Raw genomic sequence first — 144,179 nt, forward strand, 5'->3', positions numbered from 1 at the left:
CATACAAAGATAAAGCAAGTAGGCTTCCGGCCTTGGGCAGGCTTTCTCATTGCTTAAACCCCACAAATGCAAGGACACATGTCTTTCTTTGGGATGGATGTATGAGAGCTCATCATGACCAGAATAGCATCAGGATTTTAAGGTAAAATCAAAGCAAACCAACTGCTGATTGAGTGGATTCTTCCAACACTGGTGCAGACAGAAGCCTGGGCAGGAACGAGCACCAACATTTGCGTCTGAGGAGCAAGACGCACGGCTCGGAGGGCAAAGCCAGTTAGAAATTGTACAGATCATTTGTGTCTGAGGAGCGAGATGCATGGCTCAGAGGGTGAAGCCAGTTAAAAATTGTACAGATCAGCTTCAGACGTCCAACCTGACTGGACTGCAGCTGCCCAGGTATTTGGTCAAACATGATTTTGGGGGTGTATCTGTGGGGGATGAGATCAGCATGTGACCTGGTGGATTCGGGAAGGCAGGCGGCCCTCCCCAGCGTGGGCAGGCATCCTCCAATCCGCTGAGGGTCCGGAAAGAACAGAAAGGTGGTGGAAGAAAGAATTCCCACTCTCTGCCTGTTTTTTGTTTTTGCTTTTGGTTTTGGTTTTTGGTTTTTTTAGAAACAAGGTCTTCTCTGTTGCCCAGGCTGGAGTGCAAACTCCTGGGCTCAAGCAATCCTCCCACCTCAGCCTCCCACGTAGCTGGGACAACAGGCGTGTGCCACCACACATTTTTTCACTTTTTGAAGAGACAAGGCCTCACCTATGTTGTCCAAGCTGGGATCCAACTCAGCCTCAAGCGACCCTCCCACCTCAGCCTCCCAGAGCACTGGGATTACAAGCGTGAGCCACCGTACCTGACACTGGCCTGTTGAGGTGGGACATTGGTCTTCCCTTGGACTGGAACTTGCACCACTGGCTCTCCTGGGTCTCCAGCTTGCACACAGCAGATCTTGGGGCTTCTGAGCTTCCAGAATCCTTATCATAACTGTCTCCATATCTCTACCTCCTGTGGGTCCGGTTATCAGGAGAGCCCTGACTGAGCCTGAACCTGGACCCACCACATTCCATCTGGGAGACGGGAGAGGTCCCACCCTCAGAACCCATTTTCTTATGTACATGATGGCAGAAAAATCAGGCTGTCCCAACCTGCAGCCAGGCTTGCTGTGAGAATCTAGGGAGGGGGCACACCTCAGAGTGGGCTCACGAAGTGGTGGCAGAGATTTAGAAAGGTTTCCAGTCCTTGTAGCTCCTCTGCCCCATGCTGTGTGGCTCTGGTCATTCCTCAGCAGCACAGGCTGGCCCTGTTCTAAAGAAGCTGAGATGATGCATCTCCTGCCAGCCAGACAGCTGCCCATCACTCACAGCTTCCTCAGGGATCCCTCAGGCCCCCCAGTCCGTGAGTGGACAAGAGGTCTGCTGTGGGCATGCCTTGGCCCAAGCGGGAGGCTCAGGGCTCCCGGCCCACCACCTTCTTCACACAGCTCCAGTCCACCAAGCTGCCCCCTCAGAGCACGCCCTTTGGAAGTCTGGGGAACGGTTCCTCCCTGTTCCCCGAAGACTCTGTTTTTAGGCATCTGAAATGTAGATGTAAACACTGACCTTTCCCATCTGTGTTTAGACCTGGTGCCCTCAGTGTAGGGGCCCCACACAGGCAAGGCCTGTGCATGTCACACGGCCACCATGTGCAGGTGAGTGACAGCCGCATGCCTGTCTCTGTCCCCGTGGTCGGCTGTGCAGACCCCTGCTCGTGCCTGCAGCTTCATCCCGGTGTCACAGAAACGCCACACAGCTCCGTTCTGTGATTCAAGTAGGTGCCTGTCTAGTTGTGTGACACTGTCCAACAATTACGGGGCAATTGTTCCCACTGCTCCCACGACTGCTTCAAAGAGGCTTCGAGTCAGCGTCCCACTGGCCACCTGCTGGCCAGGGCTTCCAGTACATTCCGCTTCAGCCCCTGGTTCCTTTGTCAGGTAGCTGCTGAGCTTGGAAGGAGTGCAGAAGGGCCCTGCTTCAGAGGATTATTGGCTTTTGAAGTGAAAAACCCTAAAACAATGCTGACACTTCCCGTTTCAGTCTCATCTTTGAGTCTGGATTTTCGCCGGGGCTCTGTGGCCCTTTCCTGCAAACATCTGATCACGAGTCATCAGAAGGAGAGGCTGCTATTGAGAGAGGAAACCCTGCAGCGAGGGTGACTGATGGGACTCGGGGTGCCTGTGAGGCATGCGGAGGGGTCTTGGGAGGCTGCTATTGAGAGAGGAAACCCTGCAGCGAGGGTGACCGATGGGACTCGGGGTGCCCACAGGGTGTGCGGGAGGGGCCTCGGGAGGGCCACATGCTCCTGTGCCGCTGGCACCCCTTCACCACCCCCGGCTCCCCAGTGCAGACCGTGCTGGGCAGCCATGTCCCATGGATGCCTGGTCAGGGTCCTCCTCTCACCACACCCTCCCTGGGTCCCCTCAGCACCCAGGACAGGACGTGCTGGACACTGAGAAGCAGCAGCGATGGAGGGCGGCAGGCGTGGTCACATCCGGGCGTGGAGGGTTAGGCATCTTTAAGAAACAGGGTCTAGGAAGACTCTAATGGCAAGTCACAGAAAATGTATGTAACGCTAAAGTTCTCTTCCTTGTTCCTTCCTAAAATTCCTAAATTTTAAGAAGTGATCATAAAGTATTTGTGTAACTAAAAAATGGGGAACGGGCCAGAGGGGTTCCCACGCCTGTCCCCATTGCACACCAAGGCCTCCAGCCTGGCCATCCCCTGGGCAGCAGGAAGGACAGTGGGACCCACCGACACATGGGGGCCCTGCTGACACCTGCCCGGGCTCCTGCCTGGCTCTGTCCCTCTCGAGACCTGAGATGGGGCATGCCCCTTGGTCTCTTTCCCTCGGCCAGCGCTGTCGCATGGGTCCTGGGGCGTGGGCCAGCGGGGGCTAAAGGCAGCTGCCTGCAGTCCCACATCCACTAGAGGTCTGCACAGGAGCCGCCCTGTGAGTCCACAGGATGAACCAGCAACATGTGCATCACACCTGCTCGCAGAGAGCCTGGCTGCGTCCTGGGATGGGGGCTTGGTGGGGCAGACCTGCAGGCCCAGGGAGAGGAGAGGCTGCATGAAGGGCTGGGCGGTGGGGAGGGGGATGCAGGGAGCGGGCTGGCAGGGTAGGGGCCAAAGCACAAAGGGCTCTGCAGGCAGAGTGGGGGGGCCCCAGGACAAAGGAGCAGACCTACTGGGCAGAGATGAGGACGCTGTTGTCTGTGGAAGGTGAAGGGTTCAGGAAGCCAGCGCTGTGCAGCCCACAGCAAACCCGCCCCCACTGGCCCACAGGGCCCCAGCTGTGTGGCTTGGGGCTCCTCTTGGCAGCCGGTGGGCACTCACCTGCAGGCCCCATCACGAGATCTGTAGGTGGGAAGAGCTTCTGAGCACCAACAGCTTCCAGGTACCCCTGCAGGGCTTTTTCTGGTTTTCTTGAACTTCCATGATGGGCAAAGCAGCCTCCCCTCTCTTCCTCCCAGAGGCCTCCCTCCCCTGGATGGGCAACTCCTATGCCAGACGTGGCTATGGAGACCACCTGTCACCACACATGGGACAACCTATGTCCACCTCTCCCCACAGTGTGCACCGCATGGGGACAGGGATGAGCCTGGGCCAGGGCCCCAGAGGGGTGCAGCCAGCCCACGGCAGACGCAAGGCTCTGCTGACCAAGCTGGCAAGGCAAGGCTGCTCACAGCTGCCAGAAAACACAGGGCACAGCTGCCGACGCCAGCCCCGCCGCCCCACGCCAGCCCCGCTGCTCCACGCCTCCTCTGAGGCAGAAGGCCCATCTCTGCAGTGGGTGAGACCCTCCTCTCCAGCCACCTGGGAGGTGAGAAGCAGCTGAAGGGCCACCCAGAGCAGGGCCTGTGGCTGCCAGTCTCCATGGGGCCTTCTTGTCGGCCCGAGGTGGGGACTATGGTAGACAGAAGAGTGCCCCAAGGACAGCCTCATCCTGATCCCCAGCTCCTGGGACGTGGGACCTCGGGTGGCAAAGGGGCTGAGCAAATGGGGTTGAAGATATTGATGGGGGGTTTCCTGGACTGAGTGGCCCAATGCCATCACAGGGGTCCTTGTCCGAGGGAGGCAGCAGGGGTCAGCAGAGAGAGGAGACGAGAGGAGGGGTCACAAGACCATATACGCGCGTGGCCCCTAAAAGCTGGGCAGGCCAGGAAACTGTTTCCTTGCAGAGCCTGCAGGAGGGACCAGCCCTGCTGACACCTTGATTGGAGGCCTCCTGGCCTCCAGAACTTAGGAGAGTAGATCTGTGCTGCTTTAGCCACGAAGTGCAAGGCAGCTGCTTACCGCAGCCCTAGGAAACTGCTCAGCCCCAGGGAGGGGTGCCTGCCGGGTGACCTGAGCATGGTGGTGCAGGAGGCAATCAGAAACAGGTGGGTTTCTCAACCCACCAAGGCCTGTTTCTTGGCCTGCAGGAGGAGCCCTCGGTGTCTTCTCAGAACTCCTATAGCTCTGGACACTCACTGTCCGCTCTCAAGTCCCCTTCCACCTCCTCCTGTGCCCTCTTAGGTTGGAAAACGCAACAGGCACCGCGAACGTAAGCAGCGGCTTGCCTGGACCACAGGTAGCCGGCAGAGGCTTGCCCTTAAAAGGCTGGAGGCTTCAAGGCTGTGACCACGTGGAGACAGCACGGCAAACACAGGCTTCTTCAGGAATTGCAAACTTAAAATAGACTCCACTTCCAAGCCCACACACTGGCGTCTCTCCAGGAAGAGCGAGGTGGAGGACGCCCCCGCCGCCTCAGGGCTGCGACAGTGGGGAGTGGGTTCCACCTGCTGGGCTGGGCTGGGCTGAGTGACTGACCACCTCGGAGCTGTGAGAGTGGGTTCCACCCGCAGGCTGGACTGAGTGACCGCCTCGGGGCTGTGAAGATGGGTTCTACCTGCCAGGCCAGCTGAGTGACCACCCCAGCACTGTGAGAGTGGGTTCCCCCGATGGTCGGGCTGTGACCGCCTCGGGGCTGTGAGAGTGGGCTCCACCTGACTGACCGGCAGAGTGCCAGCCAGAGATGCCGCTCTCCTGTGTCCTCAACGCGCTCCTTCACCAGAGAGACCCCAGTGAAGCTCCCTGACAACCAGCTTTCTGAGCCAAGGACATTCAGAGGAAAAGCACGCCTTAAGGAGGGCAAGATAACACACACTGCTGAGCCTTTCACTTTCCTTTAAACAGCAGAGGCTGCATATTTACCCATTAGATGAACACACACAAGTACTTTGTTAGATGCAAAAAAAAGCGGGGGCGGGGGGTTGTTTTTTGTTAACTCAACAGTCTGAGGTCTTTCAAGTCATTTCTGACCAGCTAAAAAATATCATTAGTTTTTTTGTTTTGTCTTGTTTGTTTGTACTCACTGCTAACAAACAGCTGGATAGAACCAGAGCAAGACCATCTATGCTCCCCCAACTGGGTGGCACTGTTGACAGGTGACGACTGGTTGGCCATGTTGGCGACACGCCCAGATGTGAGAGTCCCGCGTTCTCACGGCTGCTGTGCCGCCACCCAACCTGCCCCGGACAGCAACGTTTCCTCACACGAGGGGTTCCTTTCACCTGCTTTTGGCAACGGGGATTTCTACGCAGCTGGGATTCTTTCTGCATCTAAATTACATTCTCTCAACAAGACTGATTTTTCCCCTTCACAGAAGGGTTCATTTTAATATGGGCTTTGGCTGGCACATACCATGTTCTTCTCAAATTTTATTTTAATAGGAAGGAGTTCATTATATTTATCCACTAATAAGGCTTCGTGTGAAGTATACAAATACTACAGACAGAAAATATGTGAAAACTTCCCCAGGTTGAGGGTATCTAAACCACCTCAAAACACGGGCGGGGGGCGAGGTCTGCTATTCCCGCCACAAAACACGAAGGGGCCAGAGTGGGTGAGAGACCATGAAAATAGCCGTGCAAGTTCGCATGACCAATGCCGGCATTTTCCACTCTCAGGACGGCACGGAGAGGTTTCTAGAGAAGGACCATTAGACAGTCGTCCTGCGGCCAGCGCTGGATTCTGTGTTGTTCTGAGCTGAGAGCTTGTCCTCATCAGGGTCCCGGTCCACAAGGACTTTCAGGACCTGCTGCTGAACAACCAGGTGCTCAGTGGTCCAGACCCACAGAACAACCAGCTGCTCAGTGGTCCAGACCCACAGAACAACCAGCTGCCCAGTGGTCCAGACCTACTCCCCATCTTCCTAAGGTGGCTCTTGGAGAACCCAGGACATGGGGGTAGGCACGCGAGGCAAAAGGTTGAATTCAGACCCACACCTTGCCAGACACCCGTCCAGAAGTGGCCTCTGTGTGTGGGTTGCTGTTGGCTGACTCAGCCATGAGGACTGACGGGGCCGCAGGAGGACAGACCAGGGCAGGAGGGAAAGCTGGGGGCAGGCCCAAGGGGAGCCGAGTCATAGGCTGGGTTCTCAGAGAGGGGTGGCTGGCAGCTCGAAACCCAGGGCCAGGGGACGATGGACTCTGGCTCCGGACCCTGATGCTGCCTTGCCTGTGGGCATGGCTCTCGGCAGATGCAACCTCGACTCCAACCTGAGAGACCAAAGCAGGGCAGGGCAGCAGAGCCCAGAGTGGGAGACGGCGCAGGCTCTGTGACAAGTCCTCCAGAGGAAAGTTCTGCAGCCAGGGAGGCAGGGGTGACAGCAGGGACCAGCTGCCCAGAAAAGGGACAGGAAAGGGGGCAAAAACCAGCAAAAGGAGCCAGGTTCCAGGCAGGGACCGGGAATTTCCGAATGGAAACGCACGCCAGACCATTCCTGGTACACCCATCACTGGTTCCCAAGAGAAAGATACGCCTGGACCCTTCCCACAGGTGCAACCCACCTGTCAGGAACCAGCAGTGCTGCGACCCCAGGGGCTCCAGCGCCTGCACTCGGAGGTGAGGTCAGTCATCCCCACTATACATGCGAGACGCACAAAATCCAAATATAAAGTCTGACTCACGGTGCTAACTTCTGTAGAATAAGAAGATGTGAGTGGCCATCGTCACACACAGGACCACCGGCCATGACCAGCACAGCAGCTGCTTGTCCCTCTGGCTGCAGAGGGGGTAGATCCAAGGCATGGGGCCCGAGCATGTGGGGTCCTACCCGCTCCTCTTACTATGTCTGCAACAGCAGGATTCTGACGGTCTTTCGGGTCCCCAGAGTTGGACAGAAGGGCTGTGCGCTGCCTGCTGCAATACTGAGAGGAGGAAAGGCCTCCTGCGCTCGGAGTCCCGGCATTGCTCCAGCCGTCGGGACGGTCGAGCGCTCCGCACCAAGCTCGCCTTATTGCAGGAGAGGGCAGACCAGTGGAAACGCACTTTCCAGCCCGCTGCCAATCACAGCCACCTTTCTATTCGTGCTTCCTAAACAGAACAAAGCTCCATGACAAGGCGGGGAGAGCGCGGAGACAAACGCACTCATTCTGGTGGGAGGAGCGGCGTCACGGCGGAGCTGGGCAACAGAAAACTCGTGCTTTGATGGTAGTCCGGCTCTCTACCCTATGTGCTTGCTCTTTCCTTAATTCCCACACTGTGACCCCTGCCCCAGCCAGCTCAGCCCCGCTCTGCGGACACAGAGCTTGCCGAAGTCACGTCGACAGTCACTGCAGCCGCCCTCCTCTCCCTGACGCACGTGGAGCACCTGACCCGGCCCAGCCGCCTCACTCCTTCCCTCGCCTCCCAGGCCCTCTGCACTCTCCTCAGCTCTCCAATACCTACAGTGGGCTCTGGTGGGTGCCCTGCAGTTCAGGCCAGACCCTCCTCACAGCTCAGACACCCCCTCCACTGTGGGCTCGCCAAGTGGCACAGCTTTCCAATTCCGCACATGCACGGCCCTGTATCAGGGGCTTCCACCCGGGCCTCGCCCCTGAGCCGCCGCTCACATTTCTGCTCTCACTGCCACGTGTCCAGCGCTGAGATGCTGCCTGGGATGTAGGAGGCCCCATGGACATTCACTGTAAGAAAACCAACGCTACCACATGGGACGTGCCAGAGGAAACGGCTTTGTAAAAATTAAAAGCTGGGATTTTTAATATCATCACCAGGTATAGTCTCATTAAAAAATGTTTATTCAATGAAACTACACAGCACTAAAACGAGCGCTTCCCACAATGTAACCAGCAATTGGATCTAACTAGGGAGCTTCAAATTTTAATTGAAAGATATAAAGTGTTCACTTGTGAAAAATTTACTACTATTAAAATAATCTTTAAATTAAGAATTTTAAAACTATACATTAATAGTGAAAGCAAAGGAGCAAACTTACTCACATGCTTCAACACAAAATGTGATAGTTTCATCTGGCTTCCTACTGGAACCCTTAAAGCAGCCTCCTCCAAGCAAGTGTGGCCAGGCTGAGCCAGGGGACAGACACTTTCGATGGAACATCTATCACTCTGAGAACAGCACCACTCTTTTGGGGACAAGTCCATAACTGGAGCTCCCCAGCCTCCTGGAAGTCAGGTGGCAATGTCCAACATCCGAACTAACAGAGCCCAGCACTTCAATGGGGGAGGACGGAACGGCTGGGATCCTCTGCTGAGAAGAGGCTCCTCTCCCCGAGGGCAGCTCGCGGTTTCCAGTCACAGATGGGTTGCTGTTAAAAGGTACTTTGCTTTGTATAACTCAAGAGAGTATTAGAAAATCCTAGCCACGAGAGGTGACTACTGAGAATCACCTCCTCTGTTTTCTGGCTCATGATTTTCCTAAAGCAAAGCCTCAGGCTCCCAGCTTCTATTTACATCCAGATGTAAAGCCCCAGATCACTCGGGCACCTGCTTCCATTCATGGAATTCTGGCCAGCCAGTGGCTGCTGCCTACATAAGCTTTTCTTCGAAAAAGCTTCCCTCATCACGGCCTTCCCTCCACCCCTATTTTGCCAAACCCCCAAATCTTGCAGATTTGCATCCAGTGTGAGCACGGACTGTGCTTATTCCCAGAAACTAGCCTCCTGCTTGCTTCTTTGCGTTGACATGCGCACTGCTGAGAACAGCCAATCCAGAAAGCTATTAACTGGTAAGCAGGACACAGAGAGATTCAAAGTCAATTAATGGCCAAAAAATGGGACAAATGTCAAGCAAGACAAGAGCTTCTTTCACTTCTGCTGTAGTAGAGAAACCAACACGAATTCAATTGAAGCAGCGTAACTGAAGGTCCCTGGGTCCGCCTGTGGCCTGGAGGTGGCCGCCTCTTTCCCTGCTGTTCTTGCCGCAACACCTGGGCAGAACACGGGGGCTCCATGGCTGCCTGGTGGACAGCAACCAGCAGCCTGGCAGCGAGGGGCTGGTGAGCTGCTGCTGCTACCTACCCAGGCAACCCCATCTTGCTGAAGTGGTCCTAAGTAGCTGCATGTAATCTCTCCTAAGAAGCTCAATGCTCTTAACAATTTTGTTATAACAGTTGATGGAACAGAAAGATACGTTAGAAAAAAACAAGGACTTTCTCTTCAATACAAAATACTCATGCCTGTAAACACATACCTGTGTGAATAAAATCTAGACACAAAACCACACTGCTGCAACAACATGATTATTTCCTGATCTCCAAAGCACTGAGAAGTCCAACATGGAATCTTGGAAAATGCATGATTATTTTGATCCTGGTTTGTTGCTGTTGCTGTTTTAGTTGTAAGAGCTTTCGTGAGACGAACTCATGCACTGCTCTGAAATAAGGAAATCAGGGCATCTCCTCACCTCTTCTTGAGGCTTCAATGTGGAGAGAAGACTTGGACAGTGTTTATTCGTCTTTCTCTGCTGAATACGCATATCATTGAAAACACCAGAAAATGAAACAGATGAATGTCCTCAGCACTACAAATTACACACTTCCCATTCCATCCAGGGACTGCAACCACACAGGGTCAGACACAAACGCAAGGGGCAATCAGAGCACCCGAGTCCACACCATGCCGACACTGAGCCCGGTGTGGTTGGACAGCTCTGCCCCTTGCAAGGGCAATCCTGACCACACGGCAGACCTGCCCTCTCACTGCTGAGGACACTACCCGTGCAACCACCAAGGTTGAAGTAAACAGCTAGCTCTTTGCAGCCAAAGACATTAGGAACAGCTAAGATAATTAAAGATGGTTTTCTTTTTCTTTCCTCCCCTCCGCAATGGGTTTGTGAGGTGCTTAGAGCAAAAGATACTCCATGACTGGCCTAATGCCCAGCTGTGCTTTCATTTCATGATTAAAGCTGTTGGTTTCTTAGTGAAATGCAAAACTTCAGCCACTTAAATCTGGACTCCAATTCAAAACTCCTGGGAAACTTTATTTTCAATTCTTAAAACAAGGAAGGCAGGGAGAAAGGGAAAGGAGGAAAACAAGGAGAGATGGAAGGAGGGAAGGAGGAAGGGAAGGGAGGAAAGCAAGGACAGATGGAAGGAAGGAAGGAAGGAAGGAAGGAAGGAAGGAAGGAAGGAAGGAAGGAAGGAAGGAAAGGAGGGAAGGAGGAGGGAAGGAAGGAGGCAGGGAGGAAAGAAAGGGAGGAAAACAAGGACAAAGGGAAGGGAGGAAAACAAGGACAGATGGAAAGGAAAGGAAGGGGAGGGGAGGGGGAGGGGAGGGGGAGGGAAGGAAGGAGGCAAGGAAAAAGGGAAGGGAGGAAAACAAGGACAGACGGAAGGAAGGGAAGGAGGAGGGAAGGAAGGAGGGAGGGAGGAAGGGAAGGGAGGAAAACAAGGACAGACGGAAGGAAGGAAGGGAAGGAGGAGGAAAGGAGAAGGAGGGAAAAAGGCTGGCGGATGTGAGGAGGGAAGGAGGGAAGGCGGGAAGGAGGGAAGGAGTGTGCATCTTCTTTGCATGCTCCGTAGCAGCGAGGCCTGGCAGAGCTTCCGTGGGGAGCAGAGCATCGTCCCCTGCACCAGCACTGGAACTGCTGCCCATGGCGGCTACGGAGCACCTGAACTATGGCCAGTGCAACCAAGGAACCCAGTTTTAAACTGTATTACATTTTAGCTCATTTAAATTTCAATAGCCACATGTGGCTAGGAGCTACCATATTGGACACAGTGGAGCTTTACAGTGGAAAACTCACAGTTCAATAAGACTCACAACTGACAGCTCAATTCCTAAACGATGATACTGAACCACAACCAGCTTGTTTTGGTTTTCTAGGCTTTGACAGAGGTGAATAAAGAAATGTGATTTTCTTTCTCATTTCTCAGTTTTGATTGGCAACTTGATTTTCTGGGTAATAAAGAGAGTATATCATTTTGCTTTTGTATTTTATGCCATCAACAGTCTAAGCTCAAATCTCCTTCAGAGGAAGGAGTTTGAGACGCTGAGGACAGCCACCACGTGAACCTTTTCCAATGTCTCTCTTAAAACATATTATTCTGTAAATCTATGGTAATTTTCTCCTTTTGCTATTTCTTCTTCCCTTTCTTGTTATTTCTTTTCTTTTTCTCTCTCTCTCTCTTTCTTTCTTTCTTTTGAGACGGAGTCTGGCTCTGTGGCCCAGGCTGGAGTGCAGTGGCACGATCTCTGCTCACTGCAAGCTCCGCCTCCCAAGTTCATGCCATTCTCCTGCCTCAGCCTCCCAAGTAGCTGGGACTACAGGTGCCCACCACCACGCCCGGCTAATTTTTTTGTATTTTTAGTAGAGACGGGGTTTCACTGTGTTAGCCAGGATGGTCTCGACCTACTGACCTTGCGATCCGCCTGCCTCGGCCTCCCGAAGTGCTGGGATTACAGGCTTGAGTCACCGCGTCCAGCCCACTTTCTTTTTTTTTTTTCCCACTCTAATGTAGCACATTACTAAAATAAATACAGTAGGCCTTTAGAAAATCTCTTCAGCATAATGTAAGTCTCAATTAAACCACACCACACCAAACAGGGCACAGAGCAGCGTGTGTGCACGTGTGCAGCTTCGACACGACCACACGCACACAGACGCACGACGGGGAAAGTCCCACAGAAACGCTTTTATTTCTGGAAGTCGGAAGAAAAACAACGTACACAACCTGAATGGCACAGAGGGCAGCACTGAAACCACAGGGGCCGCCGAGAGCCGGCCGTTCACAGCAGACCACTGTTTTCCAGTGAGAGTGGTGGGCCATTCCAAAACAAAGCCAGAGGGTTCCAAACATCCAGAATGGACGCTGCTCCCCCGACTCCATTACCTACACTACAGGATGGATGGCTTTTTGTGAGACCACTTCTTCCACAGTGCAATTTTCGCATTATTTACCCTCCCCCGATCTTAAAGCCATATGGCGTCCAGGAGAGTGCGGCTGGTGCAGCTTGGCCGTCGCCGTCGCTGTGACGCAGCTGGAGCAGAAGGCGGCCCGTTCACTTCAGCCAGATCCACTTGTCTCCCACCTCGGTGTTGTACCCAGGGCTGTACTTGCGGCCTGGCAGCTGTGGGGGGAAACAGGCATTGGTGCACTCTGTTTAAAGTGAAAGAATGTTTTCCCAGCTCCTAGTTCAATGTTTACCCAGCAGATGCCTGTAATTCACGAGTTCATTCAACAATGCTGGTGAGCACCTATCTGTGGCAGGTCTATCCTGTGAGTGCAAGGATGCCACAGGTACACAAACCACAACCCAGCCCTGCCTGCCAGGAGCTTCCGTTCCGGGGCTGGGAGCCACAAATGGAAAGGAACCACCTGAGTGTCCTCATTAATGTCAGGAGGGCAACAAGCACCACGGGAGGAGGACAGGGACAGCCACGCAGACACAGGGATGGGGCTCGGGCCCAGAAACCACAGTTCACCAACGGAAACACCAAGTTATCTCTGAAAACCCCCCGGGTGAAATCCCCTCTGAAGAGAGTCTGCAGGGGCCCTTGGGGTCCCCGCAGGGCTGGGCCGCTGGCTGGAAGGGGCCCTTGGCGGAGTGGGAAAGTAAGTTTCATCCAGGCCTTTTAAGTAGATGTGGGCAGGGTTGAGGAAAACCAGCAAAGGAGGGGGAAGCACTGCAGGACTGACCCTAGTGGGAGCCACTGAACAGCTCCAGGAGCAACAGGAGGAAGGGACCACAGAGCCCAGGAGGAGCAGATGCTGCCGGAGAGGCCAGCAGGGACTGAGCTGGGCAGTGACAGAGCTGCAGGAGGGATGTTACAGCTCCCACTTCTCCCACCATCTGGGAGAGGTCAGGGACCCAGGTGGCGATCCACAAGGCCAACCTCACAGGGCACAGGGAGATCTAGGGGGCAACAAGAGCCCCCGCCAGCACAAAGACGCCTGTTCATGAGGGTAGGTGGCCAGCACAGGGCTGGCTGAGGCGGAAGGAGGAGTGCTGCTCCGCAGGACCACCTCACTGTGGAGCCGGGAGGAAAGCGCCCATCACAGTGTGTGTCGCCCAGCGATGGCAGGTGGGAAAATGATGAGTTTTTTCATATTTTCCAACCAGCATGGGCACACAGCCAATTTGTGTACACACACACACACCCCCCTTCCAAATTCTGCCCTTAAGAGCGGGTACTAAAACCATTTTTAAAAGAATCAGCTTTTCCTCTATCCTAACCAGCAGCAGCATTCGCAGCCAGCCGCACGGCCAAGGCTGCCTGGACCACGCCACTGAAATGTGCCTGCTCGCCTCTGCCACGGTGGCCACACAGTGACAGACGAACACACAACGTATCCTACGGAGCAGCAGAGAGGTCGCCCCAAGACCAGCCATCTCAGACATAGGACAGGCAGAGCTCTGAGGATCTTCAAGGCCCGGGAGCCACCCTCCTTCCTCCCCAGAAAGCCTCTCCTCTCCTCGGTGTGCAGCTGTGAAGTGGGCCCTGGAAGTGGAGGGGCCGGTGCTGTGTTAGTCCATTCTTGCACTGCTATAAAGACATACCTGGGGCTGAGTAACGCAGAGAGAAAAGAGGTCTAATTGGCTCACAGTTCTGCAGGCTGTGTGGGAAGCATGGTGCCAGCATCTGCTTCTGGGAAGGCCTCAGGAAGCTTCCAATCATAGCGGAAGGCAAAGCGGGGGCAGGCATGCCACATGGCGGACGCAGGAACAAGAGCAAGAGCGTGAGGGGTTGGGGGGTGGAAGCTGCCACATACTTTAAAATGAGCAGGTCTCATGTGAACTCTGTGAGAACATACTCATTACCTCAAGGAGGGCACCAAGCCATTCATGGGGGATCTACTCCCACGACCCAAACACCTCCCACCAGACCCCACCTCCAACGGGGGATCACATTTCTACTGAGATCTGGAGGGGACAGACATCCGAACTACATCAATGCTTATCTAAAGGCAGGCAGGGGTGGGTGGCACAGCCAGACTCCAGCCCTCTGGCCCAGGATACAGTGTGGATACAGACGGTTTTGTCTGGGTACCAGGAGAATTCTGGGACACAGAAGGAAAAAGAAAAGCCCAGCTCCTTCAGGAGTGTGAAATCTGAAAAGAGACTGAGGTGAAAGCACAGGTCATTCAGCCAGTGACGCCAAGACAGCCCAGGGGGTTTGCTATTGTGGGATCCCAGCAGGGAGCGCAGGCAGCTGGTCTGGCAGAGTCCAGGGAGGTGTCTGGAGAGTGAGGGACCCTCCAGGGTCAGGGGGATCCCCCAACACTGCTGCTCGAACTACAGGTGTCTACAGGCGGCAAGAAGACTGCAGGAGAGGGCCGTGACTTTCTGGCTTCACGGTCTGACGAGACCTTTGGCATAAGGTGTGACCTGTGTCAGACAGGCTGCAGGTGCTGTTCCTGGACTGGGGAGCAGTGATGGGCACCTGGGGCTGGCCTCAAAGGGCCTGACGGGGTCAGGAAGGCCTGGGTGACAGAGAGAAAGAGCTGGTCGACCCCAGGGAAGGTGAGTGTCGGGTCTGCTTACAGAATGGGTGCAGGGTGTGGGGGCTCCACGGCAGGCTGCCCCACAGAGATGACCCGTGGGCAGTTGGAAAACTGCGTCTGTGGCTTAGAAGACAGGGCTGTGCAGCCACCTCCCATTACTGAGGGAGCCAGCGCCACATGAGCCGGCCACCCAGGGTGAGGGCGAAGAGCAGAGGCTGAAGAGCAGCACCGCACGGCTGAGGCCTGAGGCTGCAGAGGGACTGAGGAGTGAGGCGCGCAGGCCACAGGAGGAGCTGGGCGTGACCACACGTGACACACGCCGCCTCGTGTCATGGTCACCAGATGGCCACGAGCTCTGCACAAGGACACGAGGAGCGGGGTGGAAGGAGACCACACTAGTGGGGAAGTAGTCAGCAGCTGAGGAAGGGGACACAACGCCCGAGCTGCCTTTCACACGCCAGGTAATGGCACATGTGTCTGCGCCTGCATGCCCATGCATGTGCAGGGGGCTGGTGGGCGGGGTCTCTGCATCAAAGAGAGGTGGAGATCTCCATCTCAAGATGCCCAGCCCCCAGAGCCTGTGAACACATGATCTCACCTGGCAAAAGGGCCTCTGCAGCAGGGGACTGGGAGATCATCTGAGGGGCCCCAGACCATCACTAGGGGACTGGGAGATCATCTGGGGGGCCCCAGACCATCACTAGGGGACTGGGAGATCATCTGAGGGGCCCCAGACCATCACTAGGGTCCTCAGAAATCAGAGAAGGAGATGTGCAATGGAAGCAACGGCCACAGAGATGTGGGGCCAGGGGCTGAGGAACATGGGCAGCCTCTAGAAACTGGAAAGGGAAAGGACATGGATCTCCCCTTAAGCCCCCAGAAGGAGGCAGCCTCGCCCACACCCTGATTTTAGAACCTCTGCCTCCAGAACTTTAGGAGGATGCACGAGTACTGTTCTAAGCCACTAGAGAGTAGTAGCTGGCAGCAGCAGCAACAGGTGACTCCCGCGGGGTGTCTGCTTTTTATGATGGGAGACACCGGGGCACGTCTGTACAACAGGAAGAAGAAAGCTGTGCAGGGGAACAGGCCGAGGATGCAGGAGAGGGTGGGTCACCCCCAAGACACAACACAAGGAAGGGGCAGGCCAGAGAGCTGCGAAAGCAGCAAGGCCCTCCAAGCACACTGGAGGCCAGGACGCCTCCAGTAGAACCGCACTCAAACAGGACTGCGGCAGCCAGGAAACAGTAACAGTGTTTGTAGTTGGTTCCACATCCAAGAGGTGGTCCTGCCAGAAATTCGTTTCTTTTTCCCTAAAGGCCCAACTGCAGAATTATGTCCAAAGAACAGAAAGTTGACATCTGAACAAAAGATTACCTGAAAGGTTTTCCCGTTTAACCAACCTGCTGCAAACCCACACGACGGCCAGTGGGCCCCTCTCTTAAGACGCCCTAGGTCAGCTTCCCCAGGGTTTTTCAATTAAAGTTGTCATTTAATGTTCTACCCAAACACAGGACCAGCCATGCAGGTTTCTTCACAGCAGTACTGACAGAGGAAGGGCTGGGTTTGGGATGGTCTGGCTCCGTTTTCATCTTTGCAAATAGAATTTTAAATCAGAGCAGATAATAGAAACTTGCAGAATACCAAACCTGCTAAGTCCAGCCAGTGGCCATTAATTGTCTTGGAAAATTTGTCTCTGGACTTCTCTGGCCTTTGATACCCAGGAGGGTTCTCAGATCCTGGGGGTCTCTTTTCAGTGTTTTAGGCCAACAGAGACCCATGCAGTGGGGAGAGGTTCATCTGGAGCATCTCACACCAGGAAAATGCAAAACCATCCCGTTTACGTTACTACTTCACGTCTGTATCTGGTAAGTTAAAATAAGCCTCAACCCCCAAACCCAGTGCTCATTCATCACTCGAGGAAAAGCGCACGGTAATGCCTCGGGGAGGAAAGCAGCACAGCCCGTTCCCTCACGGGGCAGCCCCACTCCGGGACCTGCACCAGGCCTCGCCAGACCTTCCTCCTGGGCCACGCTTTCCCGGATCTGCTCGTTCACGGTGCCTGGGTGCGTGACACACGTGTGTGGCTGTGCGTCCGAAGGCCGAGATGGAAAGGGCATGTGGTGAACTATCTCAGGCGCGGGCCGTACACCTACTTTAAAATGAAAAGAAAATCATTTTCCTCCTGACAGAAGTTGGGGCTTCTGCTGAGTGCATACCGGGTGAGCAAACCAAGAATCCTTAAGGAGCAAAAGAAGAAAGAGCGCCTAACAGAAAAAGGAACCAACCCCTCCAATGCTCATCCTCTGCAATCCCCTCTACTGCACAATGTGAACAGTTTCCCTCGCTGGATCTCTGAATTCAACGCCTTTTGGACTCATTAGATTCACGGTTATCTGGCAAGTTTAACACTTTCAGGAGGCTCTTTCCCTGCATTCCATTTTCCATTAGAAATCAAAAGTAAAGTTTACTAAAGAAAGGGAAAAAACCCTCAATAAATTACAAAGCCAAACATTCCAAGTCCTATTCCAGAGCCCAGCAGCTAAGCTGCCCTCCACCCGTGACCCTGGCATGCGTCAGTCCCTGGTGGCCCACCCAGAGTGTTCCAGGGCGAGGCTTGGAGCCGGGAAGGGATTTCAGACAGCACACTGGGAGGCTCCCTGCCCAGTCACCTCGGCAACCTGGGCTGACTCAGTGTAGAAAACGAGTTCCTTTCCCTGAGAGCTGCTGGTCATGGGGGGCTGGGCTGGAAATGACAGCTCCCTCCGCCCCCTGATGGAGCCCAGACATGGAGGACGAGCAGGGTGGGCTTCCATCCCAGGCTGCAGAGGGTGTGCACATTTGTATCAGCAAATACAGAACGACCTATGAGGGGTGTGTACGCACTGCAGCCCAGCCTGTTTGGGGATGTGGATCTGGGCTTTCTTCTCCCGGAAAACCCCACAAGACTGGACTTCTTCCTACCCACACATCCTGATTCACATACAGGAAAGACAGGAAAAGAGAGTATCAGACACTCTCATCAAACCCACTCCTGATTTCCCCCAAATATCTGTGTGCAAATCTGTGTGTCAGAAGTCCACGCTTAATGTAAACCAACATGATGATTTTCCTGACCCTCACAGTTAACGGGGTGAATGGCACACACACCCAGGTGGGTACTGCTACCCTCTCCCCCGCCAACCCAAAGGCTACACACAAAGAAACCTGAACAGGGCTGCCTGAGGGAGGCGCCCTGGGCGGCTGGGGAACAAAGGAGGAGCATTACTTTCATCTGTACACTCTGATGTATCTTTCGAATTTTACAGCATGTGCAAGGATTTCCTTTTTCTTTTTTGTTTTTCCCCTAAGGAGAGAGAGATTAAGTAACTTGCTAAGGGTGGCACATGGCCAGTCTGTTCACAGAGCTAGAATTGGAGCCATGTCCTGCTGGCTCCTGAGTCTGCTCCTAACCACTGGCCCACATTGTACGTCAGGCTGTGCCTCTTCCAGCCTATGGTCGTGTCCGTTCCCAGTTTTCCCATCATAAATAACACTGATGTGCCCCCTCTAGATTTATGTGCTTAAGATAAATTTCTAGAAATGGAACTGCTTGCTTAAGGAAAAACAATAAACAGAGCCATAGATGCTGACGCAGCCACCAGAATGGGTTTAATTTAATAATGCCAAGACGCTGCTTCAGATCATTATGCTGTTGCTTACACTTCGGGGCTGATCAGAGCCTGGGTTTCTCGTTAGGAATTTATACCAGGCTCTTGGCCTTTTAGTGCCTCATGCACGGGTCAGCAAACTATAGCCCACAGATCAAATCTGGCCACTGACTGCTTCTGTAAATGAGGCCTCACTGGCACAGCCTGGTCCATGCATTTACACACTGGCTGGTGGTGCTTTTGCACAGCGCAGAGCTGAGCGGCTGTGAGAGGCTGTGTGGCCCACAGAGCTAGGAATCTTTACTCTCTGGCTCTTTAATGGAAACCTTTGCTCATCACTGGCCTAAGAAAGACAGGAAGGTAACAAGACAGTAAAGCTGAGTCCACGACATGGTTTAAGTTCACTTAGTCCACAATTACTTCGTAAGTACCCACAGGTGCCAGGTCCTGTGCCGGGCAACAGCAGGGAACAGGGTGATTCCCCAGCTTCAGGTGGGGTTACAGAGGAAGATGAAACATGCTGTTCTTTTATTTAAAGTGACTCCACTGAGTTTATGTGATTCAACGTGAGGACTAGATTGAGTTCTGATGTTAGAAAGGTGCCCACTTCTAAATGCTACAGCCAACCTGGGATCTGTGCCATAGAGGCCGAGGCCGCATACTGAAGGCTAAGGCCGCACACTGAGGCTTCTCCCAGGTGCTTCTCTTGGGTGCACAATTTAGACATGTCCTACATTAGTGCTTCAAATGCCAGCTGTTCACACAGAAATCAGTCAAGGAAATATATATATACACACATACATACACACACACACACACACACACACACACACTCATTCTAACGCAGGAAACTCCTTGTACTCATGAACACTGGGTCCTAACTGCTTTGAGAGAGATGAACGAAGGCAATCCTCTCTTCTCTGCTCCATAAAACCTAGAAACAAGTTGGAATAGAGGCAAAGTAGAGAGCCGGAAGGTGGAGGTGAAAAGGGTGGAAAATCCCACACCGACTACAAGACCAGAGGCTTCCGAAGTAGCCGGACAGGATTCGAAAGCCGACAGGATTCAAGCGGACCAGCAGAGGATTCAGAGGACAGAGGATTCAGGGACAGAGAGCTTCAGGCGCCGACAAGAGGTTCAGAAAGCGGACGAAGGTTCAGAAGCGCGGGCGAAGTTAGAGGCGGTGAGGCTTCAGGGGCGACAAGGCTTCGAGGACAGAAGGATTAGAGGCAGACCAGAGGCTTCAGGGGCCGACAGAGGCTTCAGGGGCGGACAGAGGCTTCAGGGGCCGACAGAGGTTTCAGGGGCGGACAGGGTGCGGATCAGTAGGGAAGAGGGGGCCATTCAGGAGCAGGGAGGAGGCAGCAAAAGGACACAATGCACAAAGCACGGCCTCCGCGGAGTAGCAAGTGCAGACTTGAGCCCTATGGTCTTAAAGAAGCTCCAACATGAAAAAATGCCTCCTCCCGAAATATACCCCAGACTTCAGTCGATGTGAACTATGCAGCTCCTGGGCAATCAGTTATACCGTTAGGGCCTATGTGACAGGCATCAGGCCAAGTAACAGTCAACAGTTTCCTTCCATGAGGCAGTAACAGGGTCTGAACTTGCCTCCCAGCCAGATGCATTTAGAAGCTGGAGAAACTGAGTCTGATGGTTGCATCTGACTCTGGGCAGGACACAATTACTAGATTTTAGGGAGTACAGCACTAAAGGGGTGAGGCCTAGGGAGAAAAAGAGCTCCAGAAATCTGCACAGAGGACCCACTTGGTCTTTGGCTGAGTACCAATTAGTGTGTGCAGGGGTAAAACTCCATGAAGCTGGACCAAGTCGACTTCAGGGAAAGAACAGTTTCTGGGGAGTTGCAAGCAGATGACTCCCAGAGCTCACTTAGGGCTGAGTCGGCAAGCTCTCACTGGCCAGAGCAGAGGGGCCTCTCGCTGCACACATGCACCATTCAACAGGGACCCCACGGCCATGCCTTAGCACCGGGCTAAGCCCTTCCTGAAGAAAGCCCATTGCAGGCTCACCAGAAAGCTGATACATCAAGCCTCAAAAGGTTTACACTGACTTGCAAGTACCTTAACTGCTGTCAGAAAAAAGTTCTAACACAGTTCAAAGGAACAGAACAGGATCTAGCACTCAAAAACACAAAATATGCAACGTATGGCAAGCAATGAGACATCTCTCTGCATATGAAACAGGAAAATGTAACCCGTAACAAGGGGAAAATATCAAGCCAACTCAGAACCGACAAAGACGATGAATTAGGAAACAAAGACATTACAACAGCTGTTATAAAAATGTTCAGTACGCTCTAAGAATTAAATGAAAAACATAATAAGGAGAGAATTGGAAAACATAAAAAGCACCAAACAGAATTTCTAGAGCTAAAAAACAGGATTCCTGAAACACAATTCTACTGGGTAAGTATGGTGGCCATGAAAATGTGCTCTGCAGAGCTCCTGCCGCAGGGAGGACAGTGTGCTCCTCTGCAACGCTCCTGCTGCTCCTGACCCTGCATCTGCCGACCCTCAGGACCCGCTGCCTGCTCATGCCACGGCCACGCACGTTATAGAACATGCCCGGTCAGTGATGGAGCACAGAGGAGCTTCTGGTGCCAGCTGTTCCTGTGGACATGGGACTCCCTGACAGGCATCTTTGGCTCTAGGACACTCGTCAGTCTGGCCAAATCTTTCCTGGATTCTTTCTTCCTGTCTCCTGTCACAGTCTGGCAAGGAAGAGCAAAGGCTCTCCTGCCATCTCAGGCTTCCGCTCCCTGATCCTTCAAAGGTGTTTTCTTCCAATGGGCCTCTTCAACTTCTAATCCCTTGGCTTCTGATTCTTGGAAGACCTAAACCAACACAATGCAGTTAACAGCATAGCATACACCCACAGAAGAAAACAGAAGTGAGCTTGAAGGCAGTGCAGCAGCAACTATCCAAAATTAGGGACAGAAAGAAAAAGGCCAAAAACAAATGGGCAGAGTCACAGGGACCTGTGGAAAACAGCAAGTCACCTAATGCATGGATACATAAGAGTCCCCAAAAGGGGGAGGACAGAAAAAACTCTGAATAATAACCAAACATTTTCCATGTGTTCTGAAAATGATAATCCTGCCACCCAAGACACTCAATGAACCCCAGGCAGGATAAATACCAAGAAAACCACGCAGAGGCACGCCATAATTAAATCATGAAAAACTAATGAGAAAAAGATCACGAGAGAATCTTACAAACAACCGAAGGGAAAAAGGTTCGTGAGGCACAAGAACCAAAGTGAGGAAGAACTGCAGACTTCTCACCAGGAACTGTGCAAGCCAAGAGGCAACGGAATATCTTTTATGTGTTGGAGGGGGGAAAAACTGTCAACCTAGAATTGTACATCAAATGAAAATACCCAGCAAAATGAAGCTGAACTACGTATTTCAGAAAAGCAACAGCTAAGAGAATTCACTGCTCCCAGGTCTGTTCTGTAACAACTGCTAAAGGAAGTTATTCACACAGGAGAAAGATGACGCTGGGTGGAAACTCAGATCCACACAAGGAATAAAGCACATCAGAAATGGTGGAGGGAAGGATAAAAGACTAAAAAATTCTGTTTCAATCTCTTTAAAAGTTACTGTTTAAAGCCAAAATCACAACAGTCCATTGTGTGGTTTCCGGCAAAGCGTATGAGAATAACAGCACAAAGAACACAGAGGGCAGGAACAGCTGTGGCCTCGGGCCAGATACCTGCATTCTGTGTGAGGCAGTTAAATGCTGACAATGTGTGGGTTGACTGTGACAAGTTAGAGATGCCCATGGTGAAACCCTAAGGCAATCATCAGAAATGAAATAAAGAGGGATAGCTCATAAGTCCACAAAGGAAATAAGATGGAACTACAGTACATACCCAGTCTAAAAAGAACCCAGGAAAAGATGCAAATGTACATCTCATCTGCGATTATACATAGTTGAAATGTAAGGTAAGAAGGAGTAGGTAATTCAGCCAGAGAGGGCACCTCACCTCCCTCTAAGAAAGTTCCTATCCAAGGTTTGGCTAATGACAACAGATGTCACTGAATCATTCATTTGTATGGACAAACTTCTCTGCGTCATTATTTCAGTTTTTGCAAAGACAGCCTCTAACACTTAACAGCCCTACCTACTGCTCTATGCAGTTACTTATCGAAGAACCATGGTAATGAAAGAAGCACCACATAAAAACATTCTCAAAAGGGACTTTGTAAAAAGGAAGAAGAAAAGAACTTATTTGGTGAGTGTGATTAACTTGATAGATCTATCTCAGGAAATGTCACTCAGGAGAAAGCCAAAGAAAACTCCTGAACAAGCATCTCCCCGCCCAGGTACATCACAAAGGTCTCCAAGAAGACCTTCCTCGAGCGCGGCAGCTGACTTGCTATTCCTGGCCAAGGCCATGGCTTTTCTCTATTGAACGCCTGTGTCACTCACTCTTCTTGTGAAGTGCTACCCTGAGCCACCTCTGCCTCCTCGAATCATGCCATGAAATAATGCCCCTTCCTTCTCAGAGCTCCCTTCATCCTTCGACTTTTCCTTTAGTACTCATCAAAAAGTTATGTCCAATGCAATCACTGATATGCTCACTGATACTAGCGGGCAGCCTCTAAGTAGAAACCCTTTCACTAGTGTTATTCCATGTGACCCTGACAGCGTGAGGTAAAGGTAGGCACAGTCTCTATTTTAAAAGAGACACGGGTGTTCAGAGACTTGACTTGCCCAAGGACACGTGGCTAGCTGGTGGCAGGCTGAAAGAGAAGCCCAGGCCTTTTAATGATCAAGTCCGGGATCTTTTTCCCACTATACTATGTAAATATTCGTTGAATTAAACTGTGACTTTTAGTGTGCTCTTAAAAATAACATAATAAGCTCTTTCCTCAATCATATACTACTTATATGAGGTTTTACTGAAATCCCCTCATTCCCTCCAATTTTCCATTTATCTGTCAATCAGCACATAGTAAACGTATGTTGCTCAAGGTCTCAGCTATGAGATTTCTTGGGTGTCTGTTAGGTTATGATCCACAATCCACTCCACCCCGACAAAGGTGACTCCAATCTTTCTGTAGCTCCTTTCATAAGTAACTCAAAGAACTTCCCTTGGGGGATGTTTATATCCTAGTAGTCACCTCAGGGACATTCAAGGATGCTCACAGTTTCCCAGTTGAAAGAGTTTTCATGAAGGACGTGTGTGTGTGTGTGTGTGAACATGTATACATATATTTGTAAATATATTGATAAATATTAAACATACTTATAAATAAATATATGTATATTCCAGCAACAAATCCTTTATTGTACTACTGTAAATATAAATTAAACAAAAAAAAGGATTGAGTGAGGGCGGCCTCTCTACTGGGTCGGCTTCACTCCGCTGGGGCAAGAAATGGGTTGTGCCAGGCATGACTGGCTCCCCTCTCTCTAGATGCACTGAGGAGCTCCGAACTACTGCACAGTTCCGGGTGATTTGGAAATTCCAGTTTCCAACTCCTATTTTCCATTATAACATATAAATGCTAATGGATTCTGCTTAGAGTTTTTCATTAATTTTAAAGAAGAGGATTATAGATATTAAAGACATTTCTCTGATACACAATTTCCCTTAATTTCCGTTACTGTAGAACACAAATCCAGTATAACAAAATTGGCATCAATTTTCAAAAAATCTTTTATCAGTCAACTTTCAAAAACCATATTTTTGTTTTGAAAATGTGTGTTCTATTTTTTAGCACATAAAACTATAGCTTCCTACAAATATATCATTATTTAGCTGTCAAATTTGTTGCAATGAGTATTAACAACAGTTCAAATGTCTTAATCCTCCTTAACTCTTATTAGCTGTGAATAACAGAAAAGTTCCTAACCTAAGCGCTTGTTTTAAACCTGAAAATGGTATGCTTTCTAAAAATTCTAAAATAAATAAAATAATATGTCAACATACAGTAAAGTCAGGGCACTTGGTTTTCCAGATTGCAGGGAAGACATTATCTTATCACTTTCCATCAGTAGACAGGCAGACACCACATACCAGCAGCAATCACATACAAACCAATGTACCTGGTAAAGAGCACCCTTCAGGCCAGTCATCTTCTTCGAGTGACACATGCTGATAATTTTCTATATACAGAGATGTAAATAACTGGGGCATACAGATTAATGCTGAGTTTCAATGATTAATTTTCACAGTGCATGTGGCAGGGCACAAAGTGGAGAGAACACTGAAGGCATTATGCATTTACTTTCAAACCCAATTAAGTAACTTCTAAACTGAAAATTTGTATTTTAACACAACTAGATACCAAACTGAGTTCCAAGTAAGGTCTGAATGTCATGAGGAATCTAAAGCAATCACGTCCTGCCTTCCGTCTCCAGCATGTTTAGGTAAACTGATCCTAGTGCTTTTCTGTAAGGTGAATTTCATAAAGGCAAGAACATACAGTATTAACATTAAAGTTATTAAAAACATCTCTATTTTAAAAAATGGTAAGGGAGAACTCAATACTGAAAATGAAAACAACTTGAGATAGTAAAAGAAATAAAAATAGCAGGAGAGAAAACAGAAGATTCTGTTGTCCTAGCAACTATCTTGGACACGATCAGCTTCGAGGAGGAAGTGCAGTATCTTAACGGCATCTGGCCTCCTTCCATTGAAAAGAGACTGAATTGGTAAAGTAGAAACCAAATCACAGTTTGTCTGATCCAAGGCAGGGCTGCACAGAAATAAAAAGTGACCTGATACAATGTTTAAAACGTGACTTTAAAGAATTAGCAGCCTGTCCTGCACACATTCAGTATTTTCATGAACTTACACAGGGTCAATTCCAAGCACCCAATGAGGGTCGCCAATAAAAAAGGTGTTCATAAATATTGCTCAGACCCCAGGTACACATGCCCCTCTGAAAGTGCTGCTTTACTTATTTATTTACTTTTATTTAATTTTAGTTTTTCTGAGATGGAGCCTCACTCTGTTGCCCAGGCTAGAATGCACTGGCAATTCTGGCTCACTGCATCCTCTGCCTCCCGGGTTCAAGCGATTCTCATGCCTCAGCCTCCCGAGTAGGTGGGATTACAGGCGCTCGCCACCATGCCCGGCTAATTCTTGTGTTTTTTAGTAGAGGCAGGGTTTCTCCACGTTGGCCAGGCTGATCTCCAACTCCTGACCTCAAGTGATCTGCCCGCCTCGGCCTCCCAAAGTGCTGGGATTACAGGCGTGAGCACCGCACCCCATGAAAACGCTGTTTTAGATGAAAACTTGGATTCCTGAGGCATCAGTGCCCTAGCGCGGGGTGTCGCCTAGAGTGTGGACAGGCGCCTGAGAGCCACCAGGACACTAGCCAGACCTGCGACAGGACTGGTCAAAAACTCCAAGGTCACAGGACCAACAACACCAAAAATCATAAACCCTTCTATCCATATGAAATCTAAGATCCACTCTATTGTGAAAAGGTCTTTCTTTACTAGTCTGTGTACCCGTGTCACCAGCATGTTCATCAAATGAGTTTGGATGTCCCCTCCAAATCTCATGCTGAGATGTAATTCCCAGTGTCAGAGGTGGGGCCTGGTGGGAAGTGTCTGGATCGCGGGGGCGGATCCCTCATGAATGGCCTAGGCCATCTCCTTGGTGATGAGTGAGCTCTTACTCTGAGTTCACACAAGACCTAGTCATTTAAAAATATGTGACACTCCGCCACCAAAGACCCGGTCATTTAAAAATGTGACACTCCGCCACCAAAGACCCGGTCATTTAAAATACGTGACACTCCGCCACCAAAGACCCGGTCATTTAAAATACGTGACACTCCGCCACCAAAGACCCGGTCATTTAAAAATGTGACACTCCGCCACCAAAGACCCGGTCATTTAAAATACGTGACACTCCGCCACCAAAGACCCGGTCATTTAAATACGGATGACTCGCACCAAAGACCCGGTCATTTAAAATAATGCGGATAATCGCCACCAAAGACCCAGTCATTTAAAATGTGACACTACACTCAAAGACCCGGGTCATTTAAAAATGTGGACACTGCCACCAAAGACCAAGCCATTTAAAATGTGACACTGGCCACCAAAGACCCGTCATTTAAAAAATGTGACACTACCACCAAAGACCCGGGTCATTTAAAATGCATACCTCGCCACCAAAGACCCGGTCATTTAAAAATGTGACACTGGCCACCAAAGACCCGTCATTTAAAATGTGACACTCCGCTTCACCAAAGACCGGTCATTTAAAATGTGACACCGCCACCAAAGACCCGTCATTTAAAAATGTGACACTCCGCCACCAAAGACCCGGCCATTTAAAATGTGGACTACTACCAAAGACCCGGGTCATTTAAAAATGTGACACTCCGCCACCAAAGACCCGGTCATTTAAAAAATGTGACACTGGCCACCAAAGACCCTCGTCATTTTAAAATGGCACAAAAGCCTACGAAAGAACGCCACGAAACGTTAACCGTCATTTAAAAATGTGACACTGGAGCACCAAAGACCCGGGCCGGCTTAAAAATGTGACACTCCGCCACCAAAGACCCGGTCATTTAAAAATGTGACACTCCGCCACCAAAGACCCGGTCATTTAAAAATGTGACACTCCGCCACCAAAGACCCGGTCATTTAAAAATGTGACACTCTGCCACCCCATTCTCTTGCTCCTGCCATGTTAGGATGTACCTGTTTCCCCTTTACCGTCTGCCATGATTGTAAGTTTCCTGAGGCCTCCCCAGAAGCAGAAGTTGCTACGCTTCCCGTACAGCCCGCAGAACTCTGAGCCAATAAAACCCTTTTAAGTAAATTATCCAGTCTCAGATATTTCTTTATAGCAACATGAGAACAGCCTAACACAACCCCCATGCCTTAGTCTGTGCACGGTGCTCACCCCAGGGGCCCTGCAAGAAGCAGCGGAATGGGAAGCAGCACGGCCACCCGATCACACTTGCCCAAATATGAGTCCTGCCCTCCCAGAAGCTGCAGGACCTCAAAAAGCCACTGTGTCCAACTGCTCATTTGCAAATGGGAATAAGAATAATAGTGCCTTCTTGTGGCAACAGCATGGTGCCCAGCACACAGTAGGTGCTCGGGGTGACCTGGCATTGTTACCACTGTGATCAGCAGCAGAAGTGGTGCCCCTTCAGCCTCCGTCTCTCTGCTCTTTCCCCTTCCTGTCAGGTCCTATTCAGCCCATGACACTCCATTCCCCAGCCCATAATCCTTCCTTCCACCAGCCTCTCCCCACCTCACAGGCCACGGCTGCCAGATTAATCCTAAGAGCCTCCTGGCTCAAGCGTCGACACTTCCTATTGCCAACCACCCTCCCAGAACCCAGCCCGTCGGTTCTGTATCTCTTGCTGTTTCCAACCAAAGCCACGGCACCAGCCAGAAAAATGTCATCTTAACCATCACTCCACGTCATCCATTTAGTAGTCTTACCTTGAGCTAACTTCTCTGGATCTCTGTTTTCCAATCCCTTAAAATTTATCTGATAGGGTTTCTAATAGTCAAGAAGTTACTCTAAATAAAGCCCATAAATCCTCAGGATCTATGAATCTCAAATTCTGGTTCAAATTCCAACACTTCTGACAACCTTTCTTAATTATCCCATCAATGCTGATAAGAAGTTCTTTATACTGTAATTCAAGACTTGGTTATATAACAATGTGCAAGGCTAATTCGATTATATGGAACTCCTCAGGTTCATCTCATGCCTGCTGTAATCCCATGTGGCTTAGGATGAAAACTAAGCTCCACAGTCCACCCCAAGACCCTGTGCGATCTCGCCCCACTCGTCACCCTCCCACCTGCTCTGTCTCCTTTCCCTTCAGATCATGCTCGTCCCAGGGCCACTATCTCCTTTCCCCTCACATCATGGCCCTTGCCGGCCATGCCCTGCAGCCTCCGGCCTTCACAGCCATCCTCCTCCTCCCTCAACTGCCCCCGCCCAAGACTCTTCTTTTTCTACTTGGCAAACTCATACCCATCCTGTGAGATGCGAGCCTTCAGACCACAGACACAGCAGCCTACTGCACATCCCTATCCTCTCACGGGTCCCCACAGCCTCTGCGATTCCATCGCACCCTCTGCGCACGTGCCTCTGCCGAGTCTCCAGGGTGTGGAAACTGGGCTATGTCTCCAGCCCTGGTGCAGAGTCTGGCACCGAGTGCAGTGAAATGGGGGCCAGATGAATGCACAGGGAAGGTGGAGCTCCCGCCGACAGGCTGAATGGCCTTGAGAGCACTGCAGAGTGACAAGCAGGAGCCACAGCAGAAGGCGAGGCGACTCCACCATGCGGAGCCAGAAACTATGAGCTGCGGCAGAGGCTGTGAGAGCTCAGAGTGGCCCTAGGAAGGAGTTCCAGTAAAAAGACATGATTCCCTCAGTAAGAGCAGCTCCGAGAACACTAGCAACTTCTGGGGCATCACTGATTTAGACGACTGCATCCCAAACAGCAGCTGTGCTCCTCTTAATTACACAAGGGCAAACAAAGCAAAAATTACAGAACCCCAAGAAGAAAAATGAGTTGGCTGGACCCTTCCTAGACTCAGGTCTTGGTGCCTTTGACTCCATCCAGTCACAGGAAGAGCTGGGAAACCTTCCCCCCGAGGAGATCTCCCCAGACTCAGACTGGAAGCCAGGTTCAGGGACAAGGAAAGACAGACGAGAGAGACAGGAAGTCTAGAATGGGTAGCTGGAGCTTCTTCCTAACTAACGAATGCCACTGGACCCCAACTGCCATCTTCTCGCTTAGTTCAAAGTCACCCATCCATTGGCAGGTACAGGTGGGCGGGCACAGAAACCTGGGATCCAGAGCGCCACGAGCTGCCACTGTTCCTGCCAGTGTCCCGCCACCGTCCCTGAGTGTGGCATGCTAGGCCCTCTAACTCGTCCCTGATGCTGCTCCTGTTTCTGGAGTCCCCATTCAAGGGTGCAGTTGATGGGAAACAGCAGGCTTCCCAGACACCTAGAAAAGGCAGCCAGACCCTTCATGTAGGTGAGAGGATTCACAGGGACAAGAACCACTTCATGCAGGTGAGAGGATTCACACGGACAAGAACCACTGTGTGGAGATCTGACCCACTGCGAGCTCCACAGCTGGACGAGCGTGCCCCTTACAGGCCAGTCAAGACATCTCCAAGATCAATCTGTTCCAGAAAGACTCATGAGCCATCACATCCAGGATGTTCAACCATGCATATTTATTATGTTAGGCACACAAACTGCTGCTTTCACGCTAGGAGAACATAAATGTGACACATCAAATGGCTGTAATCTACTGTCTGGAACTGGCCCTGTGATGTGAAGAGCACCAGTGGATTTTAATCAAGGAATGAGATGCTTCAATGACAATGGCCAACATGGTCACTGGGCCTGGTCAACCACCCAGCATGGGTCAGCTGGCTTTCTCACCTACCCTCCCAGCACCCTGGATGTAGGTTCTGTGCCTCCACTCCACACATGGCCAATCCAACAGAGAGTGTCTCCCCATGGGAGGAAAGAGCCCTCACCCATCCCTCCACCTCCCCTCAGCAGACTAGGTTGGGGTCCTATGAAACGAGCGGTGATCTGGCCTGGCCATGCCTGCTTGGTGAACTCGGATCTCTGATGAGCCGAGAGGGCCCCCCCTGCCGCCTCTGGGATCCCTTTCCTCTCTTGCGTTTTTTCTCTCTTTCCACAAGCACTTACCCTTTTGTCTATAAACACACTGAGAATGCCTTAGCCCTTAAAAACAAGACAAAATAACAAGCTATAGAAGATGGAATCTCTAATTCCCACCAGTCTCCTGACACTTTTCTCAAGGTTCACCTACGACCTGGTCATCAACGCAGTATCCTGGGCTGGTCAGCCTTCACCACCCCGACCTTCCTGCAGCCTCTGAAAGACACTCGAGGGCCCCCACAGGGCCCTCTAAGGTGCCCAGGCCCAAGTGGTCTGGCCTGCCTCCCAACACCTGACCAAGCTTAGTCCCTCTCACTGTAGCTCCTCAGGGCCTCCCTCCTGCTGGTACCCCAGGGCCCATGCGCCCGGCCTGCTCCCTAACACCTTTGGGATGCTTTAGTCCCTCCCACCAGCTCCTCAGGCCTCCTCCTGCTGCGCCTCCTGTGGGCCCATGCGGTCTGGCCTGCCTCCTAACACTCTGACAAGCTTAGTCCCCTTCACCAGCTCCTCAGGCTCCTCTGCTGGTACCCAGGGCCCATGCGGTCTGGCCTGCCTCCTAACACTCTGACAAGCTTAGTCCCCACCAGCTCCCTCCCTCCTTTCAGCAGTGAAAGCCCCCTGGGACTAAACTCCCTGACTGGACCACTCCACAGGCCAGTTTCTACACAGCACAATTAAGTGGCAGGATCTGTCTGCTGGACTTACAGGCACTTCTATCCCTCCCACCAAGTGGTATGAGTCAGTGGTCTGTTTCCCAGCAGCGATGCCAGTTGTACTTGTCACTGCAATTACAAAATTTAATTAAATGTTATGAAAACTATGAGTCTGAAAAGGAAGAGCTGCTGTTCTGTTAAAACTAGGCTGAAACACTTTGGAACCATTTGATAAAGGTGAGTCGCTAAAATAAGTTCTATTGAAATAGGTGTGGGTGAACCACCTGTAGGTGATGTGGGGAAGAATTCTGTCTTCCCACTGTTTGTATGCTTTTTAGAAACCTAAAAAAGGAGTTTCTGCTTATAAAAGAATTTGAGCTCTAATAAAAAGTGTCTTAAAAGACATGGAACTCTTTTCATATGAAAGTTAGAATAACGGCTTTGTTTCAATGTATAAGCTCCAAACAGATTTCAGAAATTTGCTCAGACACGGGGTGGGCGAGCTTCCCCAGCATCACACCACTCCCTGAGAAGTGCTCTCCTGAGTAACCCTTTCTGGGCTCATCCATCCATCAGTAAATCAAACATAAGGGTCAGGAAAAGATCTATGAGGAAGTATGCCTGGGATTCCCAAACTAAAGCCTTTATACCAAAGTCCTGTTGTTACAAATGGCAAATTCCTATTTTAGAACCCCAACCCACAGCCCCACCCCACCCAGCTGCCCCTACCTGTCTCTAATGCGCTTTATAGCAAGACCCCAGAGTTGGGGGAACTCGCTCCACCCCTTTCCTCCAGTCACACACACAACTCTGCAGGAGAGGCAACACAGCGCTCCACCGCCCGGTGAGGAAAGGCCACCACCAGGCCCTCAGAGCCCGCTCCCCACCCTGCACCTCCTCCCTGACTCCCTCTGCTGGAATCCTTCAGCAACAGTCTGCTTAATTCTGAAAACCCAAACAGCAAAGCAGCAACTTGGCTGGGCAAGGAGGAGCGACAATGCCTCTGGTAAGTCGGGGCTCTTGGGAAAAGAGATGATGCCTACTCTCAGGGCCCCAGCCCATGGCACCAGCACTCTCACCTGCACCACCAGGATCCTCCCTGACCGCCTTGGCCCTCTGCCTTTGCCCCACAGTTGAAACTCAAGATGGCAAGCAGAGCAACCCTTTGAACCTGAAACCCAGATGCTGCCACTCTCCGGCATGCCAACGCCACCACCTCACCAGGAGTACAGCTGAACTGAGGTCCCCGCGGCAGCTGCGGACCCCGGCTGACCTTGGCCTGTTGCCTTTTCACCTCACTCCCTGCTCAAGCTCACCCCACCTGCATCACACCTCACCATGACGGGCTCTTCTCTAGCTCCAGAACGTGTCCACCTGTTCCTACCTTCCAGGGGGCGCCTGCCCCTACACCCCCACATCCCTCACTCCCCTGCAGCGCCTGCTCCCCTACACCCCCACATCCCTCAGTCCCCTGCGTCAGGTGCCTGAGACCTCTCTCCAGGGCAGTCTCCTCGGCTGTGCTTTCTCCAAGACCCTGGCGCCCTGTTACCTGTCTGTCTATCATCTGCTCTCCCTGCCCACTAGGAGGTGAGCTCCACGAGAGCAGGGCTTGGCTTCACTCTCGGGTGTGGCCCCAATGCTTGCAACAGTGCCTGGCACGATAAAGATCTGCTCAGGGCTAAGTGCAGAAGTGGTAGGACACTGAGATGACACTGTCGGGCAGGGGGTCTGAAATGTCAGGCTTGGCAGCAGGTATTGGGGTAAACTGTCATTCCTACTACCTTAGCGCTCCCAAGATGCCTGACTCTATCCCCAGGATAGAACTCTGATTAAATTAAAAGGCAAGAATTCTTTGATCAGCCAGGTTTCCCTTCTGTGCCTTCGGGTTTGGGGATTTAATCAATCCTGCATTCTGGGGGATTGTTCACTGGGTAAATACCTATTGAGTATATAAAATGTAGACTTTCTAATTCAGACAGGCCCTCCACAGAATGGCTACAGAAAGAACCAGCACCAAAACAGGCTTTCCAAATATAAAGAAAAATAGGGGAGGCTTCCATTTCTAGCAAAACAGCAGCCCTAATATGCTGAAAAACCTCTTGATATAAAAACCTCTGGAAATGCTTCTACATGTATTGCTGAGCTGCGCAAGAAATCACAAGGGGCTGAGAACGAACAGCAAGTGGAAAAGCCAGAGTGGTGAGCTGAAGCCGCAGAGCCCTGGGGACGCCCTCAGTGCGGCTGAAGAGCCACAAGACACGGCCTGGCGTCCCTGTGAGGGGACTCCTGAAGGGTCACGCCCTCAGTGCGGGGAGAAGGCCCCCTGACAGCAAGGAGACCCAGCTGGCACCCAGTGGTGAAACCACCCTCCATTGGGAATTCGTAACCAGAGCTTGTCCCCACACAGGTTCGAGGGTGGAAATTCACATTACTTCCAGGGCCTGGAATACCACAAGCAACAAAGGTGCCATCAATCCCTCCCTGCTCCTCAGGAATCTGCGGCCTGGCAGCAGCAAAGGGTCCTGTCAGGAGTAGGCTGCCAGGACTGGGAATCATATAGGATACCCGGTTAAAATCCTTGGGACATACTTATACTAAAACACTAGCTGCTCTCAATTCAAGCTTACCTTGGCATCCTGTACTTCATCCGGCAGCCTGACTCAGGAGGGACCCACTCTCACCAAATGCCCATGGATGGAGCCCCACGGGGCAGAAGCTCAGCACCCAAAGTCTCCAACACAGAGAAGAAAAGAAGTCACCATGGGTGAGAAGAAGAAACAACGAACAAGATCAAACAGTGTCCAGAGTAGCACTGCAGAGACAGAGCATAAAGTAACTAGGTTTACAATGTCCACAGAAAGAGAAGCAAGCGGGAATTACCAGCAAGGAATAAGACCCTACCAACAAGACGCAAATAGCACATAAAGAAAAATTCAAATGTAGACCCATCTTGCAAAACTGCAAAAACACTGAAGTCAGAAAAATCATGAAAATCCTGGAAGAAAAACGAAGACTATAATCCTTACTCTAAAGAATAAAGGTCAAAGCATTACTCCTTTCCCAAGAATCAGAAGTGCAACGTAATAACTCCTAACCTCCAAGTATCAACAAGGACAATACCCACCATAAAATACGCTTGCAACGTCCTGGGTGTGTTACCACACACAGACCACCTATTTATAGAAGCACAGTGCAAGTATATTTTAAGTTTCTCATGAAAGTATAAGACACAGTTTTAGTAATTTTATTATTTTTGTAACATTAATTGGGATTATAGAAATTCTCATGTTGGTGACAGAATTTGGCTAAAACACGTATTTTTAAGATTAAAAAATAAAAGGCTCCCAGAAAGCGAGAAACTGCCTACCAAGGTAATGGGCTTCTAGGAACCACTGACATGAACCATCCATGGCCTCCACTTGCTCCCGGAAATAACTGGCCGCCAAATACCTCCTGCTGTAATATTCACACGTTCTCTGTGGAATGTCCTCGAATGCTGTTTGCTCCCCTGCAGCAAACCAGTGACCTGACGCGTGTACCTGAAGACCGATAAGAAGGTCTCCTCACCTCCAAAGACCAGTGAGAAGCATTTCAGGACCCTTTCTTTCACTCCGCACAGCCCACTGCGGGTAGGGGATCCCCAGCTGCAAGGTGAGGAAGAGGCAATTCTGTTTACCTCGTCTCTGACAAAGGCTGACTTTACTCTCCTTCAGTTACTTGTCTTTTGCAATTTTCATAAAGCAAAACCTGAACTCTTTTCTAAAAAACTTGATTCTTGTCTTGATTGTATTTACGGTTTCTTCTTCCAATGTGTAATTATGGAAAACAGCATTTAATTTTGTTAGCAATTCAAACTTCACAATAATTCTTGCTAAACCTCAGAACCTCTAACTGTGACCCAACTAAAAACAACTTCAGCTGTCCTTGCCCGGTGGCCTCTGCGAGTTGAGGTGTCAGAGACTGAAGGCTCCTGGCTCTGGTATGTTCTCTGTCTGTTCTGATGAGATCAGACACACCTCCACCTGCACACATTCCTGTCTCCGGGCCCTCTCTCTTCCTACACACTTTCCATTTTCCTAGCTATGCCTGTTGTCTTCAGCGGAACTAGACAGGAATGAGATGAAGGCAAACCTGAAACACAAGTGATCCAAAAGAAAGTCCATTTTCATGAACATTTGCCTTCCTAGTACACCACGAGTATTTGTTTCCAAAGGAAGGAAAAGAGTTGGAGAAAATGGGTTTTATAGTTAGGGTTTGATTTTTAATGTGTTTTTTGTGCAACAGTTGTTTTTTCCCCTCAGCATCTGACGGAAATCGCTGCTAGCACAAGCTGCCTGTCAGATGGCCGGATAAAAGGAAGCCACTCTCGCCAGGGTGGGGCCTCTTGTTAGAAATAAAAACCTCCATCTCCTCCTGCTCCAGGGGAAGGCCTGCACTCTCAGGGGTGTGTGCAAGGAGACACACTTACAGAGGGCTTCACACAAGACATTTCGGTATTCCATTCCTTGTCTGCTAAGGGCTCTACCGAAGTCACTCAGGTCAGAATGAAGCTCCGAGGGGCCCCCTGAGCACAGGCTCAGGAGGGAGGGGACTACCCCAAGGGAGGGAGGCTTCCCTAGTGCCCAGAGAAGCCAATCTAGACAGCAGCTCTGCAACCCGTGCAGAGAGCCTTTTGTGAGAAGCCACAAACCTTCCCAGATCTGAAACCGCTGCACGTGAAACCCAGAGGAGCTTTGTTCATTCACCTCCAGGTATCCCCACAATGCTGTCTCCAGAAGGAAATGCAATGAGAACTGTTGCTGATGTCTCTGATGGACAAAAGGAATTTTATGAATTTACAGAAATGGTCATTACTATTTATTACTATTTAAATTCAACTGATAATTTTTTAAGATCAAGCAACTGAATTTCCTTAAACAAAACTCTCTAAATAGTCAGGCAATTCTTACTCAACAGAGGAACATAAAGGCTGTGGTGTGCATGAGGCTTTCTGGAAAGAGGAAGAGCAGCTTCCAGTGGAGACCCAGCAAGCATGACCTCAGCCAGGAGCCCACGGTCAGGGCCAGGGTGCCAGGTCGCACTGACAGCAAGCGCTCCTGATGCTTCATCTCTATAGATTCCTCCCCAAAACACACAGCCCAGTCTAATCGCTAGAAAACCATCAGACAACCCTCAGTTGAGGGACAGTCTACAAAATACCTCACCAGCACTCCTTATTAAAAACAAAGTCTGAGAAAATGTTACAGCCAAGAGGTACCTAAGGAGACATGAGGATCCAATGTCGTGTGATATTCTAGATGGGATATTGGAACAGAAAAAGGATATTAGGGAAAAACTAAGGTAATCTGAATGACTCAAAGTGTGGGCTTTTGTTAACAATAAGGGCCGAATGTAATGGCTCGCACCTGTAATCCCAACACTTTGGGAGGCCGAGGCGGACAGATCACTTGAGGTCAGGAGTTTGAGACCAGCCTGACCATGATGGTGCAACCCCATCTCTACTAAAAATACAAAAATTAGCTGGGCACGGTACCAGGTGCCTATAATACCAGTTACTTGAGAGGCTGAGGCACAAGAATCGTTTAAACCCGGGAGGTGGAGGTTGCAGTGAGTCGAGATCATGCCACTGCACTCCAGCCTGGGCAACAGAGTGAGCCTCGGTTTCCAAAAAAAGAACAAAAAACAAACAAACAAAAAAACCCAGTAAGTATTATTAATTCATTAATTATAACAAATGTACCACACTAACAGAAGAAGTTAATAAAATGGAAACTGGATGTGAGATATGAGAGCTCACTATTACCTTCACGATTTTTCTGTAAATCTAAAACTGTTCTAAACATTCGTTTATTTTTTTAAATGCTTAGAAATTTAAAAATCGGATTTCCCCAGTCATGTAAATACGATTCAAAATTTTAACGTTTCTAAACATTTAATTCAAACCACAAGCCCAATATCATAGATTCTCTTAGATTCTCTTCAATGCTCACAAACTGAAAAGCAGACAAAACCACACAAAACACAGTGATGAAAAACTGCTAGGTGAACTCTCCATGTAACTGGTTAAAACGGCTAACACATCTAGCTGGTGGACTAGTCATGCAGACCAACCCTCCCCTCCTGAACAACCGAACAGGGGACAAGGTAGAAAAGGACTCTACAAAGGCAACATCAGGCTGTAAAGGCAACAGGGCAGGGAGGGCCCTGGATGCCAATGTCCAGAGAAGAAACAAAAACAGCTGGGCTGTACAGGTGGCATCGTTCCCCTCCCTGAGGTGCTCCCCGGTCCCACCAGCAGAGCTGAGGGGCTAAGAAGTCCGGCAGAGCTTTCAGCAGCGGGAGTGCACTGTGGGGCCAAACATGCAGTTCAGGACCCACCAAAAAGAAAGGACCCCGGCAAAAACGGCCTCTCAGTAAGGGCAAGCTGGAAACACCCAGGCCCCACAAAACGGAAGCTCAGTGTCATCAGCGTGCTTCCTGAATGCTCTCAGGGGACCTGCCCTGACTTCCATGCCTGCCAGAAGATGGTAAAGCACATCCTCTCCAGAGTGAGACAACTCCAGGCAAAGTCTCCACAAAAAATGACTGCCACTGGAAAACAACAAAACACCAATGATGAGGCCACCAAACAACAAGACTCAACAACCCCAAACCAAACGTGAGGGACCAGACCACTCACACAGACCTACAAAAGACACAGATACTGCAATTATCACATAATTCTGTGTAACTTTGTGATGAATATGTTTAAGAAATTAGATGACAAAATAATTTCAGCAGTAAACTTGAAATTATAAAAGAATGAAAACTCTAGAATCAAAAACAAACCAGGATGAAAATTCGAAACTCAAATATAAGAAATACAGGTCTAACAACAGATTAGGAAGAGCTGAAAGGATGATTAGTAACTTGAAAGGCAGTTTAGAAGAACACATCTAGGCTGATGCACACTCAAGAACAAAAAAACAAAAACAAAAACAAAAAAACAGGATGAGAAATACAGAAAGGAGCAGATGCATGAAGAACATGGTGCATGGTGAAAAGGACCAACATATGACCGACTGGAACCAGAAAGAGCAGAGAGAAAACATGGCAAGAGGAATACAGACACACTGTGGGAGGTAAAGACAGACAGAAAATGTGGCAAGAGCGATACAGATACACTTTGGGAGGCTGAGGCGGGCAGATCACCTCAGGTCAGGAGTTTGAGACTAGCCTGGCCAACATGATGAAAACTTGTCTCTACTAAAAACACAAAAAATTAGCTGGACATAGTGGCGCATGCCTGTAGTCAGGAGGCTGAGGCAGCAGAATCGCTTGAACGTGGAAGGTAGAGGTTGCAATGAGCTGAGATCGCGCCACTGCACTCCAGCCTGGGTGACAGAGTGAGATTCTGTCTCAAAAAAAAAAAAAGTGACACAGACAATGAACACCAGCCAAAGGCTCAAAGAGTTATAGATACGAACCTCAGGCCAAGTGAGCACAGATGCACATGCACACCTACTCACACAACACACACCCCAGAGAGTATAAACGCATATGAACCTCAGGCCAAGCAAGCACAGACGCACATGCACACCTACTTACACAACACACACCCCAGAGAGTATAAATGCATGAAACCAAGTCAGAAAAATCTCTTTAAAAAAGAAGGAGAAAAAAGCTGTCAAAGAAATAAGAAGTATCTTCTGAAGAGGAACTATCATTAGAAACACAAAAGCCAGAAGTATAAAATAGCAAAGTTTGGAAGCACTGAAAGAAAATATTGGCAATTTAAAACTCAATACCCAATGAAACCAACCTGCAGGAATGAAGACAGCCTTTCTTCCTTCAAGTTCAAATGGAAAGCTGTTCTGCAGGACTGGGGAATACCTGCACTTGCCTGGGTGGCAGGGATTAGGGACGCCATAGTAGCAGAGACAGGAGACTAAGTTACGCCCTGCGGAATCCCGGCAGGTAAATACACTGAGATCACGGGGGCCGGGTTTCTCATCATCTGAGAAGGATATGGATGAGGAGAGCACTAAAATGAACCTTGTTGTGTTGCACTGGAACTGGAGACACTGGTGTGTATTCACGGTTTTCAACAAATAGACAGAAACACAGAAACAAGTATAGATGTATCTGAATAAACAGGAATCTGCGAGTCCATAGTGATATATGGAGATCAGTGAATAAATAAATGGGGAGAAGGGAAAATATTTGCTTCTAGCAGGACACTACCTGGTCATATAGAAAGAACGACAGAAACAGAAAATTATAATTTGACAATCATCATAGTAATAATTTAGCCAAGAAAAATCAACGGATGCTAAAACTACTGAGTGAAAGTTTGATGAGGAAGAGGACATTTACATATTCTCAAAGTACTTCCCCTCAAAATACTAAATAATAAGAGTAAAAGATAACTTTATAGCGAAGACACCACCTTAACAAGTAACAAAGGTAACAAAAACAGTGGTGGGACAAATGGGAACCATACGCCAAATATCCCTCAAAACCAAATTGAGGGATATTCAGCAAGGTAACCGTTCTGTAGTCTTTAAAAATGTCAAGGTCTTGAATGCCAAGAAAAGCCTGAGGAACTGAACCAGATTCACAGAGACTAGCAGAGGAAACCATTCAATGCAAGCCATCACCCTGGTTGGCTATTCTTGCTCAGAAGAACACGGCTAGGATAAATGACTGCTCATGAAGAGGGCCTGTGGATCAGACAGCAGTAGCGCGTGACACTCATTTCCTGACTCTGACAGCTGTACTGGGGTTGTGGAGAACATTCTTGTTTGTGAGAATTACACATTCAAGCTGTGATTCTCAAACCGGGCACTATATATTGACAGGAGGACTCACTCAAACACATTTCTGGGCCCCATCCCCTGTGTGTCTAATCCAGGCGGCCTGGACTGAAACCTGAGAACTTGCATTCCCAACAGCAGCTCAAACGATCCTGATGCAGACACCACCTTCTGCGAACCGTCACATCCAGGTGTTTGAAGATAACAGAGCATTATGTTAATAATTTACCTTAAATGACTCAGGAAAAGTTATTTTTCCTTTTCTTTTTTTTTTTAAGTTTGGAACGTTCCAATTGAGGAATTTTTAAGTTTGGAACATTCCAAACTTAAAAAAATAAATAAAATAGGTAAAAATGATGATCAAATAAAGACCATTTTAAATAGTAAGTGTGAGAATTTATTATTCGCAAAAAATTCTTCAGGCAGAAGACCAAGGATGCTACATACAGGCGCAGCACCCAGGGAAGGGGCGGGTGGCCGTGGGGCAAATGCACAGGCAGAGCTGCCGAGCACAGCTCAGGAACAGTCGCAAGCGTCTGTGGGGCTGACATGTATGGAGAACTAAGATGACAGAGATCATGTAAAACACGAGAGTGGGTAATTCTGCTCTGGAACTGGAAAGCTAATTGATCTTCAACATCATTAAACCAAAGATAAATATTTTAATTATCATGTTAGTCACAAAAAGCTATTAAAATGATAACTAGTAGGGAAATAGGTGGGGGTAAATGGAATAAAGAAAAAAACTTAATCAAAAAAGAAAAAAATACATAGAACAGGTAGAAAAAATATATAACAGTAAGATAAGCTATTTACAAACAGTAATTGCATTAAATGTGAATAAATATTCCAAATATTCAGACTAATAAAAATTTTTTAAATAACTGCAAATTACAAGGTAACCACATTTAATATAAAGACATAGAAAGGTTGAAATTAAAGGACATAGAAAAAGTTACATCATGCATATACTAACCAAAAGAAAGTTTCAGATGCTACATAAATATCGAAAAAACTTTACAATAAGAACCACCACTAAACGTAAAGAGGAAAATATCATAATGAAAAGGGTGACTCTACTAACAATGCAATTCTAAATTTGTATGCATCTAATAACACGGCCCTAAAACAAAAAAGAAACAAAATCTGACAGAACGGAAAGGAGGCACAAATCTATAGGGCAGCAGACTTTAACACACCTCCCATAGGAGAGGAAGGACTTCAGGCACGGGACTGAGATCGTGGGTTCTGCACTGAGATCATGGCTGCTTCTGCCTTACTGGAGAAGGACTGAGGGCAGAGACTAAACCCAAGGAGACCGGAGGGGAAGCTGCCGTACAAGCTCAGGTGGGAATGATGGCAGCCTGGATGTCAACAGGAAGAAGTAAAGCCACTTGTGAAACAGACTCAACAGGACCTGGCCACGCACGAAAGCAGACACGGGGAACCAACACCAAGTGTGGGTTTTCTGGCCTACATAAGAGCAGCAAGCAAGGCACCAGTTACAGCAATGATGCCAGGGAAGCAAATCCACAGAGCCCCACTCAAAGAGGGAGAAATGGCACATGCACTCACACGTATACAAGGACAGAAGGAGGTGTGCACAGATTATTAACCGCCAGTGCCTCTGAGAGATATGTTCATGGTTTTATGTGTTTTCCCCAAATCCTCACACTGAATAAAACCACTTCCAAAACAATCCAAAAAATTTACTTAGAAGAAAATGCCAAGTACCTCGAGTAAGAAAGAAAGCAAGGGGATCTACTCAGACTTTCAGTGGGTTCTCCAGGCAATTTGCTGGTATCAACTCAGACAATCAGAGAAATGCAAAAAAATTTAGATTTCAACTCATCTACATGTTGAAGGCATAGCCTGGAGTTCTGATTTAATACAACTATTTCACATTTACCCATAACAAACCACAGCCACCACTGCCACAGATAAGGATCGTGCTCTTCCCAGTCCACTGACATCGGGATTCGCAGCGCAGGCTGCAACTCACCCGCCGGTTCCCAACAAAACTTACACATGCCTCTAACCAATGGAATCTTGCCACAACAAATAACTCACTAAGAAGGTATGGCAATTGGATAAGAAGATCAATGACACAGTTGCCCCTACCAACTTCCACCCTCGCTGTCTGTCCCAAGCTCTGCCTGCCCTCCCTATGCCCTCCCATATGGCCTAAGGGCCTTCTGCAGGAATGGAACCCTCATTATTTACAGACAGAGTAAGCCAAGACCAAAAGTAACGCCTGACAGTAAAGAAAGTGACATAATAGCTGATGAACAGAGTGTTCCCCTATCAAGATAATATGCCTGATGACGAACATCTCTGCTCTGGGGCTGCCATCTGAGGACTTCACCAGCTTCCCATACAGAAATACGGGGAAAAGGGAGAATTATTTCAACGAAAAAGAGGCTCCTTCACTGAAACAAACAAAACACAACAACAACAACAAAACCTCCTTTCTGGAGAAGTGACTACAGTGTCCCCAGGTGCTGCAGACTCAACCCCCAGCCAGCTTTCTCCATTTCCACAGTCTTACCGCTCTGAATTGACGCAAGACACGGTCAGACTGATAAGCTCCAATGGTGATTTCCGGGAGATAGACAGGAATGCCTGTGTAATTCAGCACATCAAACTTATCCTGAACCCTGAAAAAATAAGACACATGTGGATCACACCAAACCATCAAAATAAATACAATAAAAGCAGCTTAAGTCTGATTTTTTTTTAAACATCCATATAAAAAATCTATGCATTCCAATAAATGCTGTTCGTTGCCAAGCAGTCATCCCAGAAGCAAAGCCTTCCTCCCAAAGACCACGTGGTCGATCTGGAGCTGCTTTTTAAAATTACTCTCAGAACCTGTGGTAGCATCTTTTAAAAGCCTCAGTACCTACAAATGATGACCTTCTGGGAACGGATACCGTAGAAAAAGACATAGAAAAAGGAGACAAAGTATGCTTTAAACACAGGAATAGCAGGAATCAAAAGCTAGAAGCAAATGGTTATATGACAGTGCTACACACAAAGCATGCCCCCATTAACAATTTTCCAGATGAGTGGATCTTGGGGCAGGAACGGTGCGTAGCTTCAGTCTCTCTGCAGTTGCAGCCAGTGTCTTACAGATCTGTTCTGTACGCTGAGGCCGACATAGGATGGTCTGTTGTACCACGGCTTGTAAAAGGTTTAATTCTCCACTTTTCTTGGCACCAATAAATACACAAATCATAGGATAGTCTCTTAGCTTTATCATTTCATTGTGCTGAATGTTAAAATATTTATACTTTGTTACAATTTGCTTATTTTAAATTAAATATAGTCCGAATATAGCCACTATACTTAAAGATAAAAAGCATTTCTTGAGCTTTCGAGAAAAAAAAAAAAAAATTAAAATAAAGTCTCTTTTCTTAAGGGCTCAAAACAAAGAAAATAATTATTTTCAACAGCCACATTCCCATTACTGAGTTATAAAAGCAGGAGACGTTTCTCATTTGTAATGGTTCAAATGGAAATTATGTGAGTGTATCTGGCTCTCGGCCAGACTTTGTGAGACAGTCCAGGCCCACTAAGCAAACCCAAGGCCTATTCCCCACAGTACCCAGGTAGGCTCTCCCACAAACAGAACAACCTGACCAGAACCCAAGGCTCACAGGAGCCATGAATCATGCTTCCACAGACAGCCAGAGAGCTGCGGATCTGTGGCAAGCTGAAGATGAGTGGACGGTAGGTATAGCATCAGCAGCATCCTAGTAAAAACTGTGTCACTCGTACATGGTTGGTGATCCAATAATGTAAACGCCCCCCCCCCCCCCCACCAAGAAACTGCTGCCAAGATAACAACGATCGTTTGCTTTCCTAAGCGTATTTATGTGCGTTTCCACACGGGTAGGCACATGGCTGTAATGTACACACTTACAGATAAGATCATTTTCTTAGTTTTACTATTAAGTTGGTTTTACTTGCCAAAAGATATTCAAATATTTTTTTTAAAAAAGCAAGCGAAACAGAAAGCGTGTGAAGGGCATAAAGATGCCATATTTTGTAAGACTGCATTAATTGTAAGACTACAAGTTCCCTCTCCAGAGGAAACTGCTGCTAGCTTTCCTTATGCATTCTATCTAAACACTTCCATGCATGTGTCAATAATCTACAACTACGTATCTTCTTACTGTTAACTCAAATATAAGGATAACTTTTGAAGTGATCTCACAATAAGAAATTCCAGCTAAAAATGAAGTTCATATTTTAAATGTTAACAAATATCAATGCAGGGAGGTGACATGGTTTTCTTTACAGTTTGAAAAACCTAAGAAAATGCTAGAAAATATGAAAGCAATCAGTGGCCTGGAGCATGTGTAGTAGAGAAAGCAACAGCGCCATCTATGCTTAGTTTGGCAACATTACATGTAGCCCCAGAAAATCTTTTAACAAGTACGCTTCCAACTATTTTTGAAGATTAAAAAAAGAATCTGCTGCAATGATTCTACAATGTATTTATACCTAACCAAACTACCCTTTCAATTTATTGCTATGAGCTTAATGACGACTACTAGAAAGAGTCTATGGTATATCTCCAGTAAACTTCTAGATTTAAGTAATAAAGACACAAGGAATCATTTTATGACTCAGGAAGCAAAAGGCAGTGAAAGAAAATATTCTCTTCACAAAGCACTTAGTTTCATTATGAAGAATTCAAAACTGATTGAGGATAACGTATCCTTTTAATATCATAAGTCAGTGTCTAAAGAAGAAGATAAAATATACTAGAGCTTGGTGACGATATGAGGTGTTCTGTCACATGTTTTAAAACAAAAGAGTAAGGCAGGAAGACACAAAAAGGAATAAAATTGTAAATTGTGTTTTATGACTCAAGCTGTTTCGCAATTAACAGAATGTCAGCACTTTGTCCTATAACATTTCCAAACCCTATTTTTCAGTTTCTCCTGAATTGCAAAGTTCTATCTGAAACACTGTACTTCTGATACCAAACTCACATGCTACAGTTTCTGTAGCACTGAAATTTCATGTTAAAAAGATGTGCTCCAGGAGTCATGTAAAATTCTTAGTAATCAAGCAAAAGAGGGTGGGTGTGAAGCTCTGGGCTCTGGAGAGGCAGCGATGGTCTGCGAGGAGCCCGCACAGCTGGAGGCCTGACCTGTCGTCGGAGGTCCTGACTGGACCGAAACCAGCCCAGGCAGGCGCCAGTCAGTTAGGGATGTGGATATGAATAAGACTGAAAAATACAATTACTGCCTCTCAGCACAAGCATAGCTATACACATACACATAATTAGACACTGGCAACACGTAACTGAGATGGTGCAGAAATGTTCTAAACCAATAATTTGGTCAGGTTCTGGATAAAATGAATGTCACTGGTAAATGGCATGTTTACAATAATTATGTTAGAAAATTGGTCATAATTATCACTTGAGTCCCTCAATTGACAAATGGTACTCAAATGAGAATAAACACAATTGATATTGTAAACTTACGAAACATCTTTGGGGAGGAAGAAAGGCAAAATATCAGGAGAAAACAGGACAAAACCATTCATAGTGAGCTAGATGAAAACAACTGAATGCTGTAATTGATACACTACGGGGGAATTACAGGATCCTTCTCTATGCTCTGATAAGTGCATAACTAAATAACTACACAAACGGTGCAGAATCGAATCAACACACATTTCACACCGTGTTTAGAAAATGACACTGTTACCACAGAGAGGTCAAGTCAGACAAAATCCCTTGTCTCGGTAAGTTTGTGAGATGTCATATGATGCCCAGCAGTAGCTAATACTAACAAACAAGGATACCATATACATTCATATAAGTAACAGTCTACAAGAGTTAAGGGAAAGTGTCAGGGAGAAAACACGGTCATTACGGCCAAGCTTTAAAGACCGCTAGGATTTCTAGGTAATTACTGGGCAGGTGGTGGTGGAAGAAAAGCCTGGGAGATTACCTGGTATCCCGGTAGAAGACGCAGAACCAGGGCAGACTGGGATTCTGAATTAATTCTGGGAAAGGAAATTCGGATCTATGACTAAACGAAGATAGGCCACGCAAAGATTCAAGTAAAGAGAAAACGGGGTCACTGTGACTTTTTAAAAAAATAAACCTGGTGGGAGTGGGATGAAGAAATAAAGAGGCAGAGGAACAGAGACCAAGAACCAGGGGATTACACCCCAAGGGGAGCAGAAGTGTTAGAGACATGGGAGAGAAATCACTGAAAGTGGCACACTGACCTGCAGGGTGTGACTTAGGGGAGGATTAGGATAAGGGGGTCAGCAGGGAAAAAGGAGGCTTCAAGCTAGGATTATGGTTGACGGAGGAGTCGAAGCTTCCACCAGGATTCAAGCCTGACCAGACGGCAGGAGGGAAGGCAAGACGGCCCAGGGCACAGGACGCGCACAGAGGATGCAGAGAGCAGCAGCTCCAGCTCCTGCAGCCCGAGAGGTCAGACGTCCCACACACAGTCATGCAACCTTGGCAGGCTCGAGCTCTCCGAGCTGTGGTCTCCTCCTTGTAAAATGAGGGAGTCCCGCCCCACAGGAGTGCTGTGGGACAAATTATTTCCGAAACACCTTCCAGACGCTGTGTTGACATCTACTGTTAACTATGAGATTTCAGATGTAACAGCAGAACACAGTTCAGCGGGGTCCCATCCCCAACCTCCGGGCCACAAACCTCTGCCTGTAAGGAACCTGGCCACGCAGCAGGAGGTGAGCGGCAGCTGAGTGAGCAAGCCAGCGAAGCTTCATCTGTATTTATAGCCGATTCCCCTCGCTCGCATTACTGCCTGAGCTCTGCCTGCTGTCAGACCAGTGTGCCATGAGATTCTCACGGGAGCACAAACCCTATTGTGAACTGTGCATACAAAGGATCTAAGTTGTGCACTCCTTATGAGAATCCAATGCTTGATGATCTCTCACTGTCTCCCATCACCCCCAGATGGGACCGTCTGGTTGTAGGAAAACAAGCTCGGGCTCCCACTGATTCTACATCATGGTGAGTTGCATAATTATTTCATTATATATAACAATGTAATAATAAGAGAAATAAAGTGCACAATAAATGTAATGCACTTGAATCATCCTGAAACCATCCCCCCACCCCCGCTCCAGTCTGTGAAAAAACTGTCTTCCATGAAATGAAACTGGTCCCTGGTGCCAAAAGGGTTGGGGACTGCTGCAATAGAGCAGTTAAAAGAGAAGATGGAGTTTTTTTAAAGCAAAGTTTTGAATAATAGAGTATATCATTTAGGCAAATTTACAAACACACATACAAATATAGGCATCTAGTCCAAAATGTTACCAGTTTTAAAAAACAAAGACGGAACTTCCAGCTTCAGCTCCAAAGGGTGAAGGCTGGAAGCTGTAACTTCCATCCTTCCAATAAGAAAAAACTGAAAATCAATGGCCTTTCTTGGACTAACAACAACAACGAATTGAGTGATTTTACAGCTTACAAAAAGTGGAAGAGTCCGAGTGCAGTGACTCATGTCTGTAATCCCAGCACTTTGGGAAGCTGAGGCAGGCGGATCACTTGAGTTTGTGACCAGCTGGCCAAAACGGCAAAACCCCATCCCTACTAAAAATACAAAAATGAGCCAGGTATGGTGGTGCACGCCTGTAGTATCAGCTACTTGGGAGGCTGAGACAGAAGAATTGCTCGAACCCAGGAGGGGGAAGTTGCTGTGAGCCAAGATCATGCCACTGCAGCCTGGGCGATAGGCAACAGAGTGAGACTCTGTCTCAAAGAAAAAAAAAAAAGTGGAAGGAATGGCAGCCATGTCACAGTGACAGCAGGAGGAGCCTAGAAGACTGTGCCATCGGTACCTCCAGCCCCTTGGAGCAGCAGTGCCATCGCAGAGCGGACCTCGATGGGCTGTAAATGTATACTGGAAACTCCACAGCAACCACTACAAACATTTTTAAAAAGTACAATCAATATGTTAAGAGAAAAGATAAAAGAGAATCATATAAAATGCTCAATGAAATCCAGAGAAGGCAGAAAAAAAGGCAGGGAGAAACAACCCAGGCAGCAAACAGAAAACAGGGAAAAGCAACAGTAAAATGGAACTTGATTATCCTCACGCTCGCTTCTAATGCAAATGGTCCAAACAGCAATCAAAAGACAGAGACTGTCAGAGTAGATTAAAACACAGGCCCCAGCTACTACTTACTACCTATGAGAAAACTAAAGACTGGAGATAGAAGAGGAAGAAAGACACACCATGCCCACACTAACTGAAAGCTGGAGTGGTTCTATTAAATTCAGACAGAGCTGACTTCAAACAAGGACAAACGTCAGGGAAAGCGAGGGCATTTTGCATAACGATAAAGCGGCCAATTCTTCAAGAGGATAATAACCTAAGATAATACACTATGTACCTAACAACAGTACCTCAAAATATATCATGCAAAAACTGACAGAACTCAAGGGAGAAACAGACAAATCCAGTGCTGTTGGAAATTTAAACCCAACTCTCAGTAACCAACAGACCCAGCAGAGAGAAAATCAGTAAGGATACCAACGACTTGAATACCACTATCAATCAGCTCAATCCGACATTTATACAACACTCCAGCAACAGCAGAATCTACACTCTTCTCAAGCTGAATTGGAACACTCATCAAGATAGGAAACGCTGGCCATATAAAACCTTAATAAATGTAAATGGAGAGAAATCATACACAGCGTATTCTCAGACCACAAGAGAATTAAACGAGAAATCAACAACAGAAAAATACCTAGAAAATCCCTGAACACCTGAAGATTAAACAACACACTTCTAAATAACACATAGGTCAAAGAAAAAAGTCTCAAAATAATTTAAACATTTTGAATGAAAATAAAAATACAACTTATCCACATTTGTGTGATACAGCAAGAGCAGTACCTAGAGGGAAAGTGGCAGCACTGAATGCATATGCAACCATTCTTCTGTTCTCCAGGGCTTCCTTCCAAGACCCCACTAATACCAAAATCTGAGGATGCTCAAGCCCCTTACATAAAATGACACAGTATTTGCATATAAACTATGCACACATCCACCCCCAATGCACTTTAAATGAAGCCTGTCCAACCCGCGGCTGTATCCGCCCAGGGCAGCTTTGAATGCGGCCCGACATAAATTCATCAACTTTCTTAAAACATTATGAAATTTTTTTGCCTTTTTTTTTTTAAACTCATCAGCTATTGTCAGTGTTAGTGTATTCTGTGTGTGGTCCAAGACAATTCTTCTTCTTCCAATGTGGCCCAGGGAAGCCAAAAGATTGGACACCCCTGCTTTAAATCATCTCTAGAGTATGTATAATATCCAAAACAATGTAATACAATAATATAATAGTTATAAGTATTATAATATCTAATACAATGTAAATGCTATGTAAATAGTTGTTATACTGCATTTTTACATTTTTATTATTTTTTATTGCTGTATTATTTTTATTGGCTTTTTTTTCCCCCCAAATATTTCTGATCCAAGATTGGTTGAATCCAAGGATGTGGACCCAGGGATACAAAGGGCTGACTATATTGGAAAAGAAAAAAGACCTAAAATCAAAAAGCTTAGGAATCGATAGAAAATGAAGAGTAAGAAAAGCCTAAAGAAAGCAGGGAGAAAATAATAAAACTAGGGTATACATCAATAAAATGGAAAACAACTGCATAAATCATCAAAACAAAAACCTAGTTCCCTGAAAAACTTAAATATGAAGGGAAAATTCACAAAGAGCAAATAAATAGCCAATAAAAATATAAACTTAAGTTCAGTGTTTATAAAATGCAAAGTAAAACAAATACTTGTTTTGGTATCAAAATTGAAAGCTTTTGTTTGCATTTTGTCTAATTATATTGCCTGTATAGGGAAATTCAGAGGACCAGGTACAAGTATGAATACTGGTACACATATTCTGGAGAATCATTTTGCAAAAACATAATAGCTGTAAAATGCGTTCATATACTCTGACCACTTTTATACCTTAAGTAACCTGAAACTGAACAAAAAGGGGTACAACATGCTCTTTACTGTATTAGGAACATGAAGAAACTGAAATAACCCAAGAGATTTATTTTAAAGCAATGGTAAACGGATTATGCTGTGTCTGCGGTCAAAACTTTTTCTGTAAACGGCTGGATAGCAAGTATCAGGCTTTGAGAGCTATATACAGTTTCTATCACATAATCCTTTCTTTTCCTTCCAATCCTTTAAAAATGTAAGGATCTTCTTAGCAGCTGAAGGCTAGATCTGGCCCACAGGCCAAACAGTTTGCCAAGCCCTGACTTGCATCTCAATCAATGGTAAGTGCACCTTATACGGGGAGCCATGAAAAAATCAAATTTTAAAATGTTTAACAAAACAGGAACATGCTCAATATATTGGAAGTAGAATATAAAAATACATGCAAGATATATTTAGAAGTATATGCACACACACACATTTAACTGGAAGAACCTGCATTCAGCTGTCACTCCTGGCACTGCGGCGGCAGAACCACAGGTGATTTGATTCTATATTCAACCTTTGTTCCCGACTTTCTCTTCCAAGAGGGTATGCCTTTGGCCTCTCAACCATTTTGTCATTTCAGTCCCCTCACCCCTCCCTCCTTCACTTCCCTCCTTACCCAGACTAAGTGTCATGGTTCACCACTACTCACATGCGATTTTGTCTATACTCGGTTCCCTTGCCCCTCTCTTACAAAACCCCGGTCTTGTTAAAATCCCAGGCTCTGGCCACGGTGAAAAACCACATTTCCTGGGTACGGATTTGCCTCCCCTGCCTGAAGTTCTTCTGCCGGAAGCACGGCTCTTGCACTCTCAGAAAGCCTTTCCCTCGCCACACACAGAGCAGGCCTACGCTGCTGTCTCTGCCAGGGCCACCTTGCAAGGCCAGCCCTTGGTTGGCTTCTGGAAACTCAGCTTCTAAAAAGTGCCCTACGCTGATGAGGCTGGGCAGCAACCTCAGCCCTACCAGGGTACGACAGGAGTTACAGAGAATACCCGCCTTCTTTCTGGGAGTCTGGAACCTGAATAGTTGTGAAGCGGAGGATTCCTACGTGACCAGCCCCCAATAAAAATTATGGGCACTGAATAGCTATAGGGCTTTCCAGGCAGAAATACTGCCCATATGTTACTGTATTTTTCGCTGCTAGAGAAAGTAGCTCTATCCATGTGTCAGTGTCTCTGTGTCCCTCACAAGAGGAAGAGAGCTTGGGGAGCCTGCGCATGGATTTCTCCCGAGTCCAGCAAGTCTTTTTTTTGTATTGATCTGTGTGCCTGTCCTCATTCACAGTGATGAATCTTATTCTGAACAGAGGAGACAGGCAGCTACCACAGAGGGCAGCCCCCAAGGCTCCGACCCACAGCACACAGGATCAGGATGCTGCGCCAGGTAAGGCCCACATGGAGCTGAGCTTTCTGCAGAGGGAAGGAGGCTGTGGGAACCAAGGAAGCCACCAAAGCGAACTCGGGTCTCCGAATTTGCCACAGAAGCGGGGACTGTGGCAGGTTGTTTCTCTCTCCCTCTACTTTATATGAAAAACACCCACGGTGACCAACTCAAGACTATGAATGGTCATCACTGCACAATGACATGGTGGCTGCCCCTGTCCCACATAGGGACGTACATTTTCATTCTGGCCAGAGGACAACAGTGAATGCTCACCATCTTCTGCATTCCCTGGGTGGACAGTCTGGGGCTGCTGTCCATCTGACCCTTTAGATCTCCTCTCCACCCTTCCTCCAAGGTGCTCTGTGCCCAGAGGCTGGCTCCTTGCATCAGAGGGGCTCTACTGCCCTCTGACTTCAATGAAGTATAGTTGGGTGGATGATTGTTCTGCTGGTTCCCTGCATGTGGGTTCCCCACCCCCTCGGGCTCCATCTGATGCTGGACAGCCTCTTCCACAGCAGCCCCAGCAGCTCTGGACTCCAAAGCCCAGTGCCCTTACCCTCACCCGCCAGTTTCCCACTGTGGATGGCCAGGGTGTCTCACCATCCCGGCTTTCCTCAACCCTGCCCTGCTCTTCATCAATGGCTCCTTTACTAAACCCTCTTCTGTTCTCTGGTCAAATGTGCCTTCTGTTTCCTACGAGGAACCTGACAGCTGCAGCTAAAGCTGAATATTGGGAAAATGGAAACGTGATGGCAAATTCACAAAGTCATACTGACGGACAGTGAACGACAGAGCCTTCCTGTGGCCTTCCTGTGAAACCCACGTTGTTTGTACAGTGCAGCAGGTTCCTGCCGGTTTCCAGTCACGCACAGCATGGTGCTTCAGTACACAACAGGTCACATACACAACGTGGTCCTACAAGACTCTAACGGAGCTGAACGCTTCCTATCACAGCAGCTGTCACAGTGCCATGGCTCAACGCGTGACTCCCATATTTGCGGTGATGTGGTATAAACAAACCTACTGCACCACCAGTCGTGGAAGAGTTCAGCACACACAATTATGCAGAGTACAGAATACCTGATATTCTCATCAGTGACCACGTTACTGGTTTAGGTGATTTACTATACTAGACATTTTATCGTGATTTTTAAAGTACTCATCTTACTTATTTAAAAAAGTAACCGTAAAACAGCCTCAGGCAGGTCCTTCAGGAGGCATCCAGAAGAAGGCATCATTGTCACAGGAGGTGACAGCTCCATGTGTGTTACTGCCCGTGAAGGCCTTCCAGTGAGACAGGTGTGGATGCTCCCAACTGCGTGTAGGCCTAGGCCACTGTGTTTGTATCTTAATCAACAACAACAACAACAACAAAAGTTTAAAAAGTAAAAATAAGTAATTTTAAAACTCAGAAAATACTTCTAGAATAAGGATAGAAAGAAAGAAAAAAAATTTAAGTTTATAAAGAAAGTTATAGTAAGTGAAGGTTAATCTCTTACTGAAGAAAAAAACTTGTTATATAAATTTAATGTAGCCTAATTGTACATTGTTTACAAAGTCTACCGTAGTGTACGGTCATGTCCTAGACCTTCACATTCACCCACCACTCATTCACTGACTCACCCAGAGCAACTGCCAGTCCCGCCAGCTCCACTCACGGTGCCTGCCCTAGGCAGGTGGACCATTTTTATCTTTTATACTATTTTATTTTTTATGTTTAGATACACAAACACTTACCACTGTGTCACAACTGGCGACAGTGTTCAGTACTGTACCACGCTGCACAGGTTTGCAGTCTAGGAGTAACAGGCTCTGCCACACCGCCTAGGTGTGCAGGCTACAGCATCTAGGCTTGTGTAAATACACACTACGATGTTTTCACAACGATGAAATCGCCTAACGACGCCTTTCTTAGAACATATCCCTGTTGTTAAGCAACACAGAACTACATATACAAGGCAGTGCTAAGCCCCGTGGCGCTCAACCCTGCAAGGTTGGGGGGCACATCACTCAGGTCAGCTCTCCCACCAAGGGGCGGGGCGCACTGGGAATCTGGATTACAACAACAAAACAGTAAACTGCACTGGCACATGCACAGAAAAAAATATGAATAGCATCTTCATCACGGTTGTCCTCAGCATGTGGTTTCAACTTCACTGTAGATCTCCATAATGCGTGAATTGAGGATAATATAAATTATTTTTGAGATCAGAAAAACACTACTTAAAAAGTTAAAAAAAAAAAAAAAGCTTAGGATTAAAGAACAAAAACATTAACAGAGAAATGTAAGCACATAATGAATCTACAATCAGAGTGTAATATACCACAAACAGTATAACATAGTCTCTACAACTTTAGTGCTTATGATATACACTGTTCTGAGCCTTTCAAATTATTCGCACATTGAATCCCCACAACAGTCCTATGAGGTAGCTTCTATTTTCTCCCTGCTTTACGAGAAGCAGACAGAGGCTCAGAGAGGTTAGGCCCCTTGCCCAGGGGCACAGCGACAGGTGACTGGCTGAGTTCCTCTCAAGGGATCCGTCTGACCTGGTTATGAAATGGTGAGTCTCTGGTATCACAACAATCATTTTCTTTTCAGAAATATACTTTTATTTTCCCCTCTTGGTCTCCATCACCTACGTATCTCTGTCCTAAAGTTAAAATTACTCGGAATGAACCAATGTTTGATGGCCCTTGCCACAGTTCACAGCAAAGCACACACTGACTTTGCACAAAAACGGCTGCACAGGGAATGATCAGCTGACTTTAATGACTCGGAGAAACTTCTACATTCAGACATCTCAGAGGACCCCTCTCATTTCTGGTCAGTCGCCCCATCAATCAGCGGACTCACGGCCCTCAGGCTGAGATGTGTTGTCCATGTGGAGCAGGCACTGTAACCTCTGGCCATTGTCTCCAGGAGGCAGAATACTGATTCAGAGGCCAAAAGCAGTGCTTTGTGCTTTAATTCCACCTCCTAGTAACGGCTCAGAAAGACAAGGAAGGCCGGTGCAGTGGCTCACGCCTGTAACCCCAGCACTTTCGGAGGCCGAGGCGGGCGGATCACCTGAGGTCAGGAGTTCGAGACCAGTCTGCCCAACATGGCGAAACCCTGTCTCTACTAAAAACACAAAAAATTAGCCAGGTGTGGTGGTGCATGCCTATAATCCCATCTATTCAGGAGGCTGAGGCAGAAGAATCGCTTGAACCCAGGAGGTGGAGGTTGCAGTGAGCTGAGATCACACTACCGCATTCCAGTCTTGGCAACAAGAGCAAAACTCCAACTCAAAAAAAAAAAAAAAAAAAGAAAGCAGGTTTTATTGTTTTACTTTCTAATGGAAGATTTGCTAGATTCCTTTAAAAAGACTTTCTAGAGCCAATCATTTCAGTAGGCTACTTTTAGATTAATACCATTTTATACAGTAGTGAATATATGGAATATAATATATGAAATTTATATTTGTTTTTTCCTTCAATACATACAGCCTAGCACTCTAGTTCACTGCCATAATCTTATGTATGGAGGCACAGGCAGATAAAGTAACTTGTGCCAAGTCACACAGCCAGCTAAGGGCTGACCTGACCCTTCCTGTCTCCTCAGTCTGACATGAGGACCCCACAGTATGCCTACCTCACTCACCCTTCAGTATCCATTCCACTAACTAGAAAACTGATTTTGCAAACACCATTTTAACAGTGTGGCAGGAATTGACAAACTAAGTAGAATGACTTTTTTTTTTTTTAATGTAAATCCATTTTCTGCTTATTAATGCTATACTAAAACATCAAAACAGAAGTAAACTTCTTTTGAGAGACAAGGTCTCTGTCGTCCAGGCTGGAGCACAGTGGCGTGAACACAGCTCATCACAGCCTCAAACTCCCAGGTTCAAGTGACCCTCCCACCTTAGCCTCCCAAGTAGCTGGGACCATAGGTATGCGCCACCATACCCAGGTAATTTTTAAATTGTTTGTAGAAATGGGGTCTCACTATATTGCCCGGGCTGGTCTCGAACTCCAGGGCTCTAGCAATCCTCCCACTTGAGCTTCCCAACGTGCTGGATTTACAGACGTGAACCCTGCCTGGCCAGAAGTAGACTTATTACACATTCTGTTTACATTTTGATCAGCGAACTTTTAGTGACATGTACAATGAGCCAGCTATCCCTCTGGTCATCCTAGGAGACTACTGTATCACTCATATCCCATCAGGCAGAAAAAGAAGGTAAGCACCAATGGTCTAAGAACACCAGCTTCATAGGGCCAAGAACACAGAAATCAAAGTCACTCGTTCCAGATGCATCTCCTGAGTGCGCGCTGGATATGAGGCCTGTGCCAGGCACTGGGCGTTGCAGTGATGAGCAGCAGCTGGGGTGGGCAGTAGAGGAGAGACCCAAGCAGGGTGAGATTCCCAGGCAGCCAGCACCAGCCAGGACAGAAAAGGCAGAGCTGGGGATCACTGGTGGGAAGGCTAGTGCACAGAGACACTGCAAGAGGCAACCGGGGGACATTTGCGGGGTGTGTAGGGGAAAGGTCTGGGCTAGGACCTACGGTGGTATCCATGCTATCCACAGCTGTGTGACTAGGTATGTCCTCAAGAAATCGAAGTCAACGGACAAGACCTTGCCCGGGTCACTGTGCCTGCCAGAGCCCAGTGGCAGGCAGAAGGAACCGCAAAAGGAGAGCCCGGCCCCAGAGGGCAATGGCTGGTGGAGGAGTGACAGACTGGGGGAGTCGGGGGGCATGGAACCAGGAGAAGGGAGTGGAGAAGAGGGGCAGCGGCACTGCTTCCAGGGCCAGGGAGCAGCATGAAGACAGACAAGGGTCTGCTGCATCTGGAGCTGCAAGGCCGTCTTCTTGGCAGGAGCAGTTTCAATAGAGTGATGTAGATGAAGACAGCTTTTTTTTCAACTTACCGAATTGGTACAGTTTTTGTTTTTCATTTAATAGATACCAAAGAATCCACACAATAGCTGAATGGATATAAGTCACATCGTGTTACTTCTCTGCTTCAAACCCCCAAATGGCATCTCATCTCATCAGATTAAAAACCCACCAAATGCACCATGACCTACCCGCCTTCCGCCGTGGCCTCCCCTCCCCCAACTTGTTCCAGCCACACTGGTTTGGCTGCTGGGTGCACCTTCCCATCACAGTCCTGCCTCAGAGCCTCTGCACCTGCCGAGCCCCTGTCCTTTGCTCACCCGACAGCCCACAGGACCCAATCCTGGCCTCACTTAGGCCTTGTCCCAAGACGGGCCCTTTGTCACCCCTAGCTACTCACCACCCTGTTACTCCGGGTTACTTCTCTCCCTGGCCTTTGTGACCTGACAGTTTCATCTATTTGTTTACTCTGTCTCCCCCACTAACACACATTTTCAAAGACATCAAGAATTTTATCTGACACTTAAATCCCTTATATCTGGAACGGTGTTGCACATAGTGGAAGCAAAATGCCTGTTAAATTCATAATGGCACTCAATAAATTAAGTATCAGACCAGGGGGTTCAGGAGCTGTTTGGAAGAGAAAATGCATCTAAGTATTGGTTGGTCATGCTAACACCTAACTTGAAACGTAATTATTTCAAATTTCCCTAAGTTTCCCCATTATGCAAGTAGACCCCACACGTGCAGCAGCCCCCACACAGATGCACTTACAGTAATCGCAGGTGGTGTAAAGAGCGATCGTCCTGCTGGAGCCACGGCCCTTTCTCGAACTTAAGGTATTCAATGTCCTCTACCACCTAAGACAGGAAAAATTCAGGTTAAACAGAGAACCCCATTTTAGAAATGTAAATGAAGTAGCTTGTTTTTGAGACAGAGTCTGGCTCTGTCATCCAGGCTGGAAAGTAATGGTACAATCACAGCACACTGCAGCCTTGGCCTCCTGGGCTCAAGCAATCCTCCCACCTGAGCACCTCTGCCTCCCGAGTTGCTGGGACTACAGGCGCCCGCCACCACACCTAGCTAATGTTTGTATTCTTAGTAGAGATGGGGTCTCGCCATGTTGCCCAGGCTAGTCTCTAACTCCTGGGCTCAAGCAATCCTCCTGCCTCAGCCTCCCAAAGTGCTGGGATTACAGACATGAGCCACCATGCCTGGCCAAGAGGTAACATTTTAATACATTGTAAGCTATGAATATCTAGCAGGAAGAATCACACCGTAACAGTCAGAATGAAAGTGAAGCTGGCTGACCTTTAATGAGACGGTGGGGTTGAGTGTTGCATGGCAGTATGGCCTTGCCTAGCTAACACTCAGGGATCAGGAAGTAGTGCAGACACTACCCTGCAGGCTGGGAGAAAAAGGACAGACGAGAACAATCAAGACTAGGGAGAAAGATCAGCCTTCAGGACAGGCTACTCATTTCTTCCCAAGTAAGTTCATTCTAAAAGGCAAAACCCAGCCTCTCAAAATGACAGAAGAGTAAGATATAAACCCATTTCCTAGATAGACCTAATGATCCAGGTGCCCGGCCCCAAGGCTGGCTGTCTGCACAGTCTGACCTTCCAGAGGAGTAATCCTTCCATAAGCATTCTTTCCTCAAAACAGGCCAAACTCAGGAACCCTCTTTAGTTTCGAGAATTTGAGTAGATTCAAAAACAAACTCAAATAATATAGTGTAAGAGACAAAATGTACTATTCTTCTGCTAAGATACATGCCACCTAAACAGTTTCTCAAAGGTATATAAATACTCTAAAAACAGAAACAGAAGGCCGAGGAAAAAATGAAATGTAATTTAATCAGTCTGAGTAGAATAAACCAAGGTCTCAAAAGAACTTTACAACTGGTAGTAGGAGAGCCTGGGCGAGAATGCAGGGCTTCCCTCTGCAAGGAGAATGCTCCTCTCTGTGCAGAAAAGCTCAGTTAACCTCCCTCTTCTCATCCTCCCAATGCTGAGAGGCAAATGAAGCGTGCTTGTCATCCCAGCAGCCAACTATGCAAAGCTTCTCTGTTACACGGACGCCACTCACACTTCAAGACCAGATCCTAAAATGTGTATTTTCTTCTAGAATTCTTATACCTTGTTTTGTTTTTAGTAATTTATGCTTAATACATAAAATACAAAATAAAAAACTTGTTTTTTAACAAATGGATGTTCAATTGCCTCAGTACCATGTAAGAAACCATTTTCCTCTACTTCCATTTTTGTAATTATCCTTTAAGGAACTAACTTTGCCAAACTGAAGATATACACAGGTGCATACGTGTCTCTGGACTCTTGTTTTGTTCCCTTAGGCTCTTTATTAATTCTTGCATTAACACCACAATGCTCTCCTTACTATAATCATATAGTTTGTTTTTATACGTGAGAGGGCAAATATTCTTTCGTCACTCTTCTTCAGATGTTTTAACGTTTGTCTGGCTATTATTCAAAAAGTACCCTGAAAACTACACCAAGGTTTACTAGACTTTCACAAAATACACTAATTTAGGGAAAACTGTTATCTTTACATGTAAATCTTTCCCATTAACTAATCTTTCAATTCTCCATCTCTTTAATAAAAATGGTGGAGTGGATGGCCCCCGATTCCGTGGCCTCTATAATCTTCAGATCATAGAAACTGAATTACTTAAAAGAATATCAAAACCTTATGGCCAGGGGAGTGTGGTGATGGATTTGACTGGCACTGCTTTTAGGTGATAAAATAATGATGTTTGTTAAGACCACTGGGAATCTAACTGACGATCTGATTTGCAAGAACCTTACACATGAATCAAATGTAGGAATAACTTTCAACTTTTCAACCATTTTCTTACCCTTGTTGAATCTTCAGCTTCTCTTGCAGAATACTGTAAAATCTCACATTTTTCACTGTAAGAAAAAACAAGATGAAATTCAATGTAAACTTTTCCAAGCTGAAGTTAAATGTGCTAATGAATACAAACCGCTAAAGTCTCCTGCTCGAATTTAAAACCTCACGTTCTCTGCACTGGGCACCATGCTGGGCATGTGAGGGCACATTAGAGCTTGACTGGTTCAAGAGGACATGTTGAAAGAAGCCAGAATGTTCTCATGGCTGGCTTGACAGTGACAACAGCAGGTCCATTTCCTCGTTTCCCTTCTCCTGACTACACTGCCCCCAAGCCAAGGGCGTGACAGACCACAGCCATCACTGTCCACAGGAACAAGGTACATGAGCCACGTCGGCAGCTGCACATACCATCGCCAAATGCAGTGCCCACTGCAGGGAAGGACAACGAAGCCCAGGGCCTAACCGAGGACAGGCACAGAGGGCACAAAACTGGCAAAGTGGGACACAGGTTAATTGAGCTACTAGGATTTAGAATTTACGAGACAAATGAAACCCTCAAAGTAACCTGTTTCAGCCAAACTATACAACAGGGTAGCAGCAACTCAGTTATCTTCATCCTTGATCTTTAGTCTGGCCACTGAGAATTTAGCACCAGGTCCCAGAAGGAAGGGAGCAGCAGTTCACCATGCCCGCTTCCCCCATGCCTACACTGACCATTCAGAGACCTGGCTGTCCAGCCAGGGGATGACTGAAAAGCAGCAGGTTAGCATGTCCATACCTCACCAAGTGAAGAAGCTGCCCCTGCCATCATCTCCAGACCACCCAGAGGGAGCCTATGCAGTCCCAATCCTGGCCAGAGAGGCCAGCAGACAGGCCGGAACAGGAGGCTCAATGGAGTGCCCACCACGGCAGAAATGCTGGAAACCCCTTCCAGCATAATATCAAGGGGCTACTGTGGCCCACGCATCATCTGCCCAGTATAAACAAGGGACATCTCATTTAGGTGCCGGTTGCAGGAAAGGACAACAAAACCCAGGGCCTAACCAAGCACAGGCAGAGGGCATCCTTATACCGGAGTACCCTCCACACATTTAGGATGTAAACATACAGGGTAAATAAATACTCCCAAGAATGTACAAGCTATTTATTCTCATACTGAAATCAGCATCTGACCCCTACAATGGTACCAAACAAACTTCACCTACCCTGCTGACCATCTTCAACAGACCACTGGTGAGTCACATTCCACGGTATAGGTAAAGAGCTTGTATTTTATTAAGTCTCATCATTACTGACTCGTATCACTTCCAAAGTGTAGGAAAAAGAAAAAAGTCTTCAAGCTCTACAATCACTCAGTAACACATCTGTTCCACACAAGTCTGTAACACACAATTCACAGAGTCATACAACTGGGTAACAGATTCTTACTGCAACAAGATCACTGCATCCCTCACAGCGCTCTTAAGATCAACATAAATGGTCAGAAACTGTAAGCAGAGTGAACAATAAATCCATAGTGAGGAAAGTAACTTACTGCACTTGCCATTAGGGCTGGCAAGGAAAAGGTCACGCTAAATACAGGACTTGCTGTATTGCTTCCTGAACCGTCTACAGCTACTCATTGTTATTACGAAGAGAAAGGCACAAAGTGACAAAGAAGAGTAATTCCCTCTGCAAGTCACCTAAGAGAATATTCAACTGAAGCGTACAGGAGACAGAGGTCTTAAGCATCCCTGATGAACAGGGCTGGCACAGAAACATTATTTGTTCTCACACAGCAATATGAAAGGTCACAAACTATTTGACATACTTGCACAAGAGTGGACATGAGAGATCAGGATGATGTGACAGGTACATTACACACACATAACTGAACAGACATCAGCTGAAGCCCCACCAGGAGCCAGGCGCTGTGTGGGGTACTGAAGGTAGGGAAGACAGGGCTCCTGCCCTCAATGGGCTCCAGACCCCAAACTACCTACTGAGAGCAACCTGGAGAGCCCATTTTCTATCTTCTGAGTGCCTCGATTCAGCATGCTGACAATCTCGGCAACAGACAAATAAAATCGCCTCTGTCCAGTCACATCTGCTTCTCATTCCCACTGCCTCGTGAAAGGAGGCCTAAAATAAGAAGGTATCAAGTGTAGAGTCGGGGATCTGGAGGAAACCCCACAAAGGACTGGGCCGGCAGTTCACGTGCCACCTCAATGGTGGTTATTCCTACAGGTCGCTCAGGGCCAAGGAGAGCCACAAGCTGTATTCCTGAACCTGCAAGTTACTTCAATACTTCCAGAGCCTCCCCAGCTCCTCGCCCACCTTAGAACAATCTGAAACAACGGACAGTTACAAAACTTGCTACATGTCAGGCTGGCCACTCAGTGCTTCTCTTCTTGTCTCTGAAATCTCAGAGCAGATGATTCTTTTTCAGAAAGGCCTTCCCTACCCTGTCTTGAGTACCTCTGTGTCTCAGCTAACACTGACACTGGGAGCTAGCATTGTTGGAGTTGAGTAAATAAACAGATGTTGAACAAGGGAATGGCCAAATGTTTGTGAAACTAAGTGATACTCATACTCATTAACACATTCATAATTAAGGTAATGAGGATAAAGACATGTACGCCTAAGATCTGGGTCATAAATATTGACAAAGCCAGAAAACACACATTCCTATGAGAGTTAGCTCATTGTGCCTCTTAAAATCCCACAATACAAATATTTTGGAAAAGGCTGCAATGCTCTTTAGGCATTTATAAGCAACATATACAAAAACAGTGAAGCATCACCATATATCAGCATGTGACAGAGAGAAGGGCTAACACAGGAAGAACTGCTCAGAGGAAGACAGGAGACAAAGAACTTCAGTGGAGCCATCATCTTGTCAGGTCGATCTGCTTTATTTCAAACACTAGTATTAAAACTAAACAAAACAGTTCTCTTACTTAGTTTTGATTTTACCGTTCATTAATTACCTATGATCTAGCGATATTGTCTTCTAAGGTCTAAGATCTAACAATAAAAATATTCAGTGTTTAACTAAACGATTGTTTAAATATACAAGCCCAGGAAACCTAATATTGTTTCTGTCGGGAAATAATTCCTGAATTCTAAAACACTAATGGCCAATAAATTTTAAAATACAACTCGTTATAGGCTTCTTGAAATTTTACATAAAATAGTTTCAGCCAAATTTCATAGTGAATTTCTAAGAGAAAACTTCTAAGATCCAAGTCCATCACAAAGCTGCAGTTTGATCTTGGTCTACAATTCAACACTTAAAATAATGCATACTGCACAGAGTACATCTGGTACTCATTCTTCAATGTGTGACAAACGACCCCTACACCAATTGGCTCCCATCAATCCATAGGCTTGAGCTGTCAGGTAAGATCTACTTTAACAATGAACAGAGACTGTATCTGTTCCTAAAACAAGAGCTAAAAGCACAGCAAGCCCAAGTGGTAAGAAATAAACGCCTGAGGCTTAACGAGTCTACGAGGGTGGCAAAGCAAAAGAAACTCGCCCCGTGCGCAGGCTGAAACCAGCCATCATTTTGCTGATGCTGTAGCTAGAAATTCCATTTGAGAACTTATGAGAAAGCTCATTCTCAGTGATGTTTCTGAAGCCAGAAAATCTCCAAGAGTAATTTTTGAGCCTGAAACTCTAGGGTCAACTATCTCTGTTTATGCTGTTTATTCACGTTGGCTCTAGATACTTCCCTTGGTATTGTGGCCTTGGAAATAGGGCAGTACAACAGGTTAAAAGGAAGCCAGAGGCCACCCTGTCTTCTTACCACCTAAGAAAGAAACGCTCACCACAAACAAGCAGAGATGACATAAACGTTAATACTTATGGTACAGAAAAAACTCGCTAAATAAAACATTTCTCTTACTTTTTATTGTTTATTAATTACCTACGGTCTAACAATATTATCTTCTGAGGTTGTTCATTGTAAATATTCAGTATTTAACTAAAATAAATTTTAAAATAAAACTTTTTTCTAAAATTACTATATCTTTCTTTATTTCCAACTTCACAGTTACTTTGAAATTTTAAACAACAAGAACATGAGATTTTTAGGCACCAAAAGAGGCTTAGGTTTTTAAAACGTATGAGAAATAGTATAAAAATCTTCAATTCAAGCATTATTCAAACAATCTGAGTTTAACTGGACTTGAATGAGTGTGGCAGACACTCCTTCTACACGAATATACCCCAGAAGCACAGAACGACAAGCCATAGGACAAGCGAAACCACATTTTCCGTGTGCTTTCAACAAAGAAAGAAAGGGGGAAAAGGAAGAAAGACAGTCTGGTGGTGGTTCCTTCATCTAATCCAAACATCTCTCAAGGACATCAGTGAAGAATGTCTAGAGAAAATGTTATCTTTCACGAATTTTCTCCATGAATACAATCCCAATCAATCCTTCTAGGTAAACACAAATGTTTAGTTGACACCTGAAGTAAAAATACGTAAGTTCTCTACGGTAAAACCTGTCATGGAATAGAGCTTGGTTTACTTCTAGCATCAAAAAACTTCGGAAATATAGCAGAGCAAAAGTATTGACAAGAAAACCAAAACAAACAAACCAATAAACCCCACAAAAATCAAACTGAAATGTCTTCTGTTTTTCTTATTTATAAACATCAGATTAAACATCTCAGACAATATCCACTGCAGTAAATAAGACAGAACACTGTCCGGGCTACTGGAGCCTGAGAAACGACTGGCGAAGAAGTTCTAGTCCCGTAAGTCGGTCGTGCGTTTGGCTCACCTCATCTCAGGGAGGAAGGTCTTCTTATAGGCATTCTCAATGTCCTGCAGATAGGCAGAGGTGATCTTCATTTCATGTGGCTAAACAAAAGCAGAAACATCAAACGCGAACATTTAGAGTCCATTTTCTTTGACCTGTGCATATATAAAATGCAAATCACTGGGCACTATTTTCTCACCACTCACGTCGGGCACTGTAGGGACTGTGGGGTGACAGCAAAGGGCCCCAACGTCAGCTAGAATCATTCTCCATCTACGAGAGTGAACACCTGAGCCTGCCCACGTGCTCCCACAGCGTGACTTTCTCCACACATCCTAAGATGCGTACTTAGGGCAAGAAAGAAGCCTGTTATCAAGCAGCACTGCCTGTCTTTCCTGTCTGCCTCATGCCTGAGTGTAGCAAAGAAAGAGCACCAAAAACTGGGGGCAGCGGCCTGTCTGTCCGCCACCTGTCCTCGGCACACCCTCTTCTTGTCCCCTGACTCTCCCTGCATCTCTCCAACTTGCCCTCCACCTTCATCGCTCACCCATCTCCCCGCAACCACTCCTCCCACTTTCTACAGCTCTCACCTCCCTCATCATCTGAAATGTGCTATGCCAATTTCAGAAACTTGAAAATCCAATTACGAGTAGCAAGTTTTAAAATGTAAAACTCCTTACAGTTTCACACTATCTTCTCAGCCTGTTTCATTTTCTTCACGTCATTTTCCTCTATTTGACATATTTATTATGTATCTCCTTGTTTGCTGTAGGTCTCCCCATCAGCACACGAGCTCACGGGGAGGACCTCACCCACCCTGTGCACTGATATGTCCCCAGCACCACCAGGGTCCGGTACACAGTGGATGCTCAATCAACACAGGAGAGAGGAAGGAAGAAAGAAATGAACAAGCCTGCTGTTTCAACTTACAAAATGATGAAAACATTCTAAAACTGGATTATGGCAAGAGTGGCAACAACTTGGTAAATTTACCAAAAATCATTCCATCGTACCCTTAAAATGGGTGAACTTTATGAAGCATGAATTATACCTCACTAAAGCTATTCAAAGTAAGAAAAACACTATCATTCAAAGAATATTTACTGAACACATAATTAATTCCAGTAATGAGACGGGGTACAGGGAAAGGATGATAAAGGCAATGTTGCATTTCATTGCTCTGTCAAAAGGGGGAAAGACTGTAATTGGGAGTTCTATTTTCCAATAAGAACTTGGTGTCTGAGCAGAGACCATCTTTGTTCACCTTTGCAGCCTCCAAGGTGCCTGGCACAGGTGCCTTGCATATAGGAGGTGCTCTGTATTAGAGGAGTGAGTGAAATTAACAAAAGTATAAAAGAGGTGATATGATTCTAAATCTCTATCATTAGCTATGTTCCAAGTAGAATAAGATTAAATGTTTACTGATTATAAAAGAAACTCTAGTGTAATCCAAGCCCATAACATGCAACATAACACAACCATCTCAGAAATCAGACCTGAAGTTAACTGATAAAACATGTAGTTACTGATCACTTTGACTGTTTTCTTAGAATCTAGAAATGGTTTTCGGATATTCCCATCAGTTATTCCCAAAAGCTGCAATATTGAGACACAGACTGCATTGAAATAAAAATCAAAATAAGAACACAGACTTACTAATAATGTGACATCTTTTATAAAATGGGGTAATTTCAGCTGGTGACAGTATTAAAGACTTTACTTGGAAAAATTAAAAAGTTGACAGCTCTACTTTAGACCTCAGAATTATTTTTGAAATACTGTTTTCCCAGATAACAAAAGAATTACCTAGAGAATATTAAATATATGACTTTGTTTTTCCCAATAAATGTCAGCATAATAAGCAAAAGTGTCCAGTTATTCCACTGAGAAACAAACATTTTGAACTTGCAGTTCCCTCCTTTTGCCACTTGATGGAAGGTTCTTGGAAGTCTAACTATGCAACATACTTAAAAGCATATGCTTAAACAGTAACAGGTCCAGAGCGGCAATAGAAAGGCATACACAGATGTCTTGCTGTTTCTACTGTTGCAGCAGAGAGAAGGAAAGTTAGTCTCCTGGATCTTTCAGGAGCAGCAAAAAATACCCAGAGCTTTACTGTGGCCCTCACACCATCCAGAAAGGTATTTCCTGAGCACCTACAAGAATTCCGGCAGTGAGGGTGGGCACCAGAGCGAGGAACAGGCAGGAAGTCCTGCATTTTCATCACAGTATCAAAAAGGAGACCATATTCTCCTCCAGGGAAAAATAACACAGTATTAAACAAGAACTCGCCACAGGGCAAAGACAGTCCTTGTTTCATCTCTGGATCCTCCACCAAGCCGCCAACACAGCTACCCACAGACTCAGGGTCCCTTCGAAAGGCATTGTTTCCAGGCCACCTAATTAAGATCCAACGAAAACTACAAAGAGTAAATGGATGTGTGTGGAGATCACCGCTCTACTGTGCTGGAATCAGTAAGAAAAAGGGGGAGAGGCACGATTTGCGTTAAATAGATTGAAGTGATGAGGGATAGAAGAAATTGCTTTCAATGTGAAAGAAAACGATAGGACACAAAAACCTCATCACAGAACAGAAAGGTACGTGACAGAGGGATGGAGGATGCTCTGCCAGGAGGCCCTCCCCAGTCTCCAAAGTTTAAACAGCTGAGGGGACTCGGGGACCACAGTGGGACCGCAGAGCACTGGTGGGCAGCAGGTCCTCAGGCGGCGGCACCAGGCCAAGCCCTGGGGTCTCCCCTCCACCCCTGCAGATGCCCTCTCTCGGGTGGGACCAGGGTGTGTGTCACCCCTCCTAGTGAGGACTGGTGGGAATTAGTGTGCTATTAACACAGGGCTTTTAGTGCTGATCTACATGAAAAATGGAGACGCCTGGCCTTTGGTTTCAAACTGCATTACATCTCCTTTCTTCTGAATCCTCCTCTGGACCTCTGGAACAGGCACATCGATGTAGACCACCAGGTGCGGGGGCAAGTATTCGCAGGCAGTGACGTTCTTCACTTCGTTGTAGTGGTCCACGCCTAGCACACAAGAGAAATGGGCACCGTCACCTACCAGTCCCCACACAGGTTTCTAAAACACGCTACCCCCTGAATAAAAGGGCAAACATACGTGCAATTCTCAGAGAAAGCAGCAATCTACAGACCCTAGCTCAGCCACAGTTCTAAGCACTGACCACACACGGCATGTGACTGTGCTCCAGGTGCCACAGGGCATGTGCAGACAGCAGCTGTGGTGCCCACAACCCTGCAAACGGGGCTTCTCGCCTCTACTGTATTTACAAACCAAAGGACTGAGGACCAGAGAAATTAAGCTACTTACACAAGTAAAATATCAGCATTTAAACTGTGACCTTAATCATCCTAAAAGACAGATCTTTAGCACATCTTAGCCACATTTAAGGGGTCACTTTTGCTTCTGAGGCAAGGCGTAGTTCACGCAAGATGGAGGTCACAGTTCAGTGATCTTTGAACTGAAATATATTCCATATACCTGCAGTGTATACCTGCTACTATGTTTCTTCATAGTAACAATAGATACAACAGTCTGGTCTTCTCTAGAAAATAAAAAACAGCTTTAAACACTTTATTTTTCAAATAACTCAGCTGAAAATCAAGCTACATTTATCCCGGTTCAGTAAGCATCATCAGTTGCACAGAAGTATCTACTGAGTCTGATTTAGTGACAAAATGAAATTGAAAGCAGCTAAGGCTGAGGAATAATTTTCCTAAAGTGATCACTACACAGAATGCATAATCCAGACGGCATCCGCAGGGCCCATGCCACCCAAGGGAACCCTGCCGCTCCTCAGAACACTCTACACCTGCACGTGCTCGTGCACACCCGACCTCCCGGAAGCCAGCAGAGAGTGCACACCAGTGCATGTGGAGAGGCCACGTTGAGAAGCCATCCCCTCTGCAGCTTTTCACATGTGGAACCTTCCAGAAGTGACGGATGGCCACACTAGGGTCCACAGAAAGACAGTTATTTTGAGGAAATGGGCTGGGCACAGTGGCTCACGCCTGTCATCCTGGCACTTTGGGAGGCCAAGGTGGGCACAGATCGCTGGAGCCCAGGAGTTCAGGACCAGCCTGAGCAACATGGTGAAATCCCATCTCTACCAAAAATACAAACATTAGCCAGTCTCCTAACCTAGTCTCAAAATAAATAAATAAAAATTTTAAAAGTTAAATTAAAATTAAATTTAAAGAAAAGTTCCAGTGAGTACTCCTAGTAACCCGCTCTAGAGGCGATCACGGGATGGGCCTTGGCTCATGGTCAGGGATGGCTTGAGCTAAAGAAAAAGACCACCCAGGAGGAGGTGTGACGAAGCGAAGGACGGAGGCTGCCAGTGGAGCACCGTTCCCCTGAGCATAGAAACACACCCGCAGCCAGGCAGAGCACACGGGGCCTCAGGTCTGCTTCCCGACTGCTGGGCCGGTAGCAGGCTGGGCTCTCCTGCTGCTGAGATGAAACCTTCCTTCATCGAGTCTCTGCTCTCACCTTCCTTCCCGCCGATACACTCACTTCTCAGGTGGTTCCCACCTTGCTCTATGCCACCTGTCCTTTAGCCAACATGATCTGCTTTCCCCCAGCCCAGCACTGAAACGACTCTGGCTAACGTCACCAGCCCCCACAAGGTGAAACATGACAGTCACTTCTCAGTTCTCATCACAGTTACAGCACATGTGACACCAACAACCAACTCTCCCCACATCCCTTCTGCTTCCTCCTGTGCACCTCTGATCATTCAGCTTCAATCCGTCAGGGGGGGTCTCATCTCCCCAGAAACAGTCCCCCAAGGATCTGGTCTCAGCCCTCCCCCATCACTACTTGGGCTTTCCCAAGAAAAGCATGCCCTTGGTCAGTGCTGGATCCCCAACGCCTGCAGACTACCTCCAGCCCAGGGCAGTCCTCAGACTTCAGCAGACACTCAGCAGACGCCAACAGGTGTCTCCTGCCACCTTGCCATGGGAACCTCACACTCAGGAATCCGACCTACCCAAACATGAAGCCACCTGGGTCCATTGCCCCTGTGCGTCCTTCCCCCTTAGCAGCCCACCAGCCAGGGCAGGTCCACACCACTCCCCACTGTGCACGCAGGAAGCCACCCACCCAGGCCTGCCCAGTGTCCCTCCTGAGCAGCAACTCCCATTGCCCAGCGCAGCCTCCCTGCTGGGGATGCCTGTCCCACCCCAATTTCCTCCCAGATAGGCTCCTTCCACTTCCGTCTCTCCTCACCAAATGCATCCTTCAGACGAAGGCCTGCAACCATTTTAAACTCACATCTAACCACCTCTGCTATGCTAAAGACGTTCCAGTGGTCCCTCACTAGTTTCAGGACAGAAGCCAGCATCCTCGCCAAGGCACAGCTCCTTCCTCGTGCAGCCTCAGCCAGCATCATTCTCCCCCAGCACCCAGCCCTCACTACAGGACACCACCACCAGCCTGCGGCACACGCGGGCTTCTCCACCATCCCCACGCCTCCCTCACTCCTGCTGCGCTACAGATGACAGGCCATTCGTCAAAACAGCTGTCCCTGACACTATCCCATCTCCCAGTTGGTTACACATTTCTCCTATGTGCCCCTAAAGCAGCCAGGAGTAATGCTCAGGAGCTGCTATTAACCATCTTGATTGCAATTGATTGCAATTAACCATCTCCACTGGTTCAACAGCCCCCCCAACCCTGGGCCTGTGGGAGCCTTGTCTTACGTTTCTTCATATTCATATCCCGAGCACCTAAGAGAACCTGGCACACCACAGGCACTCCAGAAACACCTGCTGGTGACCTGACCCGCTGCTCAGCATACCCAGGGAGGATCAGCCCCCATCAGAAGCAAGGGCTTGCAGTGCTCTTGTGGACAGCAAGCTCACAGGTGGAATACCCGCAACACCAGGACACACGAGCAGCCAGGAGCAGGCGTCTCCTCCGCAGAATCGTCACCTGGCTTGCTTTGGCCTCCTCTTTCACTCACTAACCAATAGTACTTCCTCTGAGTTCCCAGATTCCAGTTTTCCACTGGCTCCAGCCACCTCAGTCTACAGATGAAAACGCCGTCAGTCAGGCTGTCCACCAGGCCTGTTCAACACACCACCCAACAGAGTCCTAGTCACGGACACCCCAACCCCACCCTGACTCCTCAAGGTCAGCCTGCTTCAAACCACATGGTCTTTGTTCCTTTCCACTTGCCACTTGTCAGACCTTCCCCAATACAGCAACACAAAGCTACTGTCCTGAAAAATGGCAACGTGTCAGAGGGAAGGACTGTGGTGATGCCGGCAACTGGCAGGGCCAACATCCCAATTCATCAAAATCATACACTAGAAACTGGAGCGTTTATTACAATTAGAGCTACAGCCTAGGTATTGCTAGGGCAGGCTGAGCGCGGGGCAGGTTCTAACGAGAGGCTGTGGGGACTGCAGTTTAAGCTGTGTGTGTTTGAGGTCCAGGGCTCCAATCTGCTTTTACAGGGAGACATGATAGCACAAAAGACACCTATTTTAGGAGGGAGAAAGGGTGGAAGACACCTTAGGAAGTCCCTTTTTCCAGTGGAGACCGATTAAGTAATGGCATTTATTCATCAACAAACATTCATAAACACAGTAAGTGCAAGGTGAGTCTATTACAGCCTTTGCAAAGACACACCACACACCCAGAAGCCTGTCTGCAACCCTGACTCACACTGCTTTCGGATGAATCCCTGGTTGTACATCGCCTCCAGGAACACAAAGTCACTGAAGATGGAGCGCTCCAATACAACACCTTGTCCTGTTTAAAAACAAGCAAACAGAAACCGAAAATCAGACACAGAGCATAGCACTGTCAACTGATCACTGTATTTCAGAAAAAAGAAAATCACAGTCATTTACAATTCCATTTCCACACCAAAATACTGAAAAGAACATACACATATTTAAAAGTGGAAAGTCATTTTCAAAAACTGAAATTGTCTTTTCAGTTTTGAGCAATATAACATTGTTTCATTCAGTCAGCTATAAGGGAAAGCATCCAGTTAATACAAAAAGTGCTTTGTTTTTAAATAATGTATTCCATCCCTACAGTGTCCACCCCCATCCTGCTCCTGCCCCCACCATTCCAGTCAGGTCTACCAATGCTGGGCTACTTCTCAACCTCACCTCCGTCCACTCCCAGCCTCACTGGCTGTGTTACTATCACAGCAGCCCCGTCGGAGACTGATGCAGCTCAGAGCACTGGTCCCCGGTTCCCAGCCAGCCTCCCTGTGGTCAACCCTGCTGTGTCTGGGCAGAGGCTTCCCCTAATCTTCCTACCTAGCCTCTCGCCGTGGCCTCCTTCCTCAGAGCACCCACCACTCACGTGGGACAAGACATTCTTGTTTCCACATCGAGTCTTCGCCCCCTACTAAAACACAGGCTTCCCTCCCTGTGGCACCCGTAGCTCCCAGAATGGGTCTGGCACACAGCAGTCATGCACTAAATATTTAATGAATACATTAACCCAGCGCCAATGTGCCCCAAGAACACTGAGATGGGAGCAAGCTGCACCTTTTTTTTCTAAACGGGAAATAGGTTACTATAGCACACAAAAAAGCAAGGTTTTATTTAACAAGTAAAATGTTTCTTTTTCATTTTAAGAAATGAATAGTCAGAAGACAGGGTTGAAGAATGCTTCAAAAAGAACGTGGAGTAAGCCTGGATGTCAGTATAAGTCCATGCTACGACATCAGCTCCTGGATTGGCTCCTGGTAAAGCACCTCAAAACAGAAACAGCAGACCACATTGTTTTCTTAGGAGTAACACTAACTAAGATCAGGGCTTACGTTCATATAAGAAAAGAAAGAATCACTAATAAAATGTTGAAAAAGCAAGACAATAACTCCACCACTGTACAACTGTGTAGATACGTGTCATGGACACACACTGCATCCGTGGAGACCTGAAGGAGCACAGGCAGCGGCTCCTGAGCACAGCTCTGAGAAGGAGCCCTGTCAGCCGGCCACTCTTGGTGAAAACCACATTCTTGTTCTCACAGCTCAGACCCCATGAAGCCAACCCTAGTGGGAGCTGAGCTTGTGTGTGAGAAGCTCATCAGAGGCACTGCCAATCGATGAGCGTGGCAAGCACTGCAATGTAAAACAGACACACAGGCCCCAAGAACCCACCCAGCTCCCTCTCTCTGCACACAGATGTGCCCTTTGCTGCCACCTGTGAATTCAGGACTGCCGTGGCATGGTAGCTTTGACCACAACTCGGCAGTGCATCTGCGGTCCAACTCTCAGGATGTCTAGCATGCACTGCTGTTTCCCAGGATGATTACAGTCGCCCCTGGCTGGACCCTAACCTCGTTCTGCACACAAGTAGTCCATGTTCCTGCCCTTTCATCCACATTCCCTTCCTCTCCTAACTATACTTTCTGATCCCTGTTCTCCATCTCCCCGGCTCCCCAGTACACAGCTCCACTTTCTGGTCCCTGTCTCCATCTCCCCGGCTCCCCAGTACACAGCTCCACTTTCTGGTCCCTGTCTCCATCTCCCAGCCTCCCCAGTACACAGCTCCTGCCCATTTCCTTCCTGTTTGGACATCTTCAAGGGAAGCATCCTCTCCTCCTGCACTGGCCTATGGGACTCTGCGTGTTCTCCCTACCCCCGTCATCTTATCAAGGTTAACGTCTACCTTGTGGCTTTATGGTGAATTCCAGCCTATCTCTGGGCCCTCCAGAACAACCCTATTTTGTTGGCATCCACATCTCTGTCTGTATGGCACATGCACAATCTTCATAAGTGTGATCCCATTTCCTCCTGGACACTTCTATGCTCTCTTTTCCCCTTTGTTTTGACACATTTCATATATAAATGAATATGTAAGTATAGAAGCCTAAAGCAGTGCCTTGAGAATTCTATACAATCCATAAATCTCACTCCAGTATCCACAGTGAAATAGCATTAAATTAATTCTGAAGCAAAAATAACACAATCTCAAGAAATTCATGATCTTGTTGGAAAGACAGAGCTTACTTCATCAAACACCCTTAAAGGAAAGCTCGACTCAGTGGCAATTTAACGTGGCTGAATTCTAGAACAGCATTCAAGTACAGAACAAGTCTAACTGCCCAGAAATACTGCACCTGTTGTCAGCAAGTGCTCCAAGGCATCCGAGTACTGCAGGAGGCGACTGCTGTACAACCAGGACTGCAGGCGGTAACTGTGGCCATCACTGCTTCTCGGATCATCATAAAATTTCTCCAAACTAAGATTGCCACTATAGTCTTCGGCGAGGGGCTTCCCATCTCCTGTGGTACTGTCTGCATAATGAATCCCCGCTTCAGGAAAGTGCTTGAAGCCTGAAAAGAGAAACAATCGATGCAGTCTCATGTACATCACTCACTTCCCGCAGGGAGCAGTGTGGCCTAGCCAAAACACACAGCCTGCCCGATTATCACCACCAGGGATGGCGTCAAAGACCTAGAGAAAGTCACCTTCATGCCTGGGTTTCATCATGTATGAAGGGAATACACAACATATACGAGCAAGCATGTGAGCGAAGGAGCTTGCACCGTGCCCTTATCTAGGTTCCTCCTGAAAGCACTGCTCCCTGTAACCACAGGAGCCCCCTCTAGCGGGCAGCTGCTGTCATGCAGGTGCTACAGAAAGGTACGAGGGACACACAGCTGCACTAGGAGTCCGGAAGGGGCTCTAACCTTGGCTGTGGGACCCAGCTATGTGGCAGCCGCTCACTTAGGAGTATACCCATCTGTGAGTGAGTACCATCCTCAGCTCTATTTCAGAGGCTGTCGCAAAGTTCAAACACAACAGTTTACGTGGAAGTGCCCTGCTTACACTGTCCACATAAAATTCCAATTCAAACTGACAACCAGCATGGATTTTTACAAATTTTCCAAACACAAAAGATTAAAAACAGCTTTTTCTTGTTTTATAAAACAGCTTTTTCAATAAACAAAAATGTGAAATACCCATCTTAGGTCCAATTATTAAACATTTAATATTATTTAATATTAATATTGAAGAAACACCAGTGAAATAAGCAACCATATATCTGAGAAAAACGTATCATTCTGTATAACATAAAATCATACCTAGTTTCTCTGCTACTTCTTTTGCAAGTCTGCCTTTTCCGGTACATATATTGCCATCTACAGTTATCACCTTGCTGTGCTCTGTCAGTCTTGTGCTTGTTTTATCCCCAAATAGGAAATGCCACATTCCATAGCGCAGCTTGCACTGCACACTGCTATGAATTCCTCTCTGAAAAACACAAAATCACACAGCAGCACGTTGTGACCACTCTGGTTCCTGTAGGCATTAGCAATTATTAGGTAAAAATACTGAGAAATCTCTTGGTGATAAAAATGCCAACATCTACATCTTTATTGCCTATTAATTTGTTTAATTAGCTGTCTATCCCCCACCACTCTGTACATGCAAGTTTCATTAAGGGCAGATATATTGTCTGTTTGTTCACTGCTAAATCCTCAGGCCCTGGAACAGTGTCTGAAATTTTTATTAAATGTATTTACTATGTTCAATAAAAATTGGAGGGAGGGAGGGAGGGGGGATGGATGGATGGATGGGTGGATGGATGGACGGACGGACGGACGGACGGAAGGAAGAAAGACAGGGATGGAGGGGAGCTTGAGAGTGAAGGGAAGGGAATAAAAAATATTTCTCTAATCCAAGCTTCTGTCCCCAGCTCCTGACCTAGTTACTCCACTGCCTATTAAACAGCTCCACCTAGATGTCCTGAAGGCACCTGAAGGTAACAGAGCTAAGGTGAAAAGCCCCCAAATCTGCTTTCCCTCACAGCAGGGAATATCCACTACCTAACAAGCAAAAGAGAGCAAATTTGAGTGACACCTTCCTTCAACTGCAGAATTACGCACAAAATCCTAACTCTTCAAACTCTCTGGACACTGCATCACCTCCCTATGCTATGTGCTGACTCTGTAGACATCCTCACACCTCTCATCCATAAGGCAAAGGCCTGCTTCAACTCCTGTCTCCGGCGTCCCAATTTATTCTCCACGCTAAAACCAAAACAATCCTTCCAAAAAAGGAAAAAAAACATAAACAAAAGTAAAATAAACTGAAAAAGTTCAACACGTATGATGGGATAATAGCCTTATTATATACAGAGATTGTATAGCACAAGAAGCAAAACAAAGAAAACACATAGCTTATTTTAAAATTATAAAATACAGCTAAAAACCACATGAAAAAGTGGTTAATCTTGCTACAAAAAAAAAAAAGACTATCATCAAGAGACATTAGTTTTTCATGTATCAAAATGAGAAATAATTTTTAAAATGATTACAGAGTTAGGACAACACAATGAGTACCATCCTAAACTGCTAATGGTAATGAAACCCAGAGGACACTGGGTCTACAGCATTAGGAATCCATTCAAAGGCTATATACATAAGACTGACCTATAAGGATGCTCAATGAAGTATGATATGGGACATCAAAAATGCAAATAGAAACCCTTAAATGTCCAACAACGAAGGAATAGTGAAAAAAATTTAAGGCATATCCATATTATGGAATACTAAGTACTCAAGAAAATATAAAAATATTAAAATACTTCTTTGTGAAATTTAAATAAAACAGGAGAATATAAAATATCAAGATATTTTTCGATCCTGATTTATTTGATAACTGAAGAGTAAGGAAGAAACAAGTTACAAAACAATGCAGAGCAGACAACCCAATTTAAAAATGGGCAAAAGATGTGAACACCTCTCGCAAATGAAATTAACTCAGATAGCAAATAAGCATATGAAAAGATGCTGAACACTGTATGTCATGAGATATTCCAAAGTTAAAACAAGATACCACTACGCATCTATCAGAATGGATAGCAATCCAAAGTAACTGACAGCCCCGCCCGCTGGCAAGCATGCAGAGCAACAAGGAGAGCCTTCACTGCTGGTGGGAGTCAAATGGCACAGTCACTCTGGAAGATGGCTTGGCACCTACTTAGAAAACTAGTCTTACTACATGATCCGGTAATCACTCTTCCAGGTATTACCCAACTGATATAAAAATGTGTTTCCAAAAACAATCTGCACATACATGATTACAGCAGCTTTATTCATAATTGCCAAAAACTTGAAGCGACCAAGATGCCCTTCAACTGCTGAATGGATTAACTGAAGTACATCCATGCAATGAGATATTATTCAGTGATTAAAAAGAAATGAGTTATCAAGCCACGAAGACATAAGTGAATCTTACACAGATACTTCCAAGTATTCAAGGCGTCTGAAAAGGCAATATATTGTATAATTCTAGTTATATGACATTCCACAAAAGGCAACTATGGAAATGGTAATGATACCTGTGGTTGTCAGGGGTTCGAGGAAAAGAAGGGTTTAATAGGTAAAGCAGAGGCGAATTTTTTAAGGCAGGGAAGCTACTCTGTATGAACCTATAACAGTGGAGACATGCCATCATACACTTGTCAGAACCCATAGAACCTTATAGCACAAAGAAAAAGATCCATAGAACCTTATAGCACAAATAATGCATGCAATGTATGCACACTTTTGAAAACTCTTAGGTAGAAGGATCCCAGGATGTAAAGCAGAGTATGACAAAGCAATCCAACTGTGTTACAAATGTATGAAACAATTTCACTGAAAAAGGCGGGGGCAAACTGCTAAGAAATGAGTAGTCAGTAAGAGTAAAGGCAGAAGGAAGAGAACACAAGCACTGGACTCCGTTTCTGCTCAACATCGCATCACCCCAGCACCTAGCAGGGCCCGACCTTTAAATGGCTCTTGACAGGGCTGCTACGTGAATTATCGAATGACAAGCGCGCGTGCCCCCGGCCTGCCACCTGCACACTGGCCTCCCGCATCAGGGCAGCCTCCGGGCGGATCACCTCCGCGCTCCAGCGTTTTGCTTAAAGCTGAGATAAAATGGCCTGCAGAAGCTCGTGGCCCCCCTGAAGTCTGTCCACGACCAAAGACCAAACAGTTCCGGAGGCCGGAGGGGTCCCCCAAACCCACCCCGAGAGCGACCCTGGGAGCCGCCGCCAGAGGCCGGGTGAGATGTGGAACTGCCCCCCTCCCCCACCTCGCCCGCCGCCGCCCGCTGCCCGCTCACCACGCGCTGGGCGCCAGCCGCCAGGACCCGGACGGACGCGGACGTCTGGGCCAGTTTCAGGAGCCGGAAGGCCATGGCTACCCCGTCAGCTCAGGCTCAAGGACCCAAGGAGACGCGGTCGCGGCGGGGCCCTTTCCCGCGGCAGGCGCGCTGCCGTGACGTCACGGCTGGGGTGCCCGCGGCGCCTGTCTGGAACCTTCTAGCGGCGCGTCGGGGCGGTGCTGCGCCGAAGCCCTCGGGGGCTTCCGCGGAGATCGCCAGCGGGCTGCCGGGGTCCTGCGGGTTGGGCTGAGGACTGAGAGCCGGGGGTTGGAGGGGAGGGTGGGGGCAGCAGGCTCGCTGCCCGGCCCCTGCCTAGGTTCTGAGTTGCTGCAGTGTCGGGAGAGCTGAGGCAGCCCCGGGCGTGGAGCGACCTCTGCGTCTCAGGGTCCTGTGCTCCCCGCGTCCCCGAATCCCGCAGGCGCGGTGTGGACGTCAAAGCGACCTCCTAGGGAACGTTCCTAGCTCTCAGAACGTTCTAGCTGGGGAGGGAAAGGGGGAAAGCGGGGCGAGGAGCGGAGGGACGGGGTGGAACCCCTGCCGCGGGGCGCCAGTCCGGGACAGGGACCTGGCAAGGACGGCCTGGGTCGCCTCTGGGGCTGAAGGCTGAGTGGTCTCATCCAGGGGACCTGCTGTGAACACATTGAATAGAGTGGAAAACAAACGGAAAAGCACACGCTCCAAGTCCATCTCAAACCTGTGCTCCCGTCAGGACCTGGGCTCTGGGCTCCACGTAGGAACCTTGCGTGTGAGATTTCCTTCCAAGTACGCCTGCTGTTTGGAAGGGTTTTTATGATCTTTTGTGTTCCTCGGGCTTTTTGTTCTTAACCCCTGAAATACTCTTTAACTTTGTTTTCAACTTTTCAGAAATGATCATGCGATTGTAAAACAGTGGGAATGCGGCTGTGTAAACTAAGGCCGGTTCTATGGATGTTTCCATAATTGAAGAATTGCTTTTTGTCAGAAATACGGATTCGCCGTCCCCAACGCAGGGGGGGCCTGGTTTTCAGATCCTGGAGGGACCCTGAAATCCATTTAACAATCTTCCAACTAATTCTGATGCAAATAGTCCACATGAGAGAAATACTGGTCTAGACTATGTTTTCCGTGAGCAGGGACCACGTCCACATCCTTCGCTGTGCCCCCAGCCCCATGCAAAGCTCCTGACACATCACATATGCCACAAAGAAAGTTGTATGAACACACATACAACTGGAGGGTGTAACCAGACAGCCCTGAATCCTCCAGCCCCACTGAGTCACAGCTTATAATCTTCAAATAGAAGGACTCAAGGCCTCCCTTCAGATCTCCCTATCTCTAGAAAGCCCAGCATCTTTTTCGGTGTTTCTGAGAATTCTGGGAAATGAATAGGGGATGGGGGGCCGTTTTCAGATTTTTCTCATCTCGATCATTATCCGTCCTAGCCACATCTCGCCTCCGGTGGTCCAGTTGTCTTTCCCAGCTTTACCCCAGGTGAAGACACGCCTTTATCTTATTTTCTAAGGCAAGATTCTAGTGTTTCACCTTTTTCTGATGGTATAAGAAAAGGAGAGAGATCACCATAGGAAACAATATAAAATTAAATAATTACCGGACGTCGCCGTCCTAAAGCTTCTTTTGAACATTTGGTATTATTTATTACCTACCATTATATTTTGGAAATTGGCTCCCCGTGTCAGGCACTTCTCACACTGCCTTCTCCCTGGACATACTCATCGGGAGCTGGATTCCAGGGCCTCAGGACTGAAGGAGATAAAATCCATGGAGGCGGGGCTTCTGGTTGATGGTTCCTGGCTCACCTGGTGGTGGTGGAGGGCTCGTCAATCCAGAGGAACAAGGAGCCCCGCTGGGCAGCAAATCCTACACCCAGCAAAACCATTCTTTGGTGGGTGGGGGGGATGAGAGAAACTAAGGCATTCTCAGGTGATGAAAAATCTAAGAGACTTTGTTTCCAGTGAACTCTTCCCCCCTTTAAAGTTTGGCTAAAGGAAGCTTTCAAACAGAAAATAACACAAGAACGCTGGGGCCTTCAGAAGGAAGGAAGAACAACAGAATAGGTAAAATAGAAAAATATAGTAAACAATCCCTCACTGAGTTTTTAAAATTATATTTGGTGGTTAAAACAAAAATCATAACATCGTCGATGTAGTGCTTACTGCACATACAGGAAATACGACCATCACTATATAAAAAATGGGGAGGGTAAAAGCACCTACATGAAAGAATTCTGTGATACTCCCCTTGAAGCAGTAAAACATCCACGCAAATAGGTTGTGAGAAGTTACATCTGCGTGCTGTGATACCTAGAGCAACCACTACAAAAACTATACCTAATGATATTTCCCAAGACATTATCAGTAAATCAAGATTGAATTCTAAAAAAATGTACTGTATTCATTGGAAGGTTAAAAAAAAAAAAAAAGGCAAAGGAAACAAGACAAAACACAGCAGACATGAGCCCTAATCTGTTAATTATTTGATAACCTGAACAGTCCTGTACCCATTAAAGAAGCTGAATCTGTAATTTTAACACACAACCCACTTCCCACCCCCCGCCAGAGAAGATTCCCGGTTCCAGATAATCTCACTGGAGAATTTTAGCGAATGTTTAAACAACTTTATACAATCTTCTTCAGAAAACAGAAGAGGCTTTTCAACTTGTTTTATGATACCAAAACCATACAAAGACAGGATGAAAATAACTTCAAACCCCAATAGACTACTATCTCTCATAAACATAGACACAAAAATCATTAACAAAATGTTAGCAAATTGAATCCAACACTAAATGAAATGAATAATACACCACAACCCAAGGTGATTTATTCAAAAGATGCAAAGCTAATCTGGTGTTTGAAAATCAATCAATGTAATACACCTTATCAGCAGGTGAAAGAAAAAATCTATGACCAGATTGCCTGATGCAGTTTTTTGCATCACTTGACGAAACTAAATACTCATTTATGGTAAAAACAAAAACTGCTCTCAGCAAACTGCTTCAGCTTGATAAGCACATGCACGAAAACTCTGCATCATTGTACGTAATCATGAAAGACTGAGTGCTTGTCTTCTAAGTAGGAAACAAGGCAAGGATTTCTGCTCTGCCCACTCTTACTCAACAGAGCACTGGAAGTTCTGGTAATAGGCCATGCAAGAAGGCAAAAAATAAAATTCATGCAGATCAGAAAGGAAGAAATAAAACTCTGTTTTTAGTTGACATGACTGTTCACATAGAAAACCCAAAGGAATCTACAAACAATTCCTAGAACTAATGAGTGAGCGCAGCAAGTTTGCAGACTGAAACGTCAACATATGAAAATCAACTGCATCCTACATACTAACAACAAACAGACGGAAACTGAAATAAAAGATGGAATACCATTTACAGTTGCTTCAAAGAAAATATAATATTTAGGTCTAAATCCAGCAACACATACACAGAATCTGCATACTAAAAACTACAAAACACTGATTAAAACAATGAAGAAGACCGCAGTGATTGGAGGGGCTTACGATGTTCATGGATTGAAAGACTCAACAGAGTCATGAAGTCAGTTCTTCCCAAATTGATTTTTAGATTTAATGGAATTTCTAGGAAAATCTCAGCAAGGTTTTCTTGTAGACATAGACAGGCTTACTATAAAAGTTGTATAAAAATGTAAAGGCCCTACAATAGTCACAAGAATTTTGAAACAGAGTAATAAAGTGGGAGGAGTCATTCTTCCAGTGTTAAGATTTACTACATAATCATATCAATCAAGACTGTGTAGTGTGGACGGAGGGTGTGACATTGATAGATACAGAGATCAATTTAACAGAACAGAGAATCCAGAAATCAGCCAGCACAAATATTCTCAACTGACACAGTAGCGCACCACATAACGACATTTGGTGAATGATGAACCGAACAGCATATAAGATGGTGGTCCCATAAGATTATGATACTATATTTTTACTTACCTTTTCTATATTTAGATACCTAAATTGTGGCCAAGCACAGTGGCTTATGCCTGCTGGGAGAGGCAGGACAGGGTTTCTCCCAGCATAATGTATTATGTATACATAATACATAATACAGTATATGCATTATTACAGTATAGGTATTATCCAGTTTAAATGTATTATGCTTTATGTACTATGCAGCATAAATGTATTGTGAATTATGAATATTGGACAGCCATGAGAATGCATGAATTACTGTTACATGCAAAAACATCAAGGATTCGGGCAGGCAGCACAGTGAATGAAAGAAGCTGAACATAACAGGGTGCATACTTTATGCATAAACCCTTCAAAAACACCAATGCTAGCATCTGGTTTTGGAAGTCAGGATAGTGCTTCTCGTGGAGGAGGGATAATGACTGGGAGAGGGCATGAAGGCAGCTTCTAGTTCTTGATCTGGGAGCTGGTTCCATGAGCACGGTCCTTTTGTGAAAACGTATGTAGACGAAGGCTAATTACTTGTGCACAGTTCTGTAGGTTTGTTAAATTTCACTTAAAAATTAATTCAAAGAGCACAAAGTGCCGTATACAATGTTGTTTCATCACTACAGATTTTTACCCTAGGACATTTAGTTGTCTTAGTATGAAGTTTGACCCAAGCCCAAGGCCTTTTTCAATTCGTCCTTAAATTCCTTGTTCCTCAGGCAGTAGATCAACGGGTTAATTATTGGCGTGACAACAGTGTACACGGCAGAGATGAGCTTGTTGGAGCTCCGGGAATCAATGGCTTGGGGCCGGACATACGTGAAAATCATAGCCATGTAGAAGATGGTGACCACGGTGAGGTGAGAGGCGCAGGTGGAGAAGGCTCTCCAGCGGCCAGTGGCTGAGGGGATGCACAGGACAGCCAGGGTGATGTGCCCATATGACAGCACGGTGGCCAGGAGTGGAAACACCAGGATGATGAAGGCCAGGATGAAATCTACCAGCTCCGCAGTGGAGAAGTCCGTGCAGGCCAGCTTGAGGATAGGGGAAATGTCACAAAAGAAGTGGTTCAAGATGTTGGAGCCACAGAACGTGACGCTGGAGATAAAATAGACCTTGATCATGGAGATGGTGAAGCCGCTCACGAAGGAGAAGCCCACCAGCTGGAGGCACAGCCCCGGGGTCATGAGGACGTGGTAGCGCAGCGGGTGGCAGATGGCCACGTAGCGGTCGTAGGCCATGGAGGCCAGAAGCACACACTCGGTGCACACCAGGGAGCTGAAGAAGTAGAGCTGCGTCATGCACCCGACGAAAGAGATGCATTTCCGCTGGAGGAGGAAGCCCTCCAGCATCTTGGGGGTGATGTCAGACACATACCAGATCTCCAGGAAAGACATGGAGCTCAGAAAGTAGTACATGGGCCTGCGGAGGGAGGCGCTGCTCCAGACAGTCAGGATGATGGCCAGGTTCTCCACCAGGACGAAGAGGTAAGTGAACAGGAAGAGGAGGAAGAGCAGGTACTGCAGCCCCAGGGCCGTGGGGAAGCCCACCAGGATGAAGGTGCTGACCTTGGTGACATTCTCCCCGCTCATGCCTCTGTGCTTGGGAGCTGTGGGCCTGCAAAACAGCAAAGAGCAAGAGGAAAGGGCTGCAGGGCAGCTGGGGCACAGAGAGAATGGTGCTGGACTTGGATGGGGAGTTTGGGTACAAAGAGAGGCCAGACGGTTCCTGAGAACACCAGGAGAGAGCAGTGATCTGCTGATCTTCTGAGTTTTAAAGTAGAAAACTTCTGTGTGCTTGCATTTAGATATAACCATGAAGTAGGAATGAGGAAGAGAATATGCTGAGGAACAGAGCCGGGCAGCTCCTGGGTGGGTGAAACCCAAACCTCTAAGTCTAGGGGCACTACCAGTCCACACATGCTCGGGGCAGCTCTCAGAATCCAAGTGGGCATGGACACAGAGCTGGCCCTCCTTAGGGTCCTTCACCTGAGGGTTCCTGCAAGTCACAGCAGCAACCTTGGCCCGAGGTGAGGGGCTATCAGCCTACCAGGGCAGGACCCCAAACCGGGCTAACCAGCCAGAGGAATGCAGGGAGGGCTCCCAGGAGAGGGCTGCCTGGCTCTCGGGGACCTGGTCCACAGGCGAGGGAGAGAGAGGGTAGCCGCAGCCCCTTGCCCCACAGGGCACCTGGTGGTTGCTTCACTGGCAGTCTAGGTGGTTGAATGGCAGACTTCCACCAGCTCACAGCTGGGGAGGGTGACCCCAGGTTTCTGGCCCAGAATGCTGAAAATTGATGAGAAGACTAGGAGAGGGCCAGGTGGGTACCGAATAATCGGGAGGCCGTGCTGGGGAAGTGTGGTGCGCGGCACTTCCTGGAGAGCCTCACGGTGACATGTAGGGGGTTGGCTATACGAGTCTGGAGTTCATGGATGAGTTCCAGGCTGAAAAACGAAATTCTAGAAAGGAATTGCGCAGGGACAGGTTTATACTCGGAAACGCGCCTGTTCTCCTGCTGTCTAGGGTGAGCATTCTGTGGGAACCCAAGATCACCCACTGGGGCGGCATGGCCATTCCCTGCTTTAAAATGCCAGCGTGCAGTTCAGAGTTTAGGATCCATTTCACAAGCATTTGCTACTCACTCCAGTCACTGCCTACTATCTCCCCAAAACAAAAGCAGTAAGAACCCCTGCCGTTAAAGGGATCTCCAGATATGAGTCTGAATGTTGCCTCTTTAGACACCATCCAGGGTGGTGACTGTGTGCTTTTCCCAGCTAAGTGGCCACAGAGGGCTTTAAAGTCCACAAGGAGGAAAGTTGGGGGCCACAGAAGCTCCTTGGAAGGCCAGTGGCCCCCACCTGTCAAATGGGTTTGCTGGGGAGAGCTGGCGGTGGGGGTAGCGAGCTTTGGTTCTTATGCTTTTAACCCAGGACAGTGGAGGCCCCTATAGATTTTTCTTGATTTAGATAGTGGTAACTGATCTTTAATGGGTTGGCTAGTTAATACCAGATTGATTCGTTAAATTGAAACTGTGTTACTTGACAAATTCAGGGACCTTTACAACACACTCTCTCCATCCCCTGAACTTTAGACAATGGCTGCATTTTCTTTTAAATAAACTTTTTATTTTGGAATCATTTCAGATTTACAGAAAAGTTACAAAGAGAGTGCAGAGAGCCCCGGGAGCCCCTGCATTCGGCTTCCTCCTACATGAGGAGGGTTTGTTCATCAAAGTAAGGGATTGACATTGGTATTACAGTGGACTGAACTCCAGACTGAACTTTGGCGTTCATCTTTTTTTCCTCAAATGCCCATTTCTGTTCCAGGGTCCCCCATGGCTACGGGCACGGCTGCCTTTTTAACTTGGCTGTGCCGCCCTGGTTTCTGTAGACAGACTGAAAGGCCAAGCGGATGCTGCCGAGGGAGGCTGGCATCCTCTCATCGTAAACAAGGTTCTCCAATGTGTTACAAAGACTGTTTTTGCCCAGTCACAAATTCAAACCTAGATCTCCAATCTGAGAGAGGAAAGTGAAGCTTTCCATGCCACAGAGCGGACGTATTTTGGGGTGGTCCATGAGACGGGTACTACGGTAGCTCCTCCCGGCTGCACCTACCATCAGCCTGCAGCCATTTACTCTGATGCCTTCCCTGGTGCCTGGCAGAGCCACCTAGAACCAATCCTCATCAACGATGAGTGAGCAGATGCTCTCTGCCCCATTCAGCCACCTGAGGCTGCTGGCTAATTCTGGGTGAGATGTTAGACATCAGGGCATAACCCGATGCCTATGAATATGTGCTCAGCACAGTACTCAAAAATGCAAGGGCCACTTATGGAGCATCCATGAGCCATCCTGCTTGGTGCTGGCCATGAGACTGCAGAGGGGAATCCCTGCCCCAGATTGTATGTGGGGGGCATGTGGAGTGGGGAGTGTCAATCACACACACAAACGAAGAGCTCTCTCCCCAAGCAAGGAATACATCGTACCCTAAAATCACAGCAAAATGAGCCCATCAGCAACTTGGAAAGTGCTGGACCCTACCTGGCCTGTCGGGAAGCCTCACTGCAAATGGCTGCAGCTGCCTGCAGGAGTGAAGAGTGGCTTCTGCCTGTGTCCAGCAACTCCCAGGCTGGCCACAGTGACCAGACAAGCCTTGAACGTGCTCTTGAGAAGTGGGCTGCCTGAGGCACTGGGGAGACACCACTGTGGCTTTTTCTGATGAGCACAGGGACTCCAGGGTCCAATTATCCCCCTGCTGATGGAAAGGCCCACACTGCCAATTAGGTGAGCCTGTGCCTCTGGGGCCAGGCTGGCCCCTGCCTCGCTGAGGGCATCCAAGCAGAGGCTGTTGAGCCACTCCTGGCCCCCCCGTTTGGGCCCTTCACCCTCCTCAGTGGCTATCTCCCACACTCCCTACTGAAGGCGCTGCTGTCCATGGGTCACCCTTGTTCCTGTGCAGCCCACACCCTCTGAGGGAAGGATTTGTCCCACCTGACTTCTGTTTCCTCTCTGGTCCAGTTCTTCTGACCTCCCCTGTTCTCTCCACTTTAATTCTATGGCCCCAGGTGCTCCTCAAGTAGGCTGGCTCCTGCCACCCCGCTTGGGGCTTTGGGACTCACTGTGCCCTCCGGAGTGTTCTCCCTCTGCATCAGCCCACCCCCTCCCTCACTTCCTACAATCCCACACCCAGCTAGGACATTCCTTTTTCCTCTCCTGCCAGATGAGTCAGCTTGGGCTGCCAGGGGAGAAGCCCTGTTCAGCCTCTCCCAGCTCTAGGGGCTCCTGGCTTCAGGGTCTGTGGCACCAACACTTCGATCTCTGCATCTCAGGTCACGTCGCCTCCCCATGGTCTGTGTGTCAGATCTCTCCTGTGTGTCTCCTTGAGTGTGCGTTTATTATTTTCAAATTTATGCATAATAGATGTATACATTTTTGGAGTACATACGATTGAATGCAATTATAATTTGTAAATATCAAATCAGTATAAATGGGCTATTCATCACCTTAAATATTTGTCTTTTCTTTATACCAGAAACATTCAAATTATGGCTATTTTGATATATGCAATAGATTACTGAAAACTATAGTCACCTTACTGATCTCTAACCTCAGTCTTATTTCTTCTATCAAACTATATATCTGCATCCATTAATCAACCTCGCTTCACCCCAGTCCCCCGTACCCTTCCTTGCCTCTCATAACCACCAATCTACTATTTCCATGAGATCCACTTTTTAAGCTCCCACATATGAGTGAGAACATGCAATATGTGTCTTTGTGCCTGGCTTATGTCACTTAACATAATGACATCCAGTTCCTGCAAATAACAAGATGTCATTCTTTTTTATGGCTGAATAATATTCCACTGCATATAGTACCACTTTTTTATTCATTCATTCATTCAGATGGACACTTAGGTTGATTCTATATTTTGGTTATTGTGAATAGTGCTGCAATAAACATGGGAGTGCAGATATTCAGTGTATTGATTTCCTTTCTTTTGGATATATATACAGTAGTGGAAATGTTGGATTATATGGTAGTTCTGTTTTTAGTTTGTTGAGAAACCTCCATACTGTTGCCTATGGTGGCTGTACTAATTTACATTCTCATCAACAACGAATGAGGGTTCTCCTTTCTCTACATTCTTACCAAAAACTATTATTCCCTGTCTTTTTAAAAATAAAAGCCATTTTAAATGGGATGAGATGGCATCTCACTGTGGTTTTGATTCACATTTCTGTGATTATTAGTGATGTTGAGCATTTTTTTTACATACCTGTTTGCCATTTGTATGTATGCTTTTGAGAAATATCTATTCAGATATTTTATCCATTTTTAAATGAGATCATTTGGGTGTTTTGCTTTTTTTTTGCCATTGAGTTGTTTGAGTTCCTCATATATTCTGGTTATTAATCCCTTGTCAGATAGATAGTTTGTAATTATTTTCTGTGGGTTGCCTTTTCACTCTGTTGCTTGTTTCCTTTGTTGTGTAGAAACTTTTTAGTTTGATGTAATCCTGTTTGTCTGTTTTTGCTTTGGTTGCCTGTTCTTTTGAGGTCTTACACAAAATCATTCTTTGCCCAGACCAGTGTCCTGGAGTGGTTCCGCAATGTTTTCTTCTAGTGATTTTGTAGTTTTGAGTCTTAGATTTAAGTATTTAATCCATTTGGATTGAATTTTCTTATGTGGTGAGAGATGGGGGTCCAGTTTCATTCTTCTGCACATGGATATCCAGTTTTCCCAGCACCATTTATTGACGAATCTATCCTTTCCTCATCATATGTCCTTGGCACCTTTGTTGAAAATGAGTTCACTGTAAATGTGTGGATTTATATCTGGGTTCTCTGTCCTGTTCCATTGGTCTATGTGTCTGTTTCTATGCTAGTAACATGCTGGTTTGGTTACTGTAGCTTTGTAGTATAATTGGAAGTCAGGTGGTATGCCTGCCATGCCTGGGAACTCTTGGGTCCTGATCCGCCTGCCATGCCTGGGAGCTCTCGGGTCCTGATCTGCCTGCCATGCCTGGGAGCTCCTGGGGCTCTGATCTGCCTGTCACGCAGGCTCTTATGAGGACACTTGTCACTGCATTTAGGGCCCACCTGGTTAATCCACACTGATCTCCCCATCTCCAGATCCTTAATTTAGTTACATCTGCAAAGACCCTTTTTCCAAATAAAGTTGTATTCACAGGTTCCAGAGATTTGACATAGACCTATATTTTGGGGCCATTTTTCAGCTGACTAGAGCTGATGTATTTTTTTTTTCGTTAGCATGTATCCCTGAATACCATTCGAGTATTTTACCTATTTATTTTGTGTATTTCTCTGTCATCTAATAGAATGTAAAGTGTATGAGGGCTGAGATTTTTGTCAATGTTGTTCATCGTTTACCTTGAGTGTCTGGCACATAGTAGGTGCTTGGATGAATAAATGAGTAAATGAATGAATGACTCAGTTAGTTGTGACCAGAGAAGGGTGTGGACAGAGGATATGGAGTAATTTTACTGGAGACAAACCATGTCTTGGCCCAGCTGCCTGGGATGGAAAATCGGCTCTCTACAGCCCCGAGAATGGCACCAGTAGCATCGCTCTGAGCCTGTGCCTGGGTCCCTGGGCTGGCTACCCAGCCTAGTGCCCTTCCTCCAAATAAGGCAGGGACATGGGCTCTGACCCAGCCGGCTAAGTAGGGGTGGAGACCCAGATGATCAATTGCACACAAAGGAGGTGAACTCAAGGTCATGACACCCAGGAGGCCCAGGAGGGAGGTCCTGACTGTGGGTGGCAGGAAGTCTCGGCACTCCCTCTGTACCAACTTAGAGGGGGCCAGAGAAGAACAGTGGACTCTGGAAAGGACATGAGCTGGAGGTGGACAGTCAGTGGACGGTGGTGCTTCTGTACAACAACATGGGTGTCAAGCATGGGGCTGGCAGATGTGGAAGTGACAAGTGGGTTTTAATGGGGTGGACACGAGCTCTGCAAACAGATCCAAACTCAGTCAGAATGAGTACAGAGGAGGAAAAGCAACTTCTCCATAACTCAGATACAGGCAGATTTTAGACCTTCATCATTTCCCGGTGGTGGACGTACAGTGGTGGTTGACGCACGACTGTGCAACCTTCCTGCCCAGACAGCTGCTCCAAGCCAACTGGGTTCCCAGGGGTCTGAGTGGCCCTCCTCCCAGAGGGTGAGAGCAGACCTGGCCACCTGGGAGCTGGCAGGGAACTGGCCGGTACAGAGGAGGATGGGCTTCAGGGTTCTGTGCAGTCTGAGGATGCTGCGATCAGCTACAAAACAGTTTCTATATTAAAACCAGACTCACAAGGTCAATTCTAGAGTGGGATGAAACTTACAGTATGAGCTGAAGAAGGTTTTCTTGGTTGTCTCTGGCTCAAAAATGTGCAGAGGACTGGATGGATGCCAGAGTTGATTAAGATAGATTTAGTAAGAGCTTATTAGAAAGTATGTGTTTGAAACAAGAAGACAGGTGTTGAAGGTGGCCCTGGCAGACAGCAGCAAGGAGAGGGATGGTAGGAAGACGTCGCCCTGCTGTGAGCAGCCCACCAGGCAAGAGCTGTGGCTGAAGAAGCATGGATGAAGAGACGTGGATGAAGAGGCATGGATGAAGGGCTGTGGGTGAAGAGACGTGGATGAAGGGCCGTGGGTGAAGAGACGTGGATGAAGAGGCATGGATGAAGGGCCGTGTGTAAAGAGCCATGGGTGAAGAGGCATGGATGAAGGGCCGTGGATGAAGAGACGTGGATGAAGGGCCATGGATGAAGAGGTGTGGATGAAGGGCCGTGGATGAAGAGGCGTGGATAAAGGACCGTGGATGAAGAGACATGGATGAAGGAACGTGGGCAAAGAGCCATGGATTAAGAGACATGGATGAAGGGCCATAGGTGAAGAGCTGTGGATGAAAAGTTATGAACGAAAAGCCATGGATGAAGGGCTGTGGATGAAGAGCTGTGGATGAACAGGTGTGCATGTGGCCAAGGCACCACCAGCCTTCACTGGGAGCAAGCAAAACCCAAGCCCGATGCCCTTTCCTGCTCACACCTGCTGAGAGGCAGGCTCTAAATTCCTGACCCCAAGTCAGCCTGATCCCTTAAATCAGACCCCATGAAGCCCTTTGCTACCCCATCCTGCCCTCCCATGAAATCCTACATCTCCCTTGGCCTTGGAACAAGTCTTCACCTGGATCTGATTTCTACCCATTTGATAGGAATTACCCCTTTGCCTACTGTAAGATCAGGTGCGACCAGTTCTGACTCCCTGGGGCCCTCTGTGGCAGTTACAGCCCAAACCCGCTCCCTCAGCCCCCAACAGCCTTCACTCGTCTGCACGTCCTCCTTCAGCTCTGGCGTCCACTGGGTCCCCAGCAGATATCTGGATGCACTCCTCAGTTCCTTGTGTTCCCGCTCTAACCCCAAATGCTGATTTGAACACTTACATGGCTCTCAAACGGGCCCGGCCACTATATCCAGCTCCTGCATCCATTGCTCAACTCAGGGTAGTGCTCATCCCTCACGTGGACAATCCCGGCAGCCTCCTCCACAGCCTCCTTGCCTCCCACGGGGTCCCCTCTACATCTCTCACACACCTGCCAAGTAGCCTGTCCAAGGCAGGAAACTGAACGTACCTCTGCCCCCACCTTAATTGCCAGACGAGTCCATGCTGCCTGCCACACCCGGGAGCTCTCAGGGTCCTGATCAGCCTACCACGCCTGGGAGCTCTCGGGGTTCTGATCTGCCTGCCACGCCTGGGAGCTCTCGGGGTCCTGATCCGCCCGCCACACCTGTGAGCTCTCGGGTCACAGTCCGCCCGCCACGCCTGCTTGAGGCTCGGGGTCCTGATCTAGCCGCCCACACCTGCTTGAGCTCTTTCGGGGTCCTGATCAGCCCTTCACCACTCCCGCCACCCCCATGAGCTCTAATCTACCCGTCCGCCACCCTACACGGGCCTCTCAGGGCTCTTCCACCATACATGTGAGCTCTTGGGGCTCTGTCCTCTTCTTGTCTCAGGTCTCCCCCTTGGTGAACACCAGGCTCCCGTGATGCTGCATCTTTGAACTCTGCACAGCTCCATGCTGCTTCATGCCTCTGAGGCTTTGCTATCATCGAAATTGAACACCCTTCCTCTTTTCCACTCTTTAAATTGGATAACCTCTATTCCTGTTTTAAGGTGTAAATATCATGCCATCCAGGTGACCCTCTTCCACCCCTCCCTGCAGCCCCCACTTGGGTTTGCTTTATCTCTCCTTGCACTGTGGATCCCTTACACGTCCAACCCAGCCCATACCCAGCCTCTGTCTCCTGCATGCCCATTGGGCACCAGACGCTGTGCTGGGCTGCCAGGTCCAACAGTGAACAGGACAGAGGTGGCCCTGCCTGCCTGGGCATCTGCGTGTATTTAGGTTCAATCAGAATTAACTCATGCAGTAATAAAACACTTCTTATTTTCTCAGCAGCTGACTGGGCACGGAGTAGGGGTTTACGTAGGAAAAAGGCAGAGGGGCGTCCATCGAGGACAATCAGAGAACATTCCTTGGGTATAAAACAGAAAGCTACGTGTCCTTACTCTTCCGAGACACATTTTGCTTTGAGGACATGTGGAGCTCATTTTGCCACATGGTTAAACATTTCAGTGCTTTAACACATTGCAATTTATTGGGGACTTTACGATCTCAGATGACCTGGCATGTTTTGCTGCTTTCTGAAATGTGCGTGGTCATTTTAAAGGCGAGGAAAATTTATTAAGCTTTACTAAGTACTGCTTTGCGCATCTATAAAAAGAAGAAAGTACTGGTATTACAACACCAACAACAATACCTATGATATTAACCTCAACCTCAGTTTTTTTCTGGAAAGAGAAAAATGGATTTGGAAGTAATTTTTAAATGAATGCGGTACTACAATAATGCAGACAGTCGAATGGCCTCCTCAGAGGGGCTGGTTGTGTGTGCCGAGATGGAGTTCCAGAAAGGTAGAAAGCTTGCCCTCTATGGCACAGCTCAAGCCAAGCCGGAGGCTTTTTTCAAGGCATTCTTAAATTCCTTATTCCTCAGGCAGTATATCAAGGGGTTCAAGACGGGGGTGAGAACTGTGTACAAAACAGAGATGAGCTTGTTGGAGCTCCGGGAATCAATGGCCTGGGGCCGGACATACATGAAAAGCAAGGCTGTGTAGAAGATGGTGACCACGGTGAGGTGAGAGGCGCAGGTGGAGAAGGCTCTCCAGCGGCTGGTGGCCGAGGGGATGCACAGGACAGCCAGGGTGATGTGCCCATATGACAGCACGGTGGCCAGGAGCGGAAACACCAGGATGATGAAGGCCAGGATGAAATCCACCAGCTCTGCAGTGGAGAAGTCCGTGCAGGCCAGCTTGAGGATAGGGGAAATGTCACAAACAAAGTGGTTCAAGACGTTGGAGCCACAGAATGTGACGCTGGAGATAAAATAGACCTTGATCATGGAGATGGTGAAGCCGCTCACGAAGGAGAAGCCCACCAGCTGGAGGCACAGCCCTGGGGTCATGAGGACGTGGTAGCGCAGCGGGTGGCAGATGGCCACGTAGCGATCGTAGGCCATGGAGGCCAGAAGCACACACTCGGTGCACACCAGGGAGCTGAAGAAGTAGAGCTGCGTCATGCACCCGACGAAAGAGATGCGTTTCCGCTGGAGGAGGAAGCCCTCCAGCATCTTGGGGGTGATGTCAGACACATACCAGATCTCCAGGAAAGACATGGAGCTCAGAAAGTAGTACATGGGCCTGTGGAGGGAGGCGCTGCTCCAGACAGTCAGGATGATGGCCAGGTTCTCCACCAGGACGAAGAGGTAAGTGAGCAGGAAGAGGAGGAAGAGCAGGTACTGCAGCCCCGGGGCCGTGGGGAAGCCCACCAGGATGAAGGTGCTGACCTTGGTGACATTCTCCCCGCTCATGCCTCTGTGTTTGGGAGCTGTGGGCCTGCAAAACAGCAAAGAGCAAGAGGAAAGGGCTGCAGGGCAGCTGGGGCACAGAGAGAATGGAGCTGGACTTGGATGGGGAGTTTGGGTGCAAAGAGAGACCACGCGGCTCCCCAGAGCACCAGTGGGGAACAAAAGCAGCTCCCCACCCTGATGCATGTTAAGCATTAACCTCCAATGATATAGATTCTAGGTCTCAGAGCCTCTAACACTGGGTCTGGAACACCCTCCTGAGCCTGCCACCACCAGTCTCCCTCATCCGTCTCAAAACTATGTCCTATTTTTCACCATCTGGACTTCTCCAAGGGACCTAATAACCATGAAGGGGGTCCACAGGGTGTCTGGTGTCCTCCAGGTGATGAGCCCAGACTTCCCCAGGCTTCTGGGTGTATTGTTTGAGTCTGATGCGTTCTTTGTAAATTGTTAGATATATGTATGACCTGTCACCCGGTTTTAGGGTTGATTTTACAGAAGGAAGAGACACCATAGCAGGGGTAAGGCCCAGGTCCAAGTTAGCCAGACCCCAGACCCAGCCACACCCACAGCGGCAGCCGGAGCCTCCCAGGCCAAGAAGGGAAAGTGGCCACCTCCTTATCCCCGTAGATCTGAGGGGAATATCAGCGAGGGAGAGATTGCAACGCAATCCCAGAAGAGAGAAAACAGATGGCAGCAGAGAGGAGGAAGTCTAGAACATTTTCAAGGGGCCTGTCGCTGAGGGAGGAGCTGTCCACCCACACCTGCATGTGTATTTTAACATAAATCACAACTGTTAATCACTACAGTCATGGGAAAAACAAAGCTTACATCTCTATGTTGAGATGGAAAGTCTAAGACTCAAAAAGAAAGGTTCATGGACTTACCCAGGGTCGGGGCAGCACCAGGACACAGACTGGAATCTTCTAACACCAGGGCCACTGCCCTTTCAATGCGGTTTCCACAACAGAAGCAGTGAACTCATGTGGATGTGGGCTAGAACACTTGAATTATACAGATGTGTAGATACAGTTGTTGGTTGCCCTGTGACACTAACAGGCAATGAAAACAAAAGTCACAAAACAAATAGTATTATTCAGAAAAAAAGGCAGAGAAGACCCCTTCAGAAGGAAATACGGGGATATAGGGCATCGGTTGGTTTAACGAACCTAAAGCCAATATTTGAATTAATAAGCAAAAGACTTGGAAGCAACCATATTTTTCATGAATAAGAGGTGGGCTAAGTAAGTTTTGTCACATCCATATTATGAACACTATGTGGTCATTGAAGAAGGGGCAGGTTTGTCTGTCAATATGGAATGGTTTCCAAGGTCTGTAGTTACAGTTTTAAATGTTCGAAACAGCACGGATCGTATGCCTCTGCTCATACAAGTAAAAGTATGTAAATAGGGCAGACGACCTGTGACAGTCACACAAGGCGGTGGGGACAGTTACCGTCCCTGAGGGGGAGAGCAGGATACTGGAACACAGATGGCAGGGAAATGTTTTTATGGCAACCCTTTTTCTGTCTTTCGAATTTTGCTTCACGTGAGTGTATTATTTATTCAAAATAGTGAACCATTACTTATTTGCAAATACTACATTCTCCTTTAAAAAGAAAAGGTTACACACTGGATTAGCAATTCACTAAGTCAGCACTTTCCCAGACCATAGTTCTGAATCTATACTGAAAAATATACATAGATTAAATGGCTGAATGAGCATAAAGTGTATTGTGCAGTATATCATGTGCCTTTAAAATGACAAAGGTTTCAATTATGATATTGCACAGAGTAATGAAAACAGAGGATGGATCAGAAACTGCAGAATAATATCAACAGCAATTTTCTTCCCCAAATAGTAGAGAAATTGAAATACAGAAAACAAAACTGAAACTAAAGATGAAATAGAACTATATTGATGGCATCTATTAGAGCGTGAATAAGTAGGTAAATTATTAAGAATATAAATAAGTAATATGAATTTAACAGATCCTTAAAGAAAACACATAGGAAATGTAGGGAGTTGCTAAAACGCCTGATTCATGTTGGCATGCAGTAGTCATTCCATAAATGGTAGCAAGATTGTGCATAGAAGTTACATGAATGAAATCTAATAAAACAGCTTTCTTTTACATATACCGATTAAACACAAAACGAACTTAAACCACAGTAGTGTGTGTCGTAGAACTGCATGAAGTGGAGTCCCTGGCCCTTTGCTGACATCCTTTCTTGCACCTGGAATGCCCCCCAGCCCCGACCCCACTCTGGCTGCTTCTGCTGTGGCCGTCCTCTGGGCTCCCATCACCCCACACCTACCCCCATCTCTGCCCTCTCTCTCCTGGTTGCACTTGCTATGTTCATGAGGGAGGAGGGATGTGGGTTGGGTGCGACCGGGCTGTACGACTGATGGAAACTCTCTATTTGGAAGGTGCTCGTGAAGTGCCTTTTGCTGCCCACCCACTGGGCTGCATGCTTCAGAGGACAGGAGCTATACCTCTCTCACCACGGACCAAGGCACCAAGAGCACTTCCCACCACGCAGCAGAAACTCCACAAGCCGTAGGGGAATGAATGTCGATGGGAAAGTTAAAGGAGTGACAAGGGTCTGCCCAAACTAACATGGTACAGCAAAAGCTGGCAGAGTGGGTGGTGCCGCGTGTTTATTTTCACCACCACAACCACCTGCTTCCTCCTCTCTCTCCTCTTAGTCTTCAAATCCCAGATCTTTAAAGAAAAAGAGAAATTCCACATAAAATGTAAAACTAGAGGGCTATCCTCGTGACACAAAAGCTAGTGAAGAAAGGCGGCCCAGAGCCAAGAGTCTTTGAGGATGTCACCACCCTCCTGCCCATGGGAGGAAAGAAGGTGTCCAGAAAGCCTCATCAGGGTGCCCGGAGAGCTCTGTGGCCCAGGGGACATGGATGGTGGGAGTCTGGATCTCACAGTTCTCTGGGTCGGCAGGGAGGAAGGCTGAGGGCTGGGTGTGAGTAGGGTGTATGGCTGATGGAAGCTGTATTTGGAAGTCCTTTTGTGGCTCCAAACCAGCAAAATTTAAGAAGGGCGGAGGCAACTGGCTGGGCAGCTTGGTGGCTGTAAACAGAGTAAGGATAGCAGCATTATCAGCAGGTACCAGGGAGATCATGGCTAGTTTTGGAACTTCAAGGAAAAAGAACCCTAAAGGCATCCAGCCAGAATGAAATATATATAATTTTGTATATAAAATAGAACATCCGTTGAGTTAGCTTTAGTTTTCATCAAAAACTTAAGAGTCCAGAAAACAGCAGAGAAACCTCTAGAGAGGGCTGGAGGGTATGAAACTCGAATATTGTGTCCAGACCTGGAAGTATTCACGCCTGAGGGTAACAGAGAGGCAGCCTGCACAAGCACCTGATTTGAACGTAGGAGTTTTAAACTCTTCCTCAATATGAAACTCAAAATGTCACAGGTATTAACTTGAGACATAATAACAATCCTTGACCAAGACGTTCACGGCATAAAAACACGGGCAGTGAAGAAAAACACATTCAAACACAGCATCTGAAGAAAAACACATTCAAACACAGCGTATACAATTCCAGCAAATGTGTCCAGATAGCTACAGAACAAAATGCAAAGGTCTGTCCTTGTTTATTGAGATAATATATAATGAAAAATAGTAATTGTTTGGAAAAAGAAAAAAGGGAAACTGGGCTTAAATACAGTTAAAGCCAGTAACTATATTTAAACCAGTTTCTCTTCTTTTCCCAAACAATTACTGATTATCTAATTGTTTTTCCATGAGGAAAAACTTGGGAGAAGATAAGATTGTAATAAGAAAAAAAGTGTGTTTTGCCTCATTTTCAGATGAGATAATCAAAAGGCTATGTTTTATTCCTGGAGTTTATTGTTAGAGTAATATGAGTCCTTAAAATTTTTAATAGTAAATCATGGTTTTTAAAAGGATATAGATCCTATAAATCTTGAAAGAACAAAAAATATAGAAATAAAGGAAATCATAAGAAAGCACCTAAAACTAACTACAACAAAAAAAGAAAAAAGAAAAAAGAAAAAAAACAAGAAAAAAAAAACAACAAGAAAAAAGTCAGTTGTGACAATAAATGTAAGCAGGATAAACTCACCTAGTAAAAGGAAAAAACGCCCAAGTCATAGAAAAAGAATCTATTTTATTAGGTCGGTGCAAACGTAGTTGTGGTAATATGCCAAGATACATAACAAAAAACTTCAACTCAGGTTGAAATGACAACCATAGGTTCAGATGTATAATCAAACAAAAAGAAAGCATGATTGCAGAATTAACATTTGATCAAGTAAAATTTCAGACCCCAAATGGTCTGTTTTATTTATGAATCTTTTAGTGAATAATACATCCTCAACACAGAGTCAGCAAAAACCTGACTTTAGTATCAGAAGAAATAGACAGGGGCTCATGCCTGTAATCCCAGCACTTTGGGAGGCCAAGGCGGGCAGATCACCTGACGTCAGTAGTTCGAGACTACCCTGGCCAACATGGTGAAATCCGTCTCTACTAAAAATACAAAACTTAGCCTGGCGTCATGGTGGGCACCTGTAATTCCAGCTACTCCAAAGGCTGAGATATGAGAATCACTTGAACCCTGGAGACGGAGGTTGCAGTGGACGGAGATTGCACCACTGCACTCTAGGCTGGGTGATAGAGCAAGACTCCATCTGAAAGAGACCAAAAAAAAAAAAAAAAAAAAAAAGAAGAAGAAGAAGAAGAAATAGACAGAAATAAAGTAGCAGCAGCAGACTCTAGTACATACCTCTCACTACTTGACAGATCTCAAAGGTAAAAGCAAATTAGAATGCCAAGTATTAGAATTAGAATAATATAATTTTTGAAAGGTTGATTTGAGGGATAATAAACTCACAGCCCTGAGAAAACATACACCTTTGTTTAGAAAACGTGGAGAAATCATCTGCAATAGCATCAAAAAATGTTCAATCTCTCTCCAAAGCAGAATCACAGATAACACATTTTCTTAAAAACAATGGCATAAAAATCATTTTTCATGAATTAGAAAAAATAATAGAATTGATTGATAGCAGCAAAAACTTGTTCTGAAGTAGGCTGAGTTGAGGACAGTAAAATGATGGAACTCTAGCTAGTTTAACGAGCAGGAGAATATGAGCATGCAACCCAATTTCAGAGACTATAAAAAGTAAACTGCAGATGGAGATGCACCAAATGACAGGAAGGGTTGGCGCTATTTACTAAGCACCTCATATGTGTTCTATTCAGTGGTCCTCTTACAGCTTCAGTTTACAGATGACAAGAAAGACTGGGGGCTTAGACGATTATTAGAAGCAATCATGTAAGAGTAAATGTTAAAGTCAAGAAAAAGGTCTATTTCTGAGAAAACGGAGTGAAGTGAAGACAGCTCAACAGCATCATGATGTTAAAATTGCTTCAGAGAAAACCGACAGGCCCAGATACTTGACCTGTGCCCAGCTTCTAGCTACGCCAGGAGTAGATCTTTCCTACCTTAGGTAAACCCTTAGAGAGCGTGGGAGAGTCTCCATTCATTTTACAAAATAGCAAACTCCTGATACAAAAGGTTGATGAAGATTGCAGGGAAGAAAAACTATGCATCAATGATTTTTTTTTTAACTATCGTTACAAAACTCAAATAAAATGTCAGCAATCAGGACCCAGCAGCACATTAAAAGAGCTCATGTCGCACTGGCATGATTATTTCCACAGTGCAAAGAGACTTCGAGGTCAGCAAATCTGCTGAAAGAATCACATTTCTGGCTTCTTTTGAAAAGTTGGAAGATCTGAGGCAACACCGTTCACAGTCCTGCACTCACAGTGCACCCTGTGGACAGTGCAAGATGCACCCTGCTCCCAGCATGGCCCTTCTCTCTGGCAGCACCTGCCCCGTCTGCGCACCGGGTACCTGATTGCAGCTGCAGAGCAGGGCACGAGTCAGGCAATGATGTGTCTCTGCTCCTGCTCAGATACCCCTGGGTCCCCATGTCTCCTGTCTTCTTGGGGTGCACATTCCCACGAATGCCTCTGACGTGCCCCGCTTCCTCCCATACATGAAGACTCACTGGCAGTCATACTCCCTCCTCCCACTGCCATGTGGCTTCTGTCGCCGCGTACCTCAGGGACTGACTGTTCCCAGATGCCAGCAACGTTTGGCTCATTTCTGGCCCCACATTTTGGCTCTTGTTCTGCTCCCTTTTCCTTCAGTGTCTGGTGCTGTGGCCCCAGCCTTCCGTTCCCACTGTCCATACTCAGAGCAATGTACTCACCCCTGTGGTTCCTGTGGTCACCTCCAGCTGACGACCCCCAGGCCGCCCCTGACCCCTCTGCAGAACCAACTCCTGTGTCCAGCCCCTGCCCCCGTGCTCTTCCTCTCAGGGAGTGGTGCGGCCTCCACTCTACCCAGATGCCCCACGGAGTTCCATCATCCTCCCCTCTCCTTCCTCCACACCTGAGCAGGCGCTGAGTCCTTCTCCCCCACATCTTAAATGCCTCCAGAATCAGGTCTGCTGTCTCCACGCTCACGGGCTGCTGTCCAGCCTGTCCTTGTTCAGTTCCGTCCCTCCCAGGCTGGATTATTGTCACCGGTCACCGCTCTCTCACTGGTCTTCCTCCAGTCTCTCCTGACTGTCTGATCCATCATCTGAGTGACAGGGAATGACACGCAGCCCTGTCTCCTGGCCACGCCCATCACATGTTCTTAGCGTAAACCCCTTGCTCCCGAGTCAGCCTCTCTGTGGCCTCACTGCCTGTCTTGCTCCTGCCCCTCCTGGAACCCCTGGCTGCTGCAGGACGCCCCTCTTCAGCGCCATGAGAGCACCGGGCTGATTCGGTCCCCACTGCTGCCAGTTGCCCTTCAGGACTTGCCCCAGGCGTCGCTTCCTCCCGATAGGCTCACCTAAGCTCCCGATGCTGTTAGATGCTCCCAGACATGGAGAATTTCAGGGTCTCCAGGCTTCTGCTTGCATTAGGGTTTCCCTGTAGAGGGCAAAAGTGCATTTGTGGAGAGAGAGGAAGATGAGGCGCTTAGTTTGGGGCACGGTGGGTTTGCAGCGCCCACGAACACCCTGTAGAGAGCTGCAGGAGTATCCCTGACATCCAGAACGCCCACCAGAGACTGAGGTCAGATGTCAAGATCGGGGGCGGGAGGGGCGTCCTGTCCAAGCTGTAGTAAGTGTCTAATATGTGCCAGTCATTGCTTCAGGCAATTGAGATAAATCAGGAGAAAAAAAAAAAAAACAGTCCCAAACTCTGGCCTGCATGAAATGTAAATTCTAGTGAAGCCAGGAAAGAAGTCAGAAAAATAAACAATACCCATGACATGTAAGGAAATTATTTGGAGTGTGAGAGGTGGTGAGCAGATGGGAAGAGGTCAAGGTGGGCATGACTGGGCAGCCTGGGCATGGTGGAATATGCCAGAGAAGAGGTGACGCCAGGGCAGAGTCTTGAAGAAGATGTGAGTTAGCCTGTGTCTGTCTGTTGAACACACCTAGGTGGAGAGAAGACGAGGTGCAAAGGCTGCAGGCTGGGGAGTGCAAGAAGGGGTTACGGGGCTGGGGCAAGGCTGGCTGCAGCAGAGTGATAGGGAGTGGATGGAGACAGTGTCAACCAAGAGCGCGAGGAGCCCACTCAGAGCCTCCTGGCCATGGTGAGGACGTTGGCTTTCACTCTGACAGCAGTGGCATGACACCACCCACACTGTAAATGGCTGGCTCTGATCACTGCATTGAGGTCAGGCTGGAGGGGTCAGGTGAGGAGGGAGAGCCCGTGCAGAGACCCTGAGGTCATCAGGGCAAGAGGCTGCAGGAGCGCAGGCCAGGGCAGGAGGCGTGGTAAAAGCAAACCTCTCTGGTGTGTGCTGAAGGCAGCCTCAACAAGACTTCCCGGTTGGGTCCCTGAGAATCAAAGTGACACCAGCAAGTCAATCTGTGCTGACTGCGGGGATGTGGATGAGATTGACCAAGGAAAGTGTGAAGACGAAGAGGGCAAAGAATAAAGGTTGAGAAGCCTCCCCCTCTAGAAGCAGGAAGAGAGGAGGAAGAGGAGCTGGTGAAGGTGGTGGGAGAGGTGGGGCGACACTCAACACTCGGGGACGTGTGGCCCAAGCCAGGACATGGGGGCTCCTCCAAGAGGCAGGCGCCTGATTGGCAGGTAGGAGGCCATTGGTAACCGCAGAGGGAAAACGTATCAGGGAGGGTTTGGGAGCAGAAGCTCAATGTTAACAGGGCAGGCAGAATTGGAAAGGAAGTGGCACAGAGCTAGCAGGAACAGACGCCTCTCAGGACGAAGGAAAACAATGATACAATTTAGTGTAATTTTGCAATTTACCATTTCCCAAAACATTTCATCCTTTTACTTCTGGTATCTTGAAGTGTAAGTAGGTATTTTACTTGAAAGCTTTTCTGAATCCAGTTCTGTGGAGTTAATATCACAATGGAAAGTATAAACACCAGACAACAGTCCTCCAGAATGTTTTTGGGGAAGATCCGTCCCCAGGGACGATGCCTGGAGTGCATGCTTCTGAGCTGCAGTGGAGATGAGTGTGCTGGCTGGAGGGGATGCAGCAGCAAGGTCTGGGGGGTGGAGGGGCTTAGAAACCTATGTCTTCCTGCCCATCCCTTATCACGCCTGTCCCCAAAATCACCAAGACGGCGAAGTCTGGCCCAGGCCCATTGTGAGAGGATGAGGGGAGCCTCTCAGCTGCTAGTTGGCGATGGGATTTGGGGTGAGCCTGGGATTGGATACAGGTTTGAGTCTGGGGCCTCGTGTGATGGTTAAGGACCATCCTTCCCCGTGGGAGTCAGGCAGGGGGACTGGTCAGGCCCGTGGCTGGATCAGGGTCAGGGAAACGGACACTTCCCTGGCACCTTGATCCACTCGGCTGAAGCAGCTTGTTTGTGGGAAGCGATGCCCAGGGCTTTTTTGAGTCTGTTTGCCTTTCTCGCAGTCCTCAAACCTCACAATTGCAAGGAAAACCTCCTTTCATTTTCAGCCTCATCAAAGATGGGGTAAGAGGAAGTTCGAATGAGGGAGGCAGAAGAGGAGAGAAGAAGACAGAGAGTGAGCAGGAAGAGTAGAGAAGAGGAGGTGGAGCAGGCGAGAGGTGGTCCTGACCCCTGAGTTCTGGTCCCTCCGTGTCCCAAGGGGAGGGCACAGGCACAGGTGGGTGTTGTGGCAGCAGCTCTAGCCCACCACCTCCCACGCCTGCCCCCCAGCACAGCCCTGGCTGCTCAGGGCCTGCAGCCGGCAGGGAACCAGTCACTGGCATGAGACCCAGCCAATGTAGCCTTTCGGAAATGTGCCTGCTAGTGTCCTTTCAGCAGCCTGCAGCAGGAGGGAGGGAGAGGCGGTGTGCAGTGGACAGGCAGGACGGGCGTGAGGGCAGAGCAGGTGCCACCCACATGCTTGGCACAGATGCAGGGTGAGCAGACCTGCAGTGACTTCTCCCATCTTTCTACATTGGGGGTCAGGCAGGCAAACCAGGGGGTGGGCACATGGGAATAGGAATCCTGCCTGTGCCCCTGGGTGAAGATTTCAGGCTGCAGAGGGAGAGGAAGCTGAGGTGGGAGGTGGGGCCCTGTGACGGGGAGTCCCACATTGTGTAGTCACATCCTGGCCAGTCATGGGGCAGGATCCCAACCCCGACCACTGCCCTTGAGGGACAAGATCCCAGGGCTGACCCGCAGACCAGTCACTTCGCTGGCAGAAGGAACCTACCCTGGAGAGCTGTGGGTCACGGTGGTTGTCCTCAGCCTGACGCAGCCCAGCGCTTCCCTCTGTCCTGCCCACTGGCACCTCCGACCCATTGGCCTCTGATGCAGCCCGGCCAGTCCTAAGAGCCAGTTGGTTTGTAGGTGGCACCAGGGAAGAAGGGACTGTGTCTTCCTTCCCCATTATGCACAGATGTGGGGACTCCAGGGTCCAATTATCCTGCCATGGAGAAGTCACTGCCCCACACTGCCAATTAGCCTGGAATCTCATGTGTGGGGTGGTGCCTGGCTGAGGAGCGGCCCCAACCCTGGATGGAATAAACTCACCCCATTTACTGCTGACCATCCTTGGTGCCCTGTCCAGACATTCAGGCCTCTTGACCAACCTTCCTCCCCTGTCCATTCAGAGTCTACCCATACAGCCCTGTCTCCACCCCGACTTCTGCTACCCTCTCTCTTTGGGGTCAGAGAGGACTGTGACCTCTGCCTGGGGACAGAGGCGTTTTCTAGACTCAGTGGCCATGGCCTGGTCCAGGGAACATGGACTGGGAGGGACCCTACTCTATTCCAGAATCCAGGAATGTTGTCACTCTCAAGGGGACAGGGAAATGTGAGTTGCTGACATAAGATAATAATTTCTTTTCTCAAATAGACGACCAACATAGACACCATTGTATCAGTCTTAACCCAAACAGGCCTGCCTTACAAATATTTCCAAAAGATAGTTTTCTGGTGGCAAAAGAAATGGGAGCACCTAGAGGCCTGTCCCTGCCCAGGAAGTCTGGGAGCTACACTGTTTGGAGAGAAGCCCAACCCAAGAGAGGAGAATGCAGTGGGGGAGGGTTGACATTCCTGTAAAGAAATAGTCCAACTTGCCAAGGTCTTTCTGCCTCTGAGGAAGGCTAGTAGAGCAAAGGAGGGCTCAATTAAGAAATAGAAGCCTCAGCAACACAGTAGACCCCATATCTACAAAAAAAGAAAACAGGTGTGGCGGCATGCACCTGTAGTCCCAGCTACTCGGGAGGCAGAGGTGGGAGGATCACCTGAGCAAGCAGGGGAGTAGAGGCTGCAGTGAGCTGTGATTGTGCCACTGCACTCCAGCCTCAGCAATGGAGCAAGACCTTGTCAAAAAAAAAAAAAAAAAGAAAGAAAGAATAAAAGAAATGGGCAGACGACTGGAACAGACACTTCATCAAAGAGGATTTATATGATGTGTATCACCATTAGCCACAAGGGAAATGCAAATCAAAGCCATCATGAGACACCACTGCATGCCCATTAGAGTGGCTGAAATAAAACACAGGGACAGCACTACGTCCTGTCTGGGGGGCAGGGAAGCTGGGGCCTCGCACGCTGCTGGTGTGGATGCAGAGAATACTGCTGCTCTGGAAAATGGTCTCACAGCTTCTCACGCAGTTACTGAGTTAAACATATATTCACACAAAAGCCTGCACACGAATGTTTATAGCAGCCCCATCCATCATCTTCCAAAGCTGGCAATGGCCCTGCTGCCCTTTGGCAGGTCAATGGATAAGCACACTGGAGTGCATCTGTATGCTGGGGTCCTGTTTGGCAATCAGAACAAATGAATATCGATCCACACGATATGGATGATTTCACATTTTCTATCTTTATTGTCCATCTGGGCACCTGCCTGTGTTTCCAGTGTGCATTCCCCTCATTGCTAATAACACTGGCACCTGGTCACATGCTGCTTGGCCAGTGGTTCCTTCCCTGATGTGCCTGCTCAAGCCTTTCACCTGTTTTAAGTTGGGTCTGTTATTGGGAAAAAAGGGCCTTGATCCGGACCCCATGAGAGGATTCTTGGGTCTCACGCAGGAAGGAATTCAAGGTCAGTCACAGAGTGCAGTGAGAAGAGAGTTCATTGAAAGCTGCTCTGTTACAGATTAGGGTATCCTCAGAAAGCAAGACGGAGGCTGGGCACAGTGGCTCACCCCTGTAATCCCAACATTTTGGGAGGCAGAGGTGGGTGGATCACCTGAGGTCAGGAGTTCAAGACCAGCCTGACCAACATGGTGAAACCCCATCTCTACTAAAAATACAAAAATCAGTCGGGCATGGTGGCGTGCACCTGTAGTGCCAGCTACTCAGGAAGCTGAGGCAGGAGAATTGCTTGAACCTGGGAGGTGGAGGTTGCAGTGAGCCAAGATCGTGCCACTACACTGCAGCCTGGTCGACAGAGCAAGACTTTGTCTCAAAAAAAAAAAGCAAGATGGGGAGCACCTCAGCTTTGTTTTAAATTTTTCTTATATGAGGGTCTCGTCTACGCAATGACTAAGATAAGCTGTGTCTGTGTGCGGGTGAGCTGACAGCATGACAAAATGCATTCTTCTATTGATTTAAAGAAAACTGTCCTTGACATTTTCATGTGTGAGTCCATCGAAGCGTAGCTAGAATTATCTAGAAAGCCTATATTGTTACGGGCTTTGGCACACCTGGACTTTCTGTTGTTGGAGGAGTGTGTTTTTGCAGGCGGTACCAAGCTGCCTCCTTAGCTGTGAACATCTTAGGACCGTGGGTTGTGACTGGCAAGGAGTGTTCCTTGCTAGTTTTAAGATGGAGTAGATTTTAAAATGATGTCACTCTGGCTCTCCTAGGCTCTTGCTTGAGGAAATGTAACTCCGTGGAGCAAACTGGTGTAGCATCTTCTCTTCCAATCCTTTCATCGTATTTTGAGCATTCGCATTTACCACTGGGTATGCAATGCCCAGTCCAGAGCACGTGTCTCCTCCTGCATGGCCAATTTAATGTGTAATGCCCTGGACTGACCCGGAGTGCTGTGACAGTCTACTGCTTGGCTATGTGTGGGGCCTTCCCCTGCCCACCCAGGGAGTCCGCTTCACACTGTATGCACTCTCCATCCCTCTTGTTTGAAGACAGGACAGTTGTTGCTGGAATCTTGTGCCTCAGAGGGTGCAGGGGGCACATATCCAGGTGCACTCCCTCCTTGCACAGCTCCAGCCCCCACGTCCACTCATTCCATGGACCCTGGTGGCCACCTCAAGTGAGTGCACCAGGTTTTCCATTTGCTGGTTCCAATCACGTTCTGATCCTGGAAGGGGGTTCTTCTGACAGACACTGATATGTCCTTCAACGCACCCCCTGAAATTCCCATTTTTAAAGAATTACCCAATTCTTTAATAGTGCAGTTTCCATGACCCACCTGCCTGCCCTCATGGGTGGTCACTGGCCACCACCCATGAGTCAGTAAACACCCAAACACAAGGGCTCTTATTGTTGTTCAATTCTTCCAATACCACAAGGAAAACAGCATGCACTTCCACCCACTGAGCTGATTTATTCTTAACTTCTTCAAGCAGTTTTTCCATCAGTTGGTCATAGGGTGGCAGCCTTCCAAACAGGATGCTACCCATCCTCCTGGGAACTGCTGTCCCTAAACCAAACAGCTTATCCTTGGCCAATCCAGAGCTGCTCACAGGGCACCTCCCATGTGGCAGTGGGATCTAGCAGTCCCTCAGGTGGTCCTAAAGTCAGCCATGGAGGAAAAGAGGCTGCTGTTTTGTTAATACGACGAGTACTTTCCAGGCATCCCCTTGTAGCATGCTCTTGTGTAAACCATTTCCATTTTATTCTGGAACTCTTCTGGGAGTGGCTCTCCTGATGAGAGTGTCTCTCTGACATCAGCCAAGACATTATGGGCATTTCAGGTTTCAAGATTGTTTCCTGTCATTCAATCACAGAAGCAGTATCAATGAATGCCCAATAGCAAACTAGTTACTATCTCTCAAATGGTCTATGTCTATGATGCATCTGGAAATATTCTGGTTCAAAATCCCTGTGTTTGCCACTGGGTGGCACTCCTAGGCTTTAACTATAAGCTCCTGCCTGCATGCAGTGTGAGTGGCAGATAATTCCGGAATTATGTCTGAGTGTGTCTCATTAGGGCTCCTAAGAACATCGATAGAGCTACTGCTTTTTGTTCAGGTCCCTGTTCAAATGTGGCCTCCTTCAGGCAGTCTCATGGATTGGAGCTACCAATATTCCTAGCTGCGGAATATGCATCCTTGAAAATCCAAATGCCCCAATCATGCACTGTGTAGGCAATGACAGCAATTAATTTTTAGTTGCCTGTGGAGTGTCAAGGGTGATTTCTGCCCATGTTATTCCTAAGAATTTCACCCTTTGGACAGGCCCTTCTATTGTTGCTGGATTTATCAACCAGCCTCTGCTAGTCATCTGTATCAGCATCCTCTTTAGGTCAGTTCTAGCTTGCTTTTCAGTTTCTGATATTATTGCGATATCAATTTTTTATGTTTTATTACACTCAACACCTGCATCAATTTGAAATCTCTTCTAACTAAATTGTAACAGCAAGCTGGTAAATTCAAACAACCCTGTAGCAGTACAATAAATGTAAATTGAGATCCTTTCTACAAGAAAGATAAAGCAGTTGGCTCTTTTCTGAGATTGAGATTGAGAAAAAAGCCCCTCCAAGACAAGTCACTGAGCACAATCTCCTTTTGCTTGCTGTATTTTTTTTGCATTATTGGAACCATATTAAGAACTGATGAAGTTATTGGCTTCACCACTTTATTTAAGGGTTGATTATCTACTGATAGTGTCCATGATCCATCTACCTTTTCACAGGCCCCACAAAGCTATAGAACGAACAATCTGTTTATAACCATTCCAGCTTCTGTTGTCAATTAAAATGGTAATCTCTTTTAGTCTACCAGGTGTTCTATATTGTTTCAAATTAATAACCTCTATGAGTTCAGGCAATTCTATGGAGTCTCATTTAGTGTGTCCAATATACTCAATCTAACTGTAGCTCCCCTTTGGACTTTACCAACAGGTTTGAAGCCACAGTGCATTGGACTCCTGTGCCAAGGGGTCCCAGAAAAATTAGTCTCACTTTTCAGCCATTTTACCTACACATGTACATATGACTTTGGGTCTCCAACCAGTTGTTGAACCAGAAGACCCTACTGATTTGTCAATTCTCAGCCTGAGTACTGCAAAATATTGATAAGCGAAACACCAAAAACTAAAACAAACTGTCGAAAGAAAATGACAAAGGCCTAAAATAAAATATACCATACTAAACTAAGATATACCATGTTTATGGATTAAAAATTTCAATATTGTTAAGATATTAATTCTTCCCAAATGGTCCATAGATTAATGCACTCCCAATAAAAATACTAGCAGGCTTTACAAATTGAAAATCTGGGCCGGGCGCGGTGGCTCAAGCCTGTAATCCCAGCACTTTGGGAGGCCGAGATGGGCGGATCACGAGGTCAGGAGATCGAGACCATCCTGGCTAACAAGGTGAAACCCCGTCTCTACTAAAAAATACAAAAAACTAGCCGGGCGAAGTGGCGGGCGCCTGTGGTCCCAGCTACTCGGGAGGCTGAGGCAGGAGAATGGTGTGAACCCGGGAGGCGGAGCTTGCAGTGAGCTGAGATCCGGCCACCGCACTCCAGCCTGGGCGACAGAGCCAGACTCAGTCTCAAAAAAAAAAAAAAAAAAAAAAAAGAAAATCTGACTCTAGATTTGTATAGAAAGGAAAGGACTTTGAAGAGTTCAAACCATTTTGAAAAAAAAAAAAGAAAAGAAAAACAACATTGGAGGATATCTACTGCCTGATTTCAACACCTAGTATAAAGTTACAGTAATTAAGTCAGTGTGAGATTGGCATGATGACAGATAATGTAGTCCAGTGGTATAGAATATGCTGTGATTCAGAAATTGACCACATATAAATGGTAAATTGATTTTTGGTAAAAGTACTAAGGTAGCTTGATGGGGAAAGATAGCCTCTTCAACAAATTATCTTGAAACAATGGATATAAGAATAAATTAACCTGAATGTTTTTGTGTGTGGGGTGTGTGTGTGGGGGGGGTAGGAGAATATATAATATTTGACCAAGTATCGAATTGCTGTAGATTTTTCTTATTGGAACGTTCCTTTTGATACAAACTTATGAGCTATAGTGTATTAAAATACTCTATTTTAAGTGTAAAGTTTTATGAATTTTGTCAAATGTATACAATTGTGTAATACTACCACAATCAAGATAGAATATTCAGTCATCCCAAACAAGTTCATTTATGTCTATTTGCAGCAAATGATCTCTGCCTACTGTCTCAAGGAACTATCGATGTGCTTTTGGTCACTATAGGTTATGTTTGCCTTTTCTAGAACTTTGTATAAGTGGAATCATACAGTATGGCTTCATTTGCTCAACATGTTTCTGAGGTTCATCCATATTGTTGGGTGGATAATTTGTTCCTTTTTTATTGTTGAACAGTATCCCCAGCATACGAATATACTACACACTTTAATCTCCTTACCTGTTGATTGATATTTGAGTTGTTTCTATATTTTGGCTATTATGAATAAAGCTGTTATGAATATTTGTTTATATATCTGTGTGTACAGAGATTTATTTCTGTTGGATAAATAAGGCATGCAATTTCTGGGTTATGTAGAAATTGTATTTTGAGCTATATAAGAAACTTACAAATTTTCATGGGCTGTACCATTTTACATTCTCAACAATATATGAGAGTTTTAGTTGCTCTGCATCCTAATCTAGATTTAGTAATGCCATTCTTTAGCTTTTCAAGTGAATGTGCCAGGTCTTTTATTGTGATTTTAATTTCCTTTTCTCTACTAACAATGTTGAGTGTGTTTTCATGGGTTTATTGGCCATCCATATATGTCAGGAATTGTGAAGAATTTGAAATTTTACCTAATTATGAGCTACCAATTACGTCTGCCACACTTTCATGGATGCCGACAGAAGGTAGAGACAACAGAGTTTACTACTCATGACGTGGGAGAAAGTATAAACTTCATGCTTGCATCATTTCCCCTTGCCTATTCCCAGGTGCCACAAGGATAATGTTAAGTGGTTCAAGTGGATACTGCATCAGGTGAGTTTCCATCACTGCCAAGAAATTCTGAGCTCATAAAGGGCTATAAGACAACCTGCCTAGGTTGCACAACATACAAACCCACCTCTATCATTGTAACATTTCTCTTGATTTCTTGAATGGCTTCTCGCTTTAAGGTAGAATCATCTGATATTGGTACACCTGTCCAAGATTTCTTTTGGTTAACTTTATGACATAGATTTTCCCCTTACTTCTGCTTCCATCTTTTCTGTGTCCTTATATTTAAGGCGTGTCTTAGCCAACCTGATAATCTCAGTCTTTTAAACAGAATATTTAAATAATTTAACATAAATGCTGACATAATTTTCTTGACATCTTTTGCCTATTTTTTAAAAATTGGCCTCTCTTTTATATCCCCATTTTTACATTTATCTGCTTTCAATTGAATTAACTTTTTTTGTATTTCAATTTTTCCTTTATTAAATTTTTATATATTCTTTATTATTTTCTGGCTATCCTACAAAAGACAACATGCATTATTCTCTTACTACAATCTATTAAGAATGATTACATTTATAACCACTAAGATAATATTAGATCTTTAAAACAGTTTAATTTCATTTCATCTTTCTCAACTTTTGCAAAATTCTACATAAATCTTAAAGTATGTATCCTTACTCTTATTGTTCGAACAGCTGATAATTGTTTACCTACTTATAAATACTTCAATTACTCTTTATTAATTTTTATATTTTGATGGTTCCATCTGGGATCACTAGGGGGAATTCACATTTAGATAATATAAACATTATACATTTCTCTATTTAGGACTTCTTTAATTTCTCTTACCAAAGTTTTGCATTCTTAGTGTAGGCATCTTCCATACTTTTAGAAATTTTTATTTTTCCTATTTGTTTGTTGCTAATAGACAGAAAAAGAGTTCATTTTTGTATAATCATGTCCTGTGGCCTTACCAAATTTACTTACTAGATTTAATAGTTGAATTATAGATTCTTGAGTATTTTATATGTAGAAAATTGTGTTATTTGTGAAAAAACAACATATAATTCTTTTTTTTGGTCCAGTCTCTATGTGGTTTTTTCCCCTTGCCTTATGCATTTGCTGAAACCTTCAGCACAATGTTAACTACAAGTAGTAGAAGCAGATATCTTTGCCTTATTGCTGATCTTAGGGGAAAAACATTCAGTTTTTCAACATCATGCATGATGTCAATTTTAACTTTTGTCGATGCTTTTTTTCGGGCTTGAGACAGTTTTATTCAATTTTTCTGTTCCTATTTTCTGAAATATTTACTTCGAATGTGTGTTGAATTTTTGCCAAAGGTCTTTTTTCTTCTGAATTTATTGAGATGATCATATGGTGTTTTTCTTTTATTCTATTGACACGGTAAGTTATGGGTATTCGAATGGTGAATTCATAGAGAAACCCTACTTGGTCATGATGAGATGCCCTATTTTGGATTGCTGGATTTGTTTGCTAATATTTTTAGAGCCTCTTGTGTCTATGCCTATGTTAATGAAGGCTTGGTCTGAAGTCTTCTTCTCTTGTAGCGTCTTCTTTATGTTTCGATAGCAGGGTTTTACTAGCTTCAACCACGAGTTGGAAAAGAGCACCTCGTTTATTTTCTGAAACAGTTTCTGAAAGATTCGTGTTATTTCTCATTAATTTTTTTGTTAACAATTTCAGTGAAACCACATAGTCCTGGCATTTTCTTGGTAAGAAGGTTTTGTTTACAAATTCCATTTATTTAATAGATGCATGGCTTTTTCAGGTTTTCTATTGTGCTTGTTTCAGTTTTGATTAGGTACATTTTAAAAATATTTGCACTTTTCACTGAAGTTTTTGAATTTCGGTTGGGCCTAGTGGCACGTGCCTGTAGTCCCAGCTACTCAGGAGGCTGAGGCAGGAGGATTGCTTGAGCCCAGGAGTTCAAAGTGGCAGTGAGTAATGATAGTGCCACTGCAGCCTAGGTGATGGAGACACTGGCTCTATTTTAAAAATAATAAGTTGTTGAATTTATTGGCATACTATTATTATAATTCCAGTCATCTTCAATATTGGTTGTCCTTGACACAGACAAAAAAAGGCCATTTTAATTTTTTTCACTTTTTATAACTGCCTAAATCAGAGAAACTCATTAATGATTTTTGCAACATCTAGAAATCCTGCTGCAAATAAAAGTAATGTGATTGTCAATTATGAGCTCAGAAGCTAGAAAGTAAACATTACATCAAGAAGGCAAATCATAGTATGAGGTCTTCAGCTCTAATTGGAATGACTACTAACTACTTGGAAAAGAGTCACCTCTGAGGTGGAGAGAAATATTTGCTGTCTTGGGAAAGAGTCGCTCATGAGAAAAATATCATATATTCTACCTTGGAAAGGAAGGGATTCCAACTGCAACTAAGACATTGAAGAATAGGAATTTGCTGGAAGGTTTCTGGAAGGGCAGGTAGAGCAGGTGATCAGCTGGTCTCAAGGGTACCTGGGTACAAGGCTCAAGGGATGTTCGAATTTCATACAGTCTGTTAATCAGTTGGCCTTTTTTGTCCCAGAGGTCTTTCTCTACACAGCAAAAAAGTTGCCAACAGTTTCCATGCTTTGTTTATCCTGCTTCACCTCCTCAGGGGGTTGTGGGTTGCTCGTCTGGTTATCAGCTTCAAAAAATCTCAAGGAAGTCCTCTAGGTCCCACTTGCTGTTAGGTACCTTCTTCTGGCAAAACACAAGTGACAAAGATTCCAAACGTGTCAGAAGATGGCAGCATCCATCCAAACCACACAGTGTTGCGGGAAGGCATTTTTCAGAAAGGTAAGACATTCCATGCTGGCAAAAATATGGATAAGCACCACAAAATGTCTGAGGTGATTTGTTTTCCACTAACTTTCCTTTCTGCTACCTTTCTGAAATAATCTTTTGCTAAATTTAAATATTCCTTGGATCTCTGTGAGGTTCCTGCTCTCAGAAAAAGAGAGAATTCTGTTGGAACAGCTTTCCTTCTAAGCAATGCAATACCAATATTAACCATAAGGATTACTTTAGTTTGTCTATTTAGTCTTTGAGTTTTAGAGCTAATTATAGGATGAAAATTATTTTGACTGGTCAACCTGTCAACAGTCAAGCATTTCTGGAAAATTCTTCTGCTTTGCTTGGCCTACATCCCCCATTCTTCCTGGGAAAGGGAAAATGCTAATTTAATACTCTTCAGCCTTTGCAATGGATATTTGAGGAGAAAGATGCTTGTTCCTATTAGAACTCAGGAAACCACTAAGGAAATGAGACAGGCCTCCTTGAATTCAACAGAGAAGTTTAGTCAACAGCACTCAGCTTCATTGTTTCAAAACAATTTGCTTCTTTAAAGCAAAGTTACGTATTTTAAAATTATAAAATGCTTTTTAAAAATAAAGTTAACTCTTTTGTTTCAAGTATTTACTCAATTTACACTTAATATAATAAATGACATGTTTTAAGTTTCCCATTTTAATGTCTTTCTATTTCCTTTGTTCATTGTTTCTTTGTTTCTCTTTTACTCTCCTCTTTTGGATAAATTATGCACTTTAAAAATGTTCTGCTTTATATTCCATATTGATATTTTAGCTACATTTATTTTGTTAGTGTGGTAGACAGAATAATAATCCCCTAATGATGTTCACATTTTAATCTCCAGATTATGATGTCCACATTTTAATCTCCAGAATCTGCTAAAGTTACCCTACATGGCAAAAAGACTTTGGAGATGTGACTAAGACAAGGATCCTTAGATAGGAAAATTACCCTGGATTATCTTGGTGGGTTCAATGTGATCACGGGACCCTTAAAATATGGAAGGGGGAGGCAAGAATCACAGAAGGAGATGTAATGGTGGAAACCCAAGCCAGTGTGATGCAACCAAGAGCCAAGGTATGTGGGCAGCCTCTCAATGCAGGAAAACCCAGACTCTTCTGAATTGACTCCAGAAGAAATGCAGCTCTTTTCACACCTTGATTGTAGCTCCGTAAGACCTGTTTTAGACTTTACGACCTCTAGAACTGTAAGATAATAGAGCTTGTTACAGCAGCAATAGGAAGTTAATACAGTGAGTTTCAGGGCTTATTCCAGAAGTTGAAATATGCACCTTTACCATATTACAGTCTATCTCCAATTAATATTATGCTATAAGATGAACTATATGGAAATGTTACATTTGTACAATTTCATTTACTCCCCTCCTGAACTTTTTGCTTTTTTTGTCTTATGCTTTCTAAAAAAATTCTTTTATCTTTGTTCGTATGTTCACTCTTACCCTTTCAAGTCTCTCTTTATTCCTTCTTTGAAGATTCAGGGCTCCAATTAATATCATTCTCTTTATGCTGGGAGATCTTCCTCTAGAATTTCTCTTAGTGCAGGTCTGAAGGTTCCAAATGATCTCAGCTTCTCTGTGCCTAATAATGTCTTCATTTAGCATTCATTTTGAAGAACATTTTTGCTGGGCATAGAATTCTATGTTGACCGTGTTTTCCTTTCAATACCTTAAAAATGTTGTTCCATTGTTTTCTAACCTCCATTGTGTACAATGAAAAGTCAGATGCCATTTTTCATGTTATTCCAGTGTTAGATTAGGTTATTCCAGCGTTATATAATTTTTCTTTCAGCAGTTTGAATATGTTATTCCACTACCTTCTGGCTTCATCATTTCTGATGATATTAGACATTAATCTGATTGAGTATTAGATATATGGAGTCATTTTTTGTCTTGCTGCTTTCTCTTATTTTTGAAAGTTTGACTATGATATGTTTAGGAGTGGATCCCTTTGGATTTATTGTAATTGAAATTCATTAAGCTTCTTCTATTTATAGATTAATGTTTTTCATCAAGTTTGGGATGTTTTCCACCATTATTTCCTCAAATCTTTTTCATGCTTAATTTGCTCCTCTCCTTCTGGGTCTCCTAGTATGCATGGGTTGGTACACTTGATGGTGTCCTATAAGTCTCTGAAGCTCTGATTATTCTGAATCATTGTCTAGTCTTTCTGTTTCTTAATCTGAATAATCTCTGTTGACCTATCTTCAAGTCTGCTGATTCTTTTTTCTATAGTTGAGCACCTCTAGTAAATTATTTTATTTCAGTTATTGTACTTTTCGTCCCCAAAATTTCTATTTGTGAATGTACATATACATATATATCTTTATATATAATGTGTATTATATATAATAATATGATGTGTAATTTCTATCTCTGTATTGGTATTTTCTATTTGATAAGACATCATTGTACATACTTTCCTTTAATTCTTTAAACATGATTTTCCTCAGTTCTTTGAACACGTTTGCAATGGCTGATTTCATGTGTTTGTCTAGTAAGTTTTAGACAAACCACCATCTAGGTCCCATTAAGAACAGTTTTAACTGACTGCTTTATTTTTCTGTGTGAGACATACTATCCTGTTTCTTTGTGTCTCATCATTTTTCATTGATACATTGACATTTTAGATAATATAATGTGACAACTCTGGAATAAGCCCACCCTTGGTTTGTTGTAGGTGGTTTTGTTGCTGTTTGTTTGATGACCTTCCTCAGATTATTCTATAGAGTCTGTTTTCTCTACAGTTTATGGCCACTGAAACCTCTGGATATTTTTTGAATTCTGGTTTTTATTTTTAAGCTTGGCTTTCTAAGAGTCACCCTTGACTCACCTTGACTTATTTGTCAGTCAACGTTCATTTAGATTTCCTTAAATGCCATCAGCCAGTAGGTCTTCCACCCTTTCCTAAGGATATCTGTGTGTGTTTGGGGTCAGTCCTTCAAATCTGTCTTAACCTTTACTTTCTGCTTGTACAGGGCCTCAAGGTCAGTCAGAGGTGACTGACGGGGCTGCTCTAGTCTTTCCTGGGCAGGTATGCAGACATATGCTTGTATGCAGTCTTAGAAACCCCCAGGAATACATAGGAGCTTTTCAAAGCCTCTGGATATCTTACACCCCATATCTTTCCTTTAAATTTTTTGCCCTAGAAATAATGATATTGCAGCATTAGGGAATTGCAAAGGTAAACAATTGCTACTGACTCATCAACAATGCCCTGTGGATACAGCTTAGCTCTCTGGGTCAGATCCAATAGCCATGACATGAATATGGATTTCTCAGGGAACTGTAGGTCACAGAGGCAATGCTCTAGGATTGAGGCTTCTTGAGAAGTTTCAAAACCAGCCTTCCCCTTTTGGTGGCTGTAAGGCTGCTGGTTTTCAAGGCTACCACATCATGGTGGTAGGAAAGATGAGATGAGAGATATCAACTTAAAACGCCATAGCCCTTGCTACTCTAACCAAGTTTCAGTCATTTTTTTCTTTAGTAAACACTTTCAGAGTGTCACAAACTTTGGCTAATTTCTGGAATTTTGAAAAAGTTGACTTTGATAATTTTGCCAGTATTCTGGTTACTTTAATGGAGGCTTTTATTTTTTTTATTTTATTTTATTTTATTTTTTTGGAGACAGAGTCTGTCTCTGTCCCCCAGGCTGGAGTATAATGACACAATCTCGGCTCACTGCAACCTCTCCCTCCTGGGTTCAAGCAATTCTCCTGCCTCAGCCTCCCAAGTAGCTGGAATTACAGGCATTTGTCACCTTGCCCAGCTAATTTTTTGTATTATTTTGTAGAGATGGGGGTTTCACCACGTTGGCCAGGCCAGACTCCTGACCTCAAGTGATCTGCCCGCCTCGGCCTCCCGAAGTGCTGGGATTACAGGCATAAGCCACTGCACCTGGCCTGGAGGATCAGGTTTATAGAAACCCTCAGGCCACCATTTTGGAAGTTCTGCCTCTGAATCACTGCTGTGTTTCTTGAACATTTATTTTCCTTAAATTGATGTTTTATCCCAAGTCAAGCTTCATTTGGTCAAATTTCTAGTAATTAAAAAAAATGGATTTATGAGAGGTAAACTTTCCAACAGCTTCTGTGTTCCAAGATAAATACTGAATATGAATTAAAACTTCAAAAAAAGAATTATCAGTGGCCAAGAAATGCAAGAAAATATGATTGACATCACTCAAAAGTGAATATGGTTTGACAAATAACACTGAAGTATCATTTTTTCTTCGGGCCTGTCAGAGTAGCTGAAATTCAAAAATACGAATTAAATTTAATCATCACAGGTTGTGGGGAAATAGGCCAACTCAGCACTTTGAAGTGTTAATTAGCATTCATGTTTGGAGGATAATTTAATCAGTCCATGAAAAAGGAACCTATCTTCTGACACTTTTCATCTATTATTATGAATCTCACTTCCAAAAATCATTGTTCTGGTGCAGACAGAGTTTTGTTACAGTCCCTTAGGAAACAATGGAAATAAAGAAACAAATTATAAGTATATAAGAAACAACTTATAAATCTTTCAATAGGGGCCGGGCATGGAGGCTCACTCACGCCTGGAATCCCAGCACTTTGGGAGGCTGAGGCCGGCAGATCACCTGAGGTCAGGAGTTTGAGACCAGCTTGGCCAACATGGTGAAACCTCGACTCTACTAAAAATACAAAAATTAGCCGGGCATGGGGATGTGCATCTGTAATCCCAGCTACTCGGGAGGCTGATGCAGGAGAATCACTTGAACCCGGGAGGCAAAGGTTGCAGTGAATCAAGATCAGGCCACTGCACTCCAGCCTGGGTGACAGAGTGAGACCCTGCCAAAAAAAAAAAAAAATCTTTCAATAGGACATTGGTTAAATAAAGCATATAAACTGTAGTCCCCCCATACAGAGAAAAACTGTGAATCTATCAGAAAAAGAGTGGGAGAAAATAACAGACAGACACAGAGATAGGCACCCAGAAATATAAAAATCTGGAAGAATATGCAACAAAGTGTTTAGAACAGATAAGTAAAAAATGGAAAATGGGTTTGGGTATTTATGGGGAATTGTCATAATAGCTATAGCCTTCTGTGTAGTTCATATTTTTTAAAATAATAAGTTTATTGATTCAGCTATCTTATTTCTTGGGAACACAGTCACGTGGAAAGAAGTCTATAAATATATAAGAATAAGAAATGAGACACTGAAGCCTCCTCTTACTTTCCAATCTACCTTCTCCTTCTCCATTATGCTTGTCAGAGGTAAGTGATGTAAATAGACTTACATCACCCAGTTCTTTCCCTTTGCATTTATATACATTGATTTTCACATGGGTATGTATTGAATGTTTCTAATATGAATGAAGTTATCCTACATATGTTAAAACTTGTGTTATTGTTTTCACTTTTCTTTTTTTTCTTTTTTTTTTTTTGAGTTAGGGTCTCACTCTGCTGCCCAGGCCAAAGTGCAGTGGCATGATCACGGTTCACTGCAGCCTCAACCTCCTGGGCTCAAGCGATCCTCCCACCTCAATCTCCCAAGTAGCTGGGACGACAGGTGTGCACCACCATGCCCAGCCAATTTTTGTATTTTTTGTAGAGGTGGGGTTTTGCCATGTTGCCCAGGCTGGTCTCGAACTCCTAAGCTCAAGCAATCTGCCCACCTCGGCCTCCCAAAGTGCTGAGATTACAGGCAGGAGCTACGGTGCTGGGCTTTGTTTCCACTTTTAAATGTCTTAATGATGCAGGTTAAGACTGGAAATAAGTTAGATATCGTAAGAGAAAGAAAAATAAATTTTTAAGAATTTCAGGTTTTTGGCTTGAGTGATGAATGGAAGATCCAGAAATGAAATAAGAGATTGGGAAGAAAAGATTAAGAGAGGATTTTTTGGATAGGTCCATTTTGAGAGATCTCTGAGATAGCCAAGTGAAGATGACATTCTTATCAAAAACCAGGTGCCAGCGATCCTTTTAATGTTTGACAAACTTATGAACAAAACATAACTATTTGGGGTTTTATTTTCCCCAATCATTGGAATTTAACGTCTCTTCATTGAGGTTGAGCATATTTAACCTCATAGTTTGTTCCCGGATAATTGACGTTTATCATTGAGACTTACAATCTTTTCATGTTGATCATTCATTTGTATTTTCTCTCCTGTATTTGTGCATTTCTAACCTTTGTCCATTTCCAGTTAGTTTAGTTTTGTTTTTGTTTTGAGATGGAGTCATTCTGTCACCAGGCTGGAGTGCAGTGGTGCGATCTCGGCTCACTGCAACCTCTGCCTCCTGGGTTCAAGCAATTCTCCTGCCTCAGCCTCCCAAGCGTGTGGGACTACAGTTGCCCGCCACCACGCCCAGCTAATTTTTTGTATTTTAGTAGAGATGGAGTTTCACCATGTTGGCCAGGATGGTCTCGATCTCCTGACATAATCCACCCTGCTCGGCCTCCCAAAATGATGGGATTACAGGCGTGAGCCACTGCGCCCAGCTTCCAGTTAGTTTTTTAAAAACCTTTTTCTTATTGATGTGTAGGAACTCTCGATATATCCCAATAATTATTCTTCACTTGCCTGGCATGTTTTGGATATTGTTTCCAGGTTTTCTATTTATCTACCAACTTCATTTCTGGTGTCCTTCATTATAGAGAAGCTTAAATTTTTTTTATTGCCTTTAAGATTTGTAGTTTTATTAAAAAAAACTTCTCTATTCCAAGACCATAAAAATATTCTTCTATTTATTTACATTACTTTTATATTTTGATTTCAATCCCTCTGGAGTTTAATCTTTGTATTATGTGAGGTAGGATTCTAACTTTTCCCCGCAAGTAAAAAGCCTATTGCCCCAAACTCCACTGGTTTGAAATCCCATGTTTATAAACATCTGTTTTGGACTCTAGAGGTTATTCTACTGATCTGTTTGTCTATTTCTCCACTAACAATTCAGTTTCAATTAACATATCTGACTCATTTAGGATGTTTTTGGCTGAAAGTAACCAATATTTGACTAAAAGTAGTTTAAAATTAATAGTGTTATTACCATGCATAACAAGTCCAGGACTAGTTGGTCTGAAGTTTGCTTCAAGTGCTCAGAGGTGCAGGTTTCTTCCTTCCTCCTCCTCGCTGCCCCTCAGAGTGTTGACTTTCACGCTCAGGGTGGTTGACTCATGGCAGAAGATGGCTACTGTAGCTCTGGACATCATACTTCACTCCCACATAGCCACAGACAGAAAGGCAGGGCACATGGAGAAAAGTCATGTTACTTACAGTTCAAGTAGCTGCGAGTGATGGAAAACCCAAACAACTGTGGCTTAAATAAAAAAAAGGGTCATTTTCTTTTTTCTTTTTTTCTTTTTTTTTTTTTTTTTTGAGATGGATTCTCAATCTGTTGCCCAGGCTGGAGTGCAGTGGCGCAATCTCAGCTCACTGCAACCTCCATCTCCTAGGTTCAAGCGATTCTCTCGCCTCAGCCTCCCGAGTAGCTGGGACGTGACACCACACCCAGCTAATTTTCGTATTTTTAGTAGAGACGGGGTTTCATCATGTTGGCCAGAATTGTCTCAATCTCTTGACCTCATGATCCGCCCGCCTCAGCTTCCCAAAGTGCTGCGATTACAGACGTGAGCCAACACGCCCGGCCAGGGTCGTTTATTTTTATGTGAAGTTCCTGGCAGGTGGTGCAGCACAGGTGCATGATGGTAACTCACATTCCTTCTGCCTTTTTGCTCCACCAATGTTAAACTTGATGACATGGTGACATCTGCCTAATAAATAGCAGGATAAAGGAAGAGAAAAATGAGAGGGCAGCAGACATATCATGCTGTGTCTTAGGAAGGTTCTGGGACGCTGTTGTGTGACACTTTGGCTATACTACTTTAACCACAACTTGGTTACACGGCCACAGTGTTTTGCAGGAGGATGAAAGCTCCTGTCTTTATTCTGGGGGAATACGGAACAGCTATCAACAAGGATTCTATTACAACAGCACACAAGGAAATCAGTGTTAAAGGACAGCCATTAATCTCTTCTACAGAGTCTATCTTGCCCTACGGTCTCTTTCAGTCACGAGGAAAGTATTTCCCAGATGATTTCCAAATGATGAATCACAACTGCATCAAATATGGGTACTCCAGCTGCAAGGGGGATGGAGCGCTAGCATCTGCATGTCTGGTCTCTGTCATGGAAGGGTGGCGATGCTAATCACTTGATAACAGACGAAATGGCTGACTTTCTAGGCAGCCAACAGTGCCAGAAATCACTGCTTTTATAATAAATGTCAACATCTGGTTGAAAAAAAATCCCACCTCATTGTTCTTTTTCTAACTTTTGTCATTTTTACACCTTTTCTGTTTATGATTAACATTGGAATTTATGTGGCTTGTGAAATGCACGCAGCTTGTAAAATTTTGGTTTGTCTAGGCTTCATTTTATGACAGGATTGGACTAAGTGAACTTTTGAATATTTCCAGGTTCTCTGATTCTAGTCCCATGAGATATTGAGCTATGTGGACCCCAGTGTTTTGATGGTTTAGACAAAGGAGGAGCTTTGCGTGGGAATGGGTTGCTTATCTGGGCCTGTGGATGGTGAAACCTGCCTTTGCAGATGTGGGTGGTTTGACAACTTGAATCCCTTAGAAGATGCAGGTGGCCAAGCTAGTTCACTAGAGGCTGGGGCCAAAAGTCCAGGCTCATTATGATCTGCTGTCTGACTGCACGTACTCACTGAACTGGCTGCCAGCCAGGCTCAGCTCATTAGGATTCTCATGTTGTCTAGGCTGAGGTCTCCAGGGTTTACTTCCCTCTCCTTTCTGTCTCAGAATCCAGATTCTCCAAGGGCCTTTCTTTGGCCAAACTCTATCCATGTTTGATTAGCTCATTAGAAACTCTTTAATGAGGCAAGAGTTTCAAGCCTGTTAGCAGCAGAGTTAGTTTGAAGGTAGGACCCCGGGGGAGTATGTTACTTTCGGGTTGCAACAAATAAGTTCTGGGATTCTTAGTAAACAGTTCAAAGTGATGGCGGACTCACTTCTGATAGGGCTAGAATAGAGACCAGATAGCAAAGGACAGCTTTAATTCATTTGAAAGGTAATAAAAAATTCATAATAAAAATCAAAATACTTGACTGACATTGGCTGACATAAGTGTCATTGATTATGTCATTATACAAATGAATGCTGTATTGTATCAAGATGGCTGAATATGCATATTTTCTTTTCTCTCTCCCACACCAGATCCCAGTAGATAATACAAAAGATAGTTTCTGAATGTAATAAATCCATAATAATTTGGAAAATCAAGAAAGAATGTAATCAGCAAGAAGGCACTTTGAAGAATTCTTCAGAAAGGAAAAAAAAATCTCTGGAGTAAGTAATACAGTACAAAGCCCCAAACGTATACAGAAGATTGCTAAGGGATAGGCATGGCTGGGATGTATGAACAGATGCAGGACACAGGAAGAGACTCCGGGCCATCCACCAGGTGATGCTCTTGGGCGCTACTTTTGGACCAGTCTAGATCAGCCAGCTCCTCCCCAGTTTTCTCATAGCATATGGGAAGGTGCCTGTCCACAGGTTTGAAGAGTGATGCTTTGCAGGAACTGGAGGCAGAGAGAGGTATATCCCCAGATGGGTGGCAAAGATGTCACAAGACAAGATTCTGGTCCATCCCCTTTATCAAATAAACAATGAGACACTTGTGCATGGTGTGTTCCAGAAAAATAAATGTTTTCAAGAAAGATAAAGACAGGTAAAAGAAATCATGGTGAAAAACAAAAAAGTAAAATATATTTTAAGCCTCATGACTTTTGATATAGAATGTAATACAATGTGTGTATTTTTAAATCTAAGCTGCTTGAAGGATGTTAATATTACGGTGGTGGTCTAAGGGGAAGATCATTTTAATGTTCTGGGTTTCTTGAGGAATGGAGATTCTGATTCACTCCAGACATCAATACAAAGTTTATATTTAACATGTATATTAAAAATGTAAGAGTAACTACTGGAAAAATAGAAATAAATGTATAATATACAAATACTGAGAATAAAAAGTGGAAGTAAAAACTCAATGATTTGTACACAAATTAGTAAGAAAAGAGGTAAGTAAGATGGCCAACACAAAATACAAGAAAATATATGAGTTATAAATTTAAAAATATCAAAAGCCCAACAAAGATAAATGTAGTAAATTAGCCTATTCAGAGGAAATGGCTCCCAGAATGGTAAAACAAACAAACAAACAAACAACTACTTGTTTTTGATGCTTTATACATGAGATATATTTAAAACAAAATGACACAGAAAGTTCAAAAAGAATGGAAAATGATAAAACAGGAATTCTGTTCCTAGCAATGGAAAAAAAGAACTACTTTACACAAATCCTCTTGATGAAATATGAAATACTTAAAAATATTTTTACATTGTTTAAAATAATTAGACAGTGACTAGGATAGCAATGATTAGGGGACTGAGATAGAAATGTAGATGAAACCAAGATAGGTGAGAATAAAATGTACTGGGCTTTTTCCTTTGTGAAAATTGGCAACAGCTAAAGTTGCTACTGAGATGCTGAAGAGTAACTAGCATTCATGGGTTTAGTGAACAAAAATTGGCACCTAATAGAAGGGTGTTTGAAGAGCAATATCCTAGAAGTAGCAGAAAACTAAAAGCAGACTAGCTTTCACAAGGTTTCACACTATCTCCCAAATTCAAATCTTATCAATTTCAGATTGAATTAGTGTAGTCAGAGATTGCTTGTCTGGATGCTGACATCATCCAGAGCCTGAGATTATCCACACATTTTAAGATATACAATATTTGGTATATAATCAAAAATAACCAGTCTCACAGGAAAATGACAAAAAACAAGGAGAAACAGTAGCCATTAGAAGCAGATTCACAGAATCCTTCAGACATGTACTTCAAAATAAGTATGATCAGTATGTTCCAGGAATTAAAAAATAAAGTAATTGTAATTAAGAACTCAATGAATCAGTTTAACAACAGATTAGATGTAGCTATAGAGAGATTTAGTTAGCTGGAATATAGATCAAAAGAAAATATCCACACTTAAGCATGAAGAAACAAAAGAATTTTAAAATGCTGAAAAAGTAGAAAAGACACAGGGAATAATATGGTAATAAGGCTTAACATATGTAAGAGTGGAGTCCTTGAGTGCAGGAGTGAGGGAATGGGCTGGAAGCAATGTTTGAAAAAAATAATAGGTGAGAGTTTTCCAAAATTGATGAAACCTCAAGTAAGATATTTATTACCAAAAACTGATAGTTGGGTATGTCAGTTAAGATTATGGAAACTAAATTTTTATGGAAAATCTAAAAGCAGCAACAGAAAAAATTTCATATCATCTTATGAAAGACAACTATCTCTTTCAATGACATTCCATCTCAAGAAATTAGTAAAAGGGCAAATGTAACCCAAATAATGTAGAAAGGAAGAAATAATGATGAGTATAAATTAATAAAATAAAAAATAAACACCCAATATAAAGGATCAATCAAGTTAAAATTTGTTCTTTTTAAAGGTTAATGAGAATGATAAACACATGGCCAGGTGGATTAAGCAAAAAGAAAACAGCATCAGGGACCAATGTCAGGAATGAAAGAGGGCATCACACAGAGACTACTAATGTTAAAACAGTGGTGAGAGGATGTTATGAGCAACATCAAATCAACCGAAAATTTAGATGCAAAGGACAAATATTTCTACAGCAATGCAACCTTAACAAAGCCAACATAAGATGAAATTAAAAAGCTGAGTGATTATACAGAAAGCAAAGACACTAAATTCAAAATTACAAATTTTGTTTGTGTATTAATTCTGGACCCAGAAAACTCTGCCAATGAGTTTCCTGAACTTTTAAGAAAAAAACATGACCATGGCATTCCCAAGATTAGAAATAGAAAGAACGCTAATGAATTCATTTTATAAGGCCAGCATTATCTTGATTTCTGAATCTGACAAAGACATTAGAGAACTGCAGGCCCTCCTCTCTCACGAATACAGATAGAAAATTTTTCAAATAAACAAACAAAAAAAATCTTATGCTTTGGGAGGCTAAGATGAAAATATCACGTGAGCCTAGAGGTTTGTGACTAGCCTAGGTAATATTGGGAGACCCTGTCTCTCTCTCTCTCTCAAGAAAAAAAAAAAAAAAAAAAAAAGCTGTGCATGGTGGCACACATCTGTGTCTCAGCTATTTGGCAGACGGAGGATCACTTGAACCTAGGAGGTTGAAGCTGCAATGAGCTGTGGCTGCACCACTGCATTCCAGCCTGGGTGACAGAGCAAGACCCTGTCTCAAAAAAGAAACAAAGAAAGGAAAACAACAAAAGTCTTAAAAGTCTCACTCTGTGTGTGTGTGTGTGTGTTCACATGCATACATATAGATATAGACAAATATCATATATTACAACCAACTTGTGTTTACATCAGAAATGTAAGGTTGTTAAATACTTAAAAATCAATTTTTGTACCTTAAATTATGAGCAGAATGAAAAAGAAAATACATCTGATCATCTCAAGAGCTGCAGTAAAAGCATCTGGGGAAATTCAACATTCATTTTGAAAAAAACTCTTAGCAAACTAGGAATAGGAGTTTCCTAAAACTTCTACTTAGAAATACTGAAAGTATTTTCCTTAAAATTGAAAACAAGTCAAGGATGCAACACCTTCTATTGCCACTTAAATGCAACATTGTTTTGGAGCTCCGAGCAAGTGCAATAAGTTAAAAACTAACTAAAATGTAAATTCGAGGCCCAGGGATAGCAAAAACAGGACTCAGAAAATAATCAAAATGACCATTATTTGCAGACAACATAATCATGTTCATAGATCAGAAAAAAGTAATATATTTAAATACAATATTTTATTTTATTTGTATTTATGTTTTTTATTATACTTTAAGTTCTGGAATAGATGTGCAGAACATGCAGGTTTGTTACATAGATATACATGTGCCATGGTGGTTTGCTGCACCCATCAACCTATCATCTACATTAGATATTTCTCCTAATTCTATCCCTCCCCGAGCCACCTACTCTGCAACAGACCCCAGTGTGTGATGTTCACCTCCCTGTGTCCATGTGTTCTCATTGTTCAACTTCCACTTATGAGTGAGAACATGTGGTGTTTCGTTTTCTGTTCCTGTGTTAGTTTGCTGAGTGATGGTTTCCAGCTTCATCCATGTCCCTGCAAAGGACATGAACTCATCCTTTTTATGGCTGCATAGTATATTATGGTGTATATGTGCCACATTTTCTTTATCCAGTCTATCATTGATGGGCATTTGGGTTGGTTCCAAGTCCTTGCTGTTGTGAACAGTGCTGCAATAAACATATGTGTGCATGTGTCTTTATAGTAGAATGATTTATAACCCTTTGGGTATATACCTAGTAATGGGATTGCTGGGTCAAATGGTATTTCTGATTCTAGATCCTTGAGGAATCGCCAAGGCAAATATGTCACGACTAAAACACCAAAAGCAATGGCAACAAAAGCCAAAATAGACAAATGAGATCTAATTAAAGAGCTTCTGTACAGCAAAAGAAACCATCATCAGAGTGAACAGGCAAACTATAGAATGGGAGAAAATTTTGTAATCTATCCATCTGACAAAGGACTAATATCCAGAATCTACAAAGAACTTAAACAAATGTACAAGAAAAAAAAAACCCATCAAAAATGGGTGAAGGATATGAATAGAAACTTCCCAAAAGAAGACATTTATGTGGCCAACAAGCATATGAAAAAAAGCTGATCATTACTGGTCATTAGAGAAATGTAAATCAAAACCACAATGAGATACCATCTCATGCCAGTTAGAAAGGCAATCATTAAAAAGCCAGGAAACAACAGATGCTGGAGAGGATGTGGAGAAATAGGAACGCTTTTACACTGTTGGTGGTATTTTAACAGAAAGTTGAATAAAACCAAAATATAGAGCTCAATAAATTTTTAAAAACTAAGCACTCTATATAAACTATCTTGCAGACAAGGAAAAATTAATACTGTCATCCAGAATTCCTCTGATCTTCCCTTTTTTGTCTCTAAAATTAGTCACTACCCTAACTTTTAATGCTGAAGATTAACTTTGTCTGTTCTTTAGTTTAACTAAGAGGAATCATATGGTGGGTATTCTTACATGTCTGCCTTCCTCTATTCATTATTGTACTTAGGATATTCATCTCTTTGTTGCTTACAGCAAGTTTCATTTTCATTGCTGTAAAGTATCCCAATGTATTATTAATAATACATAAAGAGTAAGATTGGCCAGGCTTGGTGGTTCACACCTGTAATCCCAGCACTATGGTAGGCGGAGGCGGGAGGATCACTTGTAGAAAATTTGTAGAAAAAGTGAGAGGGATTATCAATAGCAGACAAAAACTTAAGGGCAAAAGTTCTAAACAGGATAAAGAGTTAGAAAATAATAATAGGTAAATTCATGCATATGATATAGCAATCATAAAATTCTATGCAGCAAAAATTGAGTTAAATGCATAAAGTTAAAGCTATTAGATAGGAGAGATTTTTTACAGAATTGGAAAAATATGGCAGCAAAAATATAAGGACATAGATAATAAGAATAAACCAGTCAACAAACTTGTTTAATAAATATTTTTATAGAAACCTTGGATTCTTTGAACAAATAATATGCTGAGTTTATTTTGTTTGTTCGTGGAATGTTTCAGAAATGGCTCATGACTAGGTGAAATTGAAATCTTAATAAATTACAAAAAATAATGATTTTTAAAACAAGGGTCTTTCCTCTTCTGCAATCAAATGAAAAATATTTATTAGAAAGAACCAAAGAATTATAACTTTTAAAGATTAAGAATCATATTTCTACCTATGCCTTGGGCCAAAGGGGAAAATCAAAAGAGGAATCATAAATTATCTGGGAAACAAAATAAGAAAACCTCAAACCAAATCTATGAAACACTGCGAAAACTGCACTCAGAGGATATTTTAAAACCTTAAATATCTTTATAATAAAAAATAAAGTCTGAGCTCAGTGGCTCACACCTGCAATCCTAGCACTTTGGAGACCGAGGCAGGAAGATCGCTTGAGCCCAGGAATTTAAGGCTGCGGTGAGCTATGACCGCCCCACTGCACTCCAGCCTGGGTGACAGAGTAAGACTGTCTCAAACATATTTTATATATATATAAATTTTAAAATATGCCTATATAAATTAAAAAATAAATATGTACATAAATATATACAAATTTTAAAAACTAAATAAGTATAAATATACATATAAATTAAAAAGTAAAGATATAAAATTTACAAACCAAATGTTTGTTTTAAGAAATTAGAAATATTGGAGAAGCTGGCAGGCTGGTGCACTGCAGAGGTGGCAGAGTCTCACCTAATTGGCTGCCAGAGGCCCCGAGTCCCAGCCCTGCCAGATGCAGAGGCTCTTCCCCAGCACAGCAATCCCAGGTGCAGGCACCCTGACCAGCTGCCAGACTGGACTGACAGGATGAGGTGAGGAGGAAGGTGCATGAGCCCATTCCCTCCCCTCTTCCACCAGAGACCCAGGATCTTCTTGCAGCCAGAACCTGGAGCAGCCAGGCCATGCTTACTGGGACCCCAGGTGCCACCTCTGCCCCTTCCTACCCTCACTTCCTTGCACAGGAAGCCATAGCTGAAGTGCAGAGTGGCCGGTGATCCTCCATGCCCACATCATTATCATCAGCCTAGAACAGAGTCAGGAGCCCGGGTCACCCTGGGAAAGCAGGTCCTGACTGTGTGGCCTTGGGTGAGTCATGACTTTCCCTGGAAAAGGTTGAGGTCAAGGTGCCCACCTGTCATGGTTGCCAGGAGTCGAATGGGCTCATGTCTCTAAGGAGGCAGCAGGGCTGAAGTATGCAGTAAGCACTCAGGGATTGCTCTCTGCAGGTGGAGCAGTGACCACTCTCCTGTCCTGGACAGCCCTGGCCTCGTCTGCAGAGTCATTTATACTGAGGGGACAGCTTTTCATTATAAACAGAGGGGCACAGTGAGTACCACCCTTTCTTCGTCACCAGCCACACATTCCTCAGGCTCCAGCAGCACCACCAGGCTTCTGAGCGCAGCACCACGGTCAGGTGTTGTCAGGGATGCAGAAATAAATTAGACCAATTCCAGCCCTTGGGACCTCATGGTTCTGTGGGAATGCAGAATGCAAACAAAGACATGGAATTCAAAATGACAAGGGCAGTAAGAAGGTCCTGAGCAGGCTCCAGATGAGCACGGTCCCCCAGGCTGGGGCAGACTTGGAGTGGAGCAAGGTCCTTCCACGGCTTCCCTTTCCTGCATTCTGCAGACTGTGGGGAAGTTATTGCCTGTTTGCATTAGGGGCAATACAAATCTGAATCACAGATTGTTTGACTCAATTGTGTGTGAGGGGGCTGTGTGGCAAACAAATCGGGGAATGGACAAGCTGGAACTCGTATGCAAACCATGACAGCTACCCGATTGACAGGTACAAAAAACCAAAGCCAAACAGGAGAGGTGGAGGGAGGAAGATTGAATGTGGAGAATGTCAGGAGGTAGTGCAGCTTGGAGGTGGTACAGGTGGGAGGTGGTACAGGTTGGAGGCGGTGCAGGTTGGAGGTGGTGCAGTTGGAGGTGGAACAGGTTGCAGGCGGTGCAGATTGGATGTTGCCAGGAGGAAAGCGAACTGGGTTTGGGGTGGCTGGTGGGTGGCACTGCCCCTAACCTAGACAGAAAGTTCTTTCATAAGGATATAGATGAACAGTTTTGAACCCGATGAATTGGTGTTCTGGTGGAGTTACTGCATTAGTCCGTTCTCACACTGCTATAAAGAACTACCCGAGACTGGGTAATTTATGAAGAAAAGAGGTTTAATTGACTCACAGTTCCACAGGCTTAACAGGAAGCATGACTGAGAGGACTCAGAAAACTTATCATCATGACGGAAAGCGCGGGGAAAACAAGTGCCTTCTAAGGTGGCAAGAGAGAGAGAGAGAGAGAAGGTGGAAGTACCCACACTTTTAAACAACCGGATCGCATGAGAACTCACTCACTATCACAAGAACAGCAAGAGGGAAGTCTGCCCCCATGATCCAATCACTTCCCACTGGGTCCCTGCCCTGACACATGGGGATTACAATTCAACGTGAGATTTGGGTAGGGACACAGAGCTAAACCATATCAGCTACCAATCTCCATTTGGAATTATGAATCTTGAGGGTAACGGAGACATGAGCTGGAGATTTAATTAGCAGCTGCTCTCAAAGCGTGGTCTCTGGGGCCAGCATCATCAGCATCTCCTGCAGACTTGTTAGAAATGCCAATTCTCAGGCCCTGCCTCTGACCTGCTGAATTAAACACCCTCAGTGTGGGGTCTGGTGATCATGTTTTCACAAGCTCTCTGGGCGATTCCAGCAAATGGTGACATTGAGAACCCCTTAATTAAGGAAGGGACACCACCTTCGTGGTAGAAGATACCACCATTAAATGTGTGCTCAGGGAATGGTTGACCTGAAAAGGTGATGAGGAAAAGCAGCCAGAGATCTAGGTCAGGAACCAAGGAAAGACAGACGGGTTACCAAGACCAAGATGAATCCTTGCTACGAAGTTGTGAGTGGCGGTTAGAGCTGCTAGTACACCCCAAGCAATTTGAGGCAGGGGAATTTCTAAGTCATCCTGGCATCTCTCTGACCCTCAACAAAGCAGGTGATTAATAGGTATCTGCAAAGTAAATAAAGTGCAGTGGACATTTTCCTTTCAGTTTGATCTGAGCTCCTTTAGGAAGGAGGAAGTGGTGGCAGCTGACCATGGGTCAGCAAAGGGCCAGGCTCCTGTGGACTCTGATCTGCACTGCCATAGCCTTGGTGACAGTGACATCCTTGACTATGATACTTATGCAAAAATATGCCCATGAGATACATCCCTGTTGTTTCATGTACCAGTGGTGTGTTCATTTTCACGGTTGTGTAGAATTCCATCAGACAAGTATATCACACTCTATTTATTCCTCAGGAATTGGTATTTGCATTTTTCCCCATGTGCAGCTCTCACAATCAATGCTACAGGCTTGGACAGATCTTCTGGCTCACCGGTGTGTGCATTTCTGTTGGGTAGATACCTTCGAGAGGGTAAGTTAAGTCATAGGTAAGGCTAGGTATCTTCAACTTCAGAAGAAAATATCAAACTTGTACTGATTCACATTCCCTTCCAGTTGCTCCCGTCCTCAACAACCCTGGTAACAGCCCATCTGTTCAATGTTAAGGGTAGGCAGTGGTATTACTGTAAAGTTTTAGTTGGTCCTTTTCTGATGATTAAAGGATGATGCGTGTTTTCAAATGTTTATTGGCCATTTGGATATTCTCTCCTGTGCAGCACTTCTACACGTGTCTTGCCATATTTCTACTGGGTTGTCTTTTTCTTATTTGCCTGTAGGATTATTCACACAGTCAGCACATGCCTTGTTAGTCTGTTGTGTAGATTGCAGGTATAGACAAGTATATCGTACTCTATTTATTCCTTTCCTTTCTCACACTGTGGTCTGGCTTTTCACACTGAAGAACATCTCCTTTTTCATGTGGCTCCCATCACCAAGTGCTTCCGATGTGTTGTGTACTTTTCGCTTCCTGTTTGCAAAATTTGAGAAGTCCTTCCCTGCATGGAGGCTGTGAAAATAGTCTCCTGTGTTGCCTTCCAGGACCTTCACTGTTTGGCCTTCACATTGAGTTCTACACGCAGCCTGTAATTGCTTTTCGTGTAGAGTGGGGGTGAGAGTCAAAGTTCACCATTTAACACGCGGAGATCCAATCTTCCTAGATTTCCCCACTTTTCCATAGACTGCCTTTCTCATAAGTGTGGTGTCTATATCAACATAGGGTTGAATCGTGCTAGGCTCTCCATTCTATTCATTAGTATACTTCTCTATCCTCATGGCACTACCACAATTTCATTGCTGTGAATTTAAGTCCGGAGCTCATTGAGCAAATCCTCTCGCTGGTTTTTCTTCTTCAAGAATGTCTTGGACATACTTGGTTTTGCACGTTTTGATATACATTTTAGGATCTGCTTCTTAAGTTCTGCAAATAAACACTATTGAGATTGCATTAACTCCGTTTGGTTTGAGGAGAACTGACCTCTATGCAAAATTGAGTTTCCCAGTTTATAAAGATAGCACATACTGTCATGGTATTTAAGTCTACTTTGGCTTCTCTCAAATGTTTGCAGCAAAGAGGTTTTTGCAATACTTTGTATCTCTTTGTTAGTTTAAGTGATGTCACTTTTGAATGTCCGTTTTCTGGTTGTTGCTGATACATAAATATAAAACAAATTTCCTACATTACCCTGCTATTCAGCAAACTTTCTAAATGAACTTATTGATTTCAATAATTTTGAAATATAAAATAATTCATATGTTGTTAATTTAATTATTGATAATTATTAAAATTAATTTAATAATCAGATTTAACAATTTTGTTGCATATTATGGATCGCCTATCTACACAATCATATCACCTGTTATAAATGACAGTTTTAAATTCTTTCTTTCTAACCCTCATAATTATTTCTTCTTCTTGCCTCTCTGCACTGGCTAGGATTCCTGCACAGCATTGAATGGAAGTGGTGAGAGTGAACAATGTTGTCTTGCTCCCATTTCAAGGCAAAGCTGTCAATAGTCCACCATGAAAGATGTGTGCCATTAGCTCTGCAGAGTGACTCTCTCAGGGCCTCTTCTAGACTGGATGTTGATATTTTTTAGTGCTTTTTCTACATCTATTCAAATTACATGATTTTTCTCTTTATTCTGCTACAGGAGTGAAGTAAATTGATTTTCAAATGTTAACCTTGCATTCCTGGAATACAGACAATTGGGTTGTGGATATATTATTATTTTTATATGTTGTTGAATTACGTTTTCTGATATTTTGTTTGGGAAATTTACGTATATGTTTATGAGTAAGAACACCATGTATTTTCTTTTTTTATAGTGTCCTTGTCAGATTTTGGTACTATAATCTTAATAGTACCAACTTTCCATAACAATGTGAAAAAGCACAGAAAAAGAAGAATGTTCCTTCCTTCCTTCCCTCCCTTCCTCCTTCCTCTCTCCCTCCTTCCTTCCTTCCATCCCTCCCTCCTTCCTTCCTTCTCTCCCTCCCTCCTTCCTTCCATCCCTCCCTCCCTCCCTCCCTCCTTCCTTCCTTCCTTCCTTCAGAAGTAAGGAGGAGAGGGAGGGAGGGAGGGAGACAGCGTCAGGCCATATTAAAAGGGCCTTATACCAGTCACAGAGTGTGAACCATTTTTGACTGATTAAAACAGGCTCTATTTTAAAAATCTATTACATTTAATTTATGACAAAATGAACATTTGAGCACTGATGAATATTTGATATTAAGAAATTATATTTCTTTAGGTATTATAGATATTTTTAGGAGAAATGGTCTTTTTAAAGAAATGCATGCTAAATATTTACAGATAAAACTCTTATTTGTCTAATATTTGCTTCAAAATACTACAGAGACTGTGGGTGTAGGGTAAGGAGGATGCAAGATTGGCCAGGAGTTGGTTGCTATGAAAGCTGGGTGGTGGCTGCTTGAGGTGCATTATACTGTACTCTCTACTTTTGCATATATTTAAATTTTCTATCTTCATCATCACCATCATGCTGTTAGGGTACATCTCAGAGTTGGCTTCTGCATCAATTTTTCCCCAAAACCAAATTCTCAGTGTGGTTCCTTCTTCAATGCCATAAAATTCCCTTCTACTATCTTTCTGAAAACATTTTTTTTTTCCATTGTTGGTTTCTCTATTTCAAAATTTGTTAACTTCGCATTGAATTTTATGTATCTGTCCTCCATTCCTACTCACTTTGCTCTAAGAAGTCTCTTTCTTTATTCTCTACACTAACCAGGATGGACTCAGGACTTTACGCCAGGAATCCCTTTCCACACCATGCTGTTTCCACTGTAAAACTTTTTTAAACCTATTTTGACTCTGAAATTCTCTTAGTTCTATGAGTTTTCTTTATATTTCTCCCTATTGTTATAGAACTCCTATTTTATAAAAAGTGATTGTCCAATTTCCTGTAATGCTAACTGTACTTAACACATTTATCTGTATCTTACACAATATTTTTCCTGTTTGGTGCAAATGACCTGCTGATACCTTTTAAAATTCCTTTTTGTTGTGCTCACGGATGTCACCGGCAGCTCTTCCAGACCTTGTCTGTGAGCTGGTACATTATGGGCCGACATACTCTCTGATATGAATAGAAAACCAGCGGCCTGCAGGCTGAGTCTGGGTCAAAGACGTATTTTCTTTGGCCACACAGTATTAAAAATAAAATCTTCACCCCAACACGGCGGATTAGAGGCATGACTAGCACATCACTCCCGCTTGGAAGGACACACGTGTGTAGAGATTCACCTTGTGAAACGTTTTTCAACAAGAGATGCCATCACTGAACGGGAAAACCGCAGGGTTCTAGGGACCTTTGAAGGAAGCGGGAGGCTGCAGCCCACGCTGTGAGTCAGGCAGGGGCTGGTGAGGGGGGAGTTTGCCTCTGGGATACACAACACCCCTGGGGACCCCGAAAGTCCAGGAGGACGCGGAGGAAGGCCCTAACCCCACCCGGAGCAGGAACTGACTTGGGGAGGGTGGTGGGGAGGGCGGTGGGATGGAAAAGTAGGAGCGGCGCTGGGAAGGCCTCTCCCGCACTCCCAGAGCCCAGGCAGACCGAGGTCAGTCGTTTCCTGCTGTGCCTCACGGGGCACCCTGCGGACGGCCAAGAAGTTCAGGTGCGGTCTCAGGTTGAAACAAGCTCCCAATGGGGCGTTTCACGACATAACCCCAAGTGGGGGAGAGTAAAAAGAAGGTTTCAAGGTTCGGGAGCCTTTGTGCAGGGGTCCCGGGTGCAGGAGCTTTTGGTTCAGGGGCCTTTGGTGCAGGCGCCCCGGGTACAGGAACCCCAGTGTAGGAGCCTTGGGTGCAGAGGACTCGGATGCAGGAGCCCTGGGTGCAAAAGCCTTGGGTTCAAGGGCTGCGGGTGCAGGCGCCTTGGGTGCAGGGGCTGCGGTTGCAGGCGCCCCGACTGCAGGACCCTTGGGTTCAGGGGCCGCGGGTGCAGGAGCTGCGGGTGCGGGAGTCTCGGGTGCAGGGGCCCCAGGTGCAGGAGCTGCGGGTGCAGGGTCCAGGGTGCAGGGACAGCAGGTGCAGGAGCCTTGGACGCAGGGCCCGTGGGTGCAGGGGCTGGACGCCCACCTTTGCAGAAGACAAGGAGGGGCGTGGCTTGAAGGCGGCGGTTGCTACCTCCGGGGGAAAAGCTTATGACTCCAGGCAGTGGAAGGTCTGACTACAGGCGACTGGAACTCAGTTCGCCGCTGCCAGTGAACACTGTAGGAGTGGATCCGACTCTAAGCGCGTGGGAACTGTGGGGCTGGCCACCGCCTGCCACTCCCCACTCCCTGCACAAACTCTTCTGTGCCGCAGAGGCAGCAGCGCTCCCCCTGGAACGTCAACCCCGTAGCGTGAGGACCGCTCTCGTGCCCCGACACTCACAGGGGCTACTGCTTACCCTGCACAGGGAGCATCAGCGAAACCCGCCCCGACCAGCCCCCTCCTGGCTTTGCCCCGCCACCTGCCCTGGTAGCTTCACACAAGGGACAGAATCTCTTGGGGGCTACATGACCCTGCCCATTGCCTAAGAAACCAGAGTATCTCCCTGAGCAACCTAAGGCGAGCACAAATCCCACTGCTGCTCTTTTGCAAGCACCACCTCCTGGCTGAAGGCCAATCAACACAGTCCAGGACAGCATCTCCTGGTAGCACAACACTTCACCCAGGAAGGAGAAAACCGCTGTGCAATCTCAGCTATCACCTCGGCCTGCACCATTCCAGCTAACCACGAGGTCCTAAGTCTGTCTACACGACCAGTTCGTTACCATTATAACCCATGTTCAAGAAAGCCAAGACACTGAGGCCATCCATAACCAAGGAATTTCAGAGTCTGCCTCATTCCTGAAAGTACCAAGAACTGAATCAGGCTGTAATTAATTATAAGCATTAAAGTCTCATCCTTAAGGGGGAAAAAACAAATTTAAAAACCATGAAATACAGTCAAAGCAAACATAAATTCAAGAATAATTAGAAGAAATAGTCTACCCAAATGAGATGAAGCCAGAAAAATAACTCTGGTAATGTAACAAAACAGGGGACATAATACATCCAAAAGATCACACTAGTTCTCCAGCAATGGACTCAAACCAAGATGAAATCTTTGAAATACCAGGTAAGGAATTCAGAAGGTCGATCATTAAGCTACTCAAAATATCAGAGAAAGGTAAAAACCATCATAAAGAAATTTTAAAAACAGTTCAGGATATGAATAAACATTTTCTAGAGAGACAGATATCATCAAGAAAACTCAATCAGAACTTCTGGAAACAAAAGACACACTGAGGGAATTACAAAATGCAGTGGAAAGTTTAAAAAATAGACTAGAACAAATGGAAGAAAGAATTTCAGAGCTCGAAGACAAGGCTTTTGGATTAACCCAATCAGACAAAGAAAAAAAATCAAAAGAAATTAACAAAGTCTCCAAGAAATACGGGATTATGTAAAGTGGCCAAGTCCAAGAATAATTGGTGTTCCTGAGGGAGAAGAGAAAATAGTAAGTCTGGAAAACTTATTTGAGGGAATAACTGAAGAAAACTTCCCTGGCTTGGCAAGAGATCTGGATATCCAAATTCAAGAAGCTCAGAAAACTCCTGGGAAATTAATTGCAAAAAAGATATTCACCCAGGCATATAGTCATCAGGCTACCTAAAGTCAACATGAAGGAAAGAATTCTAAGAGCAGTATGACAAAGCAGCAGATAACCTACAAAGGAAAACCTATTAGACTAACAGGAGACTTCTCAGCAGAAACTTTACAAGCCAGAAGGGATTGGGGTCTTATCTTCAACCTCCTTAAACAGAACAACTGTCAGCCAAGAATTTTGTACCCCACAAAATTAAGTTTCATAAATGAAGGGGAAATGAAGTCATTTTCAGACAAACAAATCCTGATGGAATTTGTCACTACCAAACCAGCACTACAAGAAATGCTAAAAGGAGTTCTAAATCTTGAAACAAAAGCCTAATATACACCAAAATAGAACCTCTTGAAAGCTTAAAACTCACTGTTCCTATAAAACAGTAACACGCACACACACACACACACAAACTATGTAGGTAACAATTAACATGATGAAGAGAACAGTACCTCATATCTCAATATTAACGTTGAATGTAAATGGTCTGGGAGACTGAGGCAGGAGAAATCACTTGAATCTGGGAGGTGGAGTTTGCAGTGAGCCGAGATTGCACCACTGCATTCCAACCTGGGCAACAGAGTGAAAAAATAAAATAAAATAAAAAGATACAGAATGGCAGTATGGATAACAAATCACAACCCAAATATCTGCTGTCTTTAAGAGACTCACTTAACAACAGAATGACTTAAACAAACTCAAGGTAAAAGGGTGAAAAAAGGTATGCCACACAAATGGAAATCAAAAGTGAGCAGGAGTAGCTATTCTTATATCAGACAATACAGACTTTGAAGCAAAAATAACAAAAAGAAAAAATTTGTCACTATATAATGATAAAAGGATCAATTTGACGAGAAGATGTTACAATTCTAAATTTATATGCACCTAACACTGGAGCTCCTAAATTCATAAAACAATTACAACTAGATCTAAAAAATGAGATAGACAGCAAAACAGTAACAATGGGAGACTTCAATACACCACTAACAACACTACACAGATCTTCAAGACAGAAAGTCAATAGAGAAACAATGGACTTAAATGACATGCTAGAACAAATAGACTTCACAATATTTACAGAACATTCTACCCGAGATCTGAAGAATACACATTCCTCTCATTAACACATGGAACATTCTTCAAGATAGACCATATGATAAGCCATAAAACAAATCTCAATAATTTCTTTTTTTTTTTTTTTAAGAAAGAACCTCACTCTATCAGCCAGGCTGGAGTGCAGTAGCGAGATCTTTGCTCACTGCAACCTCCACCTCCCAGACTCAAGCAATCCTCCCACTTCAGCCTCCTGAGTAGCTGGGCCACAGACATGCGCCACCATACCCAGCTAATTTTTTTTTTTTTTTTGGTAGACATGGGGTTTCACCATGTTGCCCATGCTTGTCTTGAACTCCTGAGCATAAGCAATACACCCGCCTTGGCCTCCCAAAGTGTTGGGATTATAGGCATGGGCCCCCATGCCCAGCCAAGTTTCAATATATTTAAAAAATCAAAATCATATCAGATATCTTCTGAGACCACAGTGGAATAAAACTAGAAATCAGCTCCAAAAGAAATGCTCAAAACTATACAAATACATGGAAATTAAGTAATCTGCTCTTGAATGAGTTAACAATGGAATAAAGATAACATTTTAAAATTCTTTGAATTAAATGATAATACTGAGACAAGTTATCAAAACCTCTGGGATACAACAAAAGCAGTGCTAAAAGAAAAGTTTATAGCACTAAATGCCTGCATCAAAAAGTCCGAATGTCACACCTCAAGGAACTGGAGAAAAAAGAACAAATGAAACCTAAAGCTAGAAGAAGAAAAGAAATAACAAATATCAGAGCAGAACTAAATTAAATTCAAACAAAAAAAATACAAAAGATCAATGAAACAAAAATCTGGTTTCTTTGAAACAATAAACAAAATTGATAGACCATTAGCTAGATTAATCAAGAAAAGAAGAGAGAAGACCCAAATAAGCTCAATTAAAATGAAACTAGAGACATTACAACCAACACAACAGAAATTCAAAAGATCACTTGAGACAACTATGAAGATCCTTATGCACATAAATGAGAAAACCCAGAGGGATTCGACAAGTTCCTGAAAACATATAACCCTCCTAGATTAAATAAGGAAGGAATAGAAACCTTAAACAGACCAAAAACAAGCAGCAAGAATGAATCAGTAATTTAAGACTTTGCCAACAACAACAACAAAAAAAGCCCAGGACCAGATGGATTCACAGCTTTCTACCAGACATTCAAAGAAAAAGTACCAGTCCTACCAAAATTATTCCAAAAGACTGAGAAAGAAGGAATCCTCCCTAAATCATTCTATGATGCTAGCATCACGCCGATGCCCAAACCAGGAAAGGACATAACAACAAAAAAAAGAAAACTATAGACCCTGATGTACATAAATACAAAAATCCTCAACAAAATATTAGCTAACTGAATCCAACAGCACATCAAAAAGATAACTCATCATGATTGAGTGGGTTTCATCCCCAGAATGCAGGGACGCTTTAACATATGCAAGTCTATAAATGTGATACATCGCATAAACAGAATTAAAAACTATATGATCATCTAAATATATGTGGAAAAAGCATTTGGCAAAATCCAGCACCCCTTTATGATAAAAAGTCTCAGCAAATTAGGTGTAAAAGGGACCTACCTCAAAATAATGGAAAGCAAACCCACAATTGACATCATACTGAATGGGGAAAAGTTTAAAGCATCCCCCTGCCTGAGAACAGGGACAAGGATGCCCACTTTCACCACTTCTATTCAACATAGTTCTGGAAGTACTAACCACAGCAGTCAGACAAGAGAAAAAAACAGAGGGAATTTAAACTGGAAAAGCAGAAGTCAAACTATCACTGTTTGTATACGATATGATTGTATATCTAGAAAATCCTGAAGACTCCTCCAAAAGACATGTAGATTTGATGAACAAATTCAGTAAAGTCTCAGGTTACAAAATCAATGTACACAAATCAGTAGCATTGCTATACACTAACCGTGACCAAGCTGAGAATCAAATCAAGAACATAATCCCCTTTACAACAGCTGCAAAAAATAAAATAAAATACATAGGAATATCCTAACCAGAGGTGAAAGACCTCTACAAGGAGAACTACAAAACACTGCTGAAAGAAATCATAGATCACACAAACAAATGGAAATGCATCCCATGCTCATAGATTGGAAGAATGAGTATTGTGAAAGGGACCAAATTGCCCAACTCAATCCACAGATTCAATGCAATGCTCATCAAAATACCATCATCATTCTTTAGAGAATTAGAAAAAAAAAATCCAAAAATTCATATGGAACCAGAAGAGAGCCTGAATAGCCAAAGCAATCCTAAGCAAAAAGAACAAATCTGGAGGCATCACATTATCAGACTTCAAATTACACTACAAGGCTATAGTTACTAAAACAGCATGGTACTGGTATAAAAGTAGGTAAGTAGGTACATATATCAATTTAACAGAATAGAGAAGCCAGAAATAAAGCCAAATACCTACAGCCAACTGATCCTCAACAAAGCACCCAAAAACATAAATTGGGGAATGGATACTCTATTTAATAAATGGAACTGGGAAAACTGGCTTGCCACATGTAGAAGAATGAAACTGGATCCCTATCTGTCTCTCACCACACACAAAAATCAACTCCATATGGAACAAAGATTTAAATATAAGGCCTGAAACCATAAAAATTCTAGAAGACAATGTTGGAAAAACTCTTCCTGACATTATCCTAGGCAAAGAATTCATGACTAAGACCCCAAAAGCAAATGCAATAAAAACAAAAATAAATAAATGGGATCTAATCAAACTAAAAAATTTCTGCACAGCAAAAAAAAAAAAAAAAAAAATCATAATAATCATCAGAGGAAACGGACAACCCACAGAATGGGAGAAAATATTAGCAAACTATACATCCAATAAAGAACTATCCAGAAACTATAACTCAAACAAATCAGCAAGAAAGAACAAATAATTCCATTAAAAAGTGGGCAAAGGATATGGATAGACATTTCTCAAAAGAAGATATACAAATGGCCAAAAACATATGGAAAAATACTCAACATTACTAATCATCAGGGAAATGCAAATTAAAACCACTATGAGATACCACCTTACTCTTGCAAGGATGGCCTTTATTAAAAAGTCAAAAGACAATAGATGCTGGCGCAGATGTAGGAGAAAGGGAATGCTTATACATTGCTGGTGGGAATGTAAATTAGTACAACCTCTATGGAAAACAGTATTGAGATTCCTTAAAGAGCTAAAAGTAGATCTACCATTCGATCCAGCAATTCCATTACTGGGTATCTACCCAAAGAAAAAGAAGCCATTATATGAAAAGACACTTGTGCACACATGTTTATAACAGCACAATTCTCAGTTGCAAAGATGTGAAACCAACCTAAATGTCCACTAACTTATGATAAAGAAAATGCAGTAAATGTACACCATGGAATACTACTCAGCCACTAAAAGGAATAAAATAATGTCTTTTGCAGAAACTTGGGTGGAGTTGCAGGCAGAAGTAACACAGTAGTGGAAAACCGAAATCATATTTTCTCACTTATCAATTGGAGCTAAGCTATGAGTATGCAAAGTCATACAGAGTGACATAATGGACTTTAGAGACTCAGAAGGGGGAGGGTGGGAGAGGAGCCAGGGAAAAAACTACACATGAGGTACATCATACACTACCCAGGTGATGGGTGCACTAAAATCTCAGAATTCACCATATATAATTCATCCATGTAACCAAAAACCACTTGTACCCCAAATGCTATTGAAATAAAAATAAAATAAAATAAAACTTCGATTGGTTTCCAGTATCTAAAAAATATAAAATCAAGACTTCTGTTTTGTTTGGCAATTCAGAAGAGCTAGTAACACAGAGCCTGTGTTGATAGCCAGCAATAGTTGGCTGGAGGCAAGCTGTAGTTACAGCCTTTATTTGACGTTTATCCCAGTCTACACCTCTCTCGTCTTTCAACTCTAAACTCATGTCAATTGGCACTTACCATTAAAGTTGTATTGAAGTGTTTCATGTGGTTAAGTGAAATGCCATATTTCTCTTACCCCTGGTTCAAGAAAAATGGGAGCCTCCATTTTTATTTGTAAAAGTGAAAAATATCCTTACATATTTACTCTGAGGAGTATAAAGGACCCATAAGGCTCTTTTATGTAAAGAGCTCATACAATTCAATAAGAAGAAACTCAGCAATCCAGTGGGAAAGTGAAACATTATCGCAAAAGAAAAAGTAGACAATGGAACGGCAAAGATGGAGCACTACATGGAAAATTTTCTTGCCCAGCTGGGAACTGGACCCAGTGTGGAGTCCAGGATTTACTCCTGCATAAGGTCGGGTAGAACTTTTAAAGCCCCAAACTAAAACAAAAGGAAACAGCTCTGCCCCAGGGTGAGAAAGCAACTCTGCAAAGCCGGTGACCCCAGTGACATGGCTGTTGTGCCTGGGCCTGGGGCTAGGGTCTGCAGGGAAGGAGGCACTCCCTGGGCGTAGCCTCCCGTCCCCATCTGATTCCAGTCATGGTCCCCAAGCAGGACTGCATCACCATCAGACAGAATGTGTGAATGTACAGGAGCAAATGACAGAAGTAGAAACACGAATGGCCCAGAAGTATAGAAAAGACAACCAGCCACACTAACGAATACAGTTACGTTCATTAAAAATGAGGTACCATGCATATTAGGGTTCCCCAGAGAAAGAGAATATATGTGTCTTATATATCTATGGGTATATCTTACGGTGTATATGTCCATATATTTATGTACACACACACACACACACACACACACACACAGATTTATTGTCAGAAATTGACTCAGAGTTTTGGAGCTGACAAGTCTGCAGACTGGCAGTCAGCAAGCTGATGATCCAGGAAGAGCTGATGTTTCCATTTGCATTTGAAGGCAGTAAAAAAACCAGATGTCCCTGCTCAAAGGTAGCTGGGCAGGAGAAATTCCCTCCTACATGGAGAAGGGTCAGCTTTTTTGTTCTATTTAGACCTTCAATTAATTGAATGAGGCCCACCCACATTATGGAGGTCAGTCTACTTTACTTAGCTACAGATTTAATTGTTAAACACATCTGATGCCCCTTCACGGAAACACTCAGAATAATTCTTGACCAAGTATCTGGGCACCCAGTAGCCCAGTCATGTTGATACACAAAATTAACCATCACACTATGTTAGATGCATACATTTTTCTCCTGAGAGTTGGGGTCTTGCTGTTGTGCCAGCTGGATGGAGTGCAGTGGCACAATCACAGTGTGTTGCAGCCTTGAACTCCAAGGCTCAAGCAATCCTCCTGCCTCAGCCTCCCAAGTATCTGGGACTACAAGGCATATGCCACCACACCTGGTTAAGTTTTTAAAATTTTGTAGAGATGGCCTAAAACTTCTGGCTCAATTGATCCTCCCACCCCGGCCTCCCAATACATACAAATTTCTTAAACTGGTGATATGACATACTAGTGAGGGGAGACAAATCCATGTTTTTATGTGCCAATGGCAGAAGTTGCACTAATTATTTGGAGTGCAAGAGAGAATTGGCATGAAAGTCAATTGCTGGCCTTTGGGAATGTTACCATGAGAACATCATGAACACGCTTTGCAATATCATTTATGACAGGGAAAAAAATCACCCCAAGGTCCATAAATATGATACATAAATAAATTATAATAGACCATTCAAAGGCAGAAAAAACTAAGATGTGCATGGCATCCAGTTAAGTGAAAAAAGAATCAAACTGAAGATATAATGAATATCGTCATCCAGTTTTTTAAAAAGACAAAAGTAAAACTCACGTGCACACACACACACCCCCCTGCAGAGTCAGCCTAATTGTTAAGAGGGCTAACTTTTTGTAGGGAAAGGTGGGAAGGTCTCTTTTCACTTAGTCACTTCTTTATAGCTTGGATTTTTTCAAGCAGGTGCTTGTTTTGAATTTTTTAGAAATAGAGAACTTGGCCGGGCACAGTGGCTCACGCCTATAATCCCAGCACTTTGGGAGGCCGAGGCAGGTGGATCACCTGAGGTCAGGAGTTCGAGACCAGCCCGGCCAACATGGTGAAACCCTGTCTCTACTAAAAATACAAAAATTAGCCAGGTGTGGTGGTGCATGCCTGTAATCCCAGCTCCTCGGGAGGCTAAGGCAGGAGCATCCCTGGAACCCGGGCGGCAGAGGCTGCAATGAGCTGAGATGTGCCATTGCACTCCAGCCTGGATGACAAGAGCGAAACTCTGTCTCAAAAAAAAAAAAAATAGAGAATTTTAAGCATGTTTGCTGGCCATAAAAAATGCAGAGAAGAATTTAGAGATGACCTTATTTAATTACTGGATATATGACAATGAAAGAGTGACTTGCCCAAGGCATGGGCCTTTTGGATGGAGAACTTGGGGTGGAGCCGAGGGATCCAGTTCCCCAAGTTCCCCAAAGCAAGAGTTGTTCCATTAGGTCACTTTTCCTCAGCCAGAATGTTGGGGCTGCGTCAGGAGGGGTTGGTCCAAGAGAGGAGCTCTGCACCCAGGAGTTTACATCCGCGCCTGGAGGACAGTTTGCTGAGGCCACTGGGTCTGCTCCTAGATCCTCTGCTTGTCTCCTGTTTGCCCCACTGGGCCCCCTGAGGGACTTCTGGGCTTTGGTCCCGTCCTGTGGGTAAGGAGGATCAGACAGGGTGGTAACAGAGGACCCTGGAGAACCCGGAGTCCTGGTGCTCAGCAGAGGCAGAGTCTCAACTAATTGGCCACTGTAGGCCAGGAAGACTGCATAATTTTTTGCATAGAAAATCTCTTAAAAATCTAAAAAAAAAAACAACTCCTAGAAAAATAAGTAATTTAACAGAATCTCAGGATAGAAAATCAGCAAGCAAAATCAATAATATTTCCATATACTAGCAATAAACAATTGCAATTTGAATGTTTTAAAAGTACCAATTACAATAGAATCAAAGAAATGGAATGCCTCAGAATAAACTTAACAAAGGATATTTAGTTTATGGAAAATTATAAAACAATAAAAAAAATTAAAGAAGGCCTACATAAATGGAGAGATAAATTGTGTTCATAAATTGGAATATTCTACATTATGATATCAATTATTTCAAATTTGATCTACAGATTTAGTGTAATCCTAATCAAAGTCCCAGCAGGCATTTTTTGTGGATACTGATGAGCTAATTATTACATTTACATGGAAAGAAAAAGGAACTAGAATAGTGCTATTAGTTATCTATTGCTGCTTAACAAATTACCTCCAAAACTTAGGGGATGAACAGAATAAAACATTATTGCCTTATAATTTCTGTGTCAAGAACATAGGAGAAACTTAGCAGCTTTGTTCTGACTCAAGGTCTTTCTTGATTGGAGTGTCAGTGCAGACTGCAGTCATCTCAAGTTTCAATTGTGGAGAATCCACTTCCAAACTCACACATTGGCCGTGGTCGGGCCTCAGAAAATCTACTTCCAAGGTCACTTATGCAGCATATAAGGACTGACCCATGAAATTGAAGTTAACTTGTTCCAGAATAAGCAATGAGAGAGAGAGAAAGAGAGAGAGAGACAGAGAACCTCAATACAGAAGTTACAGTCCTTTTAATTGTCCAAAAACAGAAGTAACAGTACATAACATAATTTCTGCTGTATTTTATTCATTTGATTTATTTCTCTCCCCCATAAAGAATGCATTCACTCCACACTAAGATTCTCCAAAATTTTATCTCATTATTACACCAACTCAAAGTCTAAAAGTTTATTATATATATTAGGTCCAGGTGTGGATGAGGCTTCTCAGGTGTAATTTCCTAATTACAGCTTCTTGAGTACAGTTTTTCTCAATCTGTAGAACTGTGAAACTTAAGAGACGAGTTATCTGATCCCAACATCCAATACAACAATGGTTGGACAGGCAC

The 144,179-nt window shown here is 45.3% G+C and overlaps 3 protein-coding genes across 6 annotated transcripts; all 3 read right to left on the reverse strand.

Annotated features, from left to right (window-relative positions):
• Window positions 1-11,928: 11,928 nt before the first annotated feature.
• NDUFA10 (NADH:ubiquinone oxidoreductase subunit A10) lies at window positions 11,929-76,739 on the reverse strand. Of its 4 annotated transcripts, none has more exons than XM_003908162.5 (10): window positions 76,569-76,739; window positions 73,538-73,706; window positions 72,569-72,784; window positions 70,148-70,234; window positions 66,362-66,483; window positions 63,467-63,546; window positions 58,700-58,754; window positions 56,599-56,684; window positions 42,081-42,189; window positions 11,929-12,384 (listed from the first exon to the last, which is right to left on the reverse strand). In XM_003908162.5, exons 1-10 carry the CDS (start codon window positions 76,641-76,643, stop codon window positions 12,316-12,318), a joined length of 1,068 nt encoding a protein of 355 aa, XP_003908211.1. In that variant the 5' UTR covers window positions 76,644-76,739; the 3' UTR covers window positions 11,929-12,315. The 4 variants fall into 4 exon arrangements, with proteins under 4 accessions (XP_003908211.1, XP_009181752.1, XP_017802619.1 ...); XM_017947130.2 differs by lacking the exon at window positions 11,929-12,384 and adding an exon at window positions 20,651-21,260; XM_021924222.2 differs by lacking the exon at window positions 11,929-12,384 and adding an exon at window positions 33,968-35,545.
• A 4,319-nt stretch (window positions 76,740-81,058) lies between these two features.
• Window positions 81,059-82,459, reverse strand: LOC101006913 (olfactory receptor 6B2). The gene has a single exon (XM_031651665.1). It carries the CDS (start codon window positions 82,349-82,351, stop codon window positions 81,188-81,190), a length of 1,164 nt encoding a protein of 387 aa, XP_031507525.1. The 5' UTR covers window positions 82,352-82,459; the 3' UTR covers window positions 81,059-81,187.
• An 8,013-nt stretch (window positions 82,460-90,472) lies between these two features.
• LOC101007246 (olfactory receptor 6B3) lies at window positions 90,473-96,472 on the reverse strand. Its single transcript, XM_021924223.2, has 2 exons — window positions 92,856-96,472; window positions 90,473-91,996 (listed from the first exon to the last, which is right to left on the reverse strand). Exon 2 carries the CDS (start codon window positions 91,969-91,971, stop codon window positions 91,045-91,047), a length of 927 nt encoding a protein of 308 aa, XP_021779915.2. The 5' UTR covers window positions 91,972-91,996; window positions 92,856-96,472; the 3' UTR covers window positions 90,473-91,044.
• Between the last annotated feature and the right edge of the window lie 47,707 nt (window positions 96,473-144,179).

Source organism: Papio anubis, chromosome 10 (assembly GCF_008728515.1).
Source record: "Papio anubis isolate 15944 chromosome 10, Panubis1.0, whole genome shotgun sequence".
Classification (NCBI taxonomy): domain Eukaryota; kingdom Metazoa; phylum Chordata; class Mammalia; order Primates; family Cercopithecidae; genus Papio; species Papio anubis.

What these genes read in the sequence shown, in the direction of transcription:
- NDUFA10 (XM_021924222.2), bottom strand. Translation starts at nt 76,643, where the DNA reads ATGGCCTTCCGGCTCCTGAAACTGGCCCAGACGTCCGCGTCCGTCCGG. An exon ending in GGGATTCATCCGAAAGCAGT is followed by an intron (nt 66,484 to 70,147) that starts GTGAGTCAGGGT and finishes CTTGTGTGCTAG; the next exon opens with GCGTGGACCACTACAACGAA. An exon ending in ACCTTCCTCCCTGAGATGAG is followed by an intron (nt 58,755 to 63,466) that starts GTGAGCCAAACG and finishes TTTTTCTTACAG; the next exon opens with TGAAAAATGTGAGATTTTAC.
- LOC101006913 (XM_031651665.1), bottom strand. Translation starts at nt 82,351, where the DNA reads ATGGTTATATCTAAATGCAAGCACACAGAAGTTTTCTACTTTAAAACT.
- LOC101007246 (XM_021924223.2), bottom strand. Translation starts at nt 91,971, where the DNA reads ATGAGCGGGGAGAATGTCACCAAGGTCAGCACCTTCATCCTGGTGGGC.